General features: G+C 35.1%; 20 protein-coding genes and 1 non-coding gene across 27 annotated transcripts; 10 read left to right on the top strand and 11 right to left on the bottom strand.

Annotated features, from left to right (window-relative positions):
- The first annotated feature begins 18,092 nt into the window (after window positions 1-18,092).
- LOC106390472 lies at window positions 18,093-21,294 on the top strand. The gene is made up of 5 exons (XM_048756186.1): window positions 18,093-19,660; window positions 19,760-19,973; window positions 20,068-20,376; window positions 20,561-20,734; window positions 20,943-21,294. The coding sequence occupies exons 1-5, from the start codon at window positions 19,614-19,616 to the stop codon at window positions 21,027-21,029; spliced, it is 831 nt and encodes a 276-aa protein (XP_048612143.1). The 5' UTR covers window positions 18,093-19,613; the 3' UTR covers window positions 21,030-21,294.
- Window positions 21,295-22,203: 909 nt separating this feature from the next.
- On the bottom strand, window positions 22,204-23,394 carry LOC106390463 (protein SYS1 homolog). 2 transcript variants are annotated; one of them, XM_048756189.1, is made up of 4 exons: window positions 23,246-23,394; window positions 22,899-23,147; window positions 22,589-22,815; window positions 22,204-22,500 (listed from the first exon to the last, which is right to left on the bottom strand). In XM_048756189.1, the coding sequence occupies exons 2-4, from the start codon at window positions 23,120-23,122 to the stop codon at window positions 22,493-22,495; spliced, it is 459 nt and encodes a 152-aa protein (XP_048612146.1). In that variant the 5' UTR covers window positions 23,123-23,147; window positions 23,246-23,394; the 3' UTR covers window positions 22,204-22,492. The 2 variants fall into 2 exon arrangements, with proteins under 2 accessions (XP_048612146.1, XP_048612153.1); XM_048756196.1 differs by having other exon boundaries at window positions 23,274-23,381.
- Window positions 23,395-23,429: 35 nt separating this feature from the next.
- On the top strand, window positions 23,430-23,503 carry TRNAR-UCG. The gene has a single exon. It is a non-coding gene; the product is annotated as a tRNA-Arg (tRNA).
- A 4,491-nt stretch (window positions 23,504-27,994) lies between these two features.
- On the top strand, window positions 27,995-29,467 carry LOC106418677 (transcription repressor OFP14). The gene is made up of 2 exons (XM_013859425.3): window positions 27,995-28,332; window positions 28,416-29,467. Exon 2 carries the CDS (start codon window positions 28,427-28,429, stop codon window positions 29,312-29,314), a length of 888 nt encoding a protein of 295 aa, XP_013714879.1. The 5' UTR covers window positions 27,995-28,332; window positions 28,416-28,426; the 3' UTR covers window positions 29,315-29,467.
- Window positions 29,468-32,792: 3,325 nt separating this feature from the next.
- Window positions 32,793-35,162, bottom strand: LOC106418666. Its single transcript, XM_013859414.3, has 6 exons — window positions 34,933-35,162; window positions 34,712-34,844; window positions 34,184-34,287; window positions 33,943-34,090; window positions 33,408-33,858; window positions 32,793-33,305 (listed from the first exon to the last, which is right to left on the bottom strand). Exons 1-6 carry the CDS (start codon window positions 34,971-34,973, stop codon window positions 33,049-33,051), a joined length of 1,134 nt encoding a protein of 377 aa, XP_013714868.2. The 5' UTR covers window positions 34,974-35,162; the 3' UTR covers window positions 32,793-33,048.
- Window positions 35,163-37,898: 2,736 nt separating this feature from the next.
- LOC106390454 (probable leucine-rich repeat receptor-like protein kinase At5g63930) lies at window positions 37,899-42,063 on the bottom strand. The gene is made up of 3 exons (XM_013830924.3): window positions 41,831-42,063; window positions 38,753-41,708; window positions 37,899-38,452 (listed from the first exon to the last, which is right to left on the bottom strand). Exons 2-3 carry the CDS (start codon window positions 41,673-41,675, stop codon window positions 38,103-38,105), a joined length of 3,273 nt encoding a protein of 1,090 aa, XP_013686378.2. The 5' UTR covers window positions 41,676-41,708; window positions 41,831-42,063; the 3' UTR covers window positions 37,899-38,102.
- A 4,259-nt stretch (window positions 42,064-46,322) lies between these two features.
- LOC106390449 (protein ILITYHIA) lies at window positions 46,323-62,357 on the top strand. Its single transcript, XM_013830911.3, has 60 exons — window positions 46,323-46,639; window positions 46,800-47,176; window positions 47,280-47,411; window positions 47,518-47,899; window positions 48,041-48,187; window positions 48,300-48,484; window positions 48,566-48,692; window positions 48,798-48,871; window positions 48,988-49,064; window positions 49,145-49,181; window positions 49,254-49,420; window positions 49,509-49,695; window positions 49,792-49,869; window positions 49,972-50,091; window positions 50,178-50,237; window positions 50,430-50,519; window positions 50,625-50,715; window positions 50,791-50,960; window positions 51,118-51,411; window positions 51,496-51,612; window positions 51,711-51,812; window positions 51,893-52,042; window positions 52,251-52,415; window positions 52,488-52,667; window positions 52,807-52,929; window positions 53,016-53,096; window positions 53,180-53,296; window positions 53,384-53,556; window positions 53,989-54,066; window positions 54,158-54,305; window positions 54,656-54,778; window positions 54,947-55,003; window positions 55,081-55,191; window positions 55,272-55,463; window positions 55,543-55,716; window positions 56,076-56,186; window positions 56,263-56,332; window positions 56,415-56,493; window positions 56,783-56,885; window positions 57,118-57,288; window positions 57,378-57,500; window positions 57,579-57,692; window positions 58,052-58,158; window positions 58,298-58,349; window positions 58,431-58,537; window positions 58,624-58,683; window positions 58,781-58,895; window positions 58,984-59,094; window positions 59,174-59,311; window positions 59,384-59,506; window positions 59,607-59,678; window positions 59,851-59,963; window positions 60,156-60,314; window positions 60,460-60,556; window positions 60,644-60,826; window positions 60,984-61,178; window positions 61,249-61,431; window positions 61,523-61,655; window positions 61,784-61,862; window positions 62,075-62,357. Exons 1-60 carry the CDS (start codon window positions 46,525-46,527, stop codon window positions 62,115-62,117), a joined length of 7,842 nt encoding a protein of 2,613 aa, XP_013686365.2. The 5' UTR covers window positions 46,323-46,524; the 3' UTR covers window positions 62,118-62,357.
- A 6,750-nt stretch (window positions 62,358-69,107) lies between these two features.
- Window positions 69,108-72,307, top strand: LOC106390439 (tocopherol O-methyltransferase, chloroplastic-like). 2 transcript variants are annotated; one of them, XM_013830898.3, is made up of 6 exons: window positions 69,108-69,552; window positions 70,972-71,135; window positions 71,205-71,309; window positions 71,620-71,823; window positions 71,893-71,995; window positions 72,060-72,307. In XM_013830898.3, exons 1-6 carry the CDS (start codon window positions 69,192-69,194, stop codon window positions 72,161-72,163), a joined length of 1,041 nt encoding a protein of 346 aa, XP_013686352.1. In that variant the 5' UTR covers window positions 69,108-69,191; the 3' UTR covers window positions 72,164-72,307.
- A 223-nt stretch (window positions 72,308-72,530) lies between these two features.
- LOC106408635 lies at window positions 72,531-73,391 on the bottom strand. Its single transcript, XM_013849371.2, has one exon. The coding sequence runs from the start codon at window positions 73,389-73,391 to the stop codon at window positions 72,531-72,533; it is 861 nt and encodes a 286-aa protein (XP_013704825.2).
- A 4,074-nt stretch (window positions 73,392-77,465) lies between these two features.
- On the top strand, window positions 77,466-78,229 carry LOC125586279 (protein DSS1 HOMOLOG ON CHROMOSOME V-like). Its single transcript, XM_048756204.1, has 2 exons — window positions 77,466-77,775; window positions 77,995-78,229. Exons 1-2 carry the CDS (start codon window positions 77,556-77,558, stop codon window positions 78,129-78,131), a joined length of 357 nt encoding a protein of 118 aa, XP_048612161.1. The 5' UTR covers window positions 77,466-77,555; the 3' UTR covers window positions 78,132-78,229.
- Window positions 78,230-78,320: 91 nt separating this feature from the next.
- LOC106390404 (YTH domain-containing protein ECT3-like) lies at window positions 78,321-80,629 on the bottom strand. Of its 2 annotated transcripts, none has more exons than XM_013830862.3 (7): window positions 80,496-80,629; window positions 80,199-80,272; window positions 79,913-80,134; window positions 79,302-79,835; window positions 78,986-79,198; window positions 78,754-78,900; window positions 78,321-78,670 (listed from the first exon to the last, which is right to left on the bottom strand). In XM_013830862.3, the coding sequence occupies exons 1-7, from the start codon at window positions 80,521-80,523 to the stop codon at window positions 78,545-78,547; spliced, it is 1,344 nt and encodes a 447-aa protein (XP_013686316.2). In that variant the 5' UTR covers window positions 80,524-80,629; the 3' UTR covers window positions 78,321-78,544. The 2 variants fall into 2 exon arrangements, with proteins under 2 accessions (XP_013686316.2, XP_013686322.2); XM_013830868.3 differs by having other exon boundaries at window positions 80,199-80,269; window positions 80,496-80,584.
- Window positions 80,630-83,843: 3,214 nt separating this feature from the next.
- Window positions 83,844-85,536, bottom strand: LOC106390393 (cytochrome P450 89A2-like). Its single transcript, XM_013830852.3, has one exon. The coding sequence runs from the start codon at window positions 85,485-85,487 to the stop codon at window positions 83,964-83,966; it is 1,524 nt and encodes a 507-aa protein (XP_013686306.2). The 5' UTR covers window positions 85,488-85,536; the 3' UTR covers window positions 83,844-83,963.
- A 6,039-nt stretch (window positions 85,537-91,575) lies between these two features.
- LOC106418640 (protein RALF-like 14) lies at window positions 91,576-92,108 on the top strand. The gene has a single exon (XM_013859387.3). It carries the CDS (start codon window positions 91,727-91,729, stop codon window positions 92,033-92,035), a length of 309 nt encoding a protein of 102 aa, XP_013714841.2. The 5' UTR covers window positions 91,576-91,726; the 3' UTR covers window positions 92,036-92,108.
- Window positions 92,109-92,279: 171 nt separating this feature from the next.
- LOC106408627 lies at window positions 92,280-95,373 on the bottom strand. The gene is made up of 7 exons (XM_048756217.1): window positions 94,294-95,373; window positions 93,814-93,864; window positions 93,622-93,729; window positions 92,991-93,086; window positions 92,806-92,904; window positions 92,663-92,722; window positions 92,280-92,576 (listed from the first exon to the last, which is right to left on the bottom strand). The coding sequence occupies exons 1-7, from the start codon at window positions 95,314-95,316 to the stop codon at window positions 92,511-92,513; spliced, it is 1,503 nt and encodes a 500-aa protein (XP_048612174.1). The 5' UTR covers window positions 95,317-95,373; the 3' UTR covers window positions 92,280-92,510.
- A 564-nt stretch (window positions 95,374-95,937) lies between these two features.
- Window positions 95,938-98,894, bottom strand: LOC106390364 (RNA polymerase sigma factor sigA-like). Of its 3 annotated transcripts, none has more exons than XM_013830819.3 (10): window positions 98,722-98,894; window positions 97,760-98,473; window positions 97,471-97,669; window positions 97,285-97,377; window positions 97,054-97,182; window positions 96,910-96,963; window positions 96,734-96,811; window positions 96,572-96,634; window positions 96,339-96,451; window positions 95,938-96,242 (listed from the first exon to the last, which is right to left on the bottom strand). In XM_013830819.3, the coding sequence occupies exons 2-10, from the start codon at window positions 98,398-98,400 to the stop codon at window positions 96,134-96,136; spliced, it is 1,479 nt and encodes a 492-aa protein (XP_013686273.2). In that variant the 5' UTR covers window positions 98,401-98,473; window positions 98,722-98,894; the 3' UTR covers window positions 95,938-96,133. The 3 variants fall into 3 exon arrangements, with proteins under 3 accessions (XP_013686273.2, XP_048612186.1, XP_013686267.2); XM_048756229.1 differs by having other exon boundaries at window positions 97,760-98,476; window positions 98,722-98,883; XM_013830813.3 differs by having other exon boundaries at window positions 98,668-98,862.
- A 10,800-nt stretch (window positions 98,895-109,694) lies between these two features.
- On the top strand, window positions 109,695-112,686 carry LOC106418965 (LOB domain-containing protein 30-like). Its single transcript, XM_013859703.3, has 2 exons — window positions 109,695-110,130; window positions 112,143-112,686. Exons 1-2 carry the CDS (start codon window positions 109,828-109,830, stop codon window positions 112,512-112,514), a joined length of 675 nt encoding a protein of 224 aa, XP_013715157.1. The 5' UTR covers window positions 109,695-109,827; the 3' UTR covers window positions 112,515-112,686.
- A 5,981-nt stretch (window positions 112,687-118,667) lies between these two features.
- On the top strand, window positions 118,668-119,519 carry LOC125584283. The gene has a single exon (XM_048752558.1). It carries the CDS (start codon window positions 118,668-118,670, stop codon window positions 119,517-119,519), a length of 852 nt encoding a protein of 283 aa, XP_048608515.1.
- A 154-nt stretch (window positions 119,520-119,673) lies between these two features.
- LOC106432327 (phospholipase D beta 2-like) lies at window positions 119,674-124,524 on the bottom strand. Of its 2 annotated transcripts, XM_048756238.1 has the most exons (11): window positions 124,176-124,248; window positions 122,585-124,095; window positions 122,286-122,402; window positions 122,024-122,218; window positions 121,692-121,940; window positions 121,341-121,409; window positions 121,101-121,248; window positions 120,723-120,871; window positions 120,449-120,616; window positions 120,175-120,372; window positions 119,674-120,084 (listed from the first exon to the last, which is right to left on the bottom strand). In XM_048756238.1, exons 2-11 carry the CDS (start codon window positions 124,007-124,009, stop codon window positions 119,791-119,793), a joined length of 3,012 nt encoding a protein of 1,003 aa, XP_048612195.1. In that variant the 5' UTR covers window positions 124,010-124,095; window positions 124,176-124,248; the 3' UTR covers window positions 119,674-119,790. The 2 variants fall into 2 exon arrangements, with proteins under 2 accessions (XP_048612195.1, XP_013728618.2); XM_013873164.3 differs by having other exon boundaries at window positions 122,585-124,524.
- Window positions 124,525-124,739: 215 nt separating this feature from the next.
- On the bottom strand, window positions 124,740-127,192 carry LOC125586296 (mechanosensitive ion channel protein 1, mitochondrial-like). The gene is made up of 7 exons (XM_048756243.1): window positions 126,932-127,192; window positions 126,217-126,825; window positions 125,873-126,150; window positions 125,693-125,793; window positions 125,512-125,619; window positions 125,160-125,381; window positions 124,740-125,078 (listed from the first exon to the last, which is right to left on the bottom strand). Exons 2-7 carry the CDS (start codon window positions 126,819-126,821, stop codon window positions 124,968-124,970), a joined length of 1,425 nt encoding a protein of 474 aa, XP_048612200.1. The 5' UTR covers window positions 126,822-126,825; window positions 126,932-127,192; the 3' UTR covers window positions 124,740-124,967.
- A 5,932-nt stretch (window positions 127,193-133,124) lies between these two features.
- On the bottom strand, window positions 133,125-133,870 carry LOC125584284 (zinc finger BED domain-containing protein DAYSLEEPER-like). Its single transcript, XM_048752560.1, has 3 exons — window positions 133,703-133,870; window positions 133,290-133,617; window positions 133,125-133,207 (listed from the first exon to the last, which is right to left on the bottom strand). Exons 1-3 carry the CDS (start codon window positions 133,868-133,870, stop codon window positions 133,125-133,127), a joined length of 579 nt encoding a protein of 192 aa, XP_048608517.1.
- Window positions 133,871-136,706: 2,836 nt separating this feature from the next.
- Window positions 136,707-138,760, top strand: LOC106435772. Its single transcript, XM_013876703.3, has 3 exons — window positions 136,707-137,654; window positions 137,877-138,419; window positions 138,512-138,760. The coding sequence occupies exons 1-3, from the start codon at window positions 136,800-136,802 to the stop codon at window positions 138,620-138,622; spliced, it is 1,509 nt and encodes a 502-aa protein (XP_013732157.2). The 5' UTR covers window positions 136,707-136,799; the 3' UTR covers window positions 138,623-138,760.
- The last annotated feature ends 48 nt before the right edge of the window (window positions 138,761-138,808 follow it).

The raw sequence follows: 138,808 nt of genomic DNA on the forward strand, positions 1-138,808 counted from the left end.
AAAGGATGTATTTTTTATGTTTTCAAAGCATATTTTGTCAACTAATAATAAAAAATTGTGTGTTTCAAAAATATTAATTATATTTCTTTTAATCCTATTGGTTTAAAAATATAAAAAATATAAAGTTACAAAAAACTATACATTAATAACTAAGTTTTAATATGGTTTCTTAATAAGTGTGAAAATCCCAGAACATTCATCTTTAAAAAACAGAGGGACTATTACTTATTGCATGTATACGTGTGTACGTACTTTTCAAGATGCCTGCTGGACCGTCACTGTTTCTCCTTCTCTCCTTTTTCCCGATTCTAGCAATATTCCGAACATAGTTGATCAAAAAAAAAAAAAAGCAATATTCCGAACATATTGTTTAATGATTATACAGTCAGTACAGATCAAAAGGGTACTTTCTTCTTCTATATTTTAAAATTCGAAGCATAATACTGTGGGGCATAATAAAGGTACGAATTATTGGATTCCTCTTATAGTTAACACTTAACATTAATACTGATAAATCTAGTTTTAATAACGTTTTATCTCAGAATAACCATAATATCTCTAAATTTTGGTGGTTTGAAAAGAATGGAGTCATGGAACGCATCTCAACTTTTATACGTTGCTAAAGCTTATAGCCTTACAAAATCTTCTTGTCAGATATCATCGTTGATATTTGTATTACCTATTATTTTATTTCTATATAAAATATGAACCTTACATCAAGGTCCATGACCAGCTAACTAGTCAATAGTATAGTTCTACAAACTTTTTAAAATATTGGTCCTGAACCGGAAACGAATTTAAACTGTGTAACATGTGGGTATTCCCATGATCGACCAATTATTATACATATTTTTTTTAAAAAACTACTTGTGTGTACATTTATTTATCTACATGCATGATTTCATATATAGACCCCATCAAGTGGGCCGCATGAGAGAAAAGATTCCCACTACATAGTTATAACGATCTCATAAAAAAACATTATAAACTGTCATAGTTAACCCTCTTATTATTTTGGTATGACAACGTTTATTGAAAAAGGCTTATAGCAAAATCATGTGCTATGTAGAACTTGTAATTGTATGATCATTTGACCAGAGCCGGTCCTAATAATTATAGGGCTAGAAGCAAATCTGAAAAAATGTGACCTATTTATATTCACCCTTTATAAGAACAAAAAAAAATTAAACAATGTCAATAGGGTTGTTCGGACTCCCCACCTCCTTGACATATATACATAGCATAACCATCTGAGCTATGGAATCATTTATGTCAATATGTGGCCGGTATATTGAATACTTTAGTCACGGCCAGAAGCACCTGCTTCTCTCGCTTCCATTCAAGGCCGCCTCTGCATTTGACCATAACGAGTTTTTTCATCTACCATAACGAGTTTAAGCGCTTTCGGATGAGCATTTATATATTTAACTTTTTAGTTAGGGCCTCTTTATTTTTGATCCAATGCTAAAAATATGTACTTATATATGTCCTTTATTTATTTTTCTTTCAACATCCTACTTTTTAATGGTCAATTGTCTTGCACCGACAAAAAGGTCTGATGTCTATAGCAACTACATATTTTCTCAAAATAAATTCATTTTTGATACAAACTTTCACGGTTAAAAATAAAAACGCGTTGTTATAATGATCATATAAATTGTAAAAGGGTGGTAAAATATGATATCATTGGTTGGTACACCTAACAAGTGAGTGATCACTTTCGGAAACATTAGTTATATAATTACCTTTTTTGAGAAAATAAAGTAGATATGTACATGGATTATGTTTGTGAATGTTAGCAAAAGAGGCTGGGATATTTTTCTAGATATTTTGTTTTGCTGGCTTAGTGATATTTGGTTGAAATATCTAATTAGGCCAAAACTATAAATGTAATTCGGATTCAGGGTTGCTTCAACAGATAAGTATCTAATGTTAGCTAGTTTTAAAGGTCGTAGTCCAACACTCGATATGGACCCGATTGACTCGAAAGAAAGAAAAGGCACGAAACATAATCAAACACGTTTTCTAACCTCCAGCACTCTGATAAAAAGATATTTAATGCATATGCACTCAACTTTCTCGAATTAGATACCGTGATTGACAGTTCATATATATTTTTTTTTTGTCAACGACAGTTCATATAATAGCATGGTTTTACAGAATGTGGGAAAAAGTACCGTTTAGTTTAGTTTAGTTTAGTTTATTTTTAATTAAAAAAACTTATTCCATTAAAAAGTATCATTAACAGACAACAACATCTTGAAAGGAACAAAGGAAATGAGGGAAGACAACAAGAGGCCTAATTCTCGAATAAGAATATCAAGTAGAGAGGTAAGATATCGTTGAAGGCGGATTACGTTGCTCCATTGGTAGTGGGCCAAGACAACAACTTATGATGTTCTTAATTTTGGATATGATCGTCGATAGTGGTCTTGAGGTTGAAGCGTGAACCAGATCATTCTGTTTCTTCCCAACACCATAGATTGACGTTTGGAAATCAAGTTTGAGAATGAGGTCGGTGTTCTTGTTGGAGGTCAGATATGATAGTCAAATAGACGGTTTCTACGCATTAATCTTTTATAAAAACACTAGATATGTTACAACGGATTTTGTTGGATATTTTAATTTAATAAAGAAATAAATAATTTTATTATACTTTTAGGATTATTTTTGCATATGATGTGTGAGACTTATTTTATAATTAAGAACTCGTTTTACACATAAATTACAGTTAATATTTGTATTTTATAATCATAGTGCATATGTGAATTTTTATAAATTTTCTACTAAGTGCTAGAGAAAACACTCATACCTATAACTTTAAACCCAACCCAACCCGAATTAAGAATTAGAATATAAAAAAACCGAAAGTTAAATAAGGCCAATCGAGTCAATGACAACAACATACACTTTCTTATTTAATAACTTAATATTTTATTAAACTTATCTGATGCTTAATAATTTTCTTAATTCATTATTTCTTAATGCCATAACAACATTTTAATTAAAAATGAAGTAGAAAAATATTACATAGTAAAAAAAATGTAATAAGATGGCGATTAAACTTGATTTTTTTTAACAAAATGCATATAAAAACCACTACAGTGACAATAATAATAATAATAATCTATTTTTTATGACCAAACATAAAAATATATATCAGACATGTGTATAATATTTGTATGACCAAAGATATATAAATAGCAATTATGAAGACATCCTAATTTTTTTTTTTTTGTTAATTAAATAGTTTTTTTTCTGGCTAAAAGATTTTATTAATTATTGTTAGCACAAATATTGTTGTACAAAAAACCTGGACAAGATTGGAACAAACTCCAATCAGTCGGAGAAATAATAGATTTTTTTGCTAGTAAGTCAGCACAACCATTATGTTGACGATGAACATGCACATATGATGTTGATAGAAATCGAGACTTCCATGCAATGACTGAGTTGACCAAGTGTTGACAACGGGAACTGTAGGCTTCCCCTTTTATGTATTTAAGGATACTGAGGTTATCTCCTTCGAATATGACGTTCCTATAACCTAACGATGAGCATGCTTGCATTGACCAAATCAGTGCAGACAATTCCGACTCCATAACTGTTGATTGTCCTTCAAATTTCCCCATTCCAGCTTCTAAAAGAGTACCATGTTTATTACGGATTAACCAACCCATTCCAGAGTCGTGAGGACCTTCACGGTGAGCAGCGTCGTAGTTACATTTGACCCAATCTGAAGGGGGTGGAGACCAATGAGACCTAATGTTTCCAGATCGGGTTATTTGCGTAGAATTAGTTATTTGCGATGAAACTGTAGAATCCAACCATTCCTTTAAATCTGCCCGGGCTTTGGAGATAACTTCATCCGCTGTATATTGAATTTTGTTGAGCAGTAGATCATTCCTACATTTCCATAATCTCCAAACCACCCAGAATGGTAATAATTTTTGCTCATCTGGGAGATTATTATTTGATGCAAAGGAGAAACTAGTTTCCAACTTATTCAAAAGAGAGTCATTGGCCGTAGTTAAAGAAACTGGTGAACCTGAGAGACGCCAGACTTGTTGTGAGAAAAGGCAAGTGAAGAAAGCATGATCACTCGATTCATTGTTATCACAGCATCTTGGACAAGTAGGATAAACTGGAATGTGCCGATGACGAAGATTTTCTTTAACAGCTACAATTCTTGAACCAATTTTCCAGAAGAAATGTTTAAGTTTCGGAGGGATCGGTGCTGACCAGATCTTTTTTGTTAAGGCAGGAGAAGAAGCAAGTGGTGGTGGAACAATCTCTGCATCTTGAGTTGTAGTTATATAATGATAGCCAGACTTGACAGAATAATTTCCATCGGACGTATAAGGCCAGATAATGCCATCAGTGGCTGGTTGATAGGGTAAATAAACTTTCTGGATGAGAGGTATATCAATCTGTTCAATCAGATCACAAATGACTTCCAAGTCCCACTGGTTTGAAATTGGGTCAATAAGGGTCTTGACACTTAACTGAGGGTTTGAGTAGGGAAGTAAACGTGGGGCTCGGGGAAGAGTTGTTGGGAGCCATGTATCTGATATAGTTGTCGTATCTCCACTTCCAATACTATATTGCATGCCTTGCTCCAAAAGATCCCGTCCATGTAATAAAGACTGCCAACCATAGGAGCTCTGATAACCGCGCTTAGCCTTCCACATAGTAGTCTTTTTAAAATATCGGTGTTTCAGGACACGGTAAACAAGACTATTTGGTCGTTGATTAATTTTCCAGACTTGGTTCGCAAGTAAAGCTTGATTAAAACTTTGTAGATTACGGAACCCTAATCCTCCACTCTGTTTAGATTTGGACAACCGTTTCCAAGATAGCCAAGACATTTTTCTATTAGTCTCTGTCGATCCTCACCAGAAGCGTGAAAGAATTCCATCAAATTCATTACACAACTCAACAGGTAACTTGAAGCAATTCATAGAGTAAACCGGCATGCCAAGTGCGACTGATTTTATCAAAATTTCTTTTCCAGCCATATTGAGATGTCTATTTTGCCAACCATTTACCTTCCCATTAACACTATCTCTGACATACATGAACATTTCTTTTTTATTCCGACCAAATTGCTCTGGGAGACCTAAATATTTTCCACCACCACCAATATTTGGGATACCTAATGTGTTCTGAATCATATCTCGCGTCTGCTGGAACACCTTAGTACCAAAAGTAATAGAGGATTTCTCCAAATTAATCATCTGACCAGATATATTATCATAATCTTTGAAAATCTGAAGAAGTCGTGAACTGTTAGTCTGATCTGCTTTAAGGAAAAATAGAGAATCATCTGCGAATAATAAATGAGATATTGAAGGACCTCCAATACTGAGACGCACTGGTTGGATTTCATTGTTTTGTTCCGCCTGTTGAATCAAAGAACTTAAAACATCTGCGCAGAGGATAAATAAGGTTGGTGATAGCGGATCACCCTGACGTAGTCCACGAGTTCCATTCATATGACCATAAGAGCTACCATTTACCATGACTGAAAAAGATACCGATGTAACACACTTCATTATAAGCATGATCCATTTTTCACAGAAACCTTTCTTGCGCATCACTTCTTCTAAAAATTGCCATTCAATTCGGTCATAAGCTTTACTAACATCCGTTTTGACTGCCATGTAGTTCTCCGAGATACGTTTCCGGACCTTTAATGAATGGAAAACCTCATGAGCGAGAAAGACATTATCAGTGATATGTCTTCCTGGAATAAAGCCCGATTGGTTTTCAGAGATCACATAATGTAAGATTGACTTCATACGTAATGACAAAATTTTTGAAATAATTTTATACATTACATTACAAAGTGCAATCGGCCTAAAATCTTTCATTGTGATCGGATTTGTAATCTTAGGAATCAGACACAAGTTTGTGTGATTCAAATCGGAATAGAATTCTCCAGTATTGAAGAAATGTTGTATCTCTTCTACTACAGCAGGACCAACAATATCCCAATATGTCTGATAGAAGCTAGCTGTAAGACCATCAGGGCCCGGGGCTCGTGTTGCGCCAATAGAGAAAAAACTTATTCGAACTTCTTCTGCGGTAACGTCCCGAGAGAGATAGGCATTGCATTCATCAGAAACCACACGATTGATGTTCCCAAGACTGTCCTGAATGTTTCCTTGCAAGGAGGAAGTAAAAATTTCAGAGAAATAACGAAGTGCCTCTTTTGAGATCTCCTTATTACCAAAAACTTCTTCACCAAGATTATTTTGAATGCTCAAAATCTTATTTTTTGCTCTTCTATTTTTTGTAGAAGCATGGAAAAAACGTGTATTGCGATCACCATAGGTCAACCACTGAATGCGACTCTTATTTCTCCAAAAAGCTTCCTCATCTTTATATGCTTGCAGTAGTTCCTTACGTAAGCTATGTATTTCACTTAGAGGACAAAGAGGATCAGAATGGGCTTCATCAGTACTTGTCATCAATTTTTTTTTAATTATTATTACATAATTTTACAATTTATTTTTTTTTTAGAATTTTTTTTAAAGGGATCCTTTTCATTTACAATCAAATATATTTATATATATCAAATACTCTTTTACATTTTTGTTTTAGGATTTTATGAAAGGAAAATTACTATCATATAACCTTTTACAATTGTCTTATGTTTAAAGTTTTAGAAAAATTAAATTGTTATCAAATAATTATTTCTTGCTACTATTAAATAAGTTAAAAAAATACTATTTATACAATTCATATCTAAACTAATTTTAAACAGATTGACTAATTTTTTAGTATCATGTTCATCATCAAATTATCTCTTAAAAACATTACGAAATAAAGTTTTACAATTTTATTTTGGTCAAAACTTAAAAATATGATACAAAACTCTTATGTTTATGATTTTTTAAAAATTTATCAAATATTCTCTTACAGTTTTTTTAGGGCTTTATAAAAGAAAATTAATATTAAATAATATTTTAAAATTTAATTTTTTGGGATTTATAAAAATAAATTTACTATCAAATAATTATTTCGAGTTAATTAACTATTTTTACCAGTTGCAATTTTCAAAATTCGTTTTTTCAATATGCCTAATATTGTAACAATTTTTCTTTGTTAATTAAATAATTTTTAGTATCAATGTATCATGTTTATCACTAAATTTTAAATTTTAAAAGTGAAAATTACTATTAAATTGACTTTTACAATTATATTTTGTAAGGATTGTTTTTTTTTTTAAAAAGAAAACAAAATCTTATTTGGTCAAAATTAAAAGGGCTTTTTGCAAAATTGACCTACAACTTAAAGTCAAACACAAAACTAAGAGCATGATTATTGGGGGTCCTTGGTCTTGGGTCCTTAATACACATATATTTGTATGTATATATTATATATGCGTATATATTTGCGGGCTAAGGACTTTACGGAAACCCAAACCGATGGTTCCTTAATTAAGGAACTTTCGGTTTGGGTTTCCGTAAAATCCTTAGCCCGCAAATATATACGCATATATAATATATACATACAAATATATGTGTATTAAGGACCCAAGACCAAGGACCCCCAATAATCATGCTCTAAACTCTTTTTTTTTTGAAAATTGGTTTTGCTCTATTCACCCCACAAGTTCATATAATTTACGAAAATGCCATCAATTTTTTTTTTTTTTCGAAAATGACATCTTTACTCTCTCACCCTCATCATCTTCAAGTAATTACAAGATTGCCATTGTCATCAATACCACAACCACCATGAACAACCAATTTGAAGCTCTTAATGCTCCCAAAATCGATTTACCCTTCTTCTTTTTCCATTCTTGTGAACTAAACACAACATATCTCTCACTTTCTCTCCATAATGAGCTAAAAAAACCCAAGATTTTGATTCTAAAATTTTTATGGTTCATAGAGTCATAGAAGCTAACGATTCTGGGTGGGTGACTTTCGTTTGTGATTCTGTGTGCTTGGAGAAGCCTTATGTATGCTAAGGAACTTATCTCACTAATTTAAGGTATGACATCGAGTTTTTTATCCAGATCTGTTCGTCAGACGACTTACTTGGGAAGTCGTCTGGCTGTAGACGACTTACTTGGAAGTCGTCTGGCTGTAGACGACTTACCTGGAAGTCGTCTGGTCAACGCAGAGGTTATCTTTGCAATTGACTTTGAAATCTGTAACCTGAGACGACTGAAAGTTAAGTCGTCTACTATTGTTTGGTTTCAAAAAAATTTCCAAAGAACCTAGACGACTTACATTTCAGTTGTCATAGGTTAGTTTTGCAATTGACTAGATAATTTCAGAAGTTTGACTTCCCGAGACGACTTACATTTCAGTCGTCTGTCAAAAATTAAAATAATAATATTTTTTAAAAAGTAAACGACTTACAATTAAATAGTCATAGGTTAGTTTTGCAATTGAAAAAAAAACTTCAAAATTTAATTATACACAGACGACTTATAATTCAGTCGTCCACCAGACGACTTACTTGTAAGTCGTCCAGGATTTTTTTCCGAGATTCTGGTCAAACCTCGTAAATCCTGGACGACTTACATTTCAGTCGTCTCGTGGACGACTGAATTATAAGTCATCTGTATATAATTAAATCTTGAAGTTTTTTTTTCAATTGCAAAACTAACCTATGACGACTTAACTGTAAGTCGTCTACTTTTAAAAAAATATTATTATTTTAATTTTCACTAGACGACTGAAATGTAAGTCGTCCAGAAAAGTCAAACTTCTGAAATAATCCAGTCAAATGCAAAACTAACCTATGACGACTGAAATGTAAGTCGTCTAGCTTTTTTGGAGTTTTTTTTTAACCAAACAATAGTAGACGACTTATTTTTCAGTCGTCCGAAATAACAGATTTCAAAGTCAATTGCAAAAATAACCTCTGCGTTGACCAGACGACATATAGTTTAGTCGTCTGGACAACTTAGATTGACGTCGTTTTTAAGTCTTCTACGTTAGTTTTTGAATAACTTGTATTTTTAAGAGTGATAAGTAACTTCAAGATATGTAAAACTCATATTTACAAAATATGTTCTCTCCCTTAGTTTTACTAAATTTGACTAAGTTTTTCAACGCAAACTTATAAAAAATATGATATGCTTTGACTAGTTACTATTGTTTGTTTCCATCTCTTAAGTATTATTGTTATAGACTATAATGATGACTATTGTTATGAGTTGGAAGAAGGGTTAAATGCTTCTTAAAATGTTGTATCAATATGAAGCTACCAACATTCTTGTTTATTAAGATGAGAAAAAGGCCATTGGAGTTTATTATTGCATATGAGAGATCCAAAGATTAAAAAAAGGCTACTGAAGTCTATTATTTCATTGATTTGTAAATGTGTAAACACATTGTTAGCACATTTAATACATCTTGGAAAACATTATTACTGATTTTACAAAAAAATTCACAACTAAAAGAGTAGACATGCAATTCACAAAACAGACCACAAGCAAAACTATTATAGATCATTCCTCTACAAAGACAAGCTTGGATTCCACTTGAGTAGACAAGACCAGACGATTTTTAAGAAGTCCAGACGACTTTTAAGAAGTCCAGACGACTTGTAAGAAGTCCAGACGACTTCCAGGAAGTTTATACGACTTTGTCAGAAGACTTTTAGGAAGTTCAGACGACTTCCAGATGACTTTACAGGAAGTCCAGACGACTTTTAGGAAGTCCAGACGACTTCCAGACGACTTCCAGACGACTTCCAGACGACTTCCAGACGACTTCTAGACGACTACAGGTAAGTCGTCCCAGAAGTCTTCCAGATCTGAAAAACCTGCATATTAAATCCAGATCTGAAAAACCTGCATATTCAAAAACGTTCAAATGGCTTAAAAACAGAAAAAATGAGTGGAAGATTAGATAAATCTACCTTTACAAAACACACAAAAATACATATCTAAAAATAATAGATTTACCTTTAAATTAGTGGAAGATGAGTACCATCTAATTAAAAACCTGCAAAAAAGATAGATTAGTAATAAAGACATGAGACAAAACTGAAAAATTCATATAAAGTTTGGTGTTATCAAGTCAAAGAGATTAGAGTGGGTTTGGAGAGTTTTAGTTTGGGAAAAAAGTAAGAACTTTATACAATAAGAAGTTACCAAATGAAGAAAAATCAGACATAAGAACTTACCAAAATGCTCAGAAAAATCCAGACGACTTCCTAGAAGTCCAGACGACTTCCTGGAAGTCCAGACGACTTTGTCAGAAGACTTCCAAGAAGTCCAGACGACTTCCAGACGACTAACAGGTAAGTCGTCCCAGAAATCTTCCAGATCAGAAAAACCTGCATATCAAATCCAGATCTGAAAAACCTGCATATCCAAAAACTTTCAAATGACTTAAAATTAGAGAAAATGAGTGGAAGATTAGATAAATCTACATTTATAGAACACACAAAAATACATATCTAAAATTAGTAGATCTACCTTTAAATTAGTGGAAGATGAGTACCATTTGATTAAAAACCTGCAAAAAAGATAGATTAGTAAGAAATAAATGAGACAAAACTGAAAAATTCATATAAAGTTTGGTGTTTTCAAGTCAAAGAGATTAGAGAGAGGTTGGAGAGTTTTAGAATGATGAACATTACATTTTTGTTGCAGCCATTTGAGAGGAGGAGAGAGAATGCGTAATTTTTTCTTTATATAGGGAGACAAGAAATCCAATTAGGTTAAATATTTTTGACTCAGACGACTTCCTGGACGACTTACATTTCAGTCGTCTGGTGAAGAAATTAAAACAGACGACTTACATGTAAGTCGTCCAGAAGAGTTTAATATTTTTAGCGGGAAATTAAATATTTTTAGCGGAAAACTAAAATAGAAGACTTTCTAGACGACTTACAAGTAAGTCGTCTGGTTTAAATTATTTAAGCGGGAAAATAATTTTTTTAAAAAATTTTAGGCGGGAATATTTGGACGACTTACATGTAAGTCGTCTGTTTTAATTTCTTCACTAGACGACTGAAATGTAAGTCGTCCGAGTAAAATGATCCGGTTAGGTTAAAACGTACATTGGTAAAATTAAAGGTTCGGTACGATGTGGACGACTGAAATATACGTCGTCCGAGTAAATTATTCAACAGACGACTGAAATATAAGTCGTCCACACCCTAAACATAACCCCTAAACTTAATTATCTAATTAAACACTTCATAAAACTAAATCAAACTTGAAAAGTGTTTACTATACACAGAAATAAACACATATGGGTGAAAACTAATTTTTGAAAAAAACATTTTAGTTTTCCAAAATCTAACCCTAACAATACATACAATACTACAACATATGTTTGCCAAACTCCTAAACCAAAATATTTCATGATTCACTACTTCCACTCATCTATCTTCAAAACAAATCAATTTTATCATATCTTAATTTATATCACTTAAAACTGTTTATAATTTCTTGATTTTTATTTTTCACGCATCAAAATTTTTTTTTACAAGATTTATAAATTATTTTTTAAATAAACTGGTACCAGACGACTTACACTTTAGTTGTCCAAACGACTTCCAACATCTTAGACGACTCAAACGATTTACTGGGGCTATATTCGTAAAAATGGCTTCTCTTTTTTTGTTTGGTCACAAGAGGCTGAGCTGTAATTTCACTAGGCTTTTAGGTTAGTTTTGCATTTGATTCATGTTTGGGTATAGGTTTTGGATTAAAATCAAGTTGTGGGTTAGTTTTGGCAAAAACCCCAAATTAAAAAAAGGAACAATTTTTTCACAAATCTCTTTTATTTATGGTTTTAGGAAAAATAAAGTTATTTTTACATAATGGCCGAATTTTATTGAAATATTAACATATAATTTTTTATTGGCACATGTAACAATCATATCGGATGAAATATTTGAATTTATTTTGGTGTATAATTTGTTTAACAAAAAATTACCTATGAAAAAGGAAAGTTAGTTATTTATAAGAAAAATAATATTGCTTTTACAATTTTATTTTATTTAGAATTTTAAAAAAGGAAACTTACTTATTTTATAATTATTGTTCTTTAATATTTTTCATTAATTTTTTTTTGTATTGGTTGGATACTATAATTCGTTTATGTTTAAAATTTTTGTACAACTAATTTATTTTTAATACAATTTTCTTTTAAACTGAATTTATATTTTTTCTTATACGTACAAACACATATTTTTCATATTCACAGATACTCATGTTTGACAACACATCATAATTGGAAAAAAAATTGTGTTAGCATCATAAAATGTAATATGATTATAAAAATTTGAGTTTTATCAAAAAATTAAAATAAAATACTTAGGTAATACTTTTCTCGTAAATAATATTTCGTTTTGTAAAAATAATATGTGGAAACTTAAACCTAAATATAGTTGTGAAATATTTGTAGCTATTTTTTGGTTTATAATTTTTTAACATACAATTACCTATAAAAAAGGAAAGTTTGTTATTTATGGTAAAATAATAGTAATACTTTTACAATTTTCTTTTGTTTAGGCTTTTAAAAAATAATTATTACTTATTTTATAGTTAGTTTTACTTTATGATATTTATTAAATAATTTCTTGTACTTGTAGGATTTTGATAATTCGTTTTTTAAATTTTTTTAGTTAATATTTTTCTTTCACAATTTTCTTTCTTTAGTATCTTTAAAAACGAAAATTATATTATTTAAATAAAAAAGAAATTTACTTTCAAATAATCTCTTATAATTATTTACTTGTTTAGGATTTAAAAAAATAAAAATTACTATACCATAATTTTAACAATATATAATTGTAAAAGACTATGTAATAGTAATTGTCCTTTTCCAAAATTTAAAAAAAGAATTGTAAAAAAGATATTTTTGTAATAATATATAATATTTTTAAATTTAAAAAAAAATATCATATTTTTGACACATGTCACAATCTTAAAAAAATTATTGACACATGTCGCGATCATGTTAATTAGCAACTTTGAAAAACCAAGCTTTATATAATAAGATTTAGTTATCGAACAAATATTTTTGAACATTAATATTAATTATTGTAAACAATGACAAAATTTAAAAATAAAAATCACTCTTCAAAATTTGGAGAGTTAGCCGTTTAATGAAAATAAATAAAATTGGAGAGTTAGTTAAGATAAGCTTCACAATAATAATCAGTTCGTCCCAGCTGTAACTCTTATCAGTCATCACTTCTCAGCTCAGCGCGCTGGCGTTATTCACTTTCTGCATGAGATTGACCATGGAAGGTTAACATCATTAGGCTCGGACCAAGACAAGGTACTTCTAAAGATTCTAAACTATTGCCTAAAAACTATAAGAAACAAAAAATAAGTATAAAACACCGTGATATCTCGGCCCAATATAAAAAGAAAAGAAGTGAGCTAAAGAGAGTTCGGGTAAAATCCACCTGTTTCTGAAACGGGTTGGATCCAGAGCCCAACCGAAGGCGAATATTTCATGAAACCAATAAATGCAGCGGAAGTTTTGTGTAGGGCTGTTCAATATGGTAAAACCGAACCGTACCGAACCGAACCGAACCGAAATAGACAATATGATTTGGTTTTGGTATATACCATATAAACAGAATGGATATAATTTTATAAAAACCGTAGGATTTGGATATGGTTTGGTATATAACCGATTAAACCGAATAAACCGAACAAAACCGATTAAAAGTAGAAACATGTAAATATGTATCTATTTTATAACAATACATGAAAATCTATTTGTTACATAAGTTAAATTTGTGTTAATAACTATTACCATAATTTTATAGTAATAAAAAACCTTAATTTGTAAAACACTTGAACTATAACTAAATAAAAATACATCGCAATTCAGACATCTTATTTTCTAAGTCTTTTTTTTGATCTTTTTGATTTATTTTAGTCTTCACTAAATTAATATGAAGATTATAAATTTGATGGACAATAATTAATGGAAAATTTTCAATTGAAAAAGCATGACTTTAATGAACACTAAATATGGAAGAGTGGAAAAACTTTTCTTTCATGTTTCTGTTTTGTTTCATATTTTTATTTTTAATATTTCAAGCTTTGATTTTAGTTATAGATTTGATTATTTTATTTGATGGAAGAAGCATTTTTACTTTTTTGTTCATTTATTTGAACATGTAATATATTTTTAATAAATGACTGTGTTGACAATATGACTCTAAAATTCATATAATATAATCTCAAACAATATAATTATGTTTTTTGGTATAAAACCGAATAAACCGAAAACCGACGGTATATAAACCGAACCGAACCGAAGTAAATATGGATTTAGAATGGTAGTTATATTTTACTAACCGAAATACCGAAAACCGAAAAAACCGAACCGATATCCGGATTGAACACCCCTAGTTTTGTGTATTTCATTCCTCGGAATGCTATAATGACGTACTTGGATGATAATATGGTGAGTTTTTAATACTGATGTTTGTTATAAATAATTTTAATATTTTGCAACACTACAATTTTTATCGATTACAAAATTATGAATATAAATGGTGTTATTTTAAATGTATCATCGTTGTTGAAAAATTAACATATTACAAATCATTTTAATTGTTTTTAAGATTTTATATGCATAAAAAAAGAAATTAAGTTTTACGGCTGATACAAATCACCAATACCAGATATGCAACATTGATTGTAAAATGATGAAAGAGGATTAAGTTTTCTGCTCTCGAATATTTGTTTACTGTTGACTCTCCATAAGAGTATCTCCAACCCCACTCTATTTTTCACTCTAAAATAGAGTTTAGAGTAAAAAATGCTCCAATGATACTCTATTTCTCACTCTATAATAGAGTGAAAAATAGGTTTACTCCAAATATAGAGTAATTTATTTTTTTTTGTTCATCACTCTATTTTCTACTCTAAAATAGAGTACCATTGGAGCAAATTCAAACTCTATTATAGAGTTAATCTATTTTAGAGTAAAAAATAAAGTAAGCCATTGGAGATGGTCTAAGTGATTTCATTTTCTACATTTATAAAATTGTGCGTACGTTCTCGTTTTTGTTTCATTGATATGAGTTTTTGTTATTTTTTTCTTAACTTCTTCCATGAATTCGGTGAATTACATAAGTGTCAATTAAAAAAGATGGACATAGTGCTCCAATATTAAAAATCACTTCGATTCGAAGAAGTATATTTTGGGGTTTTCAGGATCAAATAATATATTAGAAACCACTTATTTAAAAAATAATTTGTAAACAAAAATATATACATTAGAGTAAGCACATAAATCAAAACCAATACATTTTGTTAAGAGAAATTCCCTAGGATAGTTTTTTTTTAAGTTTTTGTCACAAAATAGCCTCTCAATGAAGAAAATGACCAAAAATAAGTTTTATTAACTAATCTAAACTTAGAGTTTAGAGTTACGGGGTGGGGTTTTGGGTATAGAGTTTTAAATTTTAAAAAATAAAAAATAAATATTAAAAATTTCAAAATAAAAAGGGCTATTTTGGTCATTTTCTTTCTTGAATGCTATTTTTGTGACAACAACTTAAAAATAGTTATTTGAGAGAATTGCCCATTTGTTAATTTACAATCATATTTTTGATAAATAAATCAAAACAATCATTTTATTTTCTTTATATGGTATATAATTAAACATTAGTGATATTGACATATATATATAGTATATTTTAATGTAAATCTATGTTTTTGTTATAGTTCTCAACTAGCACAGCACAGAGGTTTAATTGAGACCTAATCGCAAGAGTCTCTCCGCCGCCTTAACTTTCGCTCAACCTCCCCGGTGGTTTGGCTTCCGCCACTGCCGGGGAGGCTCTTTCTCCTCTTTCACTTCCCTTTCATCTAGCCTTCTTTTCTGTACGGTATATTCCTTTTCTCTCTTTTCTCTCCTATGCCGGCGTCGTTGCCTATTCAACATGGAGATCGGTGGTGTTCTTCGTGAAGGCTAGACAAGGAAGGAGTTTTGTCTCTCTTCTGTGGTTTAGTCTCCGGTTGGCTCTAGCCATTGCTCTCGTCTTCATAGCAGTTTAGAATGGCGGTTCTTTGGTGGTGGTGTTTGTCTGGCCAGATATGTGGAGTGTACTTGGAGTCTTTGAGTAGAGGTCTCTGATGTTCCAGATCTGTGCTCTGCGTCCTCTGCGTTGATGGTGGTCTATGTCGGTAGTGGCTCACTGACACTACTAATCAATTTGATAGTTAGTTTAATAAAAAATATAATATACATTTATATGGATCAACTTATTTTTCTAAAGATTCTAATAATCATCCCAGTGATGACACGTGGCTATGGAAATATGTTATGATGTTCTAGGGCTAATATATAAGGGATTAAACGTTTTTGGACCCACCAAAATTTAAACAAATTAATATGGATATATACACACATACAATTTGACTCATGAACCGAACAATAACAAAAATGACACAGTATAGTCTCTACTGTCAAATGTTTTTTTGTCTTCTCCATGATATATCTATCGGTCATATCTTTCACCGTGATCACCTCTGAGTGTAAACCGATTGACTGGTTCAATACCTGGTCTGATTCTTCCGGATCTGAACGTTCTAGACTTGAAACAGAACCTATTAACCAGACCAGTCCCATCCACACTCTCAACATGTGGCTTGTTGATCAAAATTGATCTTAGCCATATCCAAATTACTGGTCCAATCCTAGACTTGATTAACCGGCTCAACCAACTTTTGCTTCTGGATTTGAGCTATAACAGTTTATCAGGTCTGTTCCCATCTTCACACCAAGGTTAAACTTACTTCAAGCTTTGGTGCTGAAAGGCAATACACGATTCGCAGAACCGTGCCAACGTTAAGCGAAAAACAAAATCAAATGAAAAAATATCTACAATAATATGAAAGCATTGTAGTTTAGTGTGCAAGAAAATTTCTGTATTTATACAACTTTTAAATAATTAACAAATGTTTTTAATATTTTATTTAATTTTTGAAAATCTATGTTTTTGTTATAGTCTCATCTTTTGTTTAAATCGTGAAGCTATTAACGAAGCTACATGTTTATATAGAGAATCTCATTACATGAAACAAATTATAAGAAATGCCTTTAGTGTTTTGTATATTTTTAAAAGATACCCTAGGCCAATGCTTCTTATTTTCTCATGTAAGCACGGTAGTAGCTATTCCGGAAAACCCATTAAAAAGACTGAAGAACTTAATGATTCTGATTTTTTCGAATATGAACCTCCAACGAGAACCGTACATGCCGATAACCGTCTGACAGGGCCTGTACGGTTCTCAAGGGACACAGTGTGGAGAATGAAGAGAAAGCTAAGACTATATAACAATGTCGGTTTGTGCGTAAACCGGGAGACTGACTTGGATGATGTCTTCGACTCAGCATCGGGTTCAAGTGTCAGGTTGTGTGAAGGGGAAACACAGAGACCTGGTCCGTCGGGTATGGTACATCATCTATCTAGAACAGGTGGTGTCTGTGTTACGGCGAACGCAGCTACGGCCATGTCAAGCGTTCAAAGTCATTGAGCTTTTTTTCGTTTATCAACTATCCTTGTTGTGTTAAATTTTGTCTATATGCTACTTTCTATTTAGGGAAGAGATCTATGACAAAACTGTTGTAAGTATATTTATAGTGCTATGCAGAGGCGGACCCACTGAAGGAAAATATGGGTCAGCTGACACAGATTAAATCTCAAATACATTTGTTTTGAATTTAAACATTATAGAATCAGCGGCGCAAATGGTGTTTGTGCTGGTAGTGACACACCTTAACCCGGGTTTGAATCTTCATTCGATATTTTTGTTATAATTTTTCAAAAAATTATATATATTATGACACATGTAAAAATAAATGGTGGGTCAGCCACGGGTGCTATGCCATTTTATTAAGAGAAGAGAAGAGTGAAAGCATATTTATAACAAACATTAAATAATTAAAGTTTTTTTCGGGACCGCTTCTCTCTCTTCGACCCCTTCTCTTTTTAAGGGCATCTTCGACTCAACTCCAACTTTTACTTTAAAATAGAGTAAAGGTGGATATGAAGTAAGAAATGCTTCAACCTAACTCCATATTTCACTCCATAATAGAGTTTATTCTATTTATGGAGTAATTTATTTTTTTCTTTGTTCATTACTCCATAAAGTGAGAAATGAAGTGGGTTGGAACATTTTTACATCGAAGATGATGAAGATGATCTAAGGCGAACACTCAGACTAAGGAAACTCTGACTCCGGCAGCCGGTGGTAGACCACCGCCGGAAGTCTCCTCTCCTCTCTCCCTCGTTTTTTGTTTGCGTCGTTCTGCTCTCCCGCGCCTCTCCGATATGTGAGCATCTCTGGAGGATCTTCCAGTGGTTCGGTCTCGCTCGAGAGGGACATATCTGCAGGTCTAGTTCTTATTATGGAGCTGAAACGAGGTTATGGTCGGGTTTGAGGTGGAAAAGCGTTGACTTTTTAGGGATTAGAAGCTCGGTTTTTCAGATCTGGCGATTTCGTCGGGTTTGAAGCTTCCGAGAAGCAACAAAAGGTGGTGTTGAGTTACCTTAATCGGTTTGGTGGTGAGTGGGGTCTATTTCCTCCGACTGAGCCTCTGTGTTCACGGAGAGGCTTTGCTTCTCATCGGATTTGACCTAGGTGACGGTGGTTTATCCACGGCGTCTTGGTGTGACGGTCTACTCTTTTACGGTCTCAAGTAGGTCTGGAGGGTTCGCTTACCTCGGAGGCGCGTGCGAAGTCAAGATTTTTGCTGCGTGGTGATGTCTTGCCTCCGGTCTAGGCATGTGATTGTTCGATGAGCTAGTATCCACAGTCGTCTATGGCTGTTGTGAGACTGGTTCTTGCGACCATTCTGCTTGTTTCTCTTCTCTAATGGGCTCCTTCAATCATTCCTCTTTTCTGGCAGCGACGGTTGTTACAAGGAGTGGGCTCTGCATTTAACTGGTTCGTGTCTTCGTTTGTCACCGGAGGCTTTTTGAACAGGTTCTGGTACTCTGTCTGTCGGTTCTTGGCAGTGGCAAATGGCGTGAGCTGATGTCGTGTCCAAGTGGTATTTGGCTCGCGTGTGTTCATTGGTGACTCCATTTGAGGAGATAGCACATCTCAGTACCAATGATTTGGTCGCTTGGCCTTCTTGGTAGTGTTATCCTTAGTACTTGTGTGCAGGTTTTAAGCTGTTTGATTGTGGTGGTGGTTGCTCTCTCGATCCGTCTTTGTGTCCTGTTTCTGGTATTAAATTGGTTTCAACTTGTTTGGCCCGAAAGTCAGGTATGAATGTTATATCCAGTCTGCACTTAAAGAGATTACGGTTGTGTCGGCTAGGAAGAAAGTAGGATGCGTGAGCTCTCCTACCGAATTAACTTGGTGCGATAGCGATGATGAAGTTGCGTCTTTAACTTAGATGTGTGGCCGATGAATCAAAACTACTAAACCTATGGTTATACTGTCTTTTGCTTAATTTTTAGTTTGATTGTAACCTTAAGATGTTAATAAAAATTTCAATTTAAAAAAAAAGAAAAAAAAAAGTGAAAGCATATTTGGCTCAGATCTTTGAACAAGGGGAGAAAGAAAGAAAAGATAATTCCTCAAAAGAAGAAAGAAAAAGAAAAGAAACGTTGGCTGCAGTTAGACGCGCTACGCGCTAATGTGTAAAAGGAAAAGTACAAAAGAGCCCCTGCCGCTTAAAGATAGGTATAAAAAACCCATCGAACACCTGGACGCTCCTCCTCCGAATCATCATCTTCTTCTTCTTCTTTCAAACCCTAACTTATTACGTTTTGGTTTCTTTAGATCTTCAGGTTCATTAGTATCGAATCATCCGTCGATTCCAGCCATGTCTGCCGTATATTGCGGAAGTAAGAGATCCTACTTCGAAGATATTCCCTCTCCTCCCTCTTCAAAGAGGTTCCGATGTTACTCGCCTTCGGATTCTCCAATCTGGTCCTCTCCGCCGTCCTCATCGCTCGATCAGCTTCGCACTGCGTTTCCTCACCTTGAACTGACGGTAGTTCTTGTTCTTCTATGTAGGACTTATTCGAGCTATTCAGATCTGGGGAGATTTAATTTAATTTGATTCCAATGTTCTTTTGTTTCGCCAGGTTCTTGTGAAGGCACTAGAAGAACATGGGAATGATTTATGTGCTGCCACGAGAAGCTTACATTCGGAGGAGAAGAAAGCTGAAGAATTGGCCAATATGGAGTCTCATGCCGTTGCTGGTGGAACGTTTACGGCCGATTCAGACAATCACCCGGCGAGTGGTGATGACTGGGTCGGATTGTTGATCAGGGAAGTGACACAATCTACTGGTATAGATGATGCAAAAGTCCGTGCAGCGAAAGTCCTGCAGTCTTTAGAGCAGACGTTAAGCTCACGTGCTCGCGAGGAAGCCGGGAAAATATTCCAAGAGGTAAATCTTTTAGTAGGCTACATTATACTGCTCGCTACCTTCATTGGGTAAAAAGTTGCTGGTTTAGAACAAAAGAACCTAACTTTAAAGGAAAATTGTATTCCATCTTCAATCGGGAAAAATTATCAGAACAAGTAAACTATTACTAGGATTGTCAAATTAATACAATCTTCTTGAATTGCAGGAGAAAGTGGCTGTGCAGCAACAAGTGGAGGACTTGATGAAAGACAACACAGTGCTGAAACGTGCTGTTGCTATCCAGCATGAGCGCCAGAAGGCATTTGAAGATGCGAATCAGCAGCTAGAACTTTTGAAGCAAGTGATTCCTCAGTACCAGGAAAAGATCAGAAATCTGGAGGTAAGCCTTACAACACTTCTTTTTCCTGATATTTGAGTGGAGATAATATAATTGAGGGTCCGTGAATTTAAGAATGTGTTTTTTTTTTGGGTTTGAGAATATTGAAGCATGTCGCAGCAATCTGACATGGTTACATAAAAACTAGACGTTCTCTAATCTTTATGCTCCATAGATAAAAGATGCTAAACAATGAGGGTTTAAAATGCAGATGAACAACTACGCATTGAACTTGCGTCTGCAGCAAGCGGAACAGGGAAACTCTATGCTGGAAAGATTCAATCCCGATGTCTATTAAAAGCTGAAACAAGGGGAGGTTAGGAGGAGAAGGCAATCATAACAAAAGAACGCAAGTAGAGAAGAGATTAAAGTAGAAAACAGAAATGCATTTGCATCGTATTGGCTATTCTTTTCCTTTAAATCTCAAAGCGCATGAATTGGGAATGTTTTGTGTTTCGGGCAATAGGGGGTAAACATTGTTCTGGAGCAACAAATATACTATAGACAGTAAATGATGATGAAAAGTATTACAGTGAAAACTTTATAAATTAATTTTTTTGGGATTTTGATTTGTTATTAATTTATTTATTAATTTACCAAAATTTTCCTTTCTTAGATTTATATATCTTAAAGTATGTTCATTTTCAACTTAATAAGATATTCATATGTGCTTACTTAATAAATCAGATTTGTTACAACTGTGAAAAAAACCTGTTATGGATGAATCTACTTAGACGACTTTTGTTAAATAGAGGACCGTATCAATAGGTAGCTCCATTATATATATCATACGAATCACATGCAAGTGGTGGCATGCCATAGACGACATTTATGAGCAGTAGAAGACTCTGAAGGGACCTATATACAAAGAATACAAATGAAAATACATACAAGCACAGATACATATCACAAACAACTTGCAAAGAAGCACGACCGATCAGTAGTCAGTACAGACCTTAGCAGCAAGATCATCAGAACCAGAGGATAGGTATGGTTGGTCCGTACCAGTAAAGTAGTCTACACAGTTGACCCCTTTCAATGTGCATCCAACGTAACATTTGGATCTGGAGAACCAAGATTCCATATCTAGATAAGAAAAGATGTAGTAACAGGAGAGGGTTTAGCTTCTCATACGGGGAATTAACAAACAAAATGTGTCTCAAGAGTCAGAAGAAGACGAATCTCTCACTTAGATGGTACGGTCAAGGGATGAACTAGCAAAAGTATTGGTGTCTTTGGGATTGAAAGTCACTTGCATAACATAATCGAAAATCTGAGTGTATATCCAAACCCTTCTCCCAGTCCCAAAACTTGATGAGCATATCATCAGATGATGATAAGACATAGGGAAGGGTGGGATGAACAGAAACACACCTAATGTAATCAGGGTTTCCTTATACCAAAAAAAAAATTAGGAATGAAACAAGGCAATGGAGCAACATTAAAGCAATAACTGCAGAAAGAAAAATGAATCAGAGTCTAATTGGGTTTTCCATATAACTGAGAATGCAACCAAAACGTATTCCAAATAGCTCAAATTTCCAAGTCACTAACTAGGATTACAGGCAGAGTTGGTGCACTGATTGATATGATCAGTATCATCAATAGTGGTCCAACACGGTTTTCTAGCTGAACTTGTTTACCAATTATAATCCATCTCAGTACATAAATGGCAACTGTTAAGAGTTTTTTCTTTGTTGGAAGTAGGCTCTACGAGTCGCCCTCATGAGTGATCTTCATCAACTGTTCAGACACCAACCATCAAACCCCTGCATAGCCAACCACAAATAGAGAGTCATTTGGACTATACGTAAACAAACATGCTGTCGATTTAAAATGAAAGAGTGATGAACATACTTGAATGGAAACGATCCATAGGAATCTCACGCTGTTCGCGTTTAATGCAGAGGTACTCAGCTAGCAGTGCCATGACAGCAAGCCCCGTGCCATTAACAACCCACCAAGCCATAGACGAAGGCCATCCTCCATACAGGATGCAGAAGAAGAGATGTATGATATAGAGAGTTGCAGAGAAATCAAGGCATTTCCGTGCTCGTTCCACCAAAAATATCATGTACACAGCCCTGCCAGTTTACCAATCAATCTTCACGACACTTTTGAAATGTAAAAGTTAAAAAAAAAAAAAAAGGAAGATTGAGGATCTAACCCAGCGAGTGAAGCGCACAAGAAAGAAGCAATGACGCACCAACCAGTGAGGGTAGAAGTAGTGAGAGTAGCGTAATCGAAAAAGTAGACAAGACTAAGGCGAGGGACACGAAGGCCTAGGAAGAGGATCATGAAGACTCCAAGAGAGAGATAGAAGGAGCATTGAAGGCAGATAATCTGACCAACAATAAGCCATGGGTCCCATACAGCTGTGCCATAGAACATGGCTGGCTAATGAATCTCCCTAAAACTGTAATCAAATGTATACAAGCAATTAATCTAAGATCGTCGAAAGCCTAATTTCCACTATGTTCGTCCACGATCGAATGCATAACCCCGAAAACGCACCTACGATCAAGAAAAGGTATGTATGTACCACTCGGGTTCAAGGGAAGATCAAACCGGATTCGCTGAGTCGGAGAGATGCACCAACGCCCGGATCGGGAGGACACAGGCACTTCCTCTAATACGAAACGATTTTGCAGAGAGTCAACAAAGACACCTAATAAATTACAAACAATTGAACAGTAACGACCGCATAGCGCAGTGGATTAGCGCGTTTGACTTCGGATCAAAAGGTCGTGGGTTCGACTCCCACTGTGGTCGATTATCTTTTTAAAAATGCGTTTCGTACTGTTTTGTGGCAATGGTCGTGTTGTTTTTCTTTGCATTTTTTGTTGTTGTTGTTGTGTTATTATGGCAACCGAAAAAGAAGAATCCAATTTATTCATTTTTTTTTTGGCTCAAACATCAATTTTTCATTAACCAAATGATTCTAATACAATCAGATTGTGACCACAATGCCTCAGAAGAGGCTTTAACCACAATGTGACATAAGGATGAGGATACAAGTATCACCTAGAAACACTCATTTGGTTCCTACGCTACCAATTCACAACATCCAGTCACTTTAACCACATAATTAAACCCCATGGTTACAGAAGACAAGACCTAAACCGATCCTAAAGGAGACATACACAAGACATCTTTATGGAGCTAGCAGTGATCGCCTAAAGATCAGAATGAGATGCTTGGATCGCCTGACACAACACTGAAGTGCGTATTGTCCGAATGCCTACTTCACACCGGGGTCTACGTCTCCGAACCTTACACCAAAAGGCGGAGCAAAAGCTGTACATACATGGAAAAAACCAGACCCTAGACTAGCCGGATCATACACTTCATCACCAAGCTATGGTCACCAAGGATAAGATTTCAGTGCTTGTCCCAATAGCCACTACATCCAAGGGAGCTTTACCAGCAGAAGCATAAGGCCATTGGTGTTCCTTGCTACGAGCCTCTGCCGCCAGCGGACAAACGGTCCGAAAGAAAACACCGAAAGGTCACTAGGGGTGAAGACAATGAACCTCCAGCTAGTCATAACCACTCGGTTTCTCATGACAGTTCCATCTGTTGGCTTCTTATAATGGGAATCGGGTTCGTGACCAGCAGAATCCTCGCCAAAGGGGCGCGACACCGATGTGGATCAAACCACCGTAATTCTTTGCCTCCCGTCGTGACCAAGCCGAATATTAGTCCGGACTGAAAGACGGTTTGTGATGATAGAAAAACGCAATCAGGATTTTGAATGGGGCTTCATGGAAGCCGAGACTTGCCGTGAGCCCACTAGTCATCATTCGTCACACCTTTCCTCTGCCCGTCTCACGGACTCACGAGGAGAAACAGTCGCGCTGGAGGAGATCTCTACCCCTCTTTACGCGCCATCATCGGCTAGATCTACACCAAGATCTTAAAAAGACAAAACTAGCTCTGGTCAGATCTACAAACCTAAAAGCCGACTCTCCTGACCTCAGCCTCACCAACATCTCGCCGCCACTCCAAACAGGTTCTCCGACTCCGACCAGCACCACGCCGCTCCGGAGGGCCCGACCTCTTCAGAGTCACTTGCATATCGATCCGGTTTGGAACTGAAAGAGAGGAGAGCAAAATCAAAAACCAGGAAGGGAAGAAGGGGAGACTCCGGCAACGCCGAGCGGCGGCCGGAGCTAACTAGGGTTTCGCTCTTTTTGGGTTCTCTCTCTCACACTCTTTTTTTACAACCCCAATTTATTCATTCTATATAGTAGCGGTTCCACGCAGAAACTATGGAAGCAGAAGCTTTAGTTAAATATATAATATTATCGGCCAATAATTTTCAATGTTTCTAGTAGTTCAGTTAGTTAAAGATTGTTGTGATTATGTTGAAGGTATTTGCTTCGGATATAAGTGCTTGGTAGTGCATTAACCAATTGAAATAGAATACAAATGTTTCCTTCGAAACAAAAAGCAACAACAACACAATGGTACAAAAGAAAAAAAAAAGATGAACTGGAGCATTAGACAACAGCAAAACTCAACCCTTGGATTACAAAGTTTATCATCGAGCACACAAAAATCCCCAGAAAACAAACCTTACAACACTAAATTCACACATGACTCAAATAAAAAGCCTCAAGTCACTATCTCGAGAATTGCCTCTCTCATGAGTTAATAAGAGGCATGGATTACTACTATATGGGCAAGAGATCTTCTTTGTAACTTGATCCAGGCGATATCTCCAAAAAATCTTCAACATCCCCATGTTAGTTTCCTTTTCTGCTGATGCTACCTCGCTGTTGATGGTAAATGTTTATTAATTTCAAGGTTAAACACTCTTAACTAAGACCACAAATGTTTCATTAAGTTTGAGCAAGACCTGTGTATATAAGTGTGGTACCGGCAATCTTGAGGTTTTTCCTCAGTGTCTTTTGAGGTCACAGTTCATGATGCAATCCTCAAACATATGAGTTGTCTTTGGTTTTGGCCCATGAGAAATGATACATGTATATCCTCAGAGAGGGCCATCTCGTGTGTAACGAACGAGCAAGAATAAACCTGGCTAAAGATGATATTCATAAGAAATGAGCTTGATCTGCTCAGGGAGTTATGTTCCTCAGCAACAACTGTATCCTAGGCATCAGCGACTGAATTACAAGGACGAGGTTGAATGTTTACCACACCAGACAGTGAACTGGGCACAACATAGTTCTTAGGCAAGGAATTGGACTTAAGACAAGGATTAGGCTTGATTTTAAGGGCAAGGATGATGTAGTCCTTTCTGAAGAAATCATCAGTTTGACCTTCTCCTTGAAAGCTGGAGCTTAGAAGTGAGAGGCCAACTTTTGTCAGAAAATCACCTGTTACGAAATCTGGGAGATGAAGGGGCAGCTGGAGACCTGGGGCTGAAGACACCACCAAAGAATGAAAAATCAAGGGGAGAAGTAGGCTCTTTCCCTGCTGCATCAGCAGCATCAAGTCAAAAAAAGAAGCTAGGGATGCTAAAGAGCGGGCCAATGCTGCTAATGTGTTTGAGATCAACTATTCACTCAACGTATTTGTGGAGTCTGAATTAGCCTCAGACATTCCAATTACGGTAAAACCTCTATAAATTAATAACGTTGAAACTTTGAAATTTTATTAATTCTTATAGCATACAAGCTACCTTCGTTTGGAATCCATTCATAAGCATCTCCGGCTTTATAATAGTATTTTTCATAATCAAAGTGTATGTTTGTGAAAGAACTCGTCGTCTTATGTAAAAATCAATATGATTAACACTCAAGTTAGATGAAGCTGCACGGTTTAACCATAAAAATTTACCAAGTTATACATTTTTACCAATATAGTTATATCAAGTTATAAATTTTAGTTAGTACAATTTTACCTAGTTACACAGTGTTATTTAATTGTACAATATAGTTTTACCAAATTATACAGTTGTACGGTTATAGCTATACATAATTATACATAGTTATACCATTTTGTTCATACCAGGTTTTATTACTTTTTTTTAGTTTTTTTTAAATCAAAATACTAATTTGATACATTTTTTATGATTATACCAGTGTTTGATTATCCAAATAGATCGAGACCCATTGTTCTCAATGCTCAATTAGTTAATTATGTACACGAATTTGAAGTTAAAGTTATTAATTTTTCACGAATGAATTAATGGAAAAGATAAATGTCAAATTAAATGGAGTTTGAACAAATCTGGGTTGAAGATCTACATTAGGGAGAAAAATGAAGAAAATAAGAAACTTTAGATTTATTGTATGTAAATTTTAGATTTATTGTATATTAAATTTATAAATTAATAAAGTACTTTTAGTTATGAAAATAGATAATAATATAACATTATATATATATATATATTTAATATGTACAGTATTTTGGATCGTTTTAATCCACTTTTACCATTCAAACATATATTTAGATCGATAGATCCACTTTAACCACACTTGTACCGTTAAATCTGCTTGATCTACTCTTGTTCTACTCGATCCGCTTGATCTACTTTTGTTCTATTCTATCCGTTTGATCCAAGTTTGACTCATGTATTTGTTATAATTTACTCTCTCTTTCTCCCATTTTTATTTTTATTTTTTTCTTATTTTTTCTTTTTTATTTTCTTCTCATTTACTCCACATTTTTCAATGAGACTAGATTTTTTTCTTGTATACTTTTTAATTGAAACACTGATTGATAGGTTTCAAATCAAGAGCGACAATAGTTTACTTGCAATGGAAATCAATTACACTAGCATTCATTCAACCATGACTTGAATTCAGAATCTGGAAAGTCATGGAACCTAGCGGTGGGCACAGATCACATACTAATGTAAATTTTAGTATCTGCAGTTTGCTTTGTAGTTTACGGAAATCTGATTTTCCGATTTGTTTTGATTCGAAAAAATACGGATATCCAGATAATTAACAATCGGATAGTTACAAATATTTCGTCCACTTTGTTCAATACAAGTAAATCTAAAAAACTATACAAGTTTATTTTTAAAATATCTTTATATAATATTAAACAAATGGTGAACCTATATGTTCCATAAATTTAAATTTTTTTCTTTTTTTATAAAATATAACATTTTATAAAATTGTAACGTTTATAAAGATTTTATATTTCTTTTTTTTTGTCAACATATTTCTTTCTTAATTTAATATTTTTATAAGTAATTTTATAAATGAAATTATTAAAATTATATGTTAAAATAATAATTATATAAAATTATACATTTACAACTCTCTATTTAATTGTAAATATATTTATATTGTATAAAATCAGAGTGGAGAGGATATCTGACCCTAACTTTTTTAGTATTTGTGATTTGATTTTTTTTAACTGATATTTTGATTTTTAATATTTTTTTGCTTCAAAAACTTAGTAAAACCCATATTTTCCTGATCGGATCAAAATGAATAACGAATCAAATCAAATTTAACGGATAAAATGTCCAGAACAACAAATCCAAGAAGAAAAACTTCCCAATTAATGACATTGCACAATTTTATTTACCTACAGTTTCAGATCAGAGACCAACAACCCTCTCTCCGTCATCAGTCTTGTGTATATGGGGAAGTCCTCAAACTAAATCTCCAGAGATGGTAAAAAATCTTTCATTGGTTTGCTTCCACATATAGTGTTATTCATCATCATCAACATCATCAACATCATATTTTTTTCGCAGAGGAAAAAAAAATGCCAAACCCAGTGCAGCAATCGGTGTATGGTTACCTGTCAAAGATAAAAAGAGAGGCAGGAAAGCTGCAGTCGTCGTCGTCCAAATCATTGTCATCATCCAAGAAGTGGGTGCTTAGCTATAAGCTCCACAAAAAGCTCTCCTCCTTAACGAATGTACGACGTCCCAGCAAGACCAGCAGATTCAACGACGACCACCCCCAGGATCCCGGTCAGGCCGCCACCTTGTCCGATATCGACCGTTTTCTCGAGGAAAACTTCAAATCCCTCTGCATCAGAGATGGCGGCGAAGAGGGGGAGGAGGACCACCGTCGGAGGATGAGCAAAAAGAAGGAGAAAAGGGATCAGTCCTCGGATGACTCATCCGACACTGATGAAGACGACTACTATCGTCACAGATTCCAGAGGACATGGGAACCTGCGGTCTACGACTCCCCCAAACTGCCAGATCCGCGGAGGAGAACAGGGAGACTATCTCCACCACCTGGATCATCGGAAGGTACGCCCAGCATGTACACAACGCCGGAGGAGGAGAGACGGTCGTTGAGGTCCCACTCATCGAGCTTGGTGCTGCCTGAGAACTGCATCGCGGTGCTGAGATGCACAGAAGAGCCTCAGGAGGATTTCAGGAGGTCGATGGTGGAGATGATGGAGTCCAAGCTAGGAGGGGGCGAGGTGGACTGGGACTTGATGGAAGAGCTACTCTTCTGCTATCTCGATCTCAACCACAAGAAATCACACAAGTTCATACTCAGCGCATTCGTCGATCTCATCATCTCTCTCCGTGTCAAGGAGAAGAGGGTCACCAGGAAAAGCCTTGAGATGTCGCTCAGTACTCGCGCCGCCAGGGACAGGTTTAGTAAGAGGAGCTATGCCTCTCGAAACTAGCTTGTACAACTTCCCTTTTTTTCTTCATCTTTACATCAAACCATTTTAATTTATTTTAACATTCATGTCTTTCTTCTCAGCCTTTAAAGTCAATGCTTGCATGTATCCAATGAACTTGTTATATTCTTCTGTGCTAAGCTTTTCTTTGACCTAGAGTTAAGATCACTAGCTGCACTGCATGACTTCCAAATATCTTCACACACTAAAAGAGAAACACGTGAGGGTTGTGGGATTTGATGCAGATGTATCTGCTAGTCTGCTTCCTTGTTATCACTGGAAACTTCCGCTATTTCTGCTTCTCACAGTTGTCACATTCTAGATCAACTATTTCATATCTCCTCGTCACTTAGTTCCATTAGTTCTCTCTTCCTTGAAGAACAAGCCTGCATAACTTGTCCCATTGGCCTTCTTCGGCCCTCTTTTCTCATCCACATCTTTCTTGTCATCCTCATCTTCGCTATACTCACTCTCATAATCATCGTACTCCTCCTCTTCCACCTCCATACCTTCTTCTGCGTTTGCACCCTCATTTGAAACCAATCCCCTTGTCCCAGCCCTGGTTCTTTTCAAGACTTTGACCTTCAGTGATGTCTTTTTGTCACACCCGATCCGTGAGTCGCACATGCAGTAGCAAGTCAAGTTTTACTTACCCTGTGAGGGTGCTTAGAGTTTAATATTCCATTTCAGTTGGAAAATGAAGTCAGATGTTTGGAGTAGTATAAGCGATCAAGGGGTGGTAACTCATATTACCGGAGGAAACTTTGCACAGAGTTCCATTACTATTAATGGGTGGCTCCGCGATTTCTTATGGGCACAAGCATCTCAGGTAATTTACCCATTACCAGTGCTGACCCACTTTTAACTTCCTCAGTCGCTTCTCTCACTGCATCGCTTGTTTCCTTCACCCCTGCTCCCGTGTCACTGATGGTTTTTGATGCAGCCGTTATGGCTCCACCTTCATCCATGAAGCTAACCTTCTGAGAGAACCACACGTTGTTCGAAAATGAATCCGCTAGGAGAACCCAATAGTTTTCCTCCTTGTGGAACGGCAAGTAGGGTGCGTGTGGAAGAGCGCCTACGATCCCATTGGGTCGTTTCAGAGTGACCCAAGCTTGAAGGGTAACAATGTCACCCTCTTGGATACCCTCTTCGCTTTCTGTCTCACATGTTATATGTCTATTGTCAGAGACGGCATCATCTCTAGTACCTTCTTAGTTCTCAATGTCCTCAACATCAGTTGCTACCTGGGTTAGCAATTCAGAACGGTCCGCCAAGCTCATTTCTTAAAGCTCTTGGAATGATTTAACCTTCTGAAAATTGGACAAACAACTACACGCTTAACAAGACGAAAATATGACTGCACTTGACAAATTTGATAGTATTAATATACCTTCCGTGCTATCTTCTTAACGACCGTGTCACTGAAATGAGGGAGCCGCAAGAAAGGCGCAATTCCTTCTGAGGAGACTCCAGAAGACTTCCTTGCACTAAGGGGAACAACCTGTGATGTTCAAATTTTAGTTAATCTTCCACAACAGCAACCTTAAGCCACTTCTTGACTTTCCATAAGAAGTAAATCTAGTGGGGAAATGAATATTCTAGAACACGTCTGAAATCACCTTGCAGTGCTGGAGACAACATCGCTGATTCACGAGTTAACTAGGCCTGTCTCAACTGCTCCGTCTGTACACATAAATAAAAAAAAAAGTTAGTATTTCCGTTAATCAATGTTAGCGTTACAGTTGGCTAATTTAAAATATCACCTCCACTATGGCAGGATGCTGCTTCCAAAACTTGGCTTGCTCTTGCTTCATGTTCTTCAGGTCCAAATTTAGCTCACTCCTAACAGACATAAAGAGCTTCTGCAGAGGTTCATCATCAGTTCTACGAACTGGAATCTCCATGTACTCAGCTGCCTTGGTAAAAAACTTCCATAACTTTGCTGAACAACCAAGATTAATTATAGAACATGTTAAAAAAACAAAGCCTATTTTCATGCACCTATTAGCATCACTCTGAAAGTGTGTATGAGTGAATATACCTTGGGGCCAAAGAGGGATTCATTAGATAATAATATGCAGAAAGAGTAGTTCCCGGTTGATGACCTCGAGAGATAAATAACAGCAATCACAAGGGGCAAACACCAACTATCCACAGAAATAGTATGCCACCGGATGCTCCATCTATGTCAAGGAGAAATCGAGGAAGAGCAATGCCCATTTGAAAGCCCTGTGTCACATTATAATATTTAAGTAACAATAGACTTGACGATGGTGGGAGCCCAAGTCGCAAAAAAAATGCTACATATTTATACCTGTCTGCCATCTGGATGACCATACTTGTCAAAGTTTTCACGGGATAATGGATCAGTCAAAGCTTGGTATGCTTTAGAAATGGACTCCACAAAATATTTGTTGGCCTCTGCGGAGTTCAGATACATAAAATAAAATAGTGTCAACAGCTGCAACCGTAATAATTAAAAGGGAAGAAGTATGAAAGAGAAGACAAGAAAGCATTTCGACCTGGATCAGGGTTTTTGTCAGGATGGTATTGAATAGACAGCCTTCTATATGCTTTCTTGATATCGGAATCTGAAACTCCAGGTTCCAATCCATGTATACTAAATGGGTCCAAAACTTGAGTCTGTACTACCATCCAGTAAAAGTAAATAAGCAAGTAGAATTTGGTAATAGAAAATTCTCGAGGACATGCAATCAGATGAAGATGGAGAATGAATATTTACCTCATGGCTCATGCTCTTAGTGTGTAATAAATCAAGAAAATCATCACAATCCACAGGAGCACGAGTGTCAAGTTGCTCCATGTAGAGAATATTAACAAGTCAAGAGATCTTGAGAGAAAATATTAACAAGTCAAGAGGTTTCGAAACACAGAGAATCGATATTGAGATTACCTTTTTGAATAAGGATCCTTTATACTTGCCAGAGCGGTCACACTAGAGACACTGACAGTGAATGGTCCTTTGTTTCTTGGAGACAGTACGTCTCAACTTGACCATGGTATAAGGGACCAACGGATAGCTATTATGGTCAAAATGACAATGGGAAACAATGCGCTGTTCTCTTCTGAGGCCCCCCATCTTTAATACGAGAGTCCTAATTGAGCAGTTCTGTTATAATAGCTACAGGAATCCAAGGAGACAAAAAAAAATACATGTCCTGCTAGTACGTATATCAGGGCTGGATCTGAGGGTAAGACAATAAATTGAAAATTTGTTCTATTGTTATTGTTTCATGAATAACAAAAAAAAAAAAAATACGATTAAGCGTGTTTATATATTTACAGATTCCATATATTTTAAAAATTTATCAACTTTTAAAATTTACATAGATCAATCTCTCAATAAGAGTAGCTTTTGGTTTTTGTATTTTAGTTTACAAAACTTTTGGTATTTCACTTTTCACTTGTTGTAAATTTTCAGTTATACAAAAACTAGTTATTTATTTGAGCATAATATAACAAATTCACTAATAAAAATATGTATAAGGTTTAACAAGTTTATAAACGAAAAGGTTCAAATAACAAGAAAAAAAAAGCTAAGGTTTTGCATCATCGCACTTCACACACTTTGGGATTAACATGGCGGCTTGTTTTGTGGTTAACAAAGAATAATGGAATTCATTAATTCATTCACAGACGACAATTTCAATATCTCTAATCACAATGGACGCATCACGCATGCATGCATCACTAACAATTACTGTAGAAGAAGTTCAGTTTCGTGTGAGAGCATCTACGCGAGCCGCGACCTCCTCAAAATCTGGGACGTTGTTGGAGGGATTAGCCTGCCACGATGCTGTTCGACGACTCATCCTTCTTAACCCCTCTCCGCTAGCTTTCTCCATCGACTCTGACCTCATGTTCTTACTACTACTACTCACCAAATCTTCACCAGGCGCTGCTGGGGGAGGCGGGTTCGCTAATCTTCTTCTCACTGATCTCGGCTTTGGTCTCCCCGCAATAGGAGAGTCTGTTTTTGAGATACCAACAATTAAATTATTACTATCAATTATGATATATAGTGCTTTTCTTGCAAAATAGATACTATTGTATATATGTTGTTTTTACTCACCAGTGTCGTCGAGCAAGAGATCAGACTTGGTCATTTTCTCTGGAAGGCTTTCCTGTTTCTCGATTTTGGGTTTATTGTTGTAAGACGCAGGCATGATGAATCTGTAGTAGAAAGGTTTGTTTTCTGGATCATCCTCCTCCTCCTCATCAGGGCCAGAGACACAACTCTCGCTTGTACCCATGGACTCGTCTTCGCTTCTTCTACTCATGGACTTGCTATCCAAAGAGTCTTTTCTGCCATGAAACGAAAGGCTGCCTCTGTTTTCCCTCGTCTTTCCAGGAGTATTTTGCTTTGTTTTTGTTTTTTGAGGCTCTTCATCAGGAGGTGGTGTGTAGAGCCTCTGTTCTAAAGACTTGGCGTCCCATTTGATGGAGTACTCTATGGCAATCTCCTGGAGCAGCTTTACCTTCATTTCCTTAGACGGGGGCTCCGCTTTGAATCTCTCCACAAACTGCAAAGCAGATTCCGATAAGAGTCACTCAGCCACAAACTACTATAGTGTTTTGGCAGCGTAGAGAAAGTAGATTTAATATACCTCAGGGTTCACAAACTGTTCTAGTGAGTTAGTCCCGTATCTGTCAGCAAACAAAGACCTGAGATCGCGAAGCTCAGGCACTTCAGAGACTCTAGCGGCCGCATATACTAGGGATGAGATGGCCTCGCAACACTCCTCAGGGCATTTACTATAACACCAATACATTTTTTTTTAACATGGATGATGAATCCCAATTCCAAAAGAAAGTAAAGGCAAGAGAACGTGCTTTGATTAACTTTACCTTGATTTTTGTAAGAGGGATACGTTGGATGCAACACAGACACAGAATTGCTCCAACAACTCATAACATGACAACCTCCTTTTCTCCTCAATAAGCCCTTCTGCCTGTCATACACATTTGTCATCAAATTCATATCTATCTCTCTGCTCATGTGACAAACAATTGATTGTGCACGCCACAACAACAGCAAAATAAAAAAGATGATTTCTCTGGGTTGCTTGAGAAACAATTCACTGTGTTATTATAACCAGCTGGTGACAGCATTAAAATGAAATTTGTTTTTTTTTTTTTCTGCCATTGCATCCACCTTGTGTATACCAGAATAGAAGGAATTTATGAAAACATAGTTGACCCCTTTTTTTTTTTAAATTGTTCAATTTTTAAGATACATAGTTTTTTTCTTTGGTGCTGGCACGTTCGGAGAACCAATCATATTCTTACGCAACCCATTGAACGATACAGGGGATACATGATTACTTGTTGGTTAATCAGCAAAACAATAGATAAACTAATCAAAAAGAAAGTTACCCTGCCGTATGCATTGTAATCTAGGTTGTTGTTGAGAAGATCGACAATGTCCTTCTTCAAATATTTGCAAACAGAGTTTTTCTTTCTCTTCACCGTCTCCACTCTTGTTTTCGTTATCTTGACCAAGTACTTGCTGAGGTATTTAAATTGATTGATGAAAAGGATCAACACATACGAAAAGATGAAAGAGGGAACACAAGAAAAGAAAATAAAAGACTTACCATTTCGTATAGAATTTGGGTTTAAACAGGCCATCAAACATTTTGCCTTCTGAAATTAACAGGGATAGATGGAATTCTCCTTCTTGTTTTTTTCTTTTTGTTTCTCGTTTTGTATTTTTTGTTCTCTCTCTTTCGTGCAAGAGAAAGAGAGAGAGATGGAGAAGAAATGTTGTCCTTTTGGGAAAGGAAGGAAGGCTTTTATATATAGAAAAACAGGAGAGAAAGAGGCAGAGATAAGAATGAAAAAGAAACGACTTTTCTCTTGGCTGGGTCTAACATGAGATCTCAAGAAACGGAACTTGTTTCTCGCAAGAAAAACCAAGAAGCTGAGAGAGAGAGAGAGAGAGAGAGAGAGAGAGAGAGAGAGAGACAGAGGAATATGATGCTGTTAAATGGGCAAAATTGCGCGCGCTTTCAGGAGAGCGGTAATTACTAAAACAGGCCTAGTGGAGTTTATAAGAGTAGGCAGCTGACCAGGTTAGTTTCGGAATTCAACACTCTATCAAAGCCAGTAATAAATAACAAATCTATTCATGGCTATCTCCCAAAATGATATCATAATCTAATACTATTAAATCAAAACTCATAATATAAATTTTTTTTTTTTGAAACTAAAACTCATAATATAATTGTCTTTGCTTTTTTAAATTATTTGCAAAACCATGCCATTTACTTTTTGAAATATTTTTATTTTTTTGCCAGCTATTCAACTAGAATCATCGCATTTTATGACCAATCACAACACTCATCGAAACAATATATCATAATTATAACTTTTCAGCCCTTAATAACACAAATTATCGTAAAAAGAAAACATAAATCCTAACTATCCAAACCCTATAACATAAAAGCAGAATCATAAACTATACAAACTTTAAACCCTAAAATATAACGAAACCATAACAAAAATTAACATAGTATCGCACAACAGTATTATCTTCATACCAAAACATTTGTTTCCTATGTCTCATATTATATACAAAAAAATTGTATACAAAAGTACGACAATATATTATATAGAACTTAGAAACTATTTATCAAGAATCACTTTATCATGTTTATAATATAAGTTGATTAACATTGTATTGTACGTTTAGCAAGCCTTGATATGAATTATCTATTTTTGTTATAAGAAATTTTTATAATATGGTCATAATTTTATTAAAAAACTTTCTTTTTTCAAAATTCACTGGATATATTAACTACTTGCTCATCAGTCAATATCGTTGAACACAAACTAACTCCGCGATTTGATATATATGGAAAGAAATTAGTTGATTTTTTAATTATTAATTAGATACCCATTCGCTTTATCTTGTTTTCATTCAAACACTTTTATCTAAAAAAAAAACCACACTGATGCTGGTTATTCTACCTTCAAAATCCATAAAATCATTGCACCAAGTGATTGATCTTAACGACAATCTAAATTTTCTAGAAAATCTTAAAAATTTCCCTTACAATGTCCCTTTTAACTATTGGGATTATTGTCAAGCATGATACAATTCTTTTTTAGTTCAACCTCCTAAACACAAACACATGTGGTTGATTTTATTTGACCCGTAACCTACAAATATCCTTATTGGTTCATATCATGGTGTAACTACTTTGGTTCATACCATGGTGGAACTACTTTGGTTCTCTCACATAAATTTTTAAATCCAATGTCCAAAAATCATTCTAGATCTTCAAGAAAATTTCATCCCGTCTGATGAAGAAAATAAATTTCTCCCACTAGCCCTCTTGCACCCAAAATTTCATTTTTCTTGGGTATTTCATGGACATTCAAATTTACTTCAGATCCAATTCCTGTTATCCGAAGAAAATTCAGAGTTAAGTGGTGGGATAAATACAAAATTTCCTCAAATAGCGATTGGTAATTGGATGCGATGTTTTAGAAAAAGAGAAAATTATTTTATTTTCAGAAGCATAATCTTCAAACCAGTTAAAGAATAAAATTTGTACCTTATGTTTTTGAAGATAATTGTAAAATTTATCTTTAATGTTATTTCTATCTTTTAATATTTTGTTGAAGAACCGGTCTTTTTTTTTACTATTATTTTTAGAATAGAAATCATCTCTCAAAAACTTTTTGTCAATCAAAAATTCTTTTTCTAAGAAATTTAATTCATTTAACATGTTATCTCTGATAGCTGAAAAGGTTGGACTCATTGGCTCGGATTTTGTAATAAATTCATTTTGTGAAAGATTGTTTTCTACATAGTAAACCGGCTTTGGAATTTGTGTCTGAAAATTAACATTTCTTAAAACAGAATTTGAAATATCAGAGATTTGAAAATCGAGGACGAAACTTCATACTCTTTTCTTCTTTAGGAAAATATTGACCTAATTGTGAGACTCTTCCTAAATCAATAGTTTCTGGGTTAGAAGAAGATTCACACAAGTTAGAATAAGATCCACACAAATATTCATCAATCCTGTCTTGGTTATTTCAAACAAATGACAGTTTTACCTTTCCATCATGAAATTGTTTAATGTGTTTTAAACGTGTATTTGGTTCTACATATTCTTGGGGTGCATGTAGTTTTGGTTGGACAGCTCCTTCGAGGACCCATTGATTTCGAAGATTTATATCTTTCTATTCGATGGATCTTAGAATAACGGAGCTGGATTTTGAAAGATCAGTTTAAAGTAACAGGTCTCTCCTTTTTTACTGGAATGTTTTATCTTTGAAAAAAAGCATTTGCATAGCTTTGTAATGAACTCTAAAGATCAAAGCAATTGGAATTGATCCTTCAATCATTTCATACCTATGCGTTTTAATTGTAAGACCAAAGATTTAAAAATAATTTTGTCATTTAGAGAAACCATAAAGTTTGGATAGAGATAAAAAAAAATCGGTCCATCAACAAGTGCTATCTCCATAAAATGCTATCAAGAAATTTGTAGAGATAGCATATTGGATTGCATTATCTGTCAAATCTTCCGTCATTTGACACCAGCCAAGACTATATGTATATGAATTTCATGTAAAATACATAGGTAATGGTGGAATCCTAGAATCCACGAAGGGGTATATCTTTAGATATAGCTGTGTATAGAATTTACAATAGTTATCCGGCATGATTACATAGAAAAAATACCTCAGGTGAAAAGAAGTTACAATAACAATATATTGGCAGTATTGCATCATGATGTAGTAATCTGTGTCAATCTGTATCCGTGTGTTCGTCTCCTTCCTGTCTATCTGACTCAATAAGCATGAGAACAACTTGTCGCATCGATGGCCTCGCGACGGGAGACACACTCGTGCAAAGCAATGCTATCTTCAACACATTGAGCATATGAGAGACGATTCTCTCGTCTTCTAGCTTTAACCGAGCATCAAGAACTCCAGAGGACAACGCATCTCTTCTTATGTAACTCCTTACCCAACTCACCACATCTCCACCTTGGTCTATCGGCTGAACCGGTGCTTTTCCGGTTAGCAGCTCCAGTAGAACCACCCCGTAGCTATAGATGTCAGACTTCTCGGTAACTTTCATGGTATATGCATATTCTACAAAGTTAAAAGTTTCCATTAAGTCCCTGTCAATTAGAATAATATATTCGCTTAACTCAGATTTCAGATTTTTAGAATTTGCAAAAATGTCAATTTTGGTCTGGGTTAGTTCGGTTTCAGATTTAAAAACTAACAAAAAAGAATTACTTGTAATTAATAATGTTGTATAAATGCATTTAATATAGTTTCACTAAATATAGATCCTCGATGAACTTGAATAATTGATTCGTTTTTTATGGGTTAAGTTCAAGTATTAACAGTGAAATCAAATTGTAAAACTAAAAGCAGTAACGTTACCTGGGGCAATGTAGCCATAGGATCCAGCAATGGCTGACATGGATTTTGAATGGGGCATATCAATCACTTTAGCGAGTCCAAAATCACCTACATGAGCTTCAAAGTTGTCATCAAGCAGGATATTATTCGATTTTATGTCACGGTGAAAGATTCTGGGCTTGCAATCATGGTGTAAATAAGCAAGACCCTGAGCTGCACCAAGAGCGATTTTAAATCTTTTAGACCAATCCAAATTCCCCGAAGGATCATGTAGTATCTCTCCAAGGCTTCCTCTGGGCATGTACTCGTACAGAAGCAGATTTGATCCTTGGTGGTTGCAGAATCCATGTAGCTTGACAATGTTACGGTGCCTGATATTCCCAAGAGTTAAAATCTCTGCTCTAAAGCTATTATCGACACAGCCGCCTTCGTGGTTCGATGCTAGCTTCTTGACAGCAAGGGTGTAACCCGCGGGAAGAACAGCCTTGTAGACAGTTCCACAAGCTCCTCTTCCAACCACGAAGCTCTCATCAAAATTATCCGTGGCTGCAACTAAATCTTGAAACGTGAATCCTTCCTTTGGTGGGAAGTAAATGTCCAGAGAGGTTTCAGACGATTTCCCATCTTCTTGAATAGAAGTAGCGACAGTCGTCGTCATCGGGCGTCTGATGAGGTAGACAATGACAACGATAAGTACAAGAGAGACACCACCAATTGCAGCTGCAGTGATGGCTATGATTTTGCTGGTACGGATCCCTCTCCGCTTGGCGGTTGACTGAGAAGGTGAAGAAGGCTGTGTTTGGATACATTGGTCGAGCGGCGGGCCACAAAGACCTTTATTGCCAATGAAGCTAGAAATGGACATGTTACGGAGAAGCGGGATAGGGCCAGTCAAGTTGTTGTATGAGAAATTGTAACCAAACAAGCTGGAGAGATTAGCAAAAGAGCTTGGTATTTCACCAGACAAATCGTTGTTGTTGAGGAGGAGTAACTCAAGCATAACAACATTACTGAGCTGAGAAGGTATCTCTCCGGTAAGCTTGTTGAAACTGAGGTTCAGTGCTATCTGCAAACCGGTCAGACTTCCAAACTCTCTCGGGATGCTACCGTGGAACAGATTCCCGCCCATTTGCAGCTCGGTTAAACGAGACAAATTCCCTAGAGCCAAAGGTATAGTACCCGAAAGTTTGTTATTCGACAGCTTCAGAAGCTCAAGCTGATAAAGAGAGCCTACGTCGCTTGGCAAAGTTCCAGAGAAATTGTTGCAGCACATGTCAAGTCGCTGAAGCATCTTGCATTTAAAGATTTCAGAAGGGATCTCTCCAGTAAGCTTATTAGATGAGAGATTCAAGGTCCCAAGCTCTCTAAGTGTGCCAATCTCTCTAGGGAGCTCCCCAGTAAAGGCATTGTCTGCTAGCTCCAGCCTTTGCAAGGCGAGGCAGCTTCCGACTTCTCCGGGGATTGAACCACGGAATTTGTTCTGTCCCAACTCAATGGCTGTGAGATTAACCAGTTTGCACAAGTTCGACGGGAACCGGCCCACGAGGCTGTTTCCGGCTAGACGGAGTTGAACCAGAGTTTTGCAAGTGGTGATGCTAGTGGGGATGTTGCCAGAGAGGTTGTTTGCTCCCAAGTTCAAGATGATCATATTGGAATGAAGGCATAGGTAGGTTGGGATTCTTCCTCTGAGATGATTATCAGACAGATCAAGAACCCAGAGATTGCTGTAGACGCCGAGTTTTGGCGGTATGATGCCACTAAGAGAGTTCTGAAACAGCTGCAGCATGAACAGCTTTCTTAAATACTGAAACCCCAAAGGAATAGGACCAGTCAATGCATTGATGGAGAGATCAAGCTTTGTTAGATTCTTCAAACTAGTAAGCTCCACAGGGATTGTACCTACGAGCTGGTTCTCAAAAAGGTAAAGAAGCTCAAGCCCTTGTATCTTCCCAAACTCCAACGGTATCTCTCCTGTCAAACCGTTCTCTGAGAAATCTATCTCAACTGCACTTGAGAGATTCCCAATCTCTCTCGGGATCGTTCCATTCAACATGTTTCTGTAAAGGTATAAATACTCCAAAGACACAAGATTCCCGAGTCCTTTTGGAATAGGACCGACAAGCTGGTTCTTGTAGAGAGCAAGAGTTTGTAAACTTGTGCAGTTTGTAATTTCATTTGGGATCAACCCTGACAACTGGTTTTCCCAAAGAATCACCTGTGAGAGTTTCTTGAGCATACCAATCTCTTTCGGTATCTCACCACTCAGCTGGTTCTGTGCAAGACCAAGCATGACCAAGCTCTCACATCCACCAATCTCTGAAGGCAAACTTCCAGAAATCATGTTCTGACCAGCTCGGAAGCTTGTTAGTTTCTTCAGCTTGCCGATGGAACGAGGCAATGACCCACTGATGTTGTTGCTGTAAGTCACAAGTTGAGTGAGAGACAAGAGGTTCCCAATCTCCATAGGGAGAGACCCTGTGAATTTGTTGTTGTATATGATCAGCTTCTCCAAAGACAAAAGCTTTCCTATTTCCACTGGTACCTCCCCTCCAAACATGTTATTGTTTAATCTAAGATTCACCAAGCTTAAACAGTTCCCTATTTCTTTTGGAATATTCCCTGATAACCCATTATATGATAGATCCAGATCCTTCAGATGAACCAATCTGCCTATGCTTGGTGATAGATTACCGGAGAGAGCCAGGGAGGAAAGATTCAGTGACAAAACCTCTTGGTTGGAATAGTTGCTGCAAGTCACACCGATCCATCCACAAGGCACAGAATCATTTGAATTCCAGTTTTTCAAATTCTGCGAATCATCCACAAACTTGCTCTTGATGTCAAGAAGATATTGACCTTCTAAATTCAACCCTCTTGTCTCAGAGATCCAAAGGGTTAGAGGAAGGAGAATACACATGGCAAGAATAGTAAGCTTCCTCATCATCTCCTTGACGATTCATTCATCCATTAAATCATCCTTACAAGACATCAAACAAGATGTTATTATACCATAAGACTATTAAAAAAAAACTCAATTCATATGGGCATAACTAGAATACTGGAAAGAAGAAACCATGGATCTAAATCAAAGACACATACCTCTGAAGATTTTAGTCCAAAAACGCGACTTTGTTGAAGGGAGAGAAAATTAAAAAGAGAGAAAGAAAGAAAAATTAGAGGTACAGACCTTTTTCTCTTCCCAGGAAAACAATATTTAAACGAAATGGTCAAACCATGATTAGTTTTTTTGATCATTAGAAGCTTTGAAGTTTGAAATTCGTTTTTCCCGCATTAAAATAATCTCTAAATCGTACTGGCATGCGTCTTTTAATATTAGTTTCAGAAGCTTTCAAGCGTAATGGCAACTTTGCTTTTGTTTATTTCAAGTAAAAAAATGAAGAAACTGAATATTCGTTTTGTCTTTGGAGCTACCAAAAAAAGAAGTTAAAGCTAATGCATCATTTGCGTAAAAACGAAGATTTAAAACTTACCTTTTTTTACAAAAAAAATCAGACATGGCCGACATGGTACGAGATTAAAACTAGGTAATAATTCGCACCTTGAGTGGATTGTGATTATTATTTTTGTTATTTTTAATAAAAATATATTAAATCTGTTTAATCTGAATATTCGTTTGGTTTTAAGTTTTTTTTTTGTTTTTAATATTCTAAAATATAATTATTAGTTTAAATTAATATTCATTTTAGTTTATTCGGTTAAAATGTTTGATTTTTTTGGTTTTTTCCGGTAAAAACTAAAAATTAATATTATTTGTTTATTTTCATGTTATGAATTTTAGATAGTCGTCATGTCGAACCAATAGTTTCATATTATAGTTTCTAAACAGATAATAGTTTAAAAAAAAGAAAAAGAAATTATTAAGACAAATCATTTCACTACAATTTGGTCGGTAGTGAAAGAAGCATTAAGAAAAAATATTTCAACTTTCAAAAAAATTAGATACTTCAATTGTGGTGAATACTTAGTTACAAGGTGCTCACATCAAGGTGCACATGCATGTGTATGTAAAAAGTATATAAAATAGTTGATAAAAATATAAAGATATTGTTAATTAATATTAAATAATATTTTTGTTCAAAATAATACATGAAAGATAAAATTAAAATTAATTTAAAATAAAAAAGACCTTGACACTAGTCATTTTTTCATATAAAGATAATAAAATTGTATCCGTAAATAGAGGTGGACACAGATCGGATATCTCAGTATTTGGAGGCATTCATGTCGATTCGATCTTTAGCCACCTAGATATTCGGTGACTCGGATATCCGAAATGTTTTAGAATTTTAAAAAATATCCTATTTGATCCGTAAATAAAATAAATTTTTTAAATAATTGAAAATTTAATAATATCATTTTATTACAAAAATAAAATATTATTTAACTTTTTAAATTATAGTACCTAATATAATAAATTTAATTCATAAAAATATTGTAAAACTGATATAAAGTATACTATATATAACGTATATATATAATTCTGTACATATATATATATATATGCATATAACATATCGAATCAGATATTTGTTCCTAAAAATATTGGTTTTTGTGATTTGCTTCTTTTTTGGATATTGTATTTTAGTATTTGATTTGTTTCGTAGAGTTACGGATATCCAGATTTTTTGGTTCAAATCAAAACAAATAACGAATCAAATCAAAATTTATAAATATTTTGCTCAACTTTATCCATAAACAATAAAAATAATATATATATATATATGTATAGTTTGGCTTTTGATTCGTTATCGATTTTTATTCGAACCGAAAAATTCAGAGTTTTATTGGAACCATGTATGTAAGTTTTATATTAAAAAAACGCAAAGTACAAAGTGTGAACATATTTATGAATATAGTGCGAACGCGTTAGTATACTTATTACCAAATCATTGTGAGGATGCCACGTGTATATTATAGTGTGAATGTATTTATTACAATGATTATCTTTTAATATATAAGGGATTTATTGCCAAACACAACGTAAACTAGTTTTTCACTTCACAATATTTCAGTTTTGGTTGTATATACAATCTGTAACGACTTGGTCCTCCAAATCCGATCCAAGTTTCAGGACGCGAAGTTATAGACATGTGTGTAAGAACCGCCTTTTCCATAACCGATCAGGCTACATGTGTCTACGCCAAAAGACAAGCCACCATGTTTCGCTGATAGTCAGAAATTTTTCAGAAATTTTCCAAACGCGTTCTTTCTGCTCAAATCCACTAACCTAACCGATATCATCACTTCTAATCACAATCCTGTAAAAAAGAGGAGGGAAATTGAAAGAGAGAGGAGGGCATGATTAGTGGATTACTCAGTGAGATGGCTTCTAAACCAGCCTCTCTGCATGGCACCTAATATGGCTCAATGTAGAACGAGAACTGATTAGCCACTCGAACATTCAACAAGACTCGATAAACAATCAGCTACACTACACGTACATACAATCAAACACATCACATTTACACACTTCAAACATCATTTCCTCACTTCTGTTGCTGTCCCTCACTGAAAGCCTACTACCGGACACACAACGGCTACTGTCATCCCTCAAGGCCGATGCTTGTACACTTAGCGGCACTCACCCTACCCCACGACAATAACACACGCCTAACCAGCACACACACACACACACACGCCCAACCGGCCAATCAAACATCCCAACAGAATTTACACTCCTTCCTCTTCATCATGCCACACTTCACGAACACTCACATACAACACATAGTCCCATCCTAACATACAATCATCTATCCCATTCAAGCTTCTAATAACCTAAATTCTTTCTACCCACTTAGCTTGCAATCAAGTCATAAACAAACAATAACACAAACAGTTATCTCACATCTATAAAAATAGAACTCAAAGAACTGAATAAAGAAATCAATAAAAGTATATTCGGATCGCACACAAATTATTCTTGTCGCAGCAATCTGAAGACCTTAGTGTTTCACCTTCATGATATAACTTGTTATTCTCCATTCAGACCATGAATTTGGATTTAACTTACTCATCAAGAAGTTTGACTAAAGGTTTTTCTCTTACTTTAAATGTCATCATAATGTGATATTCATACCGTTCGTTACTTTAGTCTTACTAAAATCATCAATTTTGTTGGAGTCCTGAAGCATATTTTATTAAACAATTTAGATTTTGGAGGTACAAAAAAGCAAAAAACAAAAAAAAAACAGAAAAATCACTTACACCAACATACAAAAAGATTACAGTCTTATGTCTTGAAGATGACTCATGCTGCCATGTGTAGAAATCCTTCAAGAGAAACATAATATGGTTAAACTTAACAAAAAACCAAAGAAAAGATGGATCTTGAGTTTTAGAGACTAAAATCCCGAGTTTTAGCAAGGCAAAACAATGGAACTTAACTCTACCAAGGTAAAAAAAAATTCTACTGAAATACCCTTTTCGAGTGACCACACATATTTGGATGGCTGCATCTTGTTACCTGGAGACATAACTAGATAAAATTATGTAGTTTTTTTCGCAAAGTTTTCTTTGTGTGTGTATATATATAGAGAGGTAATTTTAGGGTTGGAAGTTTTGATTTTGCCAATTCACATTTAGACATGAGTCATGTCATCATTTTTTTTCGTGAGAGTCTTTGTAAAAATGACATATAAGCAAATTTTTAAAAATTATCTGGTAAATAATAACTAGGGGATTACATTTTTAACTTACAGGTCAAAAAGAAAAAGATCATATGATCCTGTGGATTATGAATTTATTGACAAAACACAGTTTTGGATTGTTGAAGAAGAAGAACCTGGCGAGCTTGAATATAATGAATTAGAGAATGCTCTTGCTGAAGAATGTCCCAAAATGATGAAGTGACAAACCAATAAAATCTTGACGTAATTTTTAAAATATTGATTGAACTTTCTGATTTTTATCATATTTAATGCCGATTACCCTATTTTATTTTGGTTTTCAGATTTTGATAAGGATTTCACTATACCACATGCATAAAATGAAGTGAACTATGATATATAAAATCAAAATTAGTTGATGTGATTTGGTGTTAGTTTATTTTTGTTATCGACAATTTATCACAATGGTGTTTAATTTTATTATTCACATTAGACATTTAAATATTTTGGATTTGAAGTTTAATTATATTATTCACAATAGACATTTAAATATTTATCGATTTTAAGTCTTGATATTTTTTGTTAGATGTCATAACTTTTAGCTTGCTACAAAAATTCTAAATAATCTAAACTATTTTTAGATATTTTGTATGTAAATAAAAATAAAAAGAAACTAAAGTTAAGTATTTTCTAAATATTTTTAAACCATAAAATATGTATAGTATTTTTATAGCTAATATATTATTACATAATAAATTAATTAACTTATAAATCTGCGGTTCACCCACGATCAACCCAATAATTTGGTGATTCGGGAGTCATCCGGTTCAGTGTCCGAGTCGAATTTCAAAATACTATGTACAACTTTCTCTTTCTTTCTATCTTTGTCCATTTTCTTTATATATAAGTTTTACCTACTATAAAATATACAGGAGGGGAGATATTTGATTTTAACTCAAATCAATGGACTTGAGAAAAGGCCGAAAGAATAACGAAAGATAAATCGAAGCCCACAAGCGTAGTTTCAGGTTCTTGTGAAAAGGAGCGGCTTAGCAACATCTCTGCCTAAAAACCCTAGTTAGCGAGGGAGCGACGGAGAAGAAGCCTTACCTTTCTTTCTTTCTTTCTGTTCCTTTGTCTGACCTAGCAACCTGTCTCCTCCAGTCAATGGCTACTCCTTTGGAGTGTCTTCTCTCCATTGCTGGCTCAGTCTCTACAAGCTCCACTTTAGTCCGGGTCCGGATCTTCCGTCATGAAATCCCTCAGTTTCTCCAGAATTTCGGTCAGCATTTATTTAACATCTTATCATTGCTTCCCTGTTTTGAGTAATAGTTATTTGAGGAAAAGATCTTGATCCTGATCTAGTTGATGTGCCACAGCTCAACCCATTTTCCAATTTATATTGCCGTTTCTGATTTGATCTGAATTATTTTACTCTGCAGATATGTCGTCTGATATTGCAACTGTTTTGGTTGACATAATATTCCAAACATTGGCTATATATGATGACCGTGGCTCACGGAAAGCTGTAGATGATTTGATTGTAAAGGGCTTGGAAAATGTTGCCTTTATGAAAGCTTTCGCCGCCCTGCTTGTACAAGTTATGGAGAAGGAGTTGAAATCTTGTTTCAGTATCGTCTGTTACCGACTACTAGCCTGGTCATGTCTTCTTCTGGGGAAAAGTCAGTTTGCTACCGTTTCCAGGAATGGGTTTGTTAGGGTAGCATCAGCGCAGGCTTCATTACTTGGAGTCGTTATGGAGAGTTCTTTCCGTATGCGGAGGGCTTGTAAGAGATATATGTTCCATTTGTTCTCTCAGGTCTGCCTTTGTCTGTCAGCCTTTTTTCCCCAAATTGAATTAGATAATCAGTTGCATGAACTGTGTATATATGAAGATTGTTCGGTTGTTTTTTTTTTTGTAGTCACAAGCTGTCTACAATGCATATATCGACGAACTTAAAAATTCTCGGATTCCATATAAGGATACCCCTGAATTGTTAGGACTACTGATCGAGTTCACTTGTCCGTCTCCTGCTCTGTTTGAACAGTCGAAGGTTAGATAGTTACAATTTAATTTTCCATTTCGCTTTGTTTCTTAAACAAAACTTGATTTTCTAATGATTTTTTTCTTTAACTCTTCTGTTTTTCATTGGTCTGCAGGCGATATTTGTTGATATCTATGTTAAAGATGTCCTGAATTCTAGAGAAAAGCTGAGACAAAACATATGTAAATGTTTTCAACCTCTTCTTCTGCGCTTGTCACATGAGGAATTCCAAACTGTCATCCTTCCAGCAGCACTTAAAATGTTGAAACGCAACCCCGAAATTGTCCTGGAATCAGTTGGACTTCTAATAGCAAGTGTAAACATTGACTTAAGTAAGTATGCCATGGAACTGCTGCCAGTTATCTTACCACAAGCGCGGCATATGGATGAAGACAGGCGTCTTGGAGCTTTATCAATGGTTAGGTGCTTAAGTGAAAAATCAAGTAATCCTGATACTATAGAAGCAATGTTCGCGTCCGTTAAAGCTGTAATTGGAGGTAGGTCTTTATGCCTTGTTATTCATTGAATTCCTCATACCTGTATGTCCGATTTCTTCTTAATTTATAGATAGCGAATAGGCATGCTGACTATTATCCTAACTGATATTATATGATTAAATGCGGGATTCTGTCTTGAAGGTTCTGAAGGAAGACTTCAATCTCCACATCAAAGAATTGGGATGCTGTCTGCAGTGCAAGAACTGGCAACTGCTCCTGAAGGAAAGTATATTGGTTCTTTGTCTAGGACAGTATGCAGCTTTCTCATAGCCTGCTACAAGGACGAAGGTAACTTTTGGATGATTCATATCCCTTTTAAGTGAACAAAACTTTTCCGGATTTAGTTTAACTCTCTACCTTTATTGTCGCCTTCTAACTGATTACTTATTATTATCTGTAGGAAATGAAGACGTAAAACTTTCAATTTTGTCGGCCTTAGCTTCCTGGGTGTCTCGATCTTCTGATGCAGTCCAACCAAACTTTGTTTCTTTCATCGCCGCCGGTCTTAAGGAGAAAGAAGCTCTAAGGCGAGGGCATCTCCGCTGTCTACGGATCATATGCAGAAACCCTGATACAATATCTCAGGTCTCCTTGCAAGCATCTTTTCTGACTTTTATAATCTCAACCCTCTCTTTGACTAAATACGCTATTTACTATATACTACAGATATCAGACTTGCTGTCCCCTTTAATTCAACTTGTAAAAACCGGTTTTACGAAGGCTGTACAACGTCTGGATGGAATGTATGCTCTGCTGATCGTTTCCAAGATTGCTGCTTGTGACATCAAAGCAGGTTTAAACCAGGAGCTTACGTGTCACTTTGCTCTTATTCAGTAGAATCTGAAGGTCCAGTGTCACTTTCTGCTTAATCGTTTTATTTTCCTCGTGTTATCTCCAGAGGATACGATGGTGAAGGAGAAGTTATGGACTTTGATATCCCAACATGAGCCCTCGCTTGTGCAAATTAACATGGTAATATTTTCTGTATAAATTTACTTCTGGTACTTATTCTGTGATCTGCTCTTGCCATGGCAAGGTACTCACTTTTACTTTGCTTTTTTCTTCGTTTTGTATGTAACAACTAAAAGGCCTCAAAACTATCAAGTGATGACTGTGTTTTATGTGTCGAGCTTCTTGAGGTGCTACTCGTGGAACATTCCTCCAGGTAAATGTGCTGCCTAATGCTGGAGATTCGTTGTTTGCCTGTTTGTATAAGTCTTAACCATTTCTCCTGCTTAATTTTAGGGTCTTGGAAGCATTTTCAGTGAAACCACTGTCACAGGTAAACTAAGCGAGATCATGTTTGGTAACCTTTTCTTCTTGTTCTGGACCTAAGGTGTCATTTTCTATGCAGTTGCTTTTATTTCTACTCTGCCATTCAAGCTGGAATGTCCGTAGATCAGCTTACAATTCTGTTACCAAGATCTTTCACACAACTTCACAGTTTGCCACTACCCTTTTAGATGAATTCTCGGGTTTCCTTTCACTTACTCAGGAAAAAATCGTTTCTTCTAGAACCAGGTACAACTCATTTCACATTTTTAATGGTTGTGACCAAAATGCCAATATCGACTCATTCATTCTAGGTACTAACTTGGCACGTCTGTAGTGACAGAGATAATTCCGTGGATCAACAAGCTCCCCTCGTCCCTTCTGTAGAGGTGTTAGTGAAGGCTTTGATTGTTATTTCATCGGCTGCAGTTGCTGGACCTCCCAGCTCATGGATTGATCGTGCCATATTTTGCTCACATCATCCAATCATAGTTGGTACTGGAAAAAGAGATGCTGTTTGGAAGGTAATTTTGACATTACTAATTTTGTTTTGTTAATACTTAATCATGTTTCTTTTATTTGCACTATTTAATAGTGATTTCACCTTTGGATATACACAGAGATTGCAAAAGTGTCTCAAGACTTGTGGTCTTGATGTTGCTACTTTTTTGTCTACCAATGGACAAAGTGTTTGCAAGGTGATCTCACGACTGTCAGTGACTTCTACGTCACCAAGATTTGTGGTTTTCGTTTGTTGCTTATCATTATTAATCGACTATTGATTTTAATAAATGTTTCAGCGTCTGCTTGGACCAATGGGACTAGTGAGTCCCAGAACTTCTGAGCAGCAAGCGGCAGTATATGCCTTGTCCACAATGATGTCTCTGGCCCCAGAGGACACATTTACAGTGTTTAAGATGGTATTGCATTTAATCAAATTTGTTTTCTAATGAACGAATTTCTAAAGTTTAGTTTGTTTGCTGATATTTTTTATTTATCTTTCTAGCATATGCAAGAACTTCCAGATCGGCTATCTCATGATATGCTTTCGATGACTGACATTAAGGTACGTCTTCTCATTTTTGCTGTATGTCTTAATATAGTACATTATGGAGTTAGCACTTCTTTCCTCTCTTCGTAGACACTTGCCGAGTTCTAAAGTCTAACTGTAATATTTCATACAGAGTGCGATGGCTACTATACTTTTCAGCTGCAACTTTTGAGTAGTTATTACTTATATTTTTATGCTTTTATTCAGATCTTCCAGACCCCTGAGGGAATGCTTTCAAGTGAGCAAGGTGTTTATGTTGCTGAAACGATTGGTGCCAAGCACACAAAGCCGGAGACGGTACTTACATTCGTTTACTCTATGTTATGTGTTTTATACTTCATACGTCGTTCTACTTTTAGCATATTGTATCTAGTAATATCTCCTTCTTGTTACTTGTTGTAGATTTCTAATCATTCTCTGAAGAAAGGGTTGGCTAGTAGGGATGCTGCAAATTCGGGTAGAAGGGACAGTACGAAGTTGACAAAGAAAGCTGGTACACATATAGTTGAAACATTCTATTCAGTATTAGCCCCTCAGCATATATTCTTAAGTGAAATAATATTTGCAGACAAAGGAAAAACGCCAAAGGAAGAGGCACGTGAACTGATGCTCAAAGAGGAAGCCTCCATACGGGAAAAGGTTCACATGATACAAAAAAATCTTTCGCTGGTTCTTCATGCTCTTGGGGAGATGTGTCTTGCTAATCCTGTGTTTTGTCACAGTCAGTTACCGTCTTTGGTATGTAAAAGCTTCGGTGCTTAGTTCCATAAGAGTTGTAGTACATATCTTAGTGCCACAAAACGAAGAAACAGTTTTGGAAACAGTTAAATTTCATTCCTCTGCTACTGCCACTTCCATAATTTTAAGATTAAGCTCTTAAACTTTTCTTTCCCAGGCCAGGTTTTTGGATCCTTTGCTGCGATCCCATATTGTAGGTGATGCAGCCTTTGAGAACATGGTGAAGCTGGCAAGGTGTACAGTTCAGCCACTGTGTAATTGGGCTCTAGAAATTGCAACTGCTCTGCGTTTGATCGCTATTGATGAAGTTGATGCTTCATCTGATTTTCGACCATCAGTTGACAAGGCTGGGAAAACATATGAGGGTCTTTTTGAGAGGATTGTAAACGGGTTGTCCGTATCTTGTAAATCAAGCCCACTTCCTGTAGATTCCTTCACGTTCATCTTCCCGGTTTGTTTCTTATCATTTCTGTTGACATTATATATTAACTTGTATTTCTTGTCACTGAATGAGCTCGGCTTTTTGTCTTGTCAGATACTGGAGCGAATTTTACTGTCATCAAAGCGGACAACACTTCACGATGATGTGCTTCGCATTCTGTACATGCATCTAGATCCAATGCTGCCACTTCCAAGACTCCGGATGATATCAGTTTAGTGACTTGAGCCCTATCTGTTTTTACACTGTTATAGCTTTTATTGAATATTTAATTGTTCTCATATCTTTTCATGTCTGATCAATATTTTCAGGTTCTATATCATGTGCTAGGTGTTGTTCCTGCGTATCAAGCATCAATTGGGCCTGCACTGAATGAATTATGTCTTGGATTGCAAGCAGATGATGTCGCAAATGTATTTATTTTCCTGTGTTACATAGTGTTATATTTCTGGTTCTGTAGAGTTATAACTTATATTTCATTTCATGTTTACAGGCGCTCTATGGAGTATATTCAAAAGATGTTCATGTCAGAATGGCCTGCTTAAACGCAGTAAAGTGCATTCCAGCTGTTTCCAAATACTCCCTTCCCCAAAATGTTGATATAGCCACAAACATATGGATAGCTGTACATGATCCTGAAAAGGTTAACCATTCATAATTTGATATAATATCTAGTTATGTTTGCTGTTGGTTATTACTAAGTTCGTTTTCTATTGTACGTATATCTATATGAATGTTTGTTTGTGTCTTAACAACTAAGCTGATGTTCTTGGCTGGAGCTAACAAAATTCTTAGCCTCAGATGATTGTGTCGTTGCACAATCTGATACTCTGTGATCTTAATGCTTGCAGTCAGTGGCTGAAACAGCAGATGATATTTGGGCCCGTTATGGTTATGACTTGGGCACCGATTATTCAGGCATCTTTAAGGCACTTTCTCATATAAATCTAAATGTCCGATTAGCTGCAGCAGAAGCATTGGCTGCCGCACTGCATGAAAGTCCGACGTCAATCCAGGTTACAACATTTCTTGAATCATTACTTCTTGTGACAATAAGAAAGGTTTTTAAAAATTAATTATTTTTGCAGCTATCACTTTCTACTTTATTTTCCCTGTACATTCGTGATGCTACTACGTCTGGTGAGGATGTCATCCATGCTGGTTGGATAGGCAGGCAAGGAATTGCCTTGGCACTGCAATCCGCTGCCGATGTCTTGACAACAAAGGACCTTCCTGCTGTTATGACCTTTTTGATATCCCGGGCTCTGGTATTTTCTTCTCACCCTGTCAGATAAATGCTTCTGAATTGAAATAACTCACTACTTACGTTGTTTTTGAAACTATAGCTAGCTTTTGACGTCTATTCAAAGCGTTATATGAACTTTGTATTTTTTTCCCAAAATCCAGGCTGATCCCAACCCCGATGTTCGTGGAAGGATGATCAATGCTGGTATTATGATTATTGATAAGCATGGCAAAGAAAACGTTTCATTGTTGTTCCCCATCTTTGAGAATTATTTAAATAAGAAGGTCTGGTCTACAAGAAAACGTTTCATTGTTTGTTTCATGATGATTACAAATAGCTTCTGAGCTTCATCTAATCTCTTATCATGCAGGCATCAGATGAAGAGGCGTATGATCTGGTTCGTGAGGGTGTTGTTATATTCACTGGAGCATTAGCAAAGCACTTAGCAAAAGTGATAACTCTACCGTTTGTGTAATTCTTGTTATAACGCACATGATTTTCTTCTCTATCTTATATGCTCACTAATGATTACAGGATGATCCTAAAGTCCTTACTGTCGTGGAAAAGCTGTTGGAGGTGTTAGATACACCTTCAGAATCTGTTCAGCGTGCAGTCTCAACATGCCTTTCTCCACTTGTGCAATCAAAGAAAGTATGTTTTTGCGATTACGTTGTTTCTTATTAGTTGGCTTGAAGAAATTTTATGGCCTGTCATCGTGTATCTCTCATTTTTTGTTAGGAGGATTCCCCTGCCCTTTTTTCGAGGCTCTTGGATAAGCTAATGAAGAGTGATAAATATGGTGAGCGAAGAGGAGCGGCTTTTGGTCTTGCGGGAGTGGTTATGGGCTTTGGAATTTCTAGCTTGAAGCAATATGGTCTTGTAGTCACTTTGCAAGAAGCTCTTATCGACAGGTGCTTCTGTCTGCATCCTATTTGCATCCTTTTTTATTTCATATTTATAGATGGTATTTTAAATTTTTTGTTTATGTGCTTCTTTTGTCGTTCATTTTGGCTTGTGAATCTATTCACTTTTTTCTTATTTTGCTTTGGTCTTTTAGCTGTCAGAGTCAAAAGTCCCTTCTCATGAATTAGCATGAACCATTGTAGTGGGTTATTTAACTGTACTTTTTTGTTTTTGTTTAATCCTGTATTTTTGTTCCATATGTAGTTATCATATATTTTGTATAATATCCTGCTACTTTTTATGTAGGTCAATATTCCACCGCAGTGGCGTATTTAACTGCTGTCGTTTTTCTTGCAGTGCTATATATTTTTTTATCATATGTAGGGATAATATGCAAACCTTTCTTCACATCCGCTAAGCCCTTTGTGTTTTGGCTGCAGAAATCTTGCAAAACGGCGTGAAGGAGCGCTACTTGCATTTGAATGTCTCTGCGAGAAGCTTGGAAAATTATTTGAACCGTAAGTGAAATCTCTAGTGATCAACATGTTAAAAGCTAATGTTGCAAGTTGCAACTTGCTAATAATCTCATATTTGATTCTTTTGATTAAGGTATGTGATCAAGATGTTACCCTTGCTTCTGGTGTCGTTCTCTGACCAAGTTGGGGCTGTTCGTGAAGCAGCAGAATGTGCAGCTCGAGCTATGATGTCTCATCTATCCGCATATGGTGTGAAACTTGTCCTTCCTTCTCTACTCAAGGTGATAGTTTATACTATTCTAAAGATCTTTAAGTTTAGTTTCTATAACTAAGGTTTTGTGCATTGACATGTGCTCTGCTTATGATCGTCGTTTTTATTGTATAAAGTATGTGATAGTGCTATTTTCTTTTTCGTTTATATGCTTTTGGTGGAATTAAATAGATGGAAAATTTTTACTGATGCTTGTATGATTGCATTTTGATTATCACTCCCTTTTCTTATAGTTCTATTCTGTTTTAGTGTTGCACCTAAGTAATAAGGTTTGGTTAGTAAAGCTGCTATTACTCGTTGCTTTTATTCTTTGGTCTTGCATGAAGTGTACGTTTCTGCTTATTTCGTTGTTTTTGATAGGGTCTTGAAGATAAAGCATGGAGAACAAAGCAAAGCAGTGTACAGCTCCTCGGAGCTATGGCATTTTGTAATCCTCAGCAACTGTCTCAATGCCTTCCTAGGGTTGTGCCAAAACTTACAGAGGTGTGTAATGCATGTAGTTTTCAGTTGCTTCTTAATTGATACCCTTACTTTTGGTTTCCCCTGACCAATTTGGGGCTTTTCGTTATGCATATAGATTTCATCCTGGGATAGAATTTCGTTCCGTAGGTTATTTGATATTATCTGATTCCATGACGTAAAACTATACAGGTTTTGACGGATACACATCCAAAAGTTCAGTCAGCTGGGCAGCTGGCACTTCAGCAGGTTGGACTGATATAACAGAACATATTCCATATTTCGTAGACTTTACTGACTTGAGTCTTCTCAACAATTATTCTTAGGTTGGAAGTGTCATAAAGAACCCAGAGATATCCTCTCTTGTCCCCACTCTTCTATTGGCCTTAACAGATCCGAATGAGTACACACGACATTCTCTCGACATCCTTCTTCAAGTAAGGATTCTATATTTCTCTTGTGGTTGTATTTCTCTTCTTTTGCTTTTTTCTTCTCACTTTCTCTTCTCTTGTTCCAGACAACATTCGTAAATTCTGTTGATGCCCCTTCACTTGCACTATTGGTACCAATAGTCCATAGAGGATTAAGAGAAAGGAGTTCTGAAACGAAAAAGAAAGCTTCCCAAATTGTAGGTAATATGTGTTCTTTGGTGACAGAGCCAAAGGATATGATTCCTTACATAGGATTGCTGCTTCCCGAGGTTAAAAAGGTAATTTTCCGTTCTTAACAAAATAATGAGTTCTCTCTTACATACGTTTTTATATTCGTTTGAACACTGGAGTTGTCAGGTTCTTGTGGATCCAATTCCCGAGGTACGTTCTGTGGCAGCAAGGGCTGTAGGGTCACTTATCAGAGGAATGGGAGAGGACAATTTCCCAGATCTTGTTCCATGGCTATTCGAGACTCTAAAATCTGATACAAGCAATGTTGAAAGATCTGGAGCTGCTCAGGGCTTAAGTGAGGTATGTAGAGTAAAATGTATTTTTGCTTGCTTTGTTTCCTTACGTCAAAACACCTAGTTTGATGTCGTGTAAATTCACTACATTATCTGTTAGCTTTAGCACTTTTCCAGTACATGAGAATTAGAATTTTATTATTCAATTTTATGGAGACGTCTCTGTATATATTTATGCTCGTCTTCGATCAATATGGTACCAACGTATAATGTTGTTATTAAGTACATCCGAAACTGATATGGTGTATAGCATCTTTGGAAATAGATCAGATTGCAAAATCGGTGATCTCAGCTTCTGCTAACAATTGTTTCTGACTAATTATAGCTGCATATGTTATCATTTATTTTCTTTATGTTTCTCTTCAGGTTTTAGCAGCTCTTGGGACAGAGTACTTTGAGAATGTACTTCCTGATCTCATTCGTCATTGTTCTCATCAAAAAGCATCAGTCCGGGATGGTTACCTTACGCTTTTCAAGGTGAAGTCTGTCACAGATATTCCTCAAACTTCACTCTCGTAAGATTTTTCTAAAAGCTTTCGCTTGTTAATTGCAGTTCTTACCAAGGTCCTTGGGTGCTCAATTCCAAAACTACTTGCAGCTTGTGTTACCAGCCATTCTGGATGGTGAACCTATCACTTTTAGCAGACTTTTAACTTCTAGACTAGGGTTTGACTTATGAAAACTGATGGTGCCCTAATACTTTAGGTCTTGCCGATGAGAATGAATCTGTTCGTGATGCAGCCCTGGGGGCTGGCCATGTACTGGTGGAGCACCATGCAATAACGTACGAATTTTCACCATCTGTTTCTTTTTTATCTCTTGGTTGCATGGTTAACTAGATTATGTAATGTTGACTTACCATGATCCTTGATTGATTATATTTCTACTCATTTGATTAGTTCCTTTAATTTTGTTACTCTATTTTTCCTCTTGGACCAATTGGAAATTATAAACTGGAGTAGCCCATGAAAGATTCAGTTGATAAATTCTATTTTAATTGATTGTTGGTATTTAGAGAAGCTTCTTTTATTATTCAACATCTCAGGTCTGAATTTGCATAATTTGTTATACAGGTCTCTGCCTCTTCTTCTTCCAGCTGTGGAGGATGGTATTTTTAATGACAATTGGCGAATCCGTCAAAGTTCCGTTGAACTGCTTGGGGATCTATTGTTCAAGGTTAATATATTTTCTCTTGTGTTTTCCTTGTTGTTTAATACCCACCCACAACCTGTAGCCCAATACTTACTTGGTAACCGTTGTTATCCTCATAGCCTGTTATAGATGTTGCAGTGCCTTGTTTTCTGTGTGTAATGTACAAGTTCAAAGAGTGTGAAATAATTTACAATTATCGTGTGAAATAATTTACAATTATCTTCAGCAGTACTGATATTTGGAGCTTTGATACTAGGTTGCTGGTACTTCGGGTAAAGCTCTGCTGGAGGGTGGAAGTGATGATGAAGGTGCAAGTACTGAAGCGCAGGGTCGAGCAATTATTGATATTTTAGGAATGGACAAGCGCAATGAAGTTCTTGCTGCCTTATATATGGTCCGGACTGATGTTAGTTTGTCTGTTCGTCAGGTAATGTTATTACATGTTCATCTACGTGTTTTGTTTAAATGTATGTACTTCACTTGTGAGATGAAAAATAAAATGTCTGCTTTTTCCAGGCTGCACTACATGTATGGAAAACCATCGTCGCAAATACACCAAAAACATTGAAGGAAATAATGCCAATCTTGATGAGTACATTAATATCGTCTTTAGCATCACCATCCTCTGAGAGGCGGCAGGTTTGGATCCTACTTTTTTTTCTCTCTCTTTCCCTGTATTTTTAACCTGTGGTTGTCTAAGTCTATTATACTGTGTAGGTAGCAGGAAGATCACTTGGAGAGCTTGTCAGGAAGCTTGGTGAAAGGGTGCTTCCTCTTATCATTCCAATCTTAGCCAAAGGGCTGAAAGATCCGGATGTTGACAAACGACAAGTAAGCCTAATGCCGAACCAATAAACTTTTTGTGCTTTTTTTTCTCAATGAACTATTTTAGATATTATAGTGATGTTGCTAACCATGAAGTGATGTTTTTTATTTTTATCATAGTAGAGCTGACATCGTTGCTATGTCTAGTCACTGACATTTATTTATTTAATCTCTTAAATTAGGTATTAGGTACTACTGGTTTATTTATGTTCAATGAATTTGAGACCTGATTCATGATTTTATGTCCATGCGATGTTTAAATGTTTTAAGATTGACTAACTGATGTTAAGCATATGCAGACATATCAGGCACATGTCATTCATCTCTTAACACGTTGGCTTGATATTGTAATACATGATTGACAGGGAGTATGCATTGGCCTGAATGAAGTAATGGCAAGTGCTGGGAGGAGTCAGTTGCTGAGTTTCATGGATCAGCTCATCCCCACAATTCGGACAGCACTTTGTGATAGGTTTGTTTTATTCTTCCTAAAGCACACCTAGAAAGAGTGGTTTGATGAATTGAATGAATGCATCAGCTTCTTATTCAGTATGTTTCTTTATTCTATTGAAAGATTTAACATTCTGAATATCTATAACTTTCGTCTACAGTTCTCTTGAGGTTCGTGAATCTGCTGGACTAGCATTCAGCACTCTGTACAAGGTACCTGTACTGAATTCTGTTGCTTATAAGCTTGTTCTTCCATTTATATTATATTTATTGTTTGTCTACTTTGAAATGTAGAGCGCTGGATTGCAAGCAATGGATGAGATTATCCCAACTCTTCTGGAAGCATTAGAAGATGATGAAATGTCTAATACTGCCCTGGACGGTCTTAAACAAATAATAAGGTTTTCTTTTACTTGTTCCTCGGGCTCTTGTTCCCGTTTCCCGTTCGAGGTTTTCTGGTTTGCTGAATTGACTTTTGGAATATCAGTGTTAGGACAGCTGCTGTTCTTCCGCATATCTTGCCCAAGCTTGTTCATCTACCTCTCTCGTATGTGTTCCTTTTTGTCTACTTCTGTATATATTCATCATCAAGCATAATGAGTTACTCTTTTGTTGTCTCAAACATTAAAAAATGCTATGTCTAGTGCCTTAAATGCACATGCTATTGGAGCCTTAGCCGAAGTTGCGGGTGCTGGTTTTAACACTCATCTCGGGACCATACTTCCTGCTTTGCTCTCTGCAATGGGAGATGAAAATAAGGTAAAGAATAAGATTGTCACCACTCAAATTTGTATGAAGGCAATTCTTATCTTTTTATTTGAGCTTATGGTCATATTTCTTGTCGCAGGAAGTACAAGAATTGGCACAAGAGGCAGCACAGAGGGTGGTTCTTGTGATCGACGAAGAAGGAGTTGAAACTCTATTATCAGAACTTCTCAAAGGAGTGTCTGATAGTCAGGTTTGTTTGTTAGCTCTTTTAATTAAGTATATTACTTTGGCATGCAAGTAATTAAGGTGTTTAAATTGTTTGTTTTCAGGCATCAATAAGAAGAAGTTCTTCCTATCTGATTGGTTACTTCTTCAAGAGTAGCAAGCTTTACTTGGTTGATGAAGCTCCAAACATGATATCTACCTTGATTGTTATGCTCAGTGATTCTGATTCAACAACTGTTGCGGTAGGCTAGTTTTCCAAAAACGGAAAGAGTTAAAGTGAGCATGTCTTGTCTAACTTGCTCTCCTTGAAACAGGTTTCCTGGGAAGCTTTGGCTAGGGTTATTGGTTCAGTTCCAAAAGAAGTACTTCCTTCATATATAAAACTTGTACGTGATGCTGTATCTACAGCTAGGGACAAAGAGCGCAGAAAGCGGAAGGTCAGCTTTGTGCTATATTTCAAAGAATGTCACTATAACAGAGATTAATAAGCGATTATATTACAGATGAGTGATGTTTTCTGTGTTACTTGAAATGCAGGGAGGATATGTTGTTATTTCGGGTTTATGCCTTCCTAAATCCCTTAAGCCATTACTTCCAGTATTTTTACAGGTATTCTGTAAATCTTACTTTTCTAGTGCCAAGGCAAACTTAAATCAGATCTTTAAATTGTGTATAAGCATTGGTTTTTGGGTGGCTTGAGCTTATCTCGCATTTGGAATTTTTCTTACCGAAGTCAGAGATAATACTCCGTTTAGTATAATCCTTTTGCTATGACTTCCAGGGTCTAATTAGTGGATCAGCCGAGTTAAGAGAGCAAGCTGCACTTGGTCTTGGTGAACTTATTGAAGTTACTAGCGAGGAAGCATTGAAGGAGTTCGTCATACCGATAACAGGGTATGCAGTGTGTGAATCTTAATTCCTTTGTTTTGCTACTTCTGCTACTAATCGAAAAGCAGTATTTCTTACTTTACCAAAGCTTTTATTTGGATTAATTATGTTCAAAGTTTCACTGAAAAAATACCATTAAAATGTTATAAGGTATGGAACTGTCTGTTGAACTAAGATTTACATTTATTGTTATTTCAGGCCTCTTATTCGGATCATAGGAGATCGGTTTCCATGGCAGGTCAAAAGCGCTATCTTGGCTACATTAATCATTCTAATACAAAGGGGTGGGATGGCGCTTAAGCCGTTCCTCCCTCAACTTCAAACAACATTTGTCAAGTGTCTACAAGACCCTACAAGGTAAGTTTATAAATATGTAGTGAAAGGAAACAGCTATCTCGGTAACAGTTCGGATTTAGTCCGGTCTGTGGAATGTGTTCTCTAGAAAATGGAGTTGTATTGTTCATTTCTGATCATCGTATTCTCGTCTACTTTCACACTGCAGGACCATCCGTTCTAGTGCTGCGCTTGCCTTGGGGAAGCTTAGTGCATTAAGCACGAGGATTGACCCATTAGTTGGTGACTTGACGACTAGTTTCGTGGTAATTTTTGCATGTCTTAGCAACCGATGCATAATTTCAGTAATTTGTAGATCTAGTTGTTAGTTTCTGAAATCCGTTGTGTATCAGGCTGCAGATTCTGGGGTACGTGAGGCCATTCTATCTGCTATGAGAGGTGTAATAAAACATGCTGGGAAGAGCATTGGGCCTGCTGTTAGAATACGCATTTTTGATCTCATTAAGGAACTAATGCACAATGATGATGACCAAGTTCGAATTTTTGCCACTAGCATGCTGGGTGTCTTATCACAGGTATGGGGTTTTTACATGCCAACGGAACTTTTTGTTTTTAGTTATGTGATAATTGTACTATGCTTTGATGAAGCCCAAGCTTCTTACTATTGTATTTTTGCAGTAGTTATGTGATAATTGTACTTTTGATGAACTTCTTACTGTTGTATTTTTGCAGTACCTAGAAGCTGCACAACTCAGTGTTCTGCTTCAGGAAATCATTTCTTTATCTACTTCACCAAAATGGAGCTCTAGGCATGGCTCAGTTCTCTGTATTGCATCCTTGCTGAAGCACAACCCTTCGACCATTATGACATCTCCACTCTTTTCCGCAGTGTTAAATTCTCTTAAGAGCTCTTTGAAAGACGAGAAGGTACCCTTTGTGAGACATAAGTTTTCCATGGTTATCTGTTTGACTAATTCTGACATCTTCTTTTAAATAGTTTCCATTACGTGAAACCTCGACAAAGGCCTTGGGAAGGCTTTTGCTACATCAACTTGCAATTGAGCCTTCCAACACAGCAAGAGTGGTTATCGATATCCTTTCATCGATAGTCTCAGCTTTGCATGATGACTCGAGTGAGGTCCGAAGAAGAGCTCTCTCTTCACTTAAAGCTTTTGCAAAAGTAAGTAATAAGATTCTAGTAGTCGTTTTGAGTTGATTCCTTTGTTAGTGATACGTAAGGCGGTAACGTAAGACGTGTCTTTTTTTTACAGAATAACCCGGCAGCAACCATTGCCAATGTCAGTGTTATAGGGCCTCCGCTTGCTGAATGTTTGAAAGATGGAAGCACACCAGTGAGACTTGCTGCCGAAAGATGTGCTATGCACGTGTTCCAGTTAACAAAGGGTATTGAATCTGGATAACATATCTCTGGACACTTCTCAGTTTTGAGTTCCAACCATTTATGCTGGCACAGTTTGAGTGCATACGCATGTAAGTTTCTGTTACTAATTTACATTTGTTGACCTCTCCAGGCGCAGAAAATGTTCAAGCAGCTCAAAAATATATCACAGGATTGGATGCCCGACGGTTATCCAAGTTGCCTGAACAAAGGTACTTTATCTTCATTACATTTCACTTTATACATTTTAGTCATTCATCTGCCATAAACGATTCAAGATATGGCTTATCCTTCAGTCCATAGAATGATGAAATCTATAAACGTAGAATTTTTTTAAAACCATAATTAATGCTTGCATGCCTTTGATGCCTGGACCTTTGTTGTGGATAAAGTTCGGATGGACTCACATATATTACCTTTACAGCGATGACAGCGACGATAGTGAAGATGATGATGGGCGTGGGTAGGAGGAAACTTGTGTTCTCTCCACTTCGTAGAAGAGGTTCATTGGTTTTTCCCTATACGCATTTCTGCAAAAGCATTATCCCGTGAGTTGCGGATGATACTTGATCTGGATTCATTGGCATGAGACTAGCAACAGTTACACCGATGAGATAGATTATACCTTGTTTTGGTTTATCAAATATTTGTTTTTTTGCTTGCAAATTATGTACTGGTTTTGTAATGTCGGAAATGGTTTCTCTTCATGATTTTGTTTTACATTGACTTTACAAAACTCTACTACTGAATCCACGCTCCATCCCTCTGTACTTCACTCATCACTAAAATTCCCAATAAAAGAAAACTCATCAATATTTACCAGAAAGACCAAATGTTTTATCATAAATATTATAAAAAATAGGTAAACTTTTGATGGCAAAAAAAGTAGTTAAACATATATTTATACTCAGTTTCTCATAGTTAACTAATCTAACTTTAGTGTTAGATTTGAAAGGTGAAATTTTGGGGTAGGATTTAGGATTTAAAAATAAATATCTAAAAATTGAAATTTAAAATAAGAAAAATAGTTTCAAAAATATTTTTTCAAATTTCAAAATAAATTTTGAAAAAGTATTGAAACAAAAAGATAAAATAATAAATAAAAGTATGAATTAAAAATGTATTATTCGAAAATAATATCTTTCTTTAATTTAATTTAATTTTTGATTATTCAAATAATTATTTAAATGTATATATTTAAATAATAAGGTACAAAAGTACTTTTACAGTTTTACCTCTTTAGTTTTAAGAAATCAAAAATACGGATGTGCAACCGAACATATTATGTTCAATTAAATTCTTTTACCTCATAAAACCTGTCTTGGTCTTCTTCTTCGCGTATTATTTTGATGAAAATACATTATTTTAGTTTCTTTTTCAGAGAATTTTTAGACACTATTTATAAAGTGTTATGTATATGTGTGTCATCACCACAATGAATTTTAACAAAAAAAAGATGATGTCTTTGAAAAAATATGACATGATACTAATCTTATTATGACATGTAGAATTTTCCGTATAAAAATTTATCTTCTTTTTGTTAATTTTTTTTAAATATGGTAATGACTTTTGATTCATGTATCATCATTAATGTAAACTTTCTATATAAATATTTATTTTTTGCAAGAGTATTAAAATATATCAATAACTAATAACTCATATATCACTACTAAATTAATATATATATATATCAAATTAATAAAACAAGATAAATATATTTACGAATATATATTTTTACATCAATTTAAGTATCATATTCTGTATAAATATATACATTTTACCAAAATTAACTGTAAGCGTGCAGTAAAAATACAAAACTAAAATAATACTAATAAAAAAAGTTTGATAGTCAAATGATTAAAAAATTATTTATCGGTTCATTAGGTTTATTAAAAACTGAATTTTCTCAATTTAACATATTTTAACAAGAACCAACAAAAATCCAAAATTTATTATAATTTATATATATATATATATATAACTAGGTGATAAGAGATATATAGTGAAAAGTTTTGTTTTCATCAAATATAATTTTAACTTTATTAAAATTTAAATAAAATAAAATTAAAATAGTTAGACCAAAACAAAAGAAATAAGACTACAAAAATATGTATATGATTTTTTCTTCTCAAATCGTTGAAGTTCAAATATAAAAATAATGATGTCCAAATGTAGATTTAATTATTTTCTATAATAAAAAAGTATGTTGAATTTTAAATTATTACTCCACGTATAATTCAGTTTGGCTTAGATGAGTCAAATAAGCTTAGCGTTAGGCTTGCCAAAATATGTTTCGTCATTGTCAGCCTATTGTTCATAAGTCAGCCATTTTTTGTAACTCAGCAGTATTTTCTGGTTTATTTGTATGTGTAAATTAGCAATAATTATATTAACTCAGCCGTCAATACTGCCATAACGGTTTTAAATACACAGCAACGATTTTCTACGTGCGCCGAACTTTTTTTTGATGGCATTAAAAAATAATAACATTCTTGTACAGTTCTTTTTGTTATAGCGTAGTCCGTCAAAATTACAAAATCGTATTTTTATTTTGTTACAAATACAATTATAAATATATTTATCCAAATATTATAATTTTCTCATTATTAATAACATAAGACATGCATTTTTAGTCATTTAAACCACTGGTATTCAAATGTTCTTTAAAAAAAAAACAAATAAATTAGCACTAAATATTGTATTTGGATGTAAATACTACCTATTAAAACGAACAACGGTTGAATGCAATATAGAAATGTTGTAACTAGATGTTGCATTAAACACAAAACTGAACATGGCCTTATTGAGTGATTCAACATTTTTGTCCGTGCTATTGATTGAGCGACTCAATCCTTATCCATCGGATGTACTCCATCCACCGGCCAAAGTTTCAGAGTGTTGCACAACCAACAAGCTTAGCTCCATTACCATACACTTTGACCATCTTCGGATCAGTTTTAGAGTGTTACACAACCAGCAACCTTGATTACATCAGTCAAAATGATATCAGCGGCTAAAATCACTTAAACAAAGCAAAAACATGTTGTTCACGTAATCGAGCCAAAAATGTTAAGAAAATAGTTATGCATACGCCGCAGAGATTTAAATTATGATACATCGGAATATGCTTCTTATAGCCCTTCCTAGAAAATGTAAAAAAGAAACAAGTTACGTGCAAATAAGAACTCAATAAGAACACTGTTATTTATCGTTTAACGGAACGTCTTTCGTAAAATAAAACTAAACAATATTACAAAATAAACTTTTGAATAAATAACTCCGACTAAGTTTTTTAGAATATCTTTCATAAACGAAACTAAACAGTTTTTACAAACTAAACTTCCGCAAAAGTAACTTCGAGAAAGTTATATAGAACATCTTTTGTATAAAAATTAAACCGTTTTTTTTTCATGAAATAAGCTTCTGAAAAACTAACTTTGACAAAGTTTTACGGAACATCTTTCATAAAACAAGGCTAAACAGTTTTACAAAATAACTTTCATGAAACAAAACGAAACAATTTTTTTCGAAGACAACTTCCGTAAACTTAAACAAAGCTTAACATCCTTATACGAAATAACTTTTAAGGGAAATAAACAGAACTACACAAAATAATTAACATAAAACGAAAGAGGCGGGAAGAGCCAACAAGGAGATCTTCCTCACCCTCTCTCTCTTCCTTTCCCCTTGTTAATATCTCCTCGCCCATATGATCTCTTCGTTGCTCCTACCTCCTCACCGTGATCTAAATCGTAAATAAGCCCAAACAAGTGACAAACTATCTAGGTGGAGAAGAATATGAAATAATAATGAGAAAAGGAAAATTTCTGAAGAGGAAAAATACAAATCTTAGAGAAAAGGAATAACTAGGAAAAATGAAAGAGGATAAGTTTGAATCTATGGCAGAATGGGAAGTCAGCCGACCTAGAGAGCACTATATAAACAAAGGTCAAAACAGAAGAGAAGGGACACATTTATTCATGATTTCCTAGACTCCACATGCTTTGCATCTGGATTTAGCCTTAAGGAACTTAGTTTTGGGTAGATTTAGTCTAGTGAACCTAAGTTAGACGTTATATCCGCCATGTTTTGTTGTTCTATTGCTTGTTTCTGATTATTAGATGAATTTTGCATAAGCAGTGTTAGCTCTTGTGCACAATTATATATAAACAAAATATGTTTGTTTTGATCCTCAAAGGGGTGCTTAGGCAGCTTTTCATAAGGTCCGGTCTGAAATTAATAAAAACAATTTACATCTAAAAATCACCCAAACACTACAAATCGAAAAAGACATAAAAGATGTAAAAAATCAAGAAGAGGAAGAACCACAAGATCACCCACATAAAGCTAACAACCATCAAGGATGGTATGAAGAAGAAAACAGCCAGATAAGCGAAGCATGAGAAGTTTATGGTAATTTTGAAGGAGAAGTATCACAGCTAGTAAATGTTGGTTCTGAATCTAATGGAGAAGAAGATGAAGAAGAATCTTGTGTTGAAGAGAGACCATCGTGTGAAATACCATACTCTGATCAACATGAAGACAGCAAACAGAAACTCATTCTCAAGTCAGATAGAAGACTTTGTCCCCTTTTTTTTTGTCATCTAAGACTTTTTTTCTTTTGAAACTGAATTGTCATCTAAGACTTTGTCTTTGTTGAAGAAAATATAGAGGAGAAGCAGAATGTCGGCATGTCTTTGTTGAAGAAAAAGTCTTAAATAAGGCTGGAAAAATGATGATAAGTTTAGATACATCTATTTTGCAGGTCAAGAACCATAAAAAATTAAAAATACTTATGCTGGGGAGACGCATTTAGATTTTTCTTGATTTTTATGATTTTCTCCAATTTTATATCTCATAAAAAAATTATTATTATTTTATTAAAATATTAATTTATTATTTAAAATTTAACTTTCTTTTCGGTATGAGCTGTAGTTAATTGATAACATTCATAAATTGATGTACTAAATTGACAAAACAGTTAACAGAAATTATGAAATTAAATAACAGAAAGGTTAAGTAATTTTTTGTCAAAAAGGTTAAGATTAGTTATAATTTTTCTTGTCAAATTTCTTATAAAAATTTAGTTAGAATAATTTTATAGAAAAGATTAAATTCACATTGATATAAATATTTGATTAATTACATTTTAGATATTTAATTATTTTAAAAATAAATATAAATAAAATTTTAAGAGTATAATACATATTTCAATATATTCATTTATACATTCAGTTTTTGGTTTGCTTTATTTACAATTTTTAGACTAGGTAGTCATCTGCACTGTATGTAAAGTGAAATAGTTGATTAGATTGTTTATTTTATATTGTAGTAAGGGATTTTTCATATTGCTTTTTCTAGGGATGGTTCATATATCTGTTCAGATTCAATTGATCTAATCAGATTTTGAATTTTTAGAGTTAGAAATTTAAAGCTGATTTGGATATTTACAAAAAAAAAACTATATTTGGTTTGGATTTGATTTGAATTATTGCGGGTTTAGTTTGGGTTTGAGTTCGAGTACTCATTTTAATTATGTAATTTTTAACAGAAATCTAAGTATACTTTAAGTCCTCAAAATCCGAAAATAAAATAATGTAAAACATAAAATTTGACTAATGTAAGACTTAATAATTAAATTTACATTAAAATTAATTCAATTTAAATATTTGGATAGAGAAAATAGATATTTCAGTATTTTTAACATTTTTGTTATTTTAGATATTTATTTGTGACTATTTTGACAATTTTTAGATATTTCATATTTTGGAATATCTAATAGATATAAAATACTAAAAAAATATTTTCGGTATCTAAAATATTTCAGTTTGGATTGGATTCTAGTATGGTGATCCGGATATTAAAATTGTAGATCCATCTAGTACTTAATCAATTTTAATTTGTGTTTACTATTACTTTCAAATCAAGTTCGGTCCGGTTCTTCGGATTCATATATTTTACCGAGACTTAATTTCTTCTACTAATATAAAGAAAAATAAAATAAATGTAATAGTTTGGGCCTATTTTACACAATTATTGGACCATATATTAAGAATACCAATGAAAATGGTTGGACGTCGTATCAATATTGTTGAACATGTTGCAAAATTAATGTAGTCTATATCCAATAACATTTAATTTCTTATAAAAAAATCTTGGAAAATATAATAAAAACACGATACAATCGAGTAAAAGGCGGTTAGGGTTGCGTCGAAAATGATGTGATATCTTCGCTCTTCACTCGGCACTTGAATTTGTTTTTATTCGATTTCGTGAATTTTCTTTCCTTTTACAGTTTTTCTGATTTCTGACTTTTTTCTAGCGATTTGATTTTGTTTCCAATTCTTTGTCTGATATGAAAACTCTGTAAAGAAAATCAACATTTGGCTAAACTAAATATTTGATTTTGTGTGCGGTGTTTTTTTCACTTCAGTTTCCTTAATTCATAATCAATCACAATTATTTGTTGGTTTCATGGACAAAAGCTTCAACGATGACTAGGTTGGGCAATGTACGAAACTTTCAGTTTTTAAAAACATTCTCATTCTAACATTTTAGTTGATGCGAATCTTAATGATTTTGTAATTTTTTTCTTTCAATAATACTCTCTCCGTTCCTAAAAGATAGACTTTTTAGAGTTTTCACACATATTAAGAAAACGCATTAAATCGCTATAATAAATTTATCGTTTTCTGTAATTTTCAATAATTTTTAACCAATAGTAATCTAATAAAACCAATTAATTTTCTTAAAGTTTGTAATTTTTTCATAGAAAACATAAAATATACATCTTTTTGAAACAAATATTTTTTCCAGAACATGGATCATTTAGGAAGAGAGAGAGTAATATTCAGTAGTTACACTGAGAGAATTTTAGTTCACCAATTCAAATGTTTAAAATGCATAAATTAAAACTGAGTTGATTTTTAAAAAAAATAGTGTGTAAACAACATTAAATTATATGCGCTGGAGTTAAAAAAAATTAGGGTGTGAATACAATAACTTTTAACTAATTATGAGACTGCTCCATTTTTATTCTAATTTTCAAGTTATTGTGAAACTTCCACATGTCAATTACTGTTTGAATACATTTATTATAAATTTTTCTTTTTTAATATGTAAAGGATATCGAAAATAAGTTTGGTTTGATATTTTTGGTTCTAGAAAAAACATTCATGCTTAAAAATTAATATAAAAATAAATTAAAGTATGGGGTTGTAAAAGCATGTTTATCAGTAGGTTCTTAACACAAATTCCTAAAATTAAAATAATAGAAAGCTAAGAAAGAGAAAATAGGAAAATTCTCAATTAAACACTTTTAAGAAACGGTTCCAATACTGACACACATATGTGTCACTTACCTCTTTATTGGTTCTGTTTTATAAACAAAAAAAACAGTAAATACATTAGTATAATATTAATATATTTTTTTCTTTTAGAATCTCTCACATGTTTTCAGCCATGGGCATGGTATTATAATAAAAAACATAATCCCATACACAGCCACATTTCTTGTTTCTCCAACCAACCTCTCATTATAAATGAAAGCGACACTCGCACCACCCTCCTCTCTCATAAGCCTCCCCAGGCACAAAGTATCTTCCCTCCGTTCACCGTCGCTTCTCCTTCAGTCCCAACGGCGATCCTCAGCCTTAATGACGACGACGGCATCACGTGGAAGCGTGGCTGTGACGGCTGCTGCTACCTCCTCCGCTGAGGCGCTGCGAGAAGGAATAGCGGAATTCTACAACGAGACGTCGGGATTATGGGAGGAGATTTGGGGAGATCATATGCATCACGGCTTCTACGATCCCGATTCCTCTGTTCAACTTTCAGATTCCGGTCACCGGGAAGCTCAGATCCGGATGATTGAAGAGTCTCTACGTTTCGCCGGCGTTACTGGTTCGCTTCTCATGCTCTACACTTGAGTTTGATACGTTGTTTATTATAAACATTTTTTTGAACTTTTATTATAAACAATTCTTACAAACAAATTACTCTTTGAACTCTTTAAAATCTATAACAAAGGTTTAGTTTTACTTTTTATTTGTTGTTGGTAACAGAAATGAGTAGGGATGTTTGAAGTCAGATATAGCCTTTCTGTTTATCCCTTGGGAAGAAAGGCTTACAGTAAGCCACGTCCCATCCAGAAGCAGACCCATTCCCTAACTAATCATTTTTATGAACAATTTGTAACACTATTATTCCTAGATATTTTTTTTTTACGTTTAGTTACCCTAACTCTTTGTATATAAGACAAGAGGTGATTTTTCACATTATATATCAAAACATAGACATAGTTTTTTTGAGAAAATATATCATACATAGTTGTAACTTAGAATTATATATTTTTGAGAAAAAAACTCAGTAATAATTTTCTTATAATTATTCATAGTTTTATATTTATTAATAATAAGATTTTGTAAGCTCTTTTTGAAACTATTATGGATAATGAATAAGTTCCCCATTTCAAGATTAAGAAAACAATTTAAACTGAAATAATAATGCGCATTCGGTGAAAATATCTTTCTGCTTGGGATTGTTGTTGTTAATCTATATTATTAAAACTGAAGTACATTTTGGTACTGTTTGGAAACTTAGATAGTAGATTAAATGAAAATTGTTTGGAAACAAGGATAGCAGATTAAATATTTTTTTATTTACATATTTAGTCACTGTATTTCTTTCTCATTTACAGATTCTGTCGTTTAGAAACTTGGATAGCAGATTAAATGAAAAATGTTTGGAAACACAGTTAACATATTAAATATCTATTTTTATTTCATATTTAGCCATTGCATTTCTTTCTTATTTACAAATCTGCCACTTCACTTAAAATAAAAAAATTAAATTAATTACAATGAATTGTTATTTCTTTTTGCTGAAAATAAAAACGCAAACTGCAATATATAGTATATATTAATCTGCTACAATACAATTTTCAAGAAAACCAAATATCATAAAATTAATAATAATTTATAAAAACCTACAGTAAAAAAATAAATCATTTTTAAATAAATAAACAAAAAAAATCAATAGGTTGATATATGAATATTACAATTACATCAAATTGCATCAAGTTATAAAATTATAAATATAATATTACGTACAAATAAAAATTATTATCAAACATCTATTTTATAATATAATATATTCTACTCTAAATATATTTACAAAACATAAAAATATAAATGGACATTTTATAAAATCAATGGTTTATAAGTTTACATTGAACGCAAGTTAAATCCAACATCCGCGCGGGGGCGCGGGTCAAGATCTAGTATTAATTTATATTATAAACACATGACTTTTTTAAAGAAGAGGAGAAAAAGATAAAGAGAGTGGTGGATGTTGGGTGTGGGATCGGAGGAAGCTCAAGGTATATTGCCTCTAAATTTGGTGCCGAATGCATTGGCATCACACTCAGTCCCGTTCAAGCCAAGAGAGCAAATGATCTCGCCACCGCTCAATCACTCTCTCATAAGGTGTCTTCTCGTACATTCGACCATTCTTTCTGCGGATAATCTGATCTAACTGAGACGCCATTGGACCAGGTTTCCTTCCAAGTTGCAGATGCATTGGACCAACCATTTGAAGATGGTATATCCGATCTTGTTTGGTCAATGGAAAGCGGTGAGCATATGCCTGACAAGGCCAAGGTATACTAGCTCAGCATAACTTTTATACTAGATTTACTAGACAATATCTATCTTTTCATGTCAATGATGTCCAATAATTTTAAAATAAACAAAAGAAGGATGTGAGGGTAAAATTTTGTCAAATTTATATAACAACACGTTTTCTATTTAGTTATGTCATGGTTTCTTTTTGTCTAAAAAATTTTAGGCAGAGTTTACAAAAAGAAAATTGTAGTATCTGTTCGAAAACAGAATCTTAGTGTGGTATTTTAGAAACTCATTCAGTCTTCCTTGTGGAAGCATATTTACTGTGTGTGCGAAATGAGTGTAGTTCGTGAAGGAATTGGTACGTGTGACGGCTCCAGGAGGAAGGATAATAATAGTGACATGGTGCCACAGAAATCTATCTCAAGGGGAAGAATCTTTGCAGCCATGGGAGCAGAACCTCTTGGACAGAATCTGCAAAACATTTTATCTCCCGGCCTGGTGCTCCACCACTGATTATGTCGAGTTGCTTCAATCCCTCTCGCTCCAGGTTATTATATTTCTCACGCTCCGATGCTAAAATCAGTAAGTATTGTCTCAAATATATGTGTGTTTGTAGGATATTAAGTATGCAGATTGGTCAGAGAACGTAGCTCCTTTCTGGCCGGCGGTTATACGAACCGCATTAACGTGGAAGGGCCTTGTGTCTCTGCTTCGTAGTGGTATGTTTCCGCAATGTTGTTTACATTCATGATTCCAAATGTTTATAAGATTAGAAACATACAGGTATGAAGAGTATAAAAGGAGCATTGACAATGCCATTGATGATTGAAGGGTACAAGAAAGGTGTCATTAAGTTTGGCATCATCACTTGCCAGAAGCCTCTCTAAGTTTAATCTAAACAATAAAATTGTCGTTTAAGTACTTTTTCAGCGAATTGATTCCTATCTATGATATAGGAGATTGAATAAGAGTCACGTGAGAAATGTGGATGCATGAAATCCCTTGACGTCATTAATGTTCGTTCATGGCTATGTTTTTTTTTTTTTTTTTTTTTTTTAAATTCCTTTATTTATTTAATCAGAGATTACAACTCTACTACTGCAGGAAAAAAAAACCCACAACCGGGCCATCAAAAAATAAAGACTGAATCCAAACCTGTACTTTCTTCTGCAAACTTCTGTCGCCTATTTCCTAGCTATCTCCTAGCTTTCTCCAAAAAGGAAATCCATCTACTCTTCTACCCTTCCACAAACTTCAAAATCTACCAAACCAAGTCCCAAGCAAAGTTGTATCTGTTCTGCGAGAGTTATGAGCTCTTGACAAGGGGTCCAAACGCGCTAGAACTACTTGCTTGATCTCAGCAATCAAAATCCGAGCTGGTCTGAAACTTTGGTTATGCACTCTAGCATTTCTTTCTTTCCAAATACTATATATCGCTGCTTGATATACAAGCTTGATGATCAACTTCAAAAACTCATCCGAGGAAGGGTTACTCAACCATCTTAACCCATCCTCAAATATCACAAAAGGAGTAATTGAGAGCCTAGCGCAGAAGAACGACCACACCTCTGCACTGAAGCAGCAGTCAAAAAACAGGTGTTGCCTTGACTCATCCGCAGCGTTACAAAGGATGCAACCCGCAGGTACCTGAAGCCCCCACCTTCTCATTCTGTTCCGAGTGCCCAATCTGTCTCTAGCCGTCACCCAAGTAATGAAAGCATGCTTTGGAATTCTCCCTTGGAACCACACTTGTCTGTGCCAAAACACTGTCTCTCCTTGCGTTCGAAGGGCTTCCCATGTATTAGCTGTTGAAAAAGAACTCGACGCTGCATTATTTCCCGGTTTCCACAAATAAATATCGTCCACCTCTGACGATAAAATAGGAGCCACTTCCGGAAGACATTCCCTCAACAATGATATGAACCTGTTCCTGCTACGGCTTCTACTAATCCACCAGGCCCCATTACTAATTGCCCCCGCCACAACTTCATTCTCAGATAGTCCCGTAACCGCTGGTCCTCTCGGTCCTGTGATATCAATCAGTGGACCTAGAGATGTCCAATTGTCGTGCCAGAAACTTGCACTTCTACCGTTACCAACCTCACACACTAGCATGGGGCGAGCAAGATGTCTCAGATTACACAAACTCTTCCAAATCCAGCTATCAGTTCTATGTGGCTGAAGCTCCCAAAAATTTATATCTCCAATCAGTTCATGGCTATGTTGTCTATTTTAGATAAATATACAAGTAGAAAGGTGTCATTAAGTTTGGCATCATCACTTGCCGTTGTCTCATATCCGTGTGGTTCGGACATGTGGTCGTGTCTGCCTTGTCTAGGGTTATTTCCGTGTACAATATAAACACATGGAGATAGTCGAAATGGGTATATCAGCTTTTACATCTATTATGCAGACACTTACAAGTAGAGTCGCAATGTTTTGCATGTCAGCTGGTGAACCAAACATATGAGTCTATAAACTTTTTTGGTGTAAAATGAGTCTATAAACTTTTGTCATCAAAAGCCCACGATTGATAGAAAGACAGAAGTATATCAGATTCGTCATCAGATTGATCTTCATCATTTACAAAGAGTGTGTGTCCATGCTAAAAATGTTGTGTTAACGAGCTATTACCACACCAGAACTATCATATATTAACAAATGTACACAAACTGTTACGTTTGAGTTCTAATTCGTACACGATTGAATCGAACTAAAGAAAGTACTCAAGACACCAGAATTTGTTTTCCCATTTCGAGAACCTCGTCTCTACATCTGGGGGGAGTCTTTTGCTCCCTAATTGCACTAAGCTCTTTATTGGAAAACTCCTCCGATAGGGATTACAATATAGTCAATCCTCTTAGTACAATACGATCGTCTAATCTCTTCTTCTATCTACGTTTCAGGTATCAGTGTAATACCAGAACGTGAAGACGATCATGCTCAGGTCAAGTAAGGTTCCTCGCGACGACGGCGACTCAGCTTGATCCTGAAGAAGAGGAAGACTTGATCGCACCTCTGTATCTCTTCGTTCTCTCTGTTGTTCAGTTTGTTACAACTGTAACAAAATCTCAACCTGGCTTGGCTGTGCCCAATAGTCAAGAAGCCCAACACGAGTCTAGCTCGTTGATAACCGCAGACAAACTTGACCGGCCCATTTAGGATATTAGGCTTAAGACACTAAAATCACACAAACTTTCATCCTGTCACAATTGCACATAATTTAAGTATCTAAAACCTATTATCCCCTAATTAGAAAGATCGAAATCCGAATCCACATAAACACAAATTTGGCTTGGTTTTAATAGTTTAAAACGTTCACCAAAAACTTAAACCAAACCAAATTAAAAAAAAAAACTAAACCAAAGAAAAACAATTGAATAAAAACACAAATTAAATTGCATAATTAGATGTATATTTTTAATTTATGAACACTTTTTGATCATTTTACATCCAATAGTTGTTGTCTTTAACATAGTCCAAAATATTTGTAGATTTCATGAAACTAAAAAGCTATCACTAAAAAAAGGTACATTCAATAAAATATTTCACTAATTATCACTAAACATAGGTAGGCTAGTTCAATAAAAATATGATTGTATATTCCAGTAATAATAGTTAAGTTAATGCTAATATGTAGTTACTATAATTTTGTACCCACATATTATATGAATGATATATTACCAAAAATTATTTATGAAACATATCAACTATAAGAAAAAATTAAACCAAATAATTTAGATCAAATTAATATTTCAACTTAATTACATAAATCGGTTCTCTTATAAATTTAGTTACAACTTTACTACAAAACATAAATTTGCACTCTGAAACAAGGAAGCAAGATAATAAATTAGACTTTTATTATAATGTCTACGCATGTAACCCATGTTTGAAATTGTGCTAGGCGCGAGTCGGGCAACGATGGCGGGACTATGTTAAATACATGGACTATGGTACCTGTTACAGACGATATAAATATTCTCAGAAGCAGATGGGTGCACGCGGTGAAGTGGAATCCATATGGGACTGTAAGGAAATTGAGATCTCTTCTGGTTGCAAAATGATTTGAACAAGAAGAGGGACTTGATTATCTGGAGACATTTAGTCCGGTTGTAATGACTGCAACCATCAGATTAATGCTGAACATTGCTACAACAAAAGTTTGGAAGATAAAACAATTAGATGTATCAAGTTCTTTCCTACACAGTGAGCTGCAGGAACTAGTTTACATGTATCAACCTGCAAGGTTTTTTGATCAGGAAAGACCTCACCATGTATGCAGACTCACTAAAGCGATGTATGGTCTCAAACAAGCTCCAAAAGCATGGTTTGATAGTAAATCAGATCCTTCACTATTCACAAACAACATAGACAACAAGATTATGGTGTTCCTACTGTATGTAGATTATATCTTACTACCCGGAAGTGAATGGATCTCCTTCAAGCTCTAGTGCATTCTTTATCTCAGTATTTCTCTATGAAAGATATGGGAATGCCCAAATACTTTCTGTGCATAGAAATGGAAATTCACTCAGAGAGTATATTTCTTCATCAACATGCATATATAAAAAAGATTTTACATGTAGCTTCAATAGCTGACTGCAATCCTATGCCTACTCCATTGCCTCAATGTTGGAGGATGGGCCGTCGGTCCATTCGCGAGTTGGACATCAAAGGACAAGCTCAGAAACGGCCCACGTCGAAGGAAGAACATCCGCGGCGCACGCAAAGAACAGGAGCCTAAGGCGTATAGCCTGCACCAACCGCCAATTGTAGACAGAACACCTAAGCAAGCGATAGGGTAATGATGAGTGCTGAACCAACTACCTGACACACAACCAGTACGAAGCGGAGAAGACGCATCCAAACGGGTATAAATACAGAAGAAAATTGAATGAAGAGGGGACAGCGAAATAGAGAGAGAAAGACTAGAGAGATAAAAGTAGAGAGAATTCCGAGTTCGTCTTTACGACTACGAGTTCTTCTTTTATTTTTCGCTTCGGCTTTTTGTAAACACTTCATTAAACGAAACCTTTGGCCCCATTAATCATACTTATATCTTGTTTAGTCTATAAATCCCCTGTTACTGGATTTAGGATTCAACACTCAACATGTAGAAAGTCTTGATTCTAGAGCCAACATACTTCAGAAGTCTTGCCGAGAAGCTTAAGTACTATGCTATAGCTAGGCCAGACATACAATATGCTGTGAATCTGGTCTGGCAAACGATGCATGCTCCCACAATGGCTGATTTTGTGGATTATGTACATTTCATGGCTCCAACTTGATTTCCTGGACGACCAAAAGGCAAGAGACAGTCTCTCGTTCATCAACTGAAGCGGAGTACCGGGCATTAGCGTCAACAGCTCAAAAAATAACATGGATATTTCACCTTCTCTTTGACTTAAATATTTCTCAAGATATACACTACTTCTTTGTGACAATCTCTCTCCACTGTACTTAAGTACAAATCCGGCTTTGCATAATAGATCAAAACATTTTGATACAAACTGACATTATATAAGAGAGCAGATTGCGTTGGGAGTAATTGAGACTCGACAAAACTGGCTTGAAGTGGCTGACATTTTTACTTAATCTTTTTTTCGAAAAGCCTTTGTTCATCTTAGAGGTAAATTTGGTGCAAGAGCTAGTCCCACCCCAAGTTTGAAGGGAGATGTCAGTGAGGCACATTCAAATATAAATGGTAAAGCCCAAGTGAAGTCCACAGTGCATCTTCACCAATGGTCATCTATTTAACAAAATTTGTCGAGTTGTAAAACATAGGCTTATAGGAACACAATTGTGTCTTATCCAAAATCTTTCCAACCCTCTCTTATATACTTATGTGATGGATAGGTTAATTTTGCTACTTTCCAGCTGTTAGTCAATTTTGTCTACATTGTTCCATTTTGTTTTGTAAATCTTGAGTTGCTAAACCAATATTCAGTAAAATATCTAATGTTCAGCATTTTTTACAATAATTAGGTAAAAATTTAACAAAATATATTCTTATAATCATACATAAATATAAAAAGAAGGCACTTTATTTAACCTATATTTTTATAAAAAAATATCGTAAACTAATTATGTATTGACAATCTATATTATTTTAAAAAATAAATTAAGTTATTATTTCCGCGCGTAGTACGAAAACCTGGTATTTCATAAAAAGTTCAAAATTATACGGAATTTTTTATTAGATAATATCTTGCCATCGAGTTCAAGCTTGAAGACCCATTACTTAGTGGGCCTACCACTTAAAGCCCAGACCTACGAATGTCGGTCGATTTCGACAATGGAGCAATAAAATCTGTTTCGCTGATAAGAGAAGTTAGGGCTCCTTGCTTGCACGAGAGATTATCCTTCCAACGTCGGTTAAAAGTAACAATTTTTCGATCTGTACGTATGGCGGCAGAGCAGAAGGCGACGACAGAAGAAGTAAAGATGGATCTGTTCGAGGACGATGATGAGTTCGAGGAGTTTGAAATCAACCAAGGTGGATTTCTATTTCGTTTTTTTTTTTTTTTATTCATCGTATGCTTTTGGTGATAATAAAAAAGATTCGGATTCCGATTTGCAAAGCCAAGATTGAAATTTTGTAGTGGTGGATCTATTAAGAGACTGACTGAGTCTGGTAGTTGTAATGTTCTTTGGTTGGAGAAATAAAAGAGAGAATCTGATTCGTATCTGACCTCTTGTTTGGTTTCTTGAGAAGATTGGGTGGAGAACGAGGAGCAAGTGAAGGAAGTTGGTCTGCAATGGGAAGATGACTGGGACGATGATGATGTCAGTGACGACTTCTCGCATCAGCTAAGGAAGGAACTTGAGACCATTTCTGCTGATAAGAAATGAGGTCTTCATTTGATTTGCTTCTTACCTCCTTTCCCTGCACATTTTACTCTTGGATGCAAGTTCCTATCTTTGCTGATAATAAATCTCGACTTTTATGATTGCATTTTCTCTTAATGTGTTTGCCTGGTTAGGTATGTTTTAATGTTAAAAAGCTAAACGTTATGGATCTTGAATGAAACATGACAGTGATAGTAGAACCCAATGATACATCTACGCAATAAATAAATAAAAAGTTTGATAGAAACTTATATCTTCTACTAGCACCAAAACCAACAACATTAAACCGATCTTTAGGAACAAGAAAAAGAAAACTGGCGCAAACTCATACACTAAGAAAGATTGAGCAAATTTGGTAGCGAAAACTGACAAAAAAAACCCGCCCAAACGTAAGTAAGCTGAAGTTACTGCTGCATTCAGCAAGCGCTAGCTACTTCAGCAACACCGTTTTGTGATATCTCGCTGGCAACTTGTGGGGCTGTACTTGTCTCTTTGGTTTCGTCTTTGGGAGTGGCCTTTTTGTCAATGGCAGCTAAAGCTTGCTGAAAACATAACAATCTCTATATGTTAGAATTAGACACACAATAAGGGCTGTTTTTTGTTTTCTTTTAAAATTTTACATTACCTTTTTTTTATATTGCTGCTGCTTCTTTTTGCCTTCTTTGATTATCTTTTCACGACTCTCATAGAATACAAAATCATCCAGTATGCATGTCTTGCTTGCATGTTCCTTGAAAATCTTGATGACTTTCATGCATTGCTCTAGGTTTACCTGCAGATTAATCCACACAAACAATTTTAGTTTTTTTTTAACCTTCAACAACATGACCAGAGAGAAGTAAGAACCACACTCTGACCTCCTGTGTGTCTCGGCTATTTGTAACTGGCTTGTTCTCATTGTTCTCCAGAGTTATATGCCTCAAGGAACTATTTGGGATGTCTTTGACAATGTGCCACTTAACAGGGAAGCAACCAATCCACTTGTCCTGCTGCCAGTACTCCACTGTCTGGTTAAAATCTACTGGTCCTACCATCTCAGCTAAACCAACGAATTGTCCACTTGTGTTTACCTGTAAAAATTTAAACAAACATTCAGAATTCTTCTTTAGACAGATTGGAATAAAAAAAATCCAAAAGTCAATGGAGTCTTTATAAAATTTAAGATTCACTTACAGAGAACATTAGAAAAACAGGACAGGACCCATTTGACTTCTCTTTGGCCTCATTATATGCAGCATCAAGCTTCTTGTTGCCATTGGGGGTGCTGGACCACACATTGTATTTGATGCTTTTGTGAATATCATCTTCACTGTATGATTTGATTACAAACAGTTTCGCATTGGAGTAGGTTTCAGAGAAATCTTCCTTGTTGTAGTCCTTGGAATCTGGAAGAGAAACATCTTCACTCGTCTTCTTCTCGATTTCCTGCTCTTTCAGAGTTTCTGGCTGGGAACTTTCGTGGCCAATCTTGAAGCCCTTGGCTCTTGGCCCTCTATTCAGCTCGTCTAACCCAGCAAAGTTCTCTTTGCCATACCCAGAAAACCCGTAAGCCATTGTCTTGTACCAACTTGGAGTTTGCTTGTAAGCGCCGTAACCATAAGAATCATATCCATAGCCACTCATGTAAGGCCCATACATTGAGTACATGCTGTCCATGTTGTATCCGAAGGACTGACCATAGCTTCCTGATCGTCCCTGATATGTACTCTGCCATAAAACCAAACAGAACTCAATACAAAGTTGTTGTTATTATTATTATTATGATGGACAATTATTGAACATACCAGGTGGGGATACTGAAGAGAGATGTTGGTCTTTCCGGAAGCATAGTTCATGTCATAACCGTATCTCGGGTACTGATAGGGTGGAGTATAATAGCCAGTAGGGTAGGTACCATAGGAGCCCTTTTGATTGAAAGCAAGTTTCTTTTGGTTCAATCCAGTCACAGCTCTAACATTGTTGGGTAAAAGATTAGTCTTGCCAGTCTTAGTTCCGCCATACACATCCTGCAAAATGAAGGGATTACCACTTGTCTCTAAAAGAGAAGACAGTAGCTTGAGAGAGAGATACCTTATTCCCAGTGTCAGGGACTTTGACCATGGTTTCCGCATCAAGGGAGAGATTGTGCAGCAAATCTGCAGCTTCTAGAGATAATGAAGGAATAACAATATTTGCAGCTTTCAACAGTAAAAAAATACAACAGATCTAACCTAGAACAACAAGAAATCACAGCGAAACAAAGAGAGCTAATGTCTAAACCCTAGCAAAACCCAACACAGAAATGAAATTTCCAATAAAATCAAGCGGAACTATGACAGTGACAAGCTACGATCAGGTTAAAAGGAAAAGGACGTGCGTGAAGGATACGATCGGAAGGAGAAATGGTAGTAGCCATGGCTGTGTCTCTGCGGCGGAAACTTGGAGTGTGAGCGATAGAGAAAAAAACAACAAAACCCTAAGCAGAATTTGAGAGTCCTATTTATATTCCACTCTTTTTTTTCCATCCTTACGCCAACAATTAAACCGAGGCCAGAAAATCCGGTTCGATTAAGCATTAATATTGATTCATATTGCAAAAAATATAAATGACTAACATGCTGTGTATTGAAAACTTTTATTGACAATACGAAAGTTAATATATATTTACATTTGATTTAATCGTGAGTTTGGAAAATTTTCAATCACGTATTTGTTGAGAGTTTTTTTTGTGATAATTAAATAAATGGATATGCACATATCGCATGGTAAATAGTAAAAATGTAAAACACCCTCAATCTTGTAGACACTTTTATTAAACCAAAATAGATGTTAGAATATACAAACACGTTGTTTATATGCTGGAAATAATTAACAACAAGTGATACTCTGAAATAAATAAAAATGTAAACAAGAAATTTTAAATGTGCATAAGTTTGGATCATTTTTTATTAATAAATCTTTTTATGATAATTCAAATATGAAAGATAAATAAGAATTTTGAATAATAACTACAGTTTATTTAGCTTGTTGTTTATTTGCATACCATTCAAATATGTAAGATAAACAAGTATCTGTTCTTAAAATTAAAATTATAATATTTTACTAACAATTACGAATTTAATTAATTAGTTTAATAATAAATTTTAAAAGTTTTTATAAATTATTTTTTTAGACTCAATGTACAAAGACATATTGTCTTGCACGCAGTGTTTGGAATTAACCATCATATTTTGTTTACATTCACACATAGTTTCATTTTGGTTAACAAGGTATGTTGATGAATAAAAAAATTGTTCTAGTAAAAACAATGTATCTATAATTAAATAACATTATTTACTAAAAGAATAATCTTTTGTTTTAAACTTTTAATGTGTATTTTATTCAAATGGTCTAATATATATGTAACGACTAGAGAATCTTTAATAAAGACTTTAGAAATAGACTTAAAATTTATGACATTTTATGTAATTCACATATGAATAGAATGTTATGTCAACTGTATATTTTTATTTTAGTGTAGTATATATCAATTCAGTTACATAATCAACTCGGCATCCAGGCTTACAGATTTTTGGATTTGTTAATAAAAAATCAACAAAAAATTAATGGATGAATAATTCAGTTTTTTATAAAAAGAGGAAAAATAGTTTTCATAAAGTTAGTAGTCTCCTCAATGTCAACACATATTATGTTCTGATTTCGGGTTTCAAATACGGTAACGAAGAAAACTGACATTCGTAATAGTACATTTCTGATGGAGTGGTGTGGTAATACTTAAAGGTATCCATTTTTATGTAGAATCTTTTATTCATGAGATAAACTATGTCGAGATAAGGTCAAAGGAGTTTGAGATTTGTGATCTACATGATTTTAACCATGTTTTATTAGCAAAAAAATTGTGGAGGTTGAAGGACAATCATGAACCTTTGTTTGCAAAGGTTTTTAAAGGAAGACTAGGTTAAGATCCGCGCCTTGCGCGGGATAAATATTATATATAAATTATTTTCAAGTATTATATATTTTTTACATATTATGAAATAATAAATATATATTGAATAATTAAAAATTTAGTAACTATTACGTCTATAATTAAATTGGTACAAATACTTAAATAAATTTTATTTATCCAGACAAATATTTTTTATATTTTATATATTATAAAATTAAGTTTAAATGATATTAACATAGATATATAGTATATTTTTAATATTGATATCTGTTAAAAATATTTTATACTCATATTATTTTTGATCGCTTATTTCTTTATAACAAAATTTTTAAATCAATGATAACAATAAAAAATTTATGAGATGTTTAATAGTTTTAGTAATTTATAATTTTAAGAACATTCAATGCAAAGTTTAAAATCTAAATATTAAATTGTCAATAATTGTTTAAAATGTTTATCAAAAAGTTTCAAATCAAATTCGAAATTAAAATACTTATGTATTTTATATGGTATATAATTTATTTTTAAAAAATATTAATATGCATATATATAATATTTATTAAATAAGACTTCCTAGTTCCTACTTATGTAATTTCGTAATCATTTGTATCTTGTTATAAGATAAATTTTAAACCATGGATCACAAAAATTTCAGTGTGAGATTTTTAACAACTTTAGTCATTTATATTTGTTTTTTAAAATTCAAAATATAACATATACGAAAAAATCTAAATTTTTATTATATAGTTAATGTTGTTGTTTAATTTATTTTAAAATGAATTAAAAATGATAGAGAATAGACTAATTTTTATCAAACCTTTATTATTCAAAATCATTAATTGTCATATATACTTTAGTCACATTAGGTAATTCCGTGATTTTTATATAAGGAAACAATGAAGAAAATTTATGATTAATTTATGGTTAGTTTAATAAAAAGTTTATTATATATTTATATGGACCAACATATTTTTTTAAGGATTCTAAGAATGATTGTGGTGATGACATGTGGCTACAAAAATATGTTGTAATGTTTCTCCTTTAATATATAGGGGATAGTATCAAAAATCAGATCCTATAGATCTAATTAAGTCATATTACTAGTCAAGATAATGGGTACATGGCAATCTATTTCAATATGGAAATGATCATTAGATTATTATTCTTTGCCTGAGATCAAGATTACCAAAACACAAAACCAATTTTTAAACCGATCAATAAATGTAGAGCATTTGATTAACCCAGTGGATAATTTTTGGAATCTGTATTTGTTAAATGCATATATTCAACTGAAAGATTTCAATTCAAGAGTAAGTTGAAAACGAAAAAGACAAGTATTAAAGAGCAGAAAAAAGAAACATGAGATAAGAGTGTAAATGTGCTTGAACTTACCTGCAGGTGCGTGGCACAAACCACTTTTCCTTCCACTCATCCTCTAAATGAATGAGTTGGAGGGAAAATTAACAAAAGTCGAATTGCTACTGATGTTCTTTGGTGTCATATTCATCTGATATAAACTCAAAAATCAGATGTCAACTTCATCTCTAATTAAATGACTGTGTATTTTTAAAAATATAATCTGATTATGAGCTATTTATCCAAATTTCCCCATAAAATTAACCTACAGTCCATTAATTCGCTTAATCATGGTGGCCACTGGCCAGCAAATCATACCGAAAATCTCGTCAAGACGTCAACACACACTAAAAAATCCCACTATTCTAGACCCACCATACAAACAAAACACTGTAGGAATTGGTTGCAGTGAACTTTTACGTTATGGATGCGCAGAGGAAAATAAAAGCTTTTATTATTTATCATCTACTCCAGCAAACAAAGTACACATTGCGTCATATGATCATATCTTGAGAAGATTAAACTAAACCAAAGAAGAGAATGGAACACGATTAACTTCTCCTGGGCACAGCACGAGCCTTAAGCGGATGCTTCATAACGACAGTGAACTCGAGCTTCTCGGTCAAGTCAACTTCATAACCTTTGACTTCCTTCCACTCAAACTCCTTCACCATATTGGCCACATAGTACTCCAAGTGCAGCATAGCCAGCCCAATCCCTGGACAGATTCTCCTCCCCGCTCCAAACGGCATCATCTTTATCCCCCGACTTCCGGTTATATCAACGGGTTCTTCTTCTCCGATGAACCTCTCAGGCTTGAACTCCATTGGGTCATCCCAAACGGCCGGATCTCTCCCAATCTCTGCCACCATGAAGTTAACAGTCCCTCTCTTGGGTACCTTGTACCCTCCCAGCACAGCGTCCTCAGTGACGCTGTGGGGTAGCACGAAATGTCCAGGAGGATGCCTCCGGAGACCCTCCAACACCACGGCCTTGAGGTAAGGCATCTTGTGTGCCTCTTCTTCCTCAATCTCCTTCCCTTCTTCTCCAGCAACCACGCTTTTGATCTCCTCGTATAGTCTCTCTTGGATCTCCGGCTTTTTCACCAAATTCGCCATGATCCACTGCAACGCCGTAGCTGTCGTGTCGGTCCCACCGTTGAGAAACTCGGAGCATAAGCTCACGATCTCTTCTTCGTTTAGCTTTCTCTTCTCTTCCGGAAGCTCAAGATCCAGCAGAGTATCAACATACGACTGCACGTAGTCTTTGCTATTCTCCATCCTCGATTCAACGATCTTTCTACGAGCACGAATCAGAGGAAGCAACACATCTCCTTGCTCTCTCCGCATCTGGTGAAACTCTTCCCATCGACTTCGGAATATCAATCTGGTTAGCGTAGGCCAGAGGTTAAGGATATTGAACCTCGAAAAGCTAAGAAGCTGTCTCCTCTGAACAAACTCCACCTCTTTGATCTGCTTCTCATCAAGCTTATCTCCAAAACACATAAGAACCAGAAGCGCGAACATCGCATAGTGAAGATGATCGACGACAACGATGGCTTCTCCTTCGCTCCCATGCCTGCGAAACCGATCGAAGAGGATATCGAGAACCCAGCGGCGAGCGTGGGAGTAAGACCTCACGCGGGAAGGGTGGAGAATCTCGGAAGTCAGGTTCCTTCTAAGAAGACGCCACGTGGCCCCGTAAGACCCGGAGCTGATGTTGTGCTGGTTGCTGGACACGATTTTGCTGATGGGAGCCGCGGGTGGACGATCCGCGAAAACGGCGCCGTTTAACACGAGAGCTTGGTGAGCGAGGGAGCGATCCGCGACGAATATGGCGGGACGGGAAGTGATGCGGAGAGTGATGATTGGGCCGAGACGGTGGTGGACGGAGCGGAGGTAGGTGTTGAGACCACCTAAGCCTTGTCGGAGCCACCAGAGGGTTCCGATAAAGGGGAAGAAGTTGGGGTCAGGAGGCAGCGGAAGAGAGGATGAGTTACGTAGGCGATGGAGGAGGAGATGGAGAAGAAGAGATACGCTTAGAGAAACCACGATGAGTAGTAACCATATCTCCATTTTTTTTCTTTCTTCTTCTTATTTCTCTTTCTCCGTTCGTATATATAGCGTTGTAGACACGTGCGTGGCCAAATCTTGTATGTAAACAAGTTTTTGTTGGTCAAATAGTCAACCTACGTGTAACCTTTTTTTAATTAGAACGTGTTCATACATAAATTGCTTTTATAATTGAATAAAAATGTGATTATCTATTTTTGTGCGTTTGTGCGGTCTTCGTATCATCTTACGTCGAAAGAGATATTTCTAATAGAAAATTAGTTGATGTTCCGCACTCTATGCGAATTAATATATATATATATATACCTAACATTTTATTAACTCTAATGTTTTTTTAACAAAATATAATTATTAAATTAGATATAAAATTCAAATTATTATAAATTATAAAATTTTAATATTTATATTAATAATCAATGTATTAAATTATGTTTTTTTGTTTCAAAGTTTTATTTTTATTTATGTGATGTAAATTTTGAATCAAAATCTTTTCTAATAGTAATAATTAAATTAGAAAATTTGTATTTGAAATTAAACACACATTATATTTGGGCTGAAAAGAAATCATGTGGCAGTGAAAAGATTATAAAAATCACAAATATAACACATTAACAAAATAACGATAGTCTAGGATGTTCAGTCCAGTAAAACCGAACCATTTAAAACCAAACCACAATATATGGATATGGTTCTGTATATTAAGCGATCAAATCGAATAAACAAAAAAAAATTGATTTATTCAGATAAATTAGTATATTCATATATATATTTTATAATAATATGTATTTGATCAATATTTCAAATAAAAATCAGAGAAACTGACTATGATTTTAGTCACTAAAATTATAAACTAAATATAAAATAAAAGTAGTGAAGATATTATCGGTAGATATGGTTATTATCAATTATTAAATAAATGTGATAAATATCATGATAGTGATAATGGTTATTAATTACCTTAGATATCATGATATATATATATATATCAAATGAAAAATAAATAATAATATCAATTAAACTAATGACTTATTTTAAAATTATGGAAAATATGACAAATAATCAAATTAAGTAAAATTATGGAGAATATCACAAGTATACAAATTTACTTTTTAAATAATAGTATAGATAGATTATGATTTCTGAAAGGGACATATCCGACGAAAAAGTAATTGGATTTACTTCTTTTTTAGGTTCACATATTTGTACTACACTACAAATGACAGCCCATCATGGATTCTTCTGACGTCATCGGTTGCGTATGTTACTTATGTTGTGAATTTTTATTATTTTCTTTAAAAATTAAAAGCGGAAGATATTTTCCCTACAAGTGAAAAATGAAGCCTTTCGCCCAAAATGAAACTAATCTTTTTTTTGTGGAAACGATGAAGTTTCTTGAAAACTACAAGACGACGCAATCGCTTTATTTCAAAACATTTTAGTGGACTGGCATTTTCTCTATATTTACGTTACTTGGTGGACTGTCATTTTTATGGTTCAAATGTCCTAACAATTTATGCTTTGAATGTTTAGTGCTGTCCCCACTGGACAAGGTATAAAACGCCATTTGGTTACCATTCAAGCAATTTTTAGTATTCTTTTTTAATTAAAATAAAAAAAGTATTAATACAAACAGCTTTTTGGTAGACCGCAACTGAAAATAAGAAAAAAGAAGTAAAGGTGCGGTTACATCATTCTTTAGTACTCTCTCTGTTTAAATATATTTGATGTTTTAGAGAAATTTTATTGTTTCATAATCTATAATGTTTGCACAAATTAATATAATTTTAGCTTTATCAAAAACTGTGTAACAAAAAAAAAACAAAAACAAAAACTGTGTAACCACTTGAATTTCTGTTATTTCTATTTATAATTAAATAAATTAGTTTTAAATTGTAACTCAATGATAATTTTGATAAAATATATATATGTTTTTAATACATGTGCGTTGGAGTAAAATATCAAATAATATGGAACAAATGGAGTTTTTTTTTCTGTTATTACCTTGTTTTATTATACTATATCCTATTTCTAAAGAAAATTAGTATAATTTTACAGAATATATTTAAATGTATATATTTTCTTGACAAAAAAATCTATATATTTTCTATTATTTACATACTCGTTTTACGAATAATGTCTTACAAAATTTGATTATACTAATTATAATATGATTGACTTATAAACTAAACTTAATTTATGATATTTTTTGTTATTCTTTTTACTTGCCTCACATTATAATATGTTATCTGATTTTAAAGACAAGAATCCTTATAATATACTACCTTCTCTTGTTAAAGATATATTTAATTTTTTCACATATATTAAATATACATTAAATCATTATCATAAAATATTATTTTCAACAATTTAAATTTTCAAGATAATTACCGCAATTATAAATTTTAAAATAAAATAAGATGTTAACTATAAAATCTCAGGAAAAGCATATTAAATTTCATATTTGATATATATAATATTTCTAAACTTAGTATTACTGATTTTTTATTTGTAAAATAGAAATATATTATATGTATCTAGTAGCTACACTGTTCATTATATGTGTCACCATTTATATTTTGTTTTGAATTGCTTATTTTAGATAAACCACAATTGTTATGCAATATGTGTTTTTCTTATGCATACCAAAGTTAAACTGTATCGCAGATAAATTGTACACAATATCTAATCTGCTTATCCCACACCGTTCAACCTGATGTTACCATTTGGAGCCTAAGACTATTTTTTTCCGGTTAACTGGATAATTGTAATCTCGCCAAAATCTTTCTAAAGAAGATGAATATTAAATATTTTAATTAAAAACAAAAATTAAATTATAAACATTCAAAATAGATAAAAATAAATTATGACCAATAAAATGAAAACAATTAAATTATAAAAACATATGGTAATCTCTCAACGCTTTATTATATTGTTATTTATAAGATTTAGAATCATATCATACATGAGCATGTTTTATAAAGAATCATTATTTGTAAATTAAAAATTCAGACTTAACTACAACTGAAAAGAAAACAGTATCAAAATTTATTTGAAGATCAGGAAAATATTTGATTTAAACGTGAAATTGGATTTTGAGATTTAACATTTTTGTTATAGTTTAAAGGATATATTAATATCTAATTACCTAAATACTTTCATTATTATAATGTATTCATGATATGGATTGTCTATTTCAAAATCAAAATGTGTTTCTCGCTTACTCAATACCGTCCTAGTGAACTGACATCGCTTCGGATCATGCTATGCTGCTTCGTACAATATATTTATATCATAGTCTAAACTCAATATTTAGTTTTATAAATATTTATTGTGTGTTTATTGCAAAATAATAATAAAAATATTTTATAAATACATGATAATTTCTAACAATAGAATTTTTTAAAAATTTTATTCTTTTTATTTATATTTAAATAATTTAAAGACATGTTAAATTCTTTATATTGATTAACAAAAAATATTTTAAAAGGACGGGATTGTCTATATTTAAATATTTCATTTTATACTTTAAAAATTGTACTTCAATTTTTATAATATTCTTTTAACATTATTTAATAGGTAGTTGAAAAAGATTATTTAATAATTGTTTTTATGATTTGGATTACCAATGTCAATCTTAAACATGTTTATTTTGAGAAAATAATTATTATTAATTTTGGAAAATTTAAATTGGACTTAATGAACGTTTAATATGAACAAATTATTTAGTATATAAGACTCAATATTTATCTAATGTTTTTGTAAACTTGGCTCACAAAAGTCAAGTACTTGATCTTAGAGCATCATTATCCTAAAGACTATTTTTAAGTAGTAAATGTGAGTTAAGATATTTAATTAAGAGATTTAAACATTTATGTGTTCTATTGCAAGTTTCTTAATTAAAAGTTCTTTAAAAAAATTATTAAACATTTTTATGATTTCGCCCAAAATGAAACTAATTTTTTTTTTGTGTGGCAACGATGGTTAGTTTCTTGAAACCTACAAGACGACACAATCGCTTTATTTCAAAACATTTTAGTGGACTGGCATTTTCTCTAAATTTAGGTTATTTGGTGGACTGTCTTTTTATGGTTTAAATGTCCTAAAGAATTTAATGTTTATTAAATCATTGTATATAATTTATTATCCTAAAATGTACAGAAAAATTCAGATTTTGCAAGATTTTCTTTTTTTGTGGTTGTATATTTTCTACGTTGTTACAGACTTTTCCACGCAAAAATTTGAGTTCATAATTTTTTCCAGTGTTCAGTGCTTGGCCATTCAGATTAGATAATTCAGATATGAAAAAAGTTGGTACCGTTTGGGTAATTCTGAATTTCAGATCGGATTCGTTTCGATAGGGCCTGACTGGTTCAAACGCAGCGGTTGCGGTTGCGGTTGCGGGAGTTTGTGGATGCGGGCGGTTGCGGTTTCTAGCGGTTTTAAGAGATTTGTACGACTGGTACTGCGGTTAAAAATTTGTGCGTTTGCGGGTGACTTATGACTGGTTAACTACCAAATGCGGTAACAGTCAAATAATAAATTAACAATATTTACATTTAATATAATTATAAAAATATCAAAAATCATAAAATTATAATAAATATAAAATTTATATTTAGAAAGTTATAATTTTAATTTTTGAAAATTTATTGAAATTGTTTTTATTATAAAATTTTATAATATTAATTAAAATAAAATAGATATATTTTAATATTTTCATAATTTTAATTTTAATTTTTTTATTAAATATTTATTTCTTTGTATATATATTGTTTTAAAAAAAAGAAAAAAATTTTACCCTCCCGCAACCGCCCGCAACCGCAAACGCTAGCTGGAGCCAGCTTTTGAATTTATGAGATTCGGAGCGGTTTGAAGCGGTTTAGAGCGATTTGAGTGATTGTTGCAAACCGCCGACAACCGCTACCGACCGCAAAAGCTGCGTTTGCGGGTGGTAGCGGGAAAACCAATCGCCACCTTATTGTTGGAGATAAACTTACACATGTCTATTAAAAATCAAGTCCAAAATCAGACCGGGTCCGTTAGATAATATTGGTGACTCCACTAGAAAAAAAACGTACTATTCTATTAGTAGATTTTTAAGTGGGATATTTGTATGTCTACCTGACAACAAACAATAGAGAAGCAAGAATCGAGATTCTAAGAGGTGTTTTATTGATCGCTTGAACAAAAACTATAATTTTTGGGGTATAAATTGTGGCTTTATTCTCTAAACGTCGATCCATTGTTTGAGGGTTCGGGGTAAGTTTTCTCATCTATAATAAACCTTTATGTGATTTTTGCATGTTGTGTGTTTGCATATATATAACGTAAAACTAATGTTTGGTCTGGTTAACTGGTCCGTTTTTTTTTAAAGATGAATATTAAATATTTTATTTAAAATCAAAAATTAAATTATAAGCAGTCAAAATAAATTATAAACAATAAAAATGAAAAAAATAAAAATTATAAGAACACATGGTAACTTCTCAACACTTTATTCTATTGCTATTTATAGGATTTATAAGGGATCATTATTTGTAAATTAAATTTTCAAACTTAACTACAACTGAAAATAAAATAAAAACAAAACAGAATCAAAATTTATTTGAAGATCAGGAAAATATTTGATTTAAACGTGAAATATAAAGCATTCCAAAATTATCCATATTGGATTAGGTTTTATTTTCTATATTGATATTCAAAGTCAGGTTTTATTAATACCAAAAACAAACAAATCTGGATGGAACTACATGGCATGATGTTTTTTATTTTTTTTATTTAAATACAAAATCATTTTCCAAATTCTAATGCATCCCATCGGTAATTTTTGTACACTCCCCTTAGTTTTGAACTTTTGATTAAGTCATAAATACAGATACAGACACAAATACAGATACAGATACAGATACAGAAAGCAACATTGAGTTTTTGACTGGTTTACATTATGCGAATTGACTCGCTTAATTGTTTCTTTTGATAAAATAAGTAAATATTATATTGATATAATTAGGGTAAGAAGACCAGATTTTTTACTTCAAATGGGAAAATCAAAATTACTAAGTCAAATATTCAAGGAACCATGTGATACAAATGAATATATTGCCATAAAAGATGAACCTACAAAAATTAACATTTATATAAAGGTCGACTAAGTCGAGTGCTTAATTACAAACCTCTAAGAAGGCTCTAAACAGTAAAGAAATCAACCATTCGCCATTTCAAAACCCTCTTGATATTCAATTATGAACCCTTTGAAGTTCTTGTTAATCGTTGTGGCCATCTTGGTGGCCTTATGTCCAGCAATAGTCCAATCTCGACAAATAAAATGTGACCAGGTTGGTGAGAATTGCATCGAGGATGGAGAAGAGACCATGAAAATGAGATTAGGTTTGGATGTGAGCCGTAGGATTCTCCAAGCCACACGATATATAAATTACGATGCATTGAAGCACGACGTACCAGCTAAACAACATGGTCAAGAGGACCGAGCGGATAACACATATCGTCGAGGTTGTACTCTCGCTACAGAATGTTATCGGCTTACGAATTAAACAACAGGAATACTAATTTTTATTTTTAGTGCAACTCAGAAACAAAATATAGTTTTTTTCCCTTAGTTTACATTTTCTGTTTATGTATTTTTATTACCTTTGATTGGTATCTTCAATAAAATTGAAAAGTTTATTACTATTTTCAATAACATCTAATTCATTGATTCACATAGCTAAAAAGGGCAATTGTATATATAATTAACCGATCTAATCATTTCTACCATCGATTATTATGAATTCAGAATTGAGTAACAAAATACCAGCTTCAGATTCTTAAGATTTAAACATTGGAGTATTAAAACGAGCTAGATAGTTGAGAAAGAATTGGTGAAAGGATCGACTATTTTTCCTACATTTATTTTTAACCAAAACAATAGAAGGATAATTTCTATTGTACAGTAATAAACTCCCTCCCAAACATATGACTTGATCCAAAACTCAACAATGAAAATCAAAGGCTAGAAAGCAGTAGCGCTCACAGTAGATATTTCTCGACAACTGTCCGGCCAAACTTCTCTTGAACATCCTTTGGCGTTTCCACCTGACAAATATGAAATGAGGTTCAACTAAAATCTCCTCTCTTTAAAAAAAAATGATTCTCCTGTCATATAGCTCAAGACTACTTACCGCATTCAACGCCTTCAAAACTGCTTTAACTGTGTTGTATGAATTCCTTGAACCAATCACCTGAAGAAAATTGGCTTTTATTAAACCAAAATTGAAATGAAAACAAAAATCCAGTGTTATAACAGGATGAAGCAAAAATGCACCTTAGACTTGATGTTCTTGAACCCCGCGAGGAGCAACATTGTTTTCACAACTCTCCCAGCTTTCATTCCGGTAGTTGTTGGTGCAGGCCATAAATATAACTAGTAGCAGATTCAAGTTTATAAATAACATAAATATAAAGTGGCAAGAATAGATCATGCAGTCAAAAGGGGACTCAAACAAATACCTTAGTTTTCTTGTAAGAAGTCTGTATTGCATGTGCAATGGTGTGCTCCTCATGACGTTCTATGTAATGCAGGTTCTGAAAGCATTTCTCATATGCCTGTTCGGTAGTTGTTAGAAATGAGACCATGAGAACTATCTAAAGACAGGATCTACAAAGATGTATAACGGCATCATCACAAAACAAGAGTGGAATACACAAGGTTTTTGAAGTTATATGTTCTTCGGTCAATTCAAGAGAAATCGATGCACAAGTAAAGACATTTATGCACATGTCAACCAACCTAAAGTGGAACATAAGCTTTTCACTGGTATCGGCATCAAGGAAGGCGAACTAAAGACATTTATGCACAAAAGAACACTACAGAGTAAAGTTAATTTTTGAGGCATAAACTAAAATTACCGACAACTCAAGCTTATAGAATATCTCTCATATCCTCAACGTTTAGCAGAACAGAGAAAAGCAAGAAGAAAAAACACAATTTAGCTTCCCATTGTATCAGAATCACTTAATTGACTATCTTAGCTACAACGAGATCCTGCCATAAGTAACATAGGTACAAAGTGTCGAGACCACATAAGACGCGTAGTCTTCGCCATTCATTCTAGATGACAAATGGTAATGTGAGATTTACCTTCTGCATTGCAGATTGGCCGGTTTCGGCTTTTGCTTTTGCATACCCGATGACACCTTCGTAGTTCCCGCATACCATCAACGCAGTGTATCTTTCAACCCTGCCACCCTAAAGCACAAGTTTCTCTTTTGTAGCCGAGCAATTGAATTAACAAAGAGAAATGACAACTGAATTAAAGAGAGACAACTATACCTTTGTGACCTTGGCAACTTTTTTAACATCAATTACATGCACATCGTATCCCTGCAATAAAAAAGAAGAAGAAATAAACCTGATCAGCATAAGAAATAGTGAAGAAAGTATGCCCTTATTATTTTTTCATGATTAATTATTTTGGTGATTAATCGAGTGAAAAAATGGATGCCAATACGCACCCAGTTCACGAAAACAATATTTCACAACATAATTTTACCATTGAAGCTTTAACTTATTTAAATAAAATAAACAAATGTAGCTATTAGACCACTGTCCCACTCATACGTATTTAACAACATAGCATATGCAATAAATATACAGCAGGGTGGAACCAACACCAAGAATGAAAATCTTTAGCTATGAAATTCTTTAAAACCAATGTACAACACTACTACTGTTTGACTATTTCCTGTAACAGAGATCATAACGAACTATTATGTCAACTAAAAAGTGAGAATAAATGGAGAATCAAGTTACCTTTCTGTATAAAGGTTGTCTTTTCTTCTCAGTCAAAGCATTTCTCTCCTCAGCCAGATCTCTAATCTCCTCTTCCAACCGCTTCCCCTTCTTCCCGAATGTATGATCAAGCTCAGAAAGCTTACTTTCAAGTTTCTTGTCAATGGCATTCAGCTTCTCCAGCAGAATATCATCCCTTTCTTTCATGTCATCAAACTCCTCTTCATCATCATCATTATCGTCCTTGGCGCCATCTGCTACAAGACGCTCTTCCTTCTCTTCTCCACCACCTTGAACATTGTCCCGCTCGATGACCCCATAATTTGCTGGGTTGTTCGGGTCAAAGGCCTCCTTCCACTCAACCAACCTCATCGCTCTGTTTATCTTCTGCTGGAGAATGAACTTGTCTTTCCCTTCAGCTACCTTCAACCGATTCATCAGCTCGCCGATGACTCTGTACTCAGGTGCAAGTTTGAAATGTTTCTCCTCAAACTTGTCGAGTTTGGTCATCCACTTGTAGGCCTCATCGAGCGTCTCCGACTTGGTGAGGGTCTGAAGAAGCTCTTTATGCCTCTGGAACTTCTTGTTGAACATGTCTTCTTTCTTCCTTTCTTCGTCCCAATCAACTTCGTCAAGCTCGCTATCCGAATCCGACGATTCCTCGCGCCGGTTCAGCTCACCGTCGTCTTTCAAGTTCTGCTTCTTAAGCTTCTCTATGAAGGGCTCAATCCCGAGGTAATCTTCCTCGTCTTCGTCGTCGATGTCTTTGCAGTCCAGGCCTTGTCTCTGCCTCTCCTCTCTCTCACGCTGCTTCTCCTTCTCCACCTCCGCTAGAAGATCTCGCACCACTCTGTCCGCTTCCGCCGGGGACATTGTGGTGGCGGAGGAGAAACGGTGGGTCTGCGACGAGATCCATGGCGTTTTTCTTATGGGAAATGCGGATCCTGAGGCATCGAGAGTGGAGATTTGACGGGAGAAAGAGGATTTAGGGTTACGGCGGAGGAGAAGACGGGTCCAGGAAGAGGCGCGGGTTCGGAAGGACATGGTTCAGTCCAGTGGGGTTCCCTTCCCTTTGGTGGAAATGGAGGAGAGAGATGTTAGGAAAAACCTCTCTGCCATTTGTTAGGGTTTTTCTTACCATTGGGCTTCACTCTTAGGCCCAATATGGTCAATTTGACGCCATAAAGTTTACTTGGGTTTCGGGGTTAATTTTGTGAAAATCAAATGGCTATAAAATATGCAAATGGTTGAACTGGATAAATTTATGCGGACTAATATTTTTAATAAACTTTAAAATTAGTTTTTTTCTTCTTAATATTAGATGTATGGATTATTGTTTGAGGTTATAGCTTCATATAGTAAAATTTATTATTTTTTATTTGAAAGTTGAAACCATAACAATTAGAGAAATTAGTTTTTATTTGAATTGTTGGTTTTAAATAAGTGTCTCCAATGGGAGAGAAAACCCTAATAATTTAGATTATTCGGTGTTTGTGTTTTGAATCTTTTCTGTCATTGTAGATTTCCGCCAGGAAGATAACGTGTATGTAAGACCATCATCAAAACACCTGATCCTCGTCTGATCACCGGTGGTCTAATACATGTAGTGTACATAATAAAACACATGGTGGCACATACTAAGAGTTTCCATGAACAAGAGGAGTATGAATGAAATAGAGATAGATGAGTAAGTTACCTGAAGCCAATATTACATCACTGTCTTTGTTTCTCAGCTCAGATTACATAAGAAGCAAGGAAGATAGAATAAAGAGAGTATTCCCCTTTTGTTCCCTGTCTATATACAACATTCACAGTCGCTCTCTCTACGGCTCTCATGTAATAAAAATGTACAAAAACAAAATCAATTCTTGAGGATCATTGCCTCCATTTTACTCTTCCTTGCTGCGTGTTTTAGTTTCTCGAGCGCCACAAGCCCCACCTGTCTAACCCTCTCTCTCGATAATCCTATCCTGTTAATTAATTTCCCAACAATAAAACATCAAATATCTTTGTCTGATGGTGATACAACCGATGGGTCAAAAAGAGGCTTAAGGTTGAATACATACCGTTTGCTAATGTCTTCCCATGTGAGACATTCTTTGTCTAGACCATAGTATAACCTAATAATTTCCCTTTCCCGTTCTCCAAGTGTTGCACTTATAAGCTTGCTCACTTCATCCTGCAGTTATATCATCAAACTTCAGTGAACTAAAATAAATAGAGTACAATTTTCATAAAAACACACACACACAACCAGAAGCATATAAAATGTAACTTCAGTTATGACTGTTGGTTTTACCTTGAGTGCCCACTCATCGTACCCGTGCCACGGATTGTTCTCCAAACGATTATCCGCAATGTACTGAGAATATTAGAACAAATCAGCCAGAATGTTATATACTCATGGAAGGTGAAACTAAAACTGTCGTTTTGTTGAAGAGAATCAGAAACAGAGACTCACGCTGTGGTGGGTTTCTCCAGGGAGACCGTTCAAAGAAGGGAATGCATCTCTGTCTAGGGAAAATATTTTGCTTACAGCCTGCAAGTTTTCGAGTGCCAAGAGCATTAGCACAAAATACACATTGACCTCAAAAAAAAAGAAAGTTACATGTTTTTTTTTTTAAAATAAAAAAGTACCTCTGTTGCATTTCTAACTTTCTTCTGAGACATATTTAGTGACTCTGCAATCCGCTGGAAACAACAATAAATATAAACACATGAGATACACGTAGACAAGGAGGATAAAGCCAGAATTGTTGAAATGTTAAAGAATATGCTTACATCAATGGAGGGTGTGACTCCTTTCTCTTGAAGTCTAAGCTTTGCGTTTCGGATTAGACCTAGCCTTTCATGCAGGTGAGTAGGCAACCTCAATGTTCGTGAGTTGTCCACTAATGCTCTTGAGACACCCTTTTGATTAGAAATTTGAAACAACAAAAAAAAGCATCAGTTTTTGCTTTCAAACAGCAAAAAAGAAAAAAAACAGCAGAGATGAAGCGCTATCCTCCTCACCTGTCGAATCCACCAGTATACATAAGTTGAGATTCTGAAACCTTTGGAAGAATCAAATTTCTCTATTCCCCGCAAAAGTCCGATAAGACCACCCTTCAGAGTTAGGAAACAGAAAAAAAGAAAAGAAAAACTTGTTCAGAGAAAAAGTTGATGGAAAACAAAAAGAGAGATTTGGAAAATATATACCTGAACAAGGTCAGACATTTCTGCTCCCATATTATCGTAACGCTGAGCAATAGACATAACCAAACGAACGTTGCTCATAGCTAACTTCTCCCTAGCTAGATTACATTCCATCAACCATGCCTGCAGCTCGGCACGAGATATCTTCAAGGATACTGCAAGCTGTTCATCAGAAGGCTCACACCCTAATCTATCCTTCAATCTAATAATGTTTTTCCCACCACACAGATAACAATCAATTTAGTCTTTGCATTTATCAATAAATAAATAAATAGTTTTATAATGTAAATACCTTGACTTATGCTCATCAAGACGAAGGCCAGATTTGATTTTCTTGGACAAGCGCACGACTTCAGTGTGACTAAGAACATCGTCACTTATGACACCCTTCACATAACCACCCTTGACACGGTTGTTTTGGAACAAGTCTGAATTAACCACTTTAATATTAGTTTTCTTCTTAGCACCCATTCTCCTTTGCCGAGCTGAAATCCCTGAACACGTCACCAGAATCTTCTTCTTCTTCTTCTCAAAGGAAAGATTCCACTGTTTTTCTAACAAAGACCTCTGCAGCAACAAGAGTGCCTCAACGGTGTCATCATCCTCGTACTCGTGGCTTTCCTCTTCCAATTCCTGATCAGATCCAGGAGGTAGCCATTGCTGCACAACATCCACGCTCTCCTTAAGAGCCTTGGCAGATTGTGTGTGGCGACTTGATGAGTGAAAGCTAGGACTGTAGTTGGATGATGATGATGATGATGATGTCTTTTTCGCAGTGATTCCACTTCTTGTTGAAGCAATATGGTAGTAGTACTGTGATGAACAAAGATCATTTACAGATAGAAATTTCTCGGTGACGTCGGAGTAGTAAAAGGAAGAACTCAACAGTCTTTTCCCTGCGTTGAGTCCTACAACAGCTGTTGTGGCCATCATCCCATATACTTAACAATACTCTTTCCCTCAATTCATCAACTCTTCACTCCTCAAGATCAACCTTCTTCTTCTTCTGCTAACAAAAATATCAAACACTTTAGAAAATGATTATATCCGGCAAAAGAAATGGTTCAATTCATCACAACTATCGAAATTTGACTAAACCTTTAAAACCCAAATCCAAAAACCATGATTCATTCAAGATCAACAGAACGTTTCAAAATTTGGCATAAAGAAAAGAGTTCAGTAAGAAATCAATGTAATTACATTGGTTATCTCCTTAAGAGACAAGGATTATAGATCAAACTTAATTTGGCTCACCTGAAACAAAAAAACTTTGAAAGTCTGAGAGAGAGGAGGGTGTGTGTGTGTGTGTGGCACAGACGAAGCGAAATGGCTTCTATTTTTTTTTTCGTTTTATTTTACTCGCAAGAGAGGTTATTGGTGGCCTAAGATTTTGTAAGAAATAAAGAAAAAGGATATATGGTGAAAAATATAATTATTAGGAGAGGATATTTAAAAGAGATATGGGTTGAAGCGATAGGATTGGTGGAAGCAGATACTGGCTCCATGTTTCTGTGGTCGTTAGCCTACTCTCTTTCCTTTCCTTTACATTTACTATTTATTAGTTTTATATGCTTTTTTATCCTTTTCTTTTTATTTATTTTATTTATACTATTACAAATGATCTTTATAAAAAAAGTCTACAATACAAGATGTTGTATCTATTTATTAAAAAGTTAACATGCCTTATTTTATTTGATATTTATCTTAATCAATCAAAAATCTTTTTATATCTATATATATTATATTAAAACAAAAATACATAACCTTTTTTTCATATGTGATTTTTGAGTTAATATATAAAATGTACATTTTATTTATCTATAATATCTCAAAAATAACTCCACATTACTTCTCTTTTACCTGATATATTAAAATTGATTGTGCCTTTACTTAGCCTTTTGTCGGCATCATATCTTATATATTAAAACATAAGTTACAATCTTGTTTCATGCGTGATTTTTTTTTTTTAAATGGATCTAATAGACAAATTTCTAGAAAATCATGTTAAATTTAATCTCTAATCTTATCATTTAAATTTTGGACATACCAGGAATTTTTATTGGGATATCAATAATTAGATTTAAAGAATAGATGATCCATTAGATTTATAGATTATATAAATTAAATAGATATAATTTAATGTTTTAATACTATACCTCCATATGTTAAATATTTAAATATTTATCGATGTTAACTTTTAAAATTATAAAGTTTTTTTTTTGTTTTAAAATAACAAAAATCTTATTATCTAACAATGATTAATCTTTACTACATTAAACCAATGAAAACAAATTTTAAACTATATATTTTATTTTAAAAATTAAACAAAAACTAAATGTTTAAATATTTACTCGATAATATAAATTTATGAAGCGAAAAGTTTAATTTCTTAAGAACTTTCTAAATTTGTGAAATGTTACAATATCTTTGAATATGACAATAAAAATATTTTAGTAATCTTTATACATATAGTTACGATTTTAATAAAGAAATAATTATCCGAAAATATATATATAGAAGAAGATACAAATACATGTGAAAGTTTTAAACAATCTATTCAATGAGAAAAATATACTGTAAACTTATTATGTTTAAAAAATTGATAGACAGATATATTATAATATATACCAATTTAAAATTGAAAACAAAATATTTATATAAAAATAAATGAAAAAAATATGTGCGGTTGCGTGGATCGAGATCTAGTCTTATATATTAAAAGAGAAGTCACAACTTTGATTCATGTGTGATTTTTTAAAAAATAGACCTAATAGACATATTCCTAAAAGGTCATGTTACATTTAATCTCTAATCCTATCATTTAAATTTTGGGTCTACCAAAAAATTTTATTGGACTATCAATAATTGGATTTAAAGAATAGAAGATTTATTGGATTCATAGATAGTATAAATTAAATAGATATAATTTAATGTTTTAATATTATACCTCCATATGTTAAATATATAAATATTTGTCGATGTTAACTTTTTAAATTATAAAGTTTTTTTTTAAATGAAAAAAAATCATATTATCTAATAATGATTAATCTTTACTACCTTAAACGAATGAAAACAAATTTTAAACTATATTGTTTATTTTAAAAATTAAACAAAAACTAAATGTTTAATTATTTATTTGATAATATAAATCTATGAAGCGAAAAGTTTAATTTTTTAAAAACTTTCTAAATTTGTAAAATGTTACAATATCTTTGAATATGACAATAAAATAATATTTTACTAATCTTTATATTTATAGTTAAGATTTTAATAATGAAATAATAATCCGAAAATATATATATAGAAAAAGAATCAAATACATATGAAAGTTTGAAACAATCTATTCAATGAAAAAAATATACCGTAAAACTTATTATGTTTTAAAAATTTATAGACACATATATTATAATATATACCAATTTTTGAAAGCAAAATATTTATATAAAAATAAATGAAAACAAAAACCTGCGCGGTTGTGCGGATCGAGATCTAGTTATAATCTATTTAAGGAGTATTAGTGGGATGTGAAATTTTAATGATTATTAAGTTATTAAATTATAGTGTTATTGGTTAATGGATTATAACATTTTTATTAAAATCCTTTGTTCGGAACTACGCAATGCGCTAGTCGGATGGCAACTCAGGACCTAGCGGGTTATCAAAAAATCGGGGAGTACTTGGAGATTACGCGGGACCTAGTTTTAAATACAATTTAATATATTTATAATATAATTAGCTAATTTTAAACATGATGACACATGTTCTTAGACATAGTTATATAATTTTTTATATATAATTTTAAACAACCTCTTTTTGATTCGTCGAACATTTAGATTATGATGTGCTTGATACGAAAAAATCCTTAAATGAAGTAATTATGTATTTGTTTTGGGTTTGATATCTAATTATAATGATTTAGTATTGAATAATTACACAAAGTCTGTCAATAATGAATAAAAAATAATCAACAGTGTTTCAATTTTACATAGACGGAAAAAAAAACTTAGGCAGTCTAGGTGGGAATTAGGCGGTCTTACACGGGTCAATGCGGGTAAACGCCTAGCTACATCGATTTAGGCATATTCGCCGCGGTCAATCTCCGAACAACGCCTAGGCGGCTTCGTTTTTGAACATGGTTAAAATCTAGTGTTATTAGTTTTATTATTGTTAAATGACTTATAAAATCTATTGTTATTCAAAAATTTTAGTTTTTTATAATTCTATAACTCTATCAAATCTAGTATTGTTGAGACTTAAATTCTAGGCAGCTTTTACTGATAAAAATGTTTTTTAAAATTCTTTGCATATAACCTCTAGATTCGTAAAATCATTACACTAGCATATTTTGATAGACTTTGTAAATATGAAAAACTTTTTACAACTATTTAGAAATTTAACAAATCTCTTGATTCTGAGAAACAACCAACTCTACAAAAATTATACTCCCACTAACCCCTCCCTAAACTTTGTTATCTTTCTTTTAGCGATTATCAGTTCAACCTTCAGATATTTTCATAGTCTTTATGATCTGTTGGATTTTATTTTCCGTGATTGATAACTTGCTAGCTATTGAGTTTGATCTCTTTTTGTTTTGAGTTTTGGGTCTTTGATACTACAACCTTTTTTGACACGGAATTGTATTATTAAACCTTCTAGGCAAATAGTTCTAAACAATGAGAACTAGCAAAACAAACGTAGAAAATAGATACGCCAGTAGAGATAATATTTGTTTCTGGATGTCTAAAGATTTTTTCATAGAAAAGCTTCATATATGTTTCTGGAATAATTGAATTTCAAGGGAGATAATATTCATATTAATCCAAAAACACCACTCTTCAGACTGAATTGAGAACGACTGTCACTCTCTTTTTAGTATTCTAGTAGGAGTCACCAAGACAAGACAACTTGTTATATTGCTCTATTGATAATAATAGAGCCAAAGAGATTATTGTTCCACAGAATTACACGCTGTCTTTCAAAATAACCATAGTTTGCAGCAAGAAATCCATCACCATCAAATGAAGAACCATCAACGATTGAAGCTGGTAAGACCTGTCGCCACCAACCGCAGTAGATTTGTCAATTATCATTTTTTAAATGGTTCAATTGAACCGAAATTTTTGTCTTACCAAATTCATTGGAAAACCATACAAAAGAACAATAAAAAACTTTGCCATACTGAAATTCAATTGGCAATCAAACAAACCAAGTGACCAGAAGTGAAAAAAAACACAAAGAAAAAAGACAAAACGAATCAAACAAGCCAATGTCGAAGCTATAGAAGCCTCCGGCCATCAGCTTGACTCTATAAAAAACCGTCCTCTCTTTTCTCTCTTAAAAAGAATCAAACTTTATTTTAGTAGCCATCAGTTCACCTAAATTTTAGCCTAACATATTTGCTTACAAGAATCATGTGGTATATTAATTTGACTTACCTACTTTCCTTACAAAAATTTATGATGCTAGCTTATCCTACACCGTTTTTTGCAGTACCGGCGGGGTGTTGGTTAATTTAATTATGTAGCACATGTTTGATTTGAAAATCTGATTGTTTATGCTGTAAGTTATGGTTTTAGATATAGTTCTATTTCTACACCTCAACGCTTTTTCAGTTGTGCTTCTATGGTTTTAGCTATTTTAATAAATCGCTTTTTCCGGGAATTGAAACCTGGATCTGCTGTTGTAGAATCATTAATGAATTTAAGTTAAACCACTTGATTAAGTACCAAGAGTCATAACTCGAGTCCTTAGAGCTGGAACCATGGAATCAAGAGAAAACGTAGCAGTAACCTATGATGCACGGGGACGTGAGTTTGGGTGACGTCCCGGTACCGGATACGTTTCCGAAACGGTAACGGCATGGGGACGGTGCTGGGACGGCGTGGGGACGTATCCGTAAGTTAGGACTTAACAACATGAGCTTTTTAGCACGTGCCGTTACTTTTTATTTCATCACTTTTGATTAAGAATGTATATTGTTGAAATTGAAAGCATTAAATGATTCTCTACGTCGAATTTATTGCCGAAGGTAAGAATTCAGAAATGAAACCATAATGATGACTTTGGATTGGAACTATTACTTTTGAATACTATATTTCTGTTATACATCTGGTGAAGTTTATGCGATTATCAGTCCATATATCAATCCAAACTAAAATTTTATGTATATATATATTATTTTTATAAACGTATCTATGCCGTACCCGTATCCATAATTTTTTAGTTTTGCCGTTTTCCGTCCCCGCTCCCGTCCCCGCTTCTGTACCCGTATCCGTCCCGGTGCATCATAGGCAGTAACACTTTTTACCCTTGCTAGCCGATCGAGAATAAGATCATAATAGGCGGTGCGTTACTTGCCAAACTGGACCTTCTCGATAACGGGTCCACAAAAAGGAAGAAAGATGCAGTGACATGATTTTTTTTTGAGTGAATGTTAAATGTGTGTTCATAAGAAAAAAGCATTTTTACATCAAGTGCAACATGAATTTAAGCTTTTTGTGGAACTACTATGCAGACATTAAGAGATTTTTTCTCTATTACGAAACCAAAAACTCAGGATACCCTCGAGCTTCTTACTTGCACACTTGGTCATAAGACTGAGTTTGTTTCTAACATTCTTCTCCACCATTTTCTGAAGCACCTGTCAAGACATATGTGAATCTCCATGCCTTATTTTGTTCCTCTTTCTCCACACTGCATAAATCGCCCCTTGCAAAGCATATCGAAGACAAAAGTGTTTCACCTCCCTATGACTCTTGTCTGTGATAATCAACTTGATCTCATTCCATTGTGTTGTGTAGGCACTTTGAAGTATTCCTTTTGTGAGAAATTCCCTTACATGAGATGAATAGATGCACTCAAAGAACAAGTGATCACGCGACTCCGAACTGTTATTGCAGAGAATGCAGCTTGTATCAACGCCTTGATTCAATCGTGCCACTGTGTCCATGGTGGATATATGATTTTGCATTGCTAACCAAGTGATGAAAAAAAACTTTGGAGTGGCTTGCGAGAACCACACCCCCATTGCCCAAGTGACATCATTGTTCGATCTATTGATCATGGAACATAGGTAGGGCGATTACAGCTAATATAGCTGCTGCATTGATTAAGATGCGTAAGTATTGATGAAGCTTGGACAATACTCTCAAACTGTACAAGTAACCTAAACAATAAAGCCAAGATTGTCAAAGCGAATATTTTACAGGCATTTAATAGGTATTTCCAAGACAAATCAAGCCAGAACTGAGAGAATGTAGCATTGATATTGCTTTCGCTATGTAAGAGACACACTGAGACACTGGTATTGGTAGGAACACACGGTGAGGTTGTGACATTGATGGATCCATCGAAAAATGTGACAGAGAAATGAAAAAGAAAACCTATGTCTTCCTTAGCATGCCAATTATTCAATTATTACATTAATATTTTTTCAGTCGACTTCATCTTTTGATACTAATTCCATTTGAGGAATCGAATCTGGAGTTGGTTAGCCAGAACATTTTCTACAATTGCACTCTTTCACTTGCTGTGTACTTATTTTGTTATCTTTTCAACATAAATGGGGAAGACTTATTACATACTGCATATTTAGATTTAGTGGATGATCAAGTGTTTATTAGTGCTTTTGTTTTAAATATATAATCTAATTTCCAGACATAGAGAACATAGCCAATCTTTTGAATCTTTTATTCTTGAATACTAAAAAAAATATCAAACATGGAGAACATATCAAATCTTCTCATGTAAAAGTTTCGGGTTCAGTAGCGAAATCCAATTGGTCAAATATGCCACCTTGGTAAATCAAAACTCTCAATATCCAATTCCTTGCTCTATTAACTTTCGACATCTCCCACCAAAATCATTTAAATGGTGCAAATGTTCAAAGCATAAAGTTTTAAGCAAATAGAAACAGTGAATATACACACTTTCTAGAGTTTTAATTTTATCGTCCACCTATCAGTCATTCCATTTTTTTTTTTTTTTTTTTGATCAAATCAGTCATTCCATTTATGTTTCGAAATAGTACTTAAATTAATTGTCTACACAAGAAATATACACACATTGCATTTCTCGATAAATAATATTTCCTTACATATTATAGGATATCTAATGGTAAATAAATATATGACTCTCAAAAGTGTTAGCGACTGTTCCAATAACAACTTCCTCGTTATAAACAAATTGCATCATCATCAAACGACTAATATAAAACCACCACCGTTGGAGAACTACTACAAATGGTATTATCTGTCTATTTGATATCATAACTCTAAGTGCTAACTTAGGGTATGACTGGTTTTCCCGCTACCACCCGCAAACGCAGCTTTCGCGGTTGGTAGCGGTTGCTGGCGTTTTGCAACAATCGCTTAAACCTCTCTAAACCGCTCCAAATCGCTCCAAATCGCTCTGAACCTCATAAATTCAAAAGCTGGTTCCAGCTAGCGTTTGCGGTTGCGGGCGTTTGCGGAAGGATAAATTTTTTTTTTTTTCCAAAACAATATAAATACAAAAATAAAAAAAATCAATAAAAAAATTAAATTGAAATTATAAAAATGCTAAAATATATCAATTAAATTTTAATTAATATTATAAAACTTTAAAATAAAAATATTTTCTATATTTTTAAAAAAAATTAAACTATAACTTTCTAAATATAAATTTTATATTTATTATAATATTATTATTTTTGATATTTTTATAATTGTATAAAATGTAAATATTGTTAATTATTATTTAACTGCTGCTGCATTTGGTAGTTAACCAGTCATAAGTATCCCGCAAACGCACAAATTTATAACCACAGAACCAGTCGTACAAATCTCTTAAAACCGTTAGAAACCGCAACCACCCGCATCCGCAAACTCCCGCAACCGCAACCGCAACCGCAACCGCTGCGGTTAAACTAGTCAGACCCTTAAAATAAGGCTTTAAACAAAAATTAGACACTATGCCACACAATTAACACATACGAGAAACGAAGAATTTGGGCCCTAAAGTTGTTAATCTTTCTTCTAATTATCATTTTTCATCATATCTGTCTTTTTCTATTTCTTTAATATAAGGACTGACTTGCTTGCAAATATGTTCGCTCACAAAGCTTTTGTTTTCTCATGACTCTGAGGTGGCGATTGGTTTTCCCGCTACCACCCGCAAACACAGCTTTTGCGGTCGGTAGCGGTTGTCGGCGGTTTGCAACAATCACTCAAATCGCTCTAAACCGCTTCAAACCGCTCCGAATCTCATAAATTCAAAAGCTGGCTCCAGCTAGCGTTTGCGGTTGCGGGAGGGTAAAATTTTTTTCTTTTTTTTTTAAAACAATATATATACAAAGAAAAAAATATTTAATAAAAAATTTAAAATTGAAATTATGAAAATATTAAAATATATCTATTTTATTTTAATTAATATTATAAAATTTTATAATAAAAACAATTTCAATAAATTTTCAAAAATTAAAATTATAACTTTCTAAACATAAATTTTATATTTATTATAATTTTATGATTTTTGATATTTTTTTATAATTATTTTAAATATAAATATTGTTAATTTATCATTTGACTATTACCGCATTTGGTAGTTAACCAGTCATAAGTCACCCGCAAACGCACCAAATTTTAACCGTAGTACCAGTCGTACAAATCTCTTAAAACACTAGAAACTGCAACCGTCCGCATCCACAAACTCCCGCAACCGCAATCGCAACTGCTGCGTTTGAACCAGTCAGGGCCTGAGTCCAGTATAGTTAGCTCCAAAAGCTAACATTTTCGACTTGAATATCAAAAAAAAAATTATCCGTTGCATCCTTTACCTTTTCTATTTTTCATCTTCCATCATTTTGTAACATTTTTGAAAAAAAAAAATTTGGGACGTTACATTATCATATTCGCCGTGAATTGCATACTCCCAAGGTGCGAGTGGTTGCGTCAGCAAAGTTGCACAGAGCAGTTACGTTTTCGATCAGTCGATTAACCAGTTCCACTGAACCATTTTGACATTGCAATTATATGTCTCCTAAAACCTCGTTAAACCCGTTAGCGGAAGTGGAAGAGTTTAGCTGGACAGGCTTGCTACAACTTGGTTATTGGACCGTCACAATATGATGTGATATTGGACCGTCGCAAGAACCGTTGCGAAGGAAGAGCGAAGGAAATTCAGAGGTCTCATGCAAGTTTGGCTAAAGTATTCTTGAAATGTTAATTGGTGATGTATAATCCCAATTTCTAAGTTTTTTGGTGTTTTTTTTTAACTTTTTTGGCATCATTTAGCTTCACTGCGTAACTTTTTGTTTGTACAAATTAGCTTCATTTTAATGAAATTCACATATTTATCAAAAAGGAAAAAGTGATATATATATTTATTTATTTATTTCATGTACATACTCGTGTACTCTGATTACTTTGGCCGTCACCAGATTTATAGTGCTGTAATATTTGATTCGGAAATTATTTTTGTGGAGGAATGTTCCACAAATCTTGTAATTTTACAAGTTCTAAAAGCACATGAATATGAAATTCAGTGTAATTGGATTTCCCTATTTTTGTTATATCCTAATCGATTTTTTTTACAGTAACCTGATGAAATATTGAGAAACCATATTATCGCATATCAATTTTATTCCGTTCACTCATTGTACTTATAATGTTGAGCATATCTTCTTCACTCCCGACTGTATATATGTACATAAAATTAAGTTTTGGCAAAATATATATTCCCCTCTATATCTATAATAATTTACACAAGTTTAGTACATTACTGTAGGATTCACAACCAAATAGATAGTTTGACTTTGTATTACATTGGCTAGTTTGTCCTCTATATATTGGATTCAAATTGAATAATGTGCATGTTTGAATTATATAAACAATAAATTAAGTAATTAATTTTTTTTTTAAAAAACTGTATTGCTTTAAAGAGGATCCGAACGGAAACAAAATCTGTTTAAACTTTTTAAACACGTTGCGCGATATCTATTTTATAAAATAAAACTTATATAACGTTCGACCGAACCGTTACATTTTGATTTTTGAAAAAAAATATCGCTGAGTCTAGTTAATTAGACCGTTTTAGATAGTTTATTTTTTTTTGACAAAATATCAAATTAAAATCACCAAAAAACTATTAAAAATTTATGATTAGTTGTAAGGTCATTTTTAAATAACTGTTACTTTGTAAATCTAAAGTCTAGTTTTATTAGATTGAGCCTGCATCTATACATTTTTATATAAGTAAAGATGCATCTGTGTGGACTAATTGTAACAAAAATAAATTTAAACCAGAAGTAGAAAAAAAAGGAAGGGAATGACAATGAAGAAGTTAAGAGATATGGAATGTTTTGCTTCACGCAAAGAGCTTAATACGAGACAAGTACGATTGATCGCGTGGCTTTAAAGAAATTTTTTTTTCCATCTTGTCTTAACCGTCTAAGTTTTTTGGTAATAGTACAACTAATTAAATGATATTTTAAAAGAAAAGTATAAATGATTTATACTTTTGACAGCATTTGTTTTCTTAACTGCTAGTAGTACAGTAAAATTCTATAAATTAGTAGTGTTGGATCTTTAATTATTTATTAATTTACAAAAAAATTCTCTTCTATATTTGCATGTGAAAATAAGAAAAATATTTGATTTTACTGTATATATATTAATTAAATTTTACATATACAAACTATACAATATATTTTTATATTTATAAAAAGTTTATATTAATTTATGTTTACATTGGGACCATATATTTACATAAATTTTTTTTTAAAAAGTTATTATCTTATTATTTTATCTAAGTTTGTCATTTTGACATCACCTCAATTCGGGTTGCTAAAAGTTAATTTATTTTGGAAACCCCATTGTCCAGTGGTTTGACCAAGGGTTCATTAATGCTTTTACACCAGCAGGTCTGGGTTTCGATTCCTGAAAAAAAAGCAGAATTATGCGAATTAATGAAGAAACAACTTACAAGAGATTTGCAGCATGATGCAAGAAGTACCGTCAAAGGTGGATCCGATAGGACGGCTTAGATGATGCAGTCAGACGTGAATCTTCATAAAGCAGGTAGAATTGTCGGCGGTAAAACCGTCTGTAATATTTCTCCGAGTTTGTAATAGCATAATATATACAGTGTTAAAAAAAAATTAATTTATTATGCTTATTTATTTATTAAATACTATTAGATACTACAATTAATTAATGTATTATTGGGGGAAATAAAAAGTTTCCAATAAGCACCAACCAAGCCCTAGTTTTGTTTACGTCCGACTCCTCTCTTTCTCTCCCAAACGTTCCCAATTTTTCCTGCTAATCAACCTAACCTGGTTGAATTAGCTCCATATATATCTCTCAAAACCCTAATCAGAAGATGAGCAGTAGCGGAAGCCCTAGCAGCAGCGGTGGAGGTGGACCGTGTGGCGCCTGTAAGTTCTTGAGACGGAAGTGCGTTCCCGGCTGCATATTCGCACCCTATTTCGACTCCGATCAAGGAGCGGCGCACTTTGCGGCGGTTCATAAGGTGTTCGGAGCGAGCAACGTTTCAAAACTCCTCCACCATATTCCCGAGCATAAACGGGCAGACGCTGTCGTTTCAATCTGTTTCGAGGCTCAGTCTCGTCTCCGAGACCCTATCTACGGCTGCGTCTCCCACATCGTCTCTCTTCAGCAACAGGTAATTTAATTTTTCCATTAATACTATTAAATAAACAATTATTCTATTAATACTATAACTTATTACTATCATATAGTATGATGGGAAATCGCAAGAATTTTAAGTCAATATACTGTCTGTAGGTCGTGACATTCATCAGTTATCTTACCAGTTTCCTTTTCTTTTTTTTATAACAAAAGAAAATTGTTGATATTTCTCTCTTCCTTTGCTTTCGTTTCTACCCATTTACCCAAGCTCATGCAAAGTACTCTCTCTTAAGCATTGACGAAAAAAATCGTCTTGTGTTTTAGCTGCGATTTGTTCTCATTCGTGGTCCTTTTTTTTTGTTTTAGTAATAAGGACTTACGATTATCAGCATGATAATCTACTGAGAAAAATAAAATAATTAATTTATAATTGCATTCCTAGCCTTAATCATAATCTTCATCAAATAATATTATAGATGATTGAACATTTTTCCTTTTTCGATGATTCCTACGAACATTAGTTTAATTTCATTTTATTTAAATTTCCTCTTCATCCGAGTTTATAGTGATATCTGTTAATAAAATATACAATAATTAAAAATACTTCTATTTAACTAAAACCTTTTAAACTAGAAATAATAAATTATATATGTCTCGTAAAAGCTGGATTTTTAATTATAACGACAAGATATTATATTGTTTGGATTGATAGCTTTTGATTGTTAACTTGATGTTAACTAATCTCATAACACTACTCTTCTGTGACATAAAATAAAAATATGTCAAATAAGCATAATTAATCGTCTTGTGTTTTCATTGGTCATGTTTTTATTAATTATGCTTATTTGACATATTTTTAGTTTATGTCACGGAAGAGTAGTGTTATGAGTTTCGTTAATATCAGATTACCAATCAAAAACTATGACTCCAAAGAATATAATATCTTATCGTTATAATTAAAAAAATCTAGCTTTTACTAAACATATATAATTTATTACTTTTAGTTTATTAGGTTTTAGTTGAATAAAAAGATTTTTTAGTTATTGTATATTTTTTTAATAAGTGCTACTGTAAACTCGGATGAAACAGAAATTCCGATAAAATGTAATTAAACTAATGTTAGTAGGAATCATCGAAAAAGGAAAAATGTTCAATCATCTATAATATTATTTGATGAAGAGGAGTTTGCTTTCATACGCTTTATTTGTAATTATAGTTTATTTTGTAGATATATCTCTTATGTTATTTTAAAGTGTTCATAAAACTTTATTATGTTGTTACGATGATAATGCTTTTTACATTTGTGGTTTGATAATAAAATAGATAAAAGATTTTGCAAGTTAATTACCAAGCCATTATTAAGTTGTGTTGTAATAAAAAAAATTACATTATATAGATTAGATATTAAATTTAATACTTGAAACTAATAAATTAATTTAGATTAAAATAAAAAAGTATGTTAAAGTTACAATTGATTGGGATATATTAGTCCGCCATCAACTAGTTTAGTAATAAAGTGTATGCATACTTACTTGTATGACATGATCTAATGCGTTACAGAACAGTTGAAGGCCTCTCTCTCTCTGAATTTAATTTAATTAGCACATTGAGCATACGTTGTATTACTTTTTATAAATAAATGTTTACAAAGATGTTTTCTAAGTTAATCCAAGCCACTGATTGAGAAGAGATGTCTTTCTCTGTTCGCAAAAACACGTAGTTGTACGCTTATTTCTAAGCGTCTTTTCAATATATAAATATATCAATTGCTTTGATCAAATAAAGTATGCTTGTTACATACTCGAATATTTGTGCAATTGCATCCAATAAACTGATATTAGTGAAGGGTATTTTAAATGTTACAAGCAAGCAATTAGTCATGTCGTGTGTTTTGGGCATAAGTGAATCAACATTTGCTCGAGAATTGGGAAACTCATGTAATCATTTATTGCTGAAAGTATCAGTATTTAGATTATTACATCTCTTTAATATTTTCTTGGTATTAATTTTTAAGCATTTGCATGGATTTTGTCTTAAAAAAAACAGGTGGTGAGTTTGCAAAATGAGCTTTCATATGTACAAGCACATTTAGCAACTCTAGAGCTGCCACAGCCACCGCCGGCCACGGTGACGTCTTCTGGATCTCTGCCGCCTCTTTCCATATCAGACCTGCCCACAATAACACCGTCGATGTACGACCTCTCCCCAATCTTTGAGCCGATGTCATCCACGTGGCCCATGCAGCAACAACCTCGACCGTCGGATCATCTCTTCGGTGTCTCGCAATCGTCCAGTATCGGAGGAGGCGGCGAGTTCCAAGCTATTGCACGTGAGTTTCTTCACGGTGGGCAGATGTCAGCTCATCAGCCGCCGCCGGAGACCGGTGGTTCTGCCCCAACAGTGATAAAAAGAGAATGATGCTTATATTATATATATATATATATATATATATGTTGGTTCAGTTTTGGACCTTATGAGATCTATAATTAGCCATATGCTCCTCTTTGTTATATGTATTTATAATACTTGGTCGAAGAATTCGCATTTTAATTTTTGGCTATGATATATGTGATACTCAATTGAAATTAAATGTTGGGCTCTAAATAAAGAAGAAACCAGAGAGCAAAAATAGAAGAGAATATGCCTATATCAACCAGGAGGATATGATTCAACTGAGTCCACAGAAGACTACTTCCTATACAAATCTGTTGGATTTTTATCTGAGCATTGAATTGATGCAGCTCTTGGAGGCTACGGTGGAAGACTTGGGACTTTGTTTTAAACGAACCAACCCAAACCCTTACAGTTTTTGTACTCTTAACCAAGACACATACATTTTTCCCGATTAGATATTTTAATATATCACCAGTTTCTGATCATTTTAGTCAGAACCGAAAGAGATCTTATAAAACCATACAAAGTTTGGAGAATCTAGTGTGTATGAGATGGATTAAATCCCTCCACAGCACCCATCAAATATGAAATTCAGCTCACTTAGTCGGCTCGGGTCAACGTTATTCGGCTTCGACCAGCTAGACACTCGCACTTGGCTGTGTGGTTTGACTTTCTCGGCAATAGGAGCTTGGTGCATGAACTTTGGTTAACAGCCGAGTTGCTTGGCTCGTAAAGCATATCTCAGTCCGTTAGGTCTAACTGATCTAGGGAAAATAGAAGAGAATGTTCATCTATAAAAAGATGACGAGAGCAACCAAGGGGAGATCTCAGACTTGAACAAACATAGAGTCTGCCAGCTAGAAATTAGAGTTTTACTCTTTTACTTTTTTTGGCCGACTTGTACTTTCCTGGCTAGGTCAGACGAGTTTTGTTGCCCTCTTTACTGAGTCCAACGAAACTCAGATTCAACATAATGCCCCCAATATCTACTTCTCACCGTCGTCCTCGGTTGGCTAGTTATAGTCTTTATCCTCCAAATCACGACCTGCTCTTTGCTATGTCACCATAAATCAAGGGACCATACATATCCTTCACACAATACTTAATACACCTTACAAAGCTTGGCTGAAAAGAAACATCATCATCTCACTCTTAGCTTTGCTCCAATTTTCTTGCAATCCTTTTTCTCTATTCCCAAGCAATCAATCGGTACTATTAATTCACTTACGAGGAACGCTTCTCTCGCCAGACTACCGTAGTGATGGGAGGGATTCGGCAGATAGATGTCTGGCTATATGTATATGGTTTCTTTCCCAGAGATGTGTTAAAAGCAATACAAAAAATGAGATATTTACCATTTTTTAAGGATGGTGTCTGATATTGCAAATGCCGTTTTTATTAATCAGTCTACACAAACAAAAATGTCCGATAAATTATCGTTTATATAACTCCCCCGCCCCCACAAAAAATAAATAGAATAACAACAGCGTTAATCCAAAAAGGAAAAAAAAAATGCTCTCTAGCTCGGTTCCCAATGGCGAACCCCTGGTTCCCTTCTGGTAGTGCTTCCGTCCTCAGTCCGCCGCTTACCACCACTGGTGACAGTCGCTCCTCCACCCCTCCCCTTCCCCCAGACCCCCCTGACCCGCTCAGCCCCTTCCCTACTCCTCTATTTCCTCCCTTATCCTCCTCCAAACCTTCTCGTTCTTCCCTACGAACTGCCTATCTCGAGTCTGTAGGAAAGACTTCTGGCTCTGAATCATCCTCTCCTACAGATTCTCTTACTGCCCAGGCACTTGTATCTGTGGCTCCCTCCACTGATTCTAGAATCACTGCTGCTGAATCTAGATCTGAAATTACTGTAGCTGCTACAGTTCCTGAAAACTTTACCATACTCCCACCCAAAGCTTCCTCACCCTCCTTAACCAATACAGCTTCTAGCTCGGTTCCTCTCCTCCTCCCAGCCCCTATTGTACCCCTTGTTCCTGACCTTAATCCCCATTTGCCTAACCCTAACCACGCCACCAACAAAGCTGCCTCAAATGCAATCCACTCCCTCACAAATAACCATATCCATCAAAAACCTTCTCTAGTAGAACGATTGAGACAAACCCAAGATAAATCTCTCTCAAGACTAGCTCCAGTCTCGCTCTCAGACTCAGGAAGGCCTCGAGTATTAATACCTGACAGTGTTTTCGCGAAAGGAGCAGAAATGCATAGAGATTTCATTATCTGCCATTTTAATGGTAGATCTCCGCCGTTCAAACAGATTCAGAGTGTTCTGAACCATATGTGGGGAAAAGGTAAAAGGGTTGAAATTCACAACAACCCCTTATCTCGATCCATGTTGGTTCGCATTCCCAGTGACTACCTTCGACAAAAGATCTTGGAAAAGAATGTCTGGTATGTCGGAGACTCTATGTTTCATGCTTCTCAATGGAACTCTAGCTCAAATAACTCATCGCCAAGGGAAGCCATCCAAATTTGGGCTCACTTGACGGGCGTTCCATTGGACCTTCGTTATCAGGCTGGCCTGAGTTTAGTAGCAGGATTAATAGGAGAACCAAATGAGATAGATGAATTCACCTTAAATCTGGTCAGCTTGGAGCTCTCTCACGTGAAAGTAGAGGTGAAACTATCTGAACCTCTGCCTCGTGTTGTTGAGTTCGTAAGGCAGAGCGGTGAGGTGGTGGAAGTACAAGTGGACTACCCTTGGGTTCCTCTTACTTGTGCTCACTGTAATGAGTTAGGACATATCTCTCGTAATTGTCTCCTCTTGCCTGCTCTGCCGCTAGGAGCCGCCTTTCCAAGCTCAAAAGTACTAAAAAAGGCTGCTCCCAAAGCTGTCTCCAAAGACAAAGTTTATGTTCCTGTTGCTACTCCAGTGGTCCCTGCTGGAACTTTATCTTCTGCGCCCCTACCTTCACCCTCCTCCTCTGCTCCTCCCCTACCATGTCCGCCTCCTCCCCCTGTTGCTCCTGTCACTGCAGCCCCTCCCCTCCATCACCTCGATCCTTCCCCTTCAAGAAACCCTCCTCCTCTACCCTCTTCCCCTTTGATCTCTGATAGCTCTCCTCCCTTAACCTTCACCTCTCCTGATGGTTTTTTATTCCCTATCAGCCCTCCTGCAACCACAGAAAAACAATTGTTACAAAGATCAAAATCCATTTCTAGCCTTCACTCTTTTCCTTCATTCATGAGCCAACTTGCCTATTTTTCTTCCCTTCCACCTCTAACCTCAAACACTCTTCCTACCAAAGAAAATTTCCCCATAAAAAATACTTCACCCGACCCCCCTCCATACCCATATCCAACCCTTTTGATCACTTGGCTACTGAGAGTGCTCTTCATTCTGAAGAGCCTCAAAATCTTTAACTATGTATAGTAAGGTATTTTTTTGGAATGTCCGTGGTCTAAATGATCCGAATAAGCATCAGCCCTTTTGTGATTGGCTCTGTAGCCATCAGCCTATTTTTGGTTCTATTCTGGAAACTCATATCAAAGATCATAACCTCAGCTACTTAATGGGAAAGCTATGTAATGAATGGAACTTTACCTCCAACCACGCTTCAGATGAGGATGGCCGTATCGTTTTAATCTGGAAACCCACAGTGGGTGTCAGTGTGTTGCACCAATTAAGACAATCTTTAACATGTGAAGTGAAGATACCAGGCTCCTTGCCTTTCATCTACACTGCTATATATGCGTGCAACACAAGAAGTGAGCGTTCTGACTTATGGGTGGAGCTACTGAATCTGCATCAGACGCTAGACTTTCATGCTTCTCCTTGGATGATTGGTGGTGACTTCAATCAGATCATCCATCCAGCAGAACACTCGGCTCCTGCTGTGGATTTCCACACTCACCACATGATTGAACTAAGAGATTGCTTCACTCAACTTGAGGTCTTTGACCTGAGATACCAAGGACCTCTTTTTACTTGGAGCAATCATCAGCCTGAAAGCCCCATAGCAAAAAAACTTGATCGCTTCCTCATCTCAAGCCCTACCCTGAACCTTTTTTCCTAATTGTTCTGTCCAATTTCTCCCACCCATGTTCTCAGACCACTGCCCATGTCTTGTCGACTTAGCTTTTAAAACACCCTCCTCTGGTACCAAGCCTTTTAAATTCTACAACTACCTCACTAAACATCCCGACTTTCACCTTGTGGTACTTCGAGCGTGGACTGAGGCCGGAAGCCTAGTGACCAATCTCACGGACCTATGCTGGAAGCAGAAACAAATCAAAAGGGAGTTAAAAAGTTTAAATAGAGAGAACTTTTCACAAATCCAACAGAGAGTGTGTGAGGCTAACCGTTTGCTACAAGATGTGCATGTACAAGCTCTTCAGGCGCCATCCACCTTACTGTTTGAAATGGAGAAGGACCTGCTGCAAAAGTGGCAATTTTTAAGGACCATAGAGGAATGTTACTTCAAGCAAAGATCAAGAATCAACTGGCTGAAGGAGGGTGATCAAAATACGGCTTACTTTTATCGTGTTGTCCAAGTGAGAATGAACTACAACACTATCAGATCTTTCATCCTCACATCAGGTGTGGTGATCTCTGATCCCCTTCAGATGACTGCTCATGCGATCCAACACTTTCAGTCAATCCTCGGTCCCCTGCTACTACTGCCATCCCCACTCTATTCTCCTCCTACATGGTTCCAGTCTCTGTCGCCTTTTCAATGCCCATCATCCGTGTCTCAACAAATGCTTCTCCTTCCCTCGCATGAGGAGATAACCAGGGTTCTCCTAAGGCTAAACCCTAACAAGGCGCCTGGCCCCGACGGCTTTACTTCAGGTTTCTACAAAGCGGCATGGGACATTGTGGGATCGGAAGTCATCACCTCTATCTTGCAGTTCTTTACGTCCTCATATCTACCTACAGCAGCCAACTCAACAATTCTCTCTCTTGTTCCTAAGCGTCCTGGAGCCTCCCTTATCACTGATTACAGGCCTATCTCTTGTCTAAACATGATCTATAAAACTATCTCCAGACTACTCGTGAAGCGTCTCAAGCCATTGTTGTCCGATTACATTGTTCCTAATCAAACTGCTTTCGTCAAAGGGAGATTGCTGGTTGAGAACACGGTCCTAGCTTCTGAGCTGATAAATGGATACCACAAAAACTCAGGCCAGAAGCGTATAACCATTAAGGTTGATATAGCAAAAGCTTTTGACACCTTATCCTGGGAGTTTCTCATCAGCTGTTTAAAGGGGATGGGGTTACCTGAGCAGTTCATTGATTGGCTGAAAGAATGCGTTTGTACTACAAGCTTCACACTAGGCTACAATGGTGAAACTCATGGTTTCTTTAAGGGTAGGAGGGGCCTTAGACAAGGTGACCCTCTCTCCCCTTATCTGTTCGTCATTGCGTTAAACAGCCTCTCGCTTATGCTGAACAATGCCGCTCGTGACCTGAAATTCAACTACCACCTCCGTTGTGAATCAGCCAGATTGATTCATCTATGTTTCGCTGATGACTTACTCATATTCATGGATGGCTCGATCCAATCCCTTCAGGCGGTTCTGCAAGTGCTAAAGGAGTTTGAGCTTCGCTCAGGCCTGGCTGTGAGTCTACAGAAATCTTCTTTCTTCTTGTCTGGCCTCTCTGATGAAGAACGTGACCTCATCCAGTTCTCCACGGGCATGCCACAAGGAATGCTCCTGGTCCGCTATCTTGGAGTACCTCTCTGCACCAAAAAACTCTCATTACTCAACTGTGAAGTTCTAATACAGCAAGTGAAGGGGAAATTCAACTCATGGAGTGCTAGAGCATTATCTTTTTCTGGTCGCCTTCTCCTCATAAAGACAGTTATTGCGGGCATTACTAATTTCTGGTGTTCCTCTTTTGTTCTCCCAAAGGCTTGCATCAAACGCATAAATTCTTTATGTGGAGTATTCCTATGGAGAGGTAACATTGAAGAACATCATACAGCGAGGGTGAGTTGGGAAATTGTGATGCGACCGAAGGAAGAAGGCGGACTTGGAGTGAGGGATCTTGTGCAGTGGAATAAAGCTTGTATGATGAAGTTAATCTGGCTCTTCTTTTTCCAAGCAGGTTCGATTTGGGTAGCTTGGTTTCGAGAGACAGTGCTCAGTGGTGACCTCAGCTCCTTCTGGACGGTCCAACCTAGTGTGTGAAACTCATGGTTAGTCAACAAACTACTCAAAATGAGAGGGGAGATTTATGATTGGATCAAGTTAAAGGTTGGGAATGGTATCACAACAAGATTTTGGACAGACAATTGGTCACCTTTCGGTTCTCTCCGAAGGTTCCTTGCAAATGATTCTAATTTCTCGCTTGGGGTTCAAGATGAAGCAACAATATCTTCTCTCTTCAGGAATGATCATTGGCTTCTTCCACAACCTCGTTCTGAGAAGCAACTACAGCTGCATGCTTTCCTCACAACCCTGGAATTAACAACAGAGGAAGACTGCTATGAATGGGAGATAGGAGGGAAAATCTCATCAGTTTACTCAACTGGAGATGTTTACAGATGCTTGATGGGGAATAGAGCTCCTGTACCTTGGGAACAAACTGTCTGGATCGCTGGAGGCATTCCAAAGCACTCATTCCTCTCTTGGTTATTCATCTTAAATCGCTGCCCTACCCGAGATAGATTACTGCGTTGGGGACTGCAAACGCCAGCAACTTGCGTACTCTGCAACTCTACTGCGGAATCAAGAGATCATCTCTTCTTTGCATGCCCACTATCATGGAACCTGTGGTCTGCTTTGGCTCCTCGCTGTGGTTTGAATCCTGCTCAACAATGGACTGATGTTTTAGCCCGATTACGACCACTCAATAGTCGCAATTGGAAGGGAAGGCTTACCTTACTCACTTGGCAGTGTTGCTTGTACAGGATTTGGCAGGAAAGGAATAGCAGACTCCACCGGAACATCTTTCGCTCTCACGATGCACTATTGCGGTTGATTGATCGTCAGATCAGAGACCGTTTACTCAGCTACAGAGACACTAGTCCCCGGTTATCCTCAAGGATGATGCAACAATGGCTTGCCTGAGACTCCACAGCTTCCTCGTTAACATCGTCTCTCCCATCACGACTCTCCCCCTTTCAACTTCTTTTACAGGCTTTCTTTAACTATTGGGCTATTATGATCTTTGATTTGGTTTGAACAATATTTGGGTTTTGATGGGCTCAGAAAACACTAGCCATTGGGCATGGAATATTTTCTTTCTTCTGCAATTTAATATGAAATTAAGTTCAAAAAATAAAATAAATAAATTGAATAATGTGCAAGTCAAAACACAATCATCATCAAGTGCTTTCAATCAGATTGTAAGATTCTCCTGTATGGCAAGGAAGGATCCAACAATATTTCCCCCAACGTCAGGGAACTCCTCGCTCCCTGGTAGTGGCCGTACTTTGCATCTCCGATCAACTTCCACCGGATACTTGAGCAGATGTCCCCTCATCTCCGACACTTGCTCTGCCCTAAACTGTTTCCAGTTCTCCTCCCCCATTCTTCTCACCTTGCTTACACACTCTAGGCTCTCTGGCTCCTCAAAGCTATCATCTAACATTGCCATGTGTTCTGCCCAAAGTGACATTCTATACCCGAATATCTTGCAGAATTTTTGATGTACAAAGTATTCATATTTATATAATAAAATAACTGGAAATCATATAATAATATTTTAGAGGAGGATTACTACCTGACCACGAGGACCAGACTGTCGTCTTGCCCATGTATGTTGAGGCTGATAAGCTCCCATTGCAATCTCCGTGTCTCTCGTGCCTTCCATTGATCTTTGGTTTATGTTTGCAGATCCAATTACCACATACTCGTCATCAACAACCATCCCTTTTGAATGCACATATATCATAAATCTTCTGCTCTTTCGACATGATGCCTATAACAACAACAACAACAACATCTCAGTTAACAACTCAATGATAATAGGAATATACATGGTAGCAGCTTTCTACCTGAGGAGTGTTCTCGTTGCTTTGATTTGTTTCATTATTTCCGTCCACCATCTCTCTGTTTCCAAGACAGAAAAAATTTAGATAGTCTTGTGGGGAGAATTTATCATCAAGCCCGGCCTCCACTAACGCATTGTAGATAGTCCCATACATCATTTGCATTGTCTTGTGCTACAAGGACCATAACTATGACATTCAGTTTTTTCTTTTTGTAACTTGTAACGGATTCAATATAAGGTTAACGGTTTGTAAAGACATATTTCTTCACTAGAGTTACCTGCCAATATAGAATCCTCTGTGTAGCAGCACCGGTTGGAACTCCTTCCGGCCACATTGGGATGACAATATAGACAGCAAACCTTTCATTTGCCCTGATCTTATCAGCAATCTTCAAAGCAATTTCCATAGGAATCAGGTTATTGGCACCTAGATGACCATCAACAAACAATAATCAACAGAGTAGCCACAAACAAGGATCTAACTCAAATAAAAGGCTATATCTGTTTCCATGATTCCTTTTTCACTGGAAAAATTCAGCTCAGATTTCTTGTATTTTTATCAATTATGTAAACATGCATCATTGAGGAGATTTATCCTGATTTTGAGTTTTTTTTCTTCTAATCATTAGCTCATTTGATAAAGAGAAGAGAAAAACCTATATCCTTGTGAGTATTCCAGTTGTAGGAGGATCCAATGAAATACTGGTTCTCAATGTAGATGAAGTGTTGAGCTGCACGAATGGCCTTTACATATGCGGTGTGTATGCTCATGTCGATGAGCACGTTCTTACCGCACATCAAATTCTGCCCAAACAAAAACTCTTGTATCCATCAATTTCCCAAGGCCATAATGACAGCAGAATTTTTTTTTTTTCTCTTTTTGTTTTTCAACTCACCTTGCTTGTAGCATATTTTGGATCCTTTGGGAAACCTTTGACAGAGTTTGAATCGATGGAACGGAAGATCTGAACCAGAAACCAGTAAACCATCAGCTTATAAACAAAATTAATTGGAAAACTATCAGTGGAGCAAAGTACTCATCAAAACTAAAAGAATTCCATACATGAATTGGCAGAGATAATCAAAATTATTCAGAATCTATGGTTCGTTTCTAGTTTATACATAAATAAGTAGAGTTCATCAAATCTTCTGCAGTACTATCAATAATTGGTTTCTATATGTTTTCTAACCAATTATGAACATAGTACCTGTCAGGTTTTATAGAAAAGGAGTTTCTTGGTGGTTACCTGAACATGCCAAGCCTCAGGGTCGTTTGCGCTAACAGTAGGAGCATCAAAGACTCCTAATATATCTGGGATCCTTTCAATCCTGAGCAATGCATCATCATATGATGTCTTCAATTTATTGATTCTGTGAGGCTTCGCAGCCTTCAGCCACCTCTCCTCAAAATTGGTCAGGACATCGTACGCAGCTGGGCCATCAATCTTACTGTGCAGATCATGCCAAGGTTCTCTTGGACAACCGGAGAGGTTACCCTAAAATTACATTTTTAGTACTTTCTTCACCAACATTACAGTATTATAGAAAGGCAAATGGGCATTAAAAAAAGAAAACATACCGTGAAAGTGGGGTTGTGGTAGTCACCTTTATGATCTGTTTGCAGCGTCCTAAACAAGGGATGTTGAGGAGTATCATATCGGCCATCACAGAGATCAAGTCCGCCTACAAAAGCTACGATTTTCCTCCTGTTACCGCCAGCATCAGCATCTACTATCAAAGTCTTTTGGTGGTGTGTGTAGATGGTTCCAACTTCCTGATAGACTAAAACATAAATAACTCAAAAAAAAAAAAAAAAAACAGACCAATTCATCTTTTTTTACCGTTTGTTTTACCCAACTATGTCGCTTTCCAGCATTTCGAGGGCATAGCAAGATTTGAACTGAGGAGTGCTTGAAAAAACGGCGAGTCTCCTCGTCATGGGTTCCCATCACTCCATCCTGTTCAAATTAACACATTTAAAATACCTCAAAGTTACTTACACTAAAGAATTTCATATCTCTAATTTGTGTTGTAGATTTCTTCATGAAACATCCTTTTCTATTATATACAAAACATACTTTCTAGATTACAAAGGAACCAAAGATGTGCTTTATTGGACTTAAAGGTTGCAATAACTTACTGTTTTGTACCCCAAGATGTCCCGTGAAGTAGGGTCGTCCCAAACGAGAAGCAGGACTCTCACACCTTCTCGGGACTTTGATTTTAGGAGCTCACCAAGTGTACATTCCGATGCAGGGTTTCCTTTATCCCGAGCAAGCCTGACGTTATGCCACACTGACCAACCCGTGATGTAAATCAAACGCCTAGCCTGACATATGGCATGAAACATATCATCCCAACACTTTCCGTTTTCGTAATACATTCCGTTGCCGAGTCTTATCCTCGGGAGCATCCCTTCAGGTACGTGTGCGTCTTGGTACAGCGTCACGTTCCCACCTTCCCGGAGAGGAAAATACGTTCCAGGGACACCCTGGTAACTAGGACCTCCACCAACTCCGCTGTGATAAACACTGAGTTTATCCGCTGAGGTGTACTGAATAGATAATGTCAGAGTTGCACCAGGTTTACAAGGCTTCCCATTGCTGCTCAGAATGGAGTAAGTTCCTTCGATTCTTGCACCAGAGTGTATCTGCTCGACGGGGATGGTGACGAGTCCTATAAGCTGAGAACCCACAACATCACTGTCCTTGACAACAAAATGGACCTCGGCGGCATGATGAGCGACGGGAACGTAAAAGTGCTGGTGCCAGACAGGGTTCTCGCTGTTGCTCATGACGTAAGTTTTTCCAATGACGGCACCAGCAACTGAAATGGAAACGTAAGGGTCGCTCGTGATCTTCTTGCTCAGCTGTCCTTCGATCATGTTGCTTATGCTTCCAAAGACGGCACCCAGTGTGTTATGGAACAAGTCCATGTTAGGGAGGTTATTGGCACGATAAATCAAAATGTCCAAGTTACCATGCAGCAAGAGGACCTTCAAGGAGGGTTTACCAGAGGGAACAATCTGCAAACTGGGGCTGTGTGGGAGTGGGGAATCAAGCCTGCCCGAATGAGACAAATGAGAATGAGTTGAGAAGGAGTGATAAGGCTGTTGTCCATGGTAGGAGCCAGGGTTTGAAGATGGTGGGTGATGATGAGAAGAAACAGTGAGAGCACCCATAAGGTCATGAAGAGGAGGGTAAACAGGTGGGGAAGAGGATCCGAAATTATCATGAGGTCGAGGAGGGTGTTGAGGGGGTGGGGGATAGGAGGCAAAGCTAGCGTGGGGCTGAAGTGTAGGTTGTTGAGGAGGATAAGGGTAAGGATGAGGTTGGTGTTGGTGATCATAAGAATAATGAGGCGGTGGACCAGAAGGGGACATAGAACCATAGTGGTGATGAAGTGGTGGTGGGGGACTGTGGGCATAATCCAAAGGACCAGAATGAGACATAGAACCATACTGGTGATGAAGTGGCGGTGGATAAGCTTGGGGAGGGTATGGATCTGAGTTGGGAGGAGGAGGAGGTCCTGGATAATAAGGGTATTGAGAACCATAGTTCTCCATTTAATCAAAACTCAAATGGCTTTTTAATATTTGCACCCGATCATGTACTTGCAGGATTCACAATCTAATCTCTCAAAATGGATCTTCTGAATCAATGAGAGAGGTTTGCGTGTTTTTACTAAGAACAAATCAATTCTATAAGACAAAAGAACCAAGACGGAGTTACCTTACTGGCGTTGTTGACAATGGTATCCAACTTAAACGAGAAAGAGTCACGACTCTGTATATCTATTTAAATTCCTGCTTCCTTTTTCGTTAATATCGGAGAAGAAACGTATTGAAGCTGGTCAAACTCTCACGCGCCTTGCCCATTCGTCCACAGCATCTATTTTCTTCATATAATAATATTATTATTATTATGTTTCTACTAAATTCAATTTGCTAAAATTTTAATATGCTTAGCGATTCTAATTTATTTTTTCCGATTTCGTTTGTGTATGAGTTGTTTTAAATCTGAAATTTGTTAGTCCATTGGTCATACAAAGGCAGAGATTACACCCGAAAAGGGGATTATAGTAAAGACAGATTCTGATGTGCACATACTGTATCTGTAAGAAATGCTACTCTGCTTTGTAATCTTTTTTTTTTTTGGTTCAAAGTCTGCTTTATAATCTTAGCTTAGCTTGTTTTCACGAAAGACGGTGGTCCGTACCTGTTTTCTCAACATGATCCCGTTTTAACTTGATCCAGTACCCGCTTCCAACTTTCTCATACGTGGGACTTCCAAAGATAGTGATAAAAACGCACAGTTTAAACTTTAAACAAAAAAAATGAAATCTGATCGTGCACCTCAAAACACATCAAAAGAACCGACTCACATACCACAAATCCTCAGTTCGAAACAGGTTGCTTTCGTTTTTTGTTTCTTTTGCTCTACAAAATATTTTTGTAACCCTACGTTTTTTCCTGTAATGATCCAAGAATCTATGTTTTCAGACATAATTCTTGATCAGCATTCTCAAAGTGTAGAATTGTCCCACGTGGTACCCAATGACGCACCATGCTTCTTTATAATCTTGACCGACTCAAGAAGAACCTCTTGTTGTGTTGCGTAAAGCTCCTCTTTCCCCTGAGACACCAATAAAAGAATAAAACTCTCTTTTTTTTTTTGACAAGAGAATGTTACAGAGAGTAAAGAGAGAGACAGTACCATGTACTTGAGATTGCATCCAATGGTGAGTTCAGCAAATGATTTTTCCACTCGGGATAAGTAACAATGAGGAGCTTCTTTCCCTAAGAAAACTTTTGGGTTTGACCTCAACGTTTCCTTGATTTCATCTGATATTTGAGGGATCTTGTCCAAGTCATCTATCTGCAGTGGGATCTTGGATGCTATAGCACGCCACTGAGCTCGTGACTTGTTCACAATCACCTGTATATATATATGTTAATTCTACTTCAGGGCCATTCCGAACTGTCTCCACCATGATAATGAGCAATAGTAATAGATCAAACAAATGGTTGCGAGTGGACGCTTCTGATTTGTTTACAGATAAACTAACCTGACTGGAAAACAGTGAATTAGGTACCAAGACTGGGAACTTTTCGGCGTTCAACAAGGATGTTGTTGTAAGTCCCATCTCAACCACTTGACCTTCTACCGATCCAGCCTGAAACATGTAAGACATTATTATATCCTGATGAAAACAAGAGGAGAGAGCAGGAAGCAAATGTGAAACTAACTTTGATCGTATCTCCCATAGAGAAAGGCCTTGAGAATTGCATGGAGAGACCACTCAGCACATTACCAAGGATATCTCTTGCAGCGAAAGCAGTGGCCACTCCTGCACGGCCAGATCAGATCAGAACTGATTAGTGGTTGAAACCTAGCAATATTAGATTGAGGAAAACAAGTAGACAGACCTCCTACTCCACCAACAGTCAAGATAGATTGAACAGCTACACCACAAGCTTCAGCAGAAGCCATTAAACCGATCGCAAAGAGACCAACTGATGATACTTTGTCCAAAGTCAATATCTTCTCCCTGTCAAGCCCAGCAACATTCTTAGCAGACAAGACTCGGGTGATCACATTGGTTTTCCAGCGATGTAGGAACCACACCAAGGAGAGGATGACTGCCCCCTTCAATGCCGGGAAGAAGTACTGAGCTGCTACCGTTGTTGGGGCCACCATTGACGCACTGCAGCATATCAGAATCATCATATCATTTTATTTTCTAAAAAGCGTTCAGTTAAAAGCGACAAACATTTGTGCGAAGGCAATGAAGGTCATCAAGTAGCGGGCAGGATCCTCCAAAGCACCCCAAAAGCTTTTATCGTAGGGAACGTCATCGATAGCAAAGCCTTGTGGAAGCAAAGCAGCAGAGCTGCGCATAGAGTAGCCGTGAAACCTCCTCAAAACCTTAGGCATGACAACCCAAGCGAACAAAGTACCAGTCATGGTGAGAGAGACGGGGACCATGACTTCTTTAAGATAAGGGTTGGCGTCGAGCAGTTGCTGAACATGAGGAGTGAGCTCGTCAGAGGCTTCTTTAGCCTTGTTAGCAGTTTCATGAAAGACGTCCTTGGCCTTGTGAACCCAGTCGGTGCCATCAGGTTGCGAGCTGAAAGCGCGTGCCAGTAAAGGGAAAGGCTTAGCATTCAAATTGGACGAGGAAGAGACAATCCAAGACCCGTATCCGTAGCCAATGGCCCTAGCATGAGTGAAAGAAGACACCGGAGATGATGACCGCACAATAGCAGCTTCTTCAGCAAGTCTGCGACAAGAAGACGAAGACGAGGAGGAGATTCTTGTTGAGGATCTGTAAAGTGACTTGAGAAGCGATAACCTAACTCCTCCTCCTCCTCCCATTGATCTGCACAACAAGTCAACAACATTGTAATCTCTTCTCTAACTAAGTCCGCCATGAACAATCGAAGATCAAATCGAAAAAGTCAAAACTCGAAGGGGATCGATCTTACCTGCTACTTCTCACCAATCTCACTCCCAAATTTCTCGCCGGAAATATATGGATTGCTTAGCAGCAGCAGCAGCCTTGGCCAAGAGGGAACGGCAAAAGCGGTGACAATGGTATATGCGTTGTTTTTTTACCGTTCGATTCGATTATCTATCTGACGGCTATCAACCTCTCTGACTCCATCTGTTTCTCCCTCTTACGACTGCTTGCCGTTTGTTTTGCGATTTAACCCTCAAGTGTTTTATTTACAATGGAACATGTAAACGTCCTGATGTTTTCTTCACCGCAGAAAAGACGTGCCCACCTTCCCTGATAATTGAATATTTTATTCTTAACATATTTAATATCTTTTTTTTTTTGACATCTTAACATATTTAATATCTAAATAATGATTACATTTTGATCAAAAAATAAAATATACATATCGATTGCCCCAAATTATTTCTGAACTAGTTGTTGGATGCATACAGTTAGGTCTAAAATAATCAACCGTTAATATATAAATGGAAAACTAACGATTTTCGTTCAAGTTTTACCAAATGACTATTTTTATTTAAGTTTTATTGTCAAAAGGATTGTCAAGAGAGCATAATTATTCCCGAGCTAATCGTTAACTGTGTAAAATTGAAATAAAATAGTCAACTGTTAAAATTTTGGACGAAAATCATTAATTTTATTTATACATTAGCAGTAACTCTTTCAAACCCAATTTTGCACAAATGACAATTAGTACGAGAATAATTTTGCACAAACAATATTTAAATATTACATATCCCCCCCACCACCCCCACCCCCACCCCCAACACACACATTCCTTTTTGTCGTCCAAATTATCCAAATGGATTCAAATACATCTTCGTATCGGACATTACAAATCAATGCCTAATACAACTTAAAATTATGTAAGATTAAAATAAAACTAGGTGGCCGGCCTGTGCGGGCATAAGAACATGATCGGTCCGCACCCTGTGTTCTCTCTCGGTCCGTACCTCACGAGAGGGAACACAGTAACGTCAGTATGAAGAAGCAGATATTGTGTGTATGTATAATTGCAACGTCACAAAATATTTTGTGTGTTTACGAAGATACTTTCATTCAAAAAATGAAATAAATAGTGTATAGTTTTAGAAGTAACAGATTTTATATTATCATTAATTAAAATTGTATTGTATATGTTTCGTAATTCTTTATTTTAGGTGAATAATATTATTTTTCCATAAATAATAAACAAACATTTATATAGACATATTAAAAGAAAATATAATAAAAATCAAAATATTATCCATAAATAATATAAATTATGAAGTAAATTTCTCGATAAAGAAAACAAATTCAATTAGAAACGTGCAAAAAATTAAATAAATTTTGTAAGCAATTTGACGGGTTAATATTATTTGATAAATTTATAAATTTATAAATTTTATTGAGCATGAAATAATATTAAATTGACATACCGTCATCGGTCTTCTAACTCATCACAACCCATCTGGCAAATACAAAAAATAAATAATTGTAACAGTTTACATATTTTAAAATTTGTATTTGAAAAAAAAGTAGATTAAAATTACGTACTGTGACTACGAAATATTCTGACAAATTTGTTTGTAGACAACATTCAATGTTTTTGTCTTCGGCTTCCCTTCTTTACCAGTTATTAGGATTTTTAATCCAGATCTCGACTTAACTCTTGAAAGTGCAACTTTGCCTTGCATTTTGTAAGCATTTTATAAATTATTTTAAAATTATGATAAATTTATTCTTTAAACAACGATAAATAATTTAAAAATAATAAGCATAAACATTTTTGGATTTTGTAATATTTAAAATAGTTATTATATAATTATATTCGAACACATTTCATCAAGTAGAGGATAAAACTATTATAATTATCTTATATAAAATTTCGTTCATTTTATTTTATAGGTTATAAATATTAAAAGTAATAAATAAAACATTATTAGTCTTTCAATAATTTCGAGAATAGTTTCCATAAATTGTTATTTGTAATATTCGTTAGATTATATGGCAAGTGATGTTAAACGTCAATAAGTTAAACAATTCTTCCATATTTGGAAAACATATATATATATATATATATAACAATGACAAATTAAATGGTAGAGTATGTAAACACTTGTTTTCTACCAGCGTGAGTTAGAACACCGCTGTATTTAAGAATCATAAGGGCCTCTACAGGTCTTTATTCTTCGCCTTCATCATCCCACTTCAGCGGCTTCAGTTGAACCTTCCGGTATATCCCTGAGAAATTTCCTCTCTGCACCATTCCAAAAGATTCTCTGCTGTGAGAAAATGACCTTATGAATTAAATAAAAAATGCATAATGCTAGCTTACTTATAAGATAGTATATTCAACAAAATAAAATGATATAAGATAGTATTACTAAATGATACTATGTAATATTTTCCCGGACAATATTCAACAAAGAGAGAGAAAGTAATAAAGAACCTCTTCAAGAACTGCTTTAACTTTGCGAAGCTTCTCAGCATGTTCAATCAAGGTTTTCTGGATCACTATCACTCTCACGACCTGGTCTACATATAAAAAAAGGAAGACCATATTGTCGTTACCAGTATTCAACACATGGAAAAGATAGACCAGACATGCTTTTTGGAGACAAAACACAAAGAGTTGAGTTCAGGGTTCTAAAGATGAGGAGCCTTTGCGTCTAAACACATTTTTCTTAGCACACAAGCAGCATTGTCGTAATACCTTAATAGTATGAGAGGAGAGATTTGTGAATAATACTTTAAAGAATGAAAAGAGAATGTTTGTATTTTAAGACCTTGGGTGTCTCCTATATATATACAGTCGATTTATTCTCATATTAATGATTTTAATATTTTGCACAATAAATAATAAAATCGTTTAAAGAAAGATGATTTGTATATGATATGATTTTAACTTGCGCAAGTAATCCATATTAGAAAGGTAAGTTATTAAAAACAAACAACCTAATTAGAAACATTAAAATATTTTGTAAGCAATATAATAAATATGATATCAAAATGCGCAAATTTACCGTTTGAATAATAAGGAAAGTTTTTAATATTTGTCTTAATTCTAAATCTTTCCCAAGAGTAAACTAAATCGATAAAATTTAATGATTTCAACTTGCGCAAGTAATTCATATTGTGAATAAGTGATTTGCATATTTAATGATTTCAGCTTGCGCAAGTAATCTATATTAGAAAGGTAAGTTATTAAAAACAAATTTTGTCAATAAGTTATTTGCATATTTAATGATTTCAACTTAAACGATATTAAATGTGTATTGTCAAAAAATGATTTGCATATGATATGAGTTTAACTTGCGCAAGTAATTCATATTAGAAAGGTAAGTTATTAAAAACAAACAACCTAATTAGAAACATTAAAATATTTTGTAAGCAATATAATAAATATGATATCAACATGCGCAAGTTTACCGTTTGAATAATAAGGAAATTTTTTAATATTTGTCTTAATTCTAAATCTTGCCCAATGGTAAACTAAATCGATAAAATTTAATGATTTCAACTTGTGCAAGTAATCCATATTGTGAATAAGTGATTTGCATATTTAATGATTTCAACTTGCGCAAGTAATCTATATTAGAAAGGTAAATTATTAAAACCAAATTTTGTCAATAAGTTATTTGCATATTTAATGATTTCAACTTAATCGATATTAAATGTGTATTGTCAAAAAATAATTTGCATATGATATGATTTTAACTTGCGCAAGTAATCCATATTAGAAAGGTAAGTTATTAAAAACAAACAACCTAATTAGAAACATTAAAATATTTTGTAAGCAATATAATAAATATGATATCAACATGCGCAAGTTTACCGTTTGAATAATAAGGAAAGTTTTTAATATTTGTCTTAATTCTAAATCTTGTCCAAAGGTAAACTAAATCGATAAAATTTAATGATTTCAACTTGTGCAAGTAATCCATATTGTGAATAAGTGATTTGCATATTTAATGATTTCAACTTGCGCAAGTAATCTATATTAGAAAGTTAAGTTATTTAAACCAAATTTTGTCAATAAGATATTTGCATATTTAATGATTTCAACTTGCGCAAGTAATCTATATTAGAAAGATAAGTTATTAAAAACAAACAACCTAATTAGTAGGGGTGGACACTTTACCCGATATCCGAAGTGGCACCCGAACCCTATCCGAAAAACCCGAACTGAAATCCGAACCGAAGTAGCAAAATACCCGAATGGGTATTGAATAAGGAGAGTTTGGATACCCGAACCCGAACGGATAATACCCGAACCCGAATGGATATCCGAAGATAACCGAACATATGTATAATTAACCTTATATTTTTAGTTTACATCTCTCATTTTATATAAAATATTTATATTGATACTACACATACTTTAAGTTCATATGATATACATACAATTACGAAAAAAATGATTTCCTACTCACTTAAAATGCATGTCAAGTTTTTTATTTAAAAAATTAACAAAAAGTTACATCCGAAATTTTAAAAAAATAACTAAATTAATGCTTTTTTAGTTTTAAAATGTTATGTCCAAATCTATTAACTATTCAATCTATTAAAAATAAAAAATTAGTTAACTGAAAGTTATATTTTTAAATATAAGAAACTTGAGAAATGAAAATTTTAATTTTTTTTTAAATCTAAATATCCGAACCAGATCCGAAATAACCGAATCCGAACTAAAAATACCCGAACCCGTCCCGAAGTACAGAAATACCCGAACGGGTTCTACACCTCTATACCCGAAAATTCGAAAATCTGAAATACCCGATCCGAACCCGAACGGGTACCCAAAGCTAAACTAAATCGATAATTATTATCCCCTAGCTATATATGGGCTTAACGAAATTGACAATAGTTTTGGGCTCGTCTACATAAGTGATTAATTAAAATAAATGAAAAAGAAAAATTCAAAAAAACCAGCCAATAGAATTATAACGTTTTTTCTGAGAAACTCTATATAAGTGCCACTTCAGCAGAAATCACTAAAATGACTTCTCTTTTAATGTATAGGGGATCTACCAAAAAACGTTTTGATTGTGTATCCTCTTCTATGCATCAACCCCATGATCTTCACGAGACACATAGATACACATCTAATTCGTGCAAGAAACCGAAATTTCGGCTACCGTGAAGCTTTGTTGTCGTAAAAGTTACTCCAACATCGCCTTTGTAACTCTTTTTCGCGGTTGCAGTAATGGACTATAAGTCTATAACCTCACTAATCCAATGCCTATTCAAGTAGCCTATCTTGTTCACCTTCCTCTAGGAATGGCAATTGGTACCACCCGCCCCGCCGTAGCCCGCCCCGCCGCGGTCTCTCTATCCGGCGGTTCTTTGCGGGTTGGCCCGCCACTACCCGCGGTCTCAATCCGTAAGCCCAAACCCGCCCCGCTAACCTCTCCTAGCATTTGCGGGCAGCCCGCGGGTAGTCAAATATTGGTGGCAAACGGTACCACCCGCCCCGCCCCGCCCCGCCGGTAGTCCAAGTCTCCCTCTCCGGTGGTCCTTTGCCAGTCCTAGCTGTCTGCTGAATCAAGATTATTCCAACATAGGTAAATATAAACTTCACCAAAAGCACAGAAGAAAAAACAGCATTAGATTTTATATCAAATCATTACCAACAATGTTGGCAACACAATCAGTCAATCATTACTCATTACATTTCATCGTCTACATTCTCTATCTTCAGGCGAAATATTATAGCTCACTCACCTGATTTGCAACATGAAAGAAAGAAAAACTGACTTATCTTATCAAAAGGAAAATCAGAAGAAAGCATATACCACGACAGCTGAAATGTGAAAACCATAGAGCAGCTCATGGCGATAGAAATGTGAATATGACTCGTATGTGGGACTGATACCAATACCAAACATTCTTCTTCTTTTTTTTAAGTTCAGCCTTAAAATTTTCAACAAGTGTTTTACTCGTATGTGAGACTGATACACTCGTATGTGAGACTGATACGTGATAATGATATTGATTGCAAATGTACATTACCAAAAGCACAGACAACATCAACTGCAAATTTTTCAAGTCTTCACCAAATTTAAATTAAACAAAACACCAGATCCAAATGATTAATCTCAAAGGCAATAAAAAATCAAATCCAAACAGTCATTCTAAATGTAGATAAAAGAAAAACACCAAATCAAAAAAAAAAAAAATCAAACTTCTTCTTCATCTTCATCTCCACCATTGACAATAGATTCAAATGATGGTAGGTTCTCTTCTTCATCAAGAATTTCATCTTTAGAAAATATCAAAAGTTGAAGTTAGTAAATAATAATAGGCATGGTTCTCAGAATTATAAAATAATGTGAATATTTTACCATGTTCATAAGCTTCATATCCCTTTAGCCAGTTCCTAGTACAGATCAGAGCTTGCACATTTTTCGGAAGTAGACGGCTCCTGTATTTATTAAGGACTCGCGATCCAATGCTAAAGGAAGACTCTGAAGCCACTGTTGTAATAGGAATACTCAGTAAATCACAAGCCATTGCTGACAAATCGCCATACCTATGAGTATTATCTTTCCACCACTTGAGAATGTCCATGCTCCGAAAACTATTAAAGTCCAAGGGTGGTTCATCCAGATAAGCTTCTAGAGGTGTTTTTCCACTCACAGCGCCGCTGACTTTGCGAAACGCAAAGAAATCCTATGAAGGTTTAAAAAAAAGATCAAAAACTATTTAAAAAAAAAATAAAAATAAACAGAATGTTAAAAAAAATCGAAACACTCACATTGTAGTTCTCAAACATACCCATTGACCCTTCAGCACAAACATTTTGTGGAACCGTCTCACGTGGCTCTGTAGAAGGTGAGTTAGTCTTGGATTTTTTGTCGTAAGACTCAAACAGAGTACTGAGCTTATCACGCAAGTTTCTCAACTTTGTATCACGTGTACTCATGTCGAGCTTCCCTAAGCAACAATCCACAATAGAAAGAGTAGTTTCCGTGTGTTTAGGTTTGTGTTGTTACTTGTTAGGGTTTTTTAATTTACTTAGTATTTTAATTTTATTTTTAAAAATTAATATTTCTAATTTTCAACAACAAACGACAAAGTTACATAACAATACTTACTTCAAAACAGAACCTAAACAGAACCAATACTTACTTCAAAACAGAACCTAAACAAAACCAATACTTTGCCATTCCTAAATATAACTTAGACAAGATCAAACATCAAAGAGGGAGAAGCTATACTTTGACAGACTCAGGTTTCATTCAGACAAGAATAATTCAGCTACACAGTCTACGGTAAAACCAACAAAATTGATAAGTTCTCACTGTCTATCAAGAGCAATATACTCAGCTATACAGTCTACTGTCATACCAACACAATTATTAAGTTCTCACAGTCTACTGTCATACACAGTCTTACAGTTCCTCATCAAACAATCACAACAAGAAGAGTACATAGAGAGACAGAGAGAGAGACATACCTGTTTCATAGACCTAGAATGAGCAGCAGATTCTCTGTTTTTGATCATACGCTTATGCCTTCTATCTCCTCTGCTTTTATTAGAATCTTGGCTTCTTTTCTTCCCAAACCTCGCAAATTAATCAATAAATACAGAACAACAATAGTATATCAGTATGACATTATCAATGAATAAATTATTTCACTTTGTAGCTTAGTTGAATCTAAACCAATGCTCAATTGCAGAAGTCATGGTGTTAGCAGTGTACATCATGAGTCTACGTTCATCAACAAACATATCAGAAACAAACTACTTCAGAGCTTAATCAAATACCTTTGTAGTCCAGGAACAAGAAGTTTCGGTGGCGGGATCTCCAAGAAGACGAAGGAGATAAGCTCCGGTGGAGGCTCGACGAAGGAGAGAAGCTCCGGTGGAGGCTTGAGGAAGGAGAGAAGTTTCGGTGGCGGGATCTCCAAGAAGAGAAGTTATGGTGGTGGAAAGAAGACGGCGAGGAGCTCCGGTGTGGCTCGAGGAAGGAGATAATCTCCGGTGGAGGCTCGACGAAGGAGAGACGCTCCGGTGGAGGCTCGAGGAAGGAGAGAAGTTTCGGTGGCGGGATCTCCAAGAAGAGAAGTTATGGTGGTGGAAAGAAGACGGGGAGGAGCTCCGGTGGTGGCCTTAGTCGAGGAGAAGAAGAACCGGTTGGTGGTGATGCTCCTCTGGTGCTCGTCAATAGAGTCGCGGCTACAGAGAACACGAATCGCCATTTTCGTCCCTACTTTTTTTTTTCAGGTGCAGACACAACAAAAGAGGAAGTGGTGCGGGTTCTGTCTGACCCGCAAGACCCGCAATGACCAAAACCGCAAAGGCCCAACCCGCATGAGACTTAACCCGCGAGACCCGCTCACAAATGGGCCTACAGTATCTCTGCCCAAACCCGCCCCGCATGGGTCTTGTACGGGCCAGGCCCGCGGGCTGCGGTCCATTTGCCATTCCTACCTTCCTCCTTCACCTTTAAAACTTTTTTCAAATAATTGAAAAGAGGGCACCCACATCTCCGGTATAACTTAAACCAAAGATATTCCTATCTACTAAGAATTACAGATTCAAACAAGTACGATATTATCCAATCAAAGATAGATGAACTGGATTACAGAGAAATCATATGGAATAGATTTGAAATCAAAGAAAGCTACACCGAAAACCCCGATTTATAATCAGAAACCTTATTAATTCCAACCTAGAATCAGAGAATACAAAAATATAAAAATCTGCTTTTATTTTCATTGAAAAACATAGGGATAGGCGTTCGGGTACCCATTCGGGTTCGGTTCGGGTCTACTCGGGTTTCAGGTTTTCGGGTTCAAAGATTTTAGCCTCATTCAGTATTTCTAAATTTCGGTTCGGATCTTTGCGGGTTTGGTTCGGGTTCGGATAACCCATTTAAATTATTTTAAAACATTTAAAATTTATTAAATACTTTAAATTTCTCAAAATCTATAAACAAAACAATATATTACATATAAATTTGAATAGCATATGTCAAAGTACCTAAAATTAATATATAAATTGGTTTGGTTTGAATATTTGGATTGAGAATCATTAATAGATATTTTAAGTATTGTTGGTATTTTGAGTATACTTTAGCTATTTTAGACATGTATTTTTGACTATTTGTATATAGTTATAAGTATTTTGGATAACTTAAAAGTATCTTATATATTTTGATGTTCTTAATATATATTAAATCTAAAAATATTTAATATATATAGGTATATAAATCAATTTCGGATATAATCGGGTATCCGAAATACTTCAGTTCGGATCGGGTTCGGTTTCGATTCTCTAAATACCAAAATTTTGAACCCATTCGGATATTTAATCAATTTCGATTCGGATTTAATACTACCTTTTCGGATCAGGTTCAGTTCGGTTTTTCAGATCCAGATTTTTTGCCCAGCCTAGAAAAACACTTGCCAGAAAAAATAACCAAAAAGATCAAAAATATTTTACAACAAAACCGGTTTGGGGGGAGATAGAATCTAGATAATAAATCCAAAAAATCCTCTTTCCCTCTCAAAATCGAACATCTGTAACATAACTTGGTATGTAATCACATCAAATTTTATTCTTATGGTATTATGATATTTTCTTACAACAATGCTATTATTCACTCTGAATTTGATTTCTGTGCATGGTATGTTGACCAATGTCGTTGTGCAATTATTAGGTTGTGATCCATCCAAATATTTGACCATTACAATATAGTCTTTGATTCAATTCATTTCAACTGTTAGATTTTCCCTAAAATAAGACAGAGACCAATAAAACAAGAAATAAAATAAAAATCTACATTCTTTTAATTTCTCATTTAGAGTGCCTTGATTGAATCAGTGAATGAAACAAGTAAACAACAATGGCAGAAAGCATTCACAAAGATCAAAAGACAGTTTCTTTTGACAAATGCATTTCTTCTTCTTCTTCACGATGCTCGTTTATGGCGATTGTCATCTTATTGATCTTCCTCTCATATTTCTTATACTCCTTCAGTTTCATCTCCGTTTTAAAGTCTCCTTCTAAAGTCTCCAACTCTCTCCTTGTACCTGTGATGCAAGTGCAACTCGGATCAGGTCAAAACCACACCGAGGACAAAACAGAGCTTAACCACATAGTTTTCGGAATCGCCGCGTTCTCCAAACTTTGGAAGCATCGGAGAGAATACGTGAAAACGTGGTGGAAACCTAACGGTGAGATGAAGGGCGCTGTCTGGCTCGACAAACCTACAGTAAACGACAGTCTTTCCTCCGCCTTGCCTGAGATCAGAATCTCCTCAGACACGTCGAGTTTCAAGTACCGTTACCGTCGCGGTCACCGATCAGCGATCAGGATCACAAGAATCGTATCGGATACGGTGAGGATGTTAAAGGGAACTGAATCCGAGAGAAACGTGAGGTGGATTGTGATGGGCGACGACGACACAGTGTTTTTCCCGGAGAATCTTGTTAGGGTTTTGAGAAAGTACGATCACAAACAGTTCTATTACATCGGAGCTCCTTCTGAGAGCCATTTGCAGAATTTGCAACAGTTCTCGTACGGCATGGCATATGGAGGAGGTGGTTTTGCTATAAGTTATCCCTTGGCCAAGGCTTTGGAGAAGATGCAAGATCGGTGTATCGAGAGCTACTCTGATCTGTACGGATCCGATGACCGGATTCATGCTTGTATGGCGGAGCTCGGTGTTCCTCTCACCAGAGAGGTTGGGTTTCATCAGGTTAGTTTTTATTTATTTTCATTTTTTTTTTTGAAGTTTGGGGTTTTAGTTTGACCAAGCAAAATCAATTAACAATAAAACAAAAATTCGTAATTTTGATATTTTCTTTGTCAACCTAAGACTTGTGTGTGAACCATGTTTTAGAATTTTGTGATGTTTCTACCAAATCATATTAACTATGTTTAATATTTTGATTCATTGTTTTAATATAATTTTAAACAGTTTGATGTATATGGGAACCTCTTGGGTCTTTTATCGGTCCACCCACAAGCACCGATAGTCTCTATCCATCACTTAGACGTAGTCGAGCCTATATTTCCGAAAATGGACCGAGTGAAGGCCGTAGAGAGACTCATGATCTCAGCGAAGCTCGACTCAGCTAGCCTCGTCCAACAATCCATATGCTACGACAGAACTCACCAGTGGACAATGTCTATCTCGTGGGGATACACTGTCCAGATCACACGTACATACATGCCAGCAAGGATGATGGAAGTCCCCACTCGCACTTTCAGTGACTGGCACAAACGTCATGATTTCAACAATCTTGCTTTCAACACACGCCCTATAACCTACACTGATTGCCAGCGTCCACGAGTCTTTTACATGTCTCGCACTCATGGTGATTTTTCTTCAAGCACAACAATTACCGAGTATCTTAGGCACAATGAATTGAATCCTAAATGTGAGTGGGGGATACCTGATCCTTCTGATATCAATCGGATCTTTGTCCACAAAGAGTCTAACCCAGATAGGTGGAATAAGGTATGTAGTAATTTTTAATTACGTTACTATTTAATAATTCATTTTTTGAGTTTACATCATAATTGTATAACAGTATAAGTCAATGTTTATAGGCACCAAGGAGAGATTGTTGTCGATTATTGCCAGCGACGAAGAAGGGAACTATGATGATCAAAGTCGCACCTTGTGAAAATGACGAAATCGCTGCTTATTCTGATAAATAGTTTTCTTTTTGGTTTATTTCACATGGAAAACTTGTTTTCTAAAAAAAAAAAATACTTATATATTAATTCAACCCATATAAATGGGGATTTCAGATCCGGTTACAAGCTGATTTTGTACAAAATTTTCAAAGTTAAACAATTACAATAACTAGCTTCACCTACTAAACCCGGCACGTTCCGCTTATT

Source organism: Brassica napus, chromosome A2 (genome assembly GCF_020379485.1).
Source record: "Brassica napus cultivar Da-Ae chromosome A2, Da-Ae, whole genome shotgun sequence".
NCBI lineage: Eukaryota > Viridiplantae > Streptophyta > Magnoliopsida > Brassicales > Brassicaceae > Brassica > Brassica napus.

Coding starts and splice junctions, on each gene's coding strand:
- LOC125586279 (XM_048756204.1), top strand. CDS start 77,556: ATGTCGGTCGATTTCGACAATGGAGCAATAAAATCTGTTTCGCTGATA. Junction 77,776..77,994: donor GGAGTTTGAAATCAACCAAG/GTGGATTTCTAT, acceptor TTTCTTGAGAAG/ATTGGGTGGAGAACGAGGAG.
- LOC106408627 (XM_048756217.1), bottom strand. CDS start 95,316: ATGTCCTTCCGAACCCGCGCCTCTTCCTGGACCCGTCTTCTCCTCCGC. Junction 93,730..93,813: donor AAGTTGCCAAGGTCACAAAG/GTATAGTTGTCT, acceptor CTTGTGCTTTAG/GGTGGCAGGGTTGAAAGATA. Junction 93,087..93,621: donor GCCAATCTGCAATGCAGAAG/GTAAATCTCACA, acceptor ACTACCGAACAG/GCATATGAGAAATGCTTTCA.
- LOC106435772 (XM_013876703.3), top strand. CDS start 136,800: ATGGCAGAAAGCATTCACAAAGATCAAAAGACAGTTTCTTTTGACAAA. Junction 137,655..137,876: donor GAGAGGTTGGGTTTCATCAG/GTTAGTTTTTAT, acceptor AATTTTAAACAG/TTTGATGTATATGGGAACCT. Junction 138,420..138,511: donor ACCCAGATAGGTGGAATAAG/GTATGTAGTAAT, acceptor CAATGTTTATAG/GCACCAAGGAGAGATTGTTG.
- LOC106390439 (XM_013830898.3), top strand. CDS start 69,192: ATGAAAGCGACACTCGCACCACCCTCCTCTCTCATAAGCCTCCCCAGG. Junction 69,553..70,971: donor ACGTTTCGCCGGCGTTACTG/GTTCGCTTCTCA, acceptor TTTTTAAAGAAG/AGGAGAAAAAGATAAAGAGA. Junction 71,996..72,059: donor TGTGTCTCTGCTTCGTAGTG/GTATGTTTCCGC, acceptor AGAAACATACAG/GTATGAAGAGTATAAAAGGA.
- LOC125586296 (XM_048756243.1), bottom strand. CDS start 126,821: ATGGGAGGAGGAGGAGGAGTTAGGTTATCGCTTCTCAAGTCACTTTAC. Junction 125,620..125,692: donor CTATGGGAGATACGATCAAA/GTTAGTTTCACA, acceptor TACATGTTTCAG/GCTGGATCGGTAGAAGGTCA. Junction 125,382..125,511: donor ATTCACTGTTTTCCAGTCAG/GTTAGTTTATCT, acceptor ATATATATACAG/GTGATTGTGAACAAGTCACG.
- LOC106418677 (XM_013859425.3), top strand. CDS start 28,427: ATGCCAAACCCAGTGCAGCAATCGGTGTATGGTTACCTGTCAAAGATA.
- LOC106432327 (XM_013873164.3), bottom strand. CDS start 124,009: ATGGAGAACTATGGTTCTCAATACCCTTATTATCCAGGACCTCCTCCT. Junction 122,403..122,584: donor ACATCTTGGGGTACAAAACA/GTAAGTTATTGC, acceptor TAATTTGAACAG/GATGGAGTGATGGGAACCCA. Junction 121,410..121,691: donor CTGAGGCTTGGCATGTTCAG/GTAACCACCAAG, acceptor TTTCTGGTTCAG/ATCTTCCGTTCCATCGATTC.
- LOC106418666 (XM_013859414.3), bottom strand. CDS start 34,973: ATGTTTGATGGCCTGTTTAAACCCAAATTCTATACGAAATG. Junction 34,845..34,932: donor CCCAAATTCTATACGAAATG/GTAAGTCTTTTA, acceptor TAAATACCTCAG/CAAGTACTTGGTCAAGATAA. Junction 33,859..33,942: donor AACAGTTTGTGAACCCTGAG/GTATATTAAATC, acceptor TCTGCTTTGCAG/TTTGTGGAGAGATTCAAAGC.
- LOC106418965 (XM_013859703.3), top strand. CDS start 109,828: ATGAGCAGTAGCGGAAGCCCTAGCAGCAGCGGTGGAGGTGGACCGTGT. Junction 110,131..112,142: donor TCGTCTCTCTTCAGCAACAG/GTAATTTAATTT, acceptor TAAAAAAAACAG/GTGGTGAGTTTGCAAAATGA.
- LOC106390404 (XM_013830862.3), bottom strand. CDS start 80,523: ATGGCTACTACCATTTCTCCTTCCGATC. Junction 79,199..79,301: donor CTGTTTTTCTAATGTTCTCT/GTAAGTGAATCT, acceptor AAATTTTTACAG/GTAAACACAAGTGGACAATT. Junction 78,671..78,753: donor AGCAGCAATATAAAAAAAAG/GTAATGTAAAAT, acceptor TTATGTTTTCAG/CAAGCTTTAGCTGCCATTGA.
- LOC106408635 (XM_013849371.2), bottom strand. CDS start 73,391: ATGCTAGTGTGTGAGGTTGGTAACGGTAGAAGTGCAAGTTTCTGGCAC.
- LOC106390454 (XM_013830924.3), bottom strand. CDS start 41,675: ATGATGAGGAAGCTTACTATTCTTGCCATGTGTATTCTCCTTCCTCTA. Junction 38,453..38,752: donor CTATGGCTACATTGCCCCAG/GTAACGTTACTG, acceptor TTAACTTTGTAG/AATATGCATATACCATGAAA.
- LOC106390463 (XM_048756189.1), bottom strand. CDS start 23,122: ATGTTCTATGGCACAGCTGTATGGGACCCATGGCTTATTGTTGGTCAG. Junction 22,816..22,898: donor TTGTGCGCTTCACTCGCTGG/GTTAGATCCTCA, acceptor GTAAACTGGCAG/GGCTGTGTACATGATATTTT.
- LOC106390393 (XM_013830852.3), bottom strand. CDS start 85,487: ATGGAGATATGGTTACTACTCATCGTGGTTTCTCTAAGCGTATCTCTT.
- LOC106390472 (XM_048756186.1), top strand. CDS start 19,614: ATGTGTAAAAGGAAAAGTACAAAAGAGCCCCTGCCGCTTAAAGATAG. Junction 20,377..20,560: donor CCGGGAAAATATTCCAAGAG/GTAAATCTTTTA, acceptor CTTGAATTGCAG/GAGAAAGTGGCTGTGCAGCA. Junction 20,735..20,942: donor AAAAGATCAGAAATCTGGAG/GTAAGCCTTACA, acceptor TTTAAAATGCAG/ATGAACAACTACGCATTGAA.
- LOC106418640 (XM_013859387.3), top strand. CDS start 91,727: ATGAACCCTTTGAAGTTCTTGTTAATCGTTGTGGCCATCTTGGTGGCC.
- LOC106390364 (XM_013830819.3), bottom strand. CDS start 98,400: ATGATGGCCACAACAGCTGTTGTAGGACTCAACGCAGGGAAAAGACTG. Junction 96,964..97,053: donor GAGTCACACCCTCCATTGAT/GTAAGCATATTC, acceptor TGTTGTTTCCAG/CGGATTGCAGAGTCACTAAA. Junction 96,812..96,909: donor AAGTTAGAAATGCAACAGAG/GTACTTTTTTAT, acceptor GAAAACTTGCAG/GCTGTAAGCAAAATATTTTC.
- LOC125584283 (XM_048752558.1), top strand. CDS start 118,668: ATGAGAGGGGAGATTTATGATTGGATCAAGTTAAAGGTTGGGAATGGT.
- LOC125584284 (XM_048752560.1), bottom strand. CDS start 133,870: ATGAGTACACGTGATACAAAGTTGAGAAACTTGCGTGATAAGCTCAGT. Junction 133,618..133,702: donor GTATGTTTGAGAACTACAAT/GTGAGTGTTTCG, acceptor AAACCTTCATAG/GATTTCTTTGCGTTTCGCAA. Junction 133,208..133,289: donor ATATGAAGCTTATGAACATG/GTAAAATATTCA, acceptor TATTTTCTAAAG/ATGAAATTCTTGATGAAGAA.
- LOC106390449 (XM_013830911.3), top strand. CDS start 46,525: ATGGCTACTCCTTTGGAGTGTCTTCTCTCCATTGCTGGCTCAGTCTCT. Junction 49,421..49,508: donor ATCGTTTCTTCTAGAACCAG/GTACAACTCATT, acceptor GCACGTCTGTAG/TGACAGAGATAATTCCGTGG. Junction 59,679..59,850: donor TACTTCCAGTATTTTTACAG/GTATTCTGTAAA, acceptor TATGACTTCCAG/GGTCTAATTAGTGGATCAGC.